This window comes from Gavia stellata, chromosome 1, assembly GCF_030936135.1.
Source record: "Gavia stellata isolate bGavSte3 chromosome 1, bGavSte3.hap2, whole genome shotgun sequence".
In the NCBI taxonomy this organism is placed as follows: domain Eukaryota; kingdom Metazoa; phylum Chordata; class Aves; order Gaviiformes; family Gaviidae; genus Gavia; species Gavia stellata.
Genome location: NC_082594.1, coordinates 101,884,684 through 102,028,862, shown reverse-complemented (window position 1 = coordinate 102,028,862; position 144,179 = coordinate 101,884,684). Strand labels below are relative to the sequence as shown.

At 45.8% G+C, this 144,179-nt stretch overlaps 3 protein-coding genes across 3 annotated transcripts; 2 read left to right on the top strand and 1 right to left on the bottom strand.

Annotated features, from left to right (window-relative positions):
• Window positions 1-68,123: 68,123 nt before the first annotated feature.
• On the top strand, window positions 68,124-68,501 carry KCNE2 (potassium voltage-gated channel subfamily E regulatory subunit 2). Its single transcript, XM_009816139.2, has one exon. It carries the CDS (start codon window positions 68,124-68,126, stop codon window positions 68,499-68,501), a length of 378 nt encoding a protein of 125 aa, XP_009814441.1.
• Window positions 68,502-70,531: 2,030 nt separating this feature from the next.
• Window positions 70,532-79,614, top strand: SMIM11 (small integral membrane protein 11). The gene is made up of 5 exons (XM_059824698.1): window positions 70,532-70,562; window positions 71,739-71,800; window positions 75,762-75,877; window positions 77,494-77,673; window positions 79,444-79,614. The coding sequence occupies exons 3-4, from the start codon at window positions 75,857-75,859 to the stop codon at window positions 77,659-77,661; spliced, it is 189 nt and encodes a 62-aa protein (XP_059680681.1). The 5' UTR covers window positions 70,532-70,562; window positions 71,739-71,800; window positions 75,762-75,856; the 3' UTR covers window positions 77,662-77,673; window positions 79,444-79,614.
• A 32,694-nt stretch (window positions 79,615-112,308) lies between these two features.
• KCNE1 (potassium voltage-gated channel subfamily E regulatory subunit 1) lies at window positions 112,309-112,713 on the bottom strand. The gene has a single exon (XM_009810483.2). The coding sequence runs from the start codon at window positions 112,687-112,689 to the stop codon at window positions 112,309-112,311; it is 381 nt and encodes a 126-aa protein (XP_009808785.1). The 5' UTR covers window positions 112,690-112,713.
• Window positions 112,714-144,179: the final 31,466 nt, after the last annotated feature.

Here is a 144,179-nt window from a genome sequence, read left to right as displayed (position 1 = left end):
TCCTGTACTGACACCGCTGGTTGCCATAGATTTCAAAGCCGCAATGCCAACAATGTGGGCAAAAAAATACTCCTCCTGGATAAATCTGGTGTGTGTTGACTATTGCTTGGCTATGTAATTGCCAGTGCAACCATCAAAAAGCTAATGGCTGTGTTGATATTTCATTTCTGAGGCAATTTCCTTGGAGGCAATGTAGCAAGCTCCTTCAGTAAAGTGTCTCCATCTCAAACATGCTCATGCAGTTTGACCCAACATTAAGCTCCTTTTGGCATGGCAACTGAAGAGTCTTTGAAAAATCTCTTGGCTTGAAATCATCTCTAGTAACTATATTAGCTGTGTTAAACAAGATGGCAAATGTGTGGGTCTTCTCAGGTTTCTTTTTGTGAAAGGAACCCAGTACGAAGAGTTTCTTGTGGTCCAAGGAATGTATTTTCCACATCTGTAGATTTCACACAAGAAGTGGTGTAGTCATGTATCAGCACAAGTTTTGTTCCCCGCAACTTCTCAGTGGTGGTTTTGCATCCATAATTAAGATGTCTGTTCCTACCACATAACTTGTTATATTATCTGCTAATGACCCAAAAGTTTCATTTCTGACATGGAACCCAAGGATACCAGCATCATTTCCTACAAAAAGTACAAAAACACGTGTCAGGCCTCAGAAATATGTGGGATTTGCCTCTAAGTTAAGCCTGTATTCAAAAGCTAAGATGAGCCACTTCCCTGTGTTGTTGTCAGGACCGTAAATCAGACTGGCTGAATCCCAGGGCCAAGAAAGGCTGCTGTTCCGTATTGGACCCAGGTGGGTGGTAGCTTGCATTTTCGGAGAGTCTGACTGAGGTGCTCACTTTGGTGAAAGAGCTGTGAACAGATTTATAGTGCCCATGAGCAGCAGAGCTGAATCTCATCTAGCAGGGGTCAAAAACAATGCAGAGAATATTAAAACTGTAAGTAAGTGAAAGGGTATTACCTTGTTTACTCCAGGACCTGAAAACATTGATCACAGGAGAATATCCACATGTAACTTCTGAAAGGGGACTCACTTTCTGCTGTTTTGCCTCCGACATGGTCTGTGAGCATTTAGGTATCATTCCTGCTGTACTGTTGAAACTGGGGTCTGCTCCCAGGGTTACCTCTTGCATTTTCAAAGAGCTGGTATTGGCTGATGGCTTTCTCTAGGAAATGTGCTTTACATCCTGGGATCCTTTCAGCTGACCCTGTCTGGGCAATGGGTATTTTTGCTTGCTAGGAGATCTGGAAATGTGTTCAAGTGTACGTTCCTTGTTTTGTAGCACACTGCTCAGTGCCAAATGCTGCATGCTTTACTTGTCTCAAGCTGTTACATGTTGCTCTCTAAGGGTTTGGACTAATGTTAGTTTTTAATTCCACCTCCTTCTCATTCTTTCTTTCTCCTTTTTTGAAAAAATATTTTTAACCTGGAAGCACAACAAAATGGTTGGAAGTATTCTAGACCTTTTTAAATTTAGTTACCCAGTTTCTGCACATACAGTTCTTATACAAAAGATTTTAAAATAATTGGTGATTAAGTCAAGAGCTGATTTATACATTTAGCCACCTTGGCTAGATGTTGGCAGCATCAACTAATTGGGACATTGCAAGGATATGACAAATATTATAGAGAGGTCATCTGCCTACTAAAATAAACTCAAATTATTGTAAAATCAAATCATGAAATTGTAGCTTACTTTCTTGACATGAATCCCACTCTGGCTTGGTATTCATCTACTATTTGCCTAGCTTTGTACTTCCAATGGTTTATAACCTTTGTTCTCCTTCCTCAGATTAGCTGCTGTTTTTCAAGGACTCTAAAAGCCCCTGAAAAACTGCAAGGATTTTTTCTTTTCTGTTTTTTTTTTTTTTAAACTGCTTTTAAACCTGTCTGACTGTAGCTGAAGAATACAGAATCCAGAGTCAGTCTCTTTTCTCCAGGATGCTATACCCATTTGACAAAAACTTTTACAGGTAACTCAGCCCAAGATACAGAACCACAGACAAATTAATTACTTAACGTGTGGAACAATTCCTCAAGCACTGCCCATGTGTACTTTTTTACCCTGTGATAAGCAGGGGTGGTTTCCCTGCCTCTCAGTGGCGATGGGGCCAGCTAACCTGTGCTGGCTGTGGGAAAGGCTCAGCATGTGTGTGCAAGCCCTAATAAGAGAGCAGCTGACTGGCTGGAAATGCACACCGTAGTTTACACTGTGGTAACTATTCCTGTGCATGTCCCCCTAGGTGTTTTTCGGACCGCACTTTTCCCTGGTTCCTGTTCCTTGTCCCCATGCAGTGCTTGTATGGCTGGGATTTATTTCTTGGCCAGCTGCGGAGATCTGCTGCTGGGCTGAGCCTTCCCTCCTCCCACTCCCTCTCCTCTTCACCAGCACCTCATCTGTGTTGACATCCTCAACCTCTTCTGTTTCTCCTGCGTCCCAGGCAGCTGACTTCCCTTGGTTTCCTTCCCACTCAGACCACTGGCTGCCTTCCTCACCTCCCCTGCAGTGCAGCGCTGTTGTGGTTGCTCTCCCCTGCTCCTTGCCCAGGAGAGGTGGTGGTCTCTGAGGGTGCATGGTGGATGTCCTAGCACAGCCTGGACCCTGTGCAGTGCCACTCCATCTTAGTGCCTTACAGCCGTGCTGCTGTGGACTCGGTAAAATCCATACATCACTCCATCTTCCTCCTTTGATCAACAGCCGTTTTCTGACAGAAAAGCAACAGCTTTCTCTGTGCTGTAAACCCACTGAACTAGCAATAACTGTTTTATAGTTTTGCTGCCCTTGTTGCTAATAGAGAAGTGTTAAGTGTCTGCGTATTCTTACTTGGCTACTGGCCACCCTTTCAATTTCTAGTGAAATTTTTCTTTTGACACTCAGAGCTGCTCATTGTATAACCAGACCAGGTATGTTTGCAAGCTTTGGGGTAGCCTTAAATCTTATTGTGACTTTTAGGATATTCCAGCCTTTGCTAATGGACTTATTGTTTCTTTCCAATGCAGGTGATTCTTTCTAGTCTGACTGTGCTAGTTGCCAGTCAGCCCTGTGCAACTCTTTAGCACCAACAGGGATTTGTTAGGTGTTCTCTGCAACAGACTGAGAGAGAAGCAGGAACAGGGGTGACAAGAGGGACGTGCAGGGTGAAAGGGACAGGCAGGAGCACCTGAAATAGGTGGATGGCAAGGAAGTTGCCTCTGACGGTAGTTGTCTCCTGTGGGAGAGGAAAAACTTTTTGATTGTTCCTCTATGCTGCCTGCTGATATTTCAGACATGTCAGTAGGTATCTTCTCATGGTGGCAACATGGTATGTGGGCCTACATGTGGCAGAGAGTGTGGGGAGGCAACTGACCTTTGAAATCAAGATGATCAGCTATCAGTGGGAAAACAAGACCACTGTACTATTTGTTAATGTGTACATAGAACCATATTGGCCAACCCAGCCTTAGAGTTGTTTGAGACTATCAGATGGTTCTGGGGCCTTCTGCTGTCTTTGGAAGTATGGCTAGTATTACAGGGTTGGAGGGGCCATTAGGAATGGCTAGAATAACCCCGTTTTATGTAAGAAAAGCCTAGGCAGTTTATGAACCTTTCAACAACGAGAAGGCTGTTCACAACCTTATGAGAAGGACAGATGTTTTCAAAAGCCTGGAGGTAACTCTGGGCTGGGGTGATCCCATGGAGATCATGACATGTCCAGCTGGCCATGATGCCCACCCCCATTTCCCAACCTGTTGCCCAGGGACTCAAGGAGAGGAAGGGTTTAAATAGAAGAGGGTCAGGTCGTCTCAGCAAAAGGGTGATGGCATCTCCTACATCCCAGATAAGTTTGAAGTGCCAAGGATTTCATTTTCACCTTAAAAGCAGTATTGGTTGACTACACTACCGTAGAGCTTTCATAAGACTGTAGGTGAGACTGAGAGTCTCTGGTGAGCCACCTTGCAAAATCAACAGAAGAAATGGTCATTAATGTACTGCTTACAGCACTGTCCACTTCCCCACATCCTACTCGTTGTACAGGGAGCTTGTGGCAAGCAAGGACCAAGCGGGCTCTGGCAGGTGCCTCATATCCAAGTGAGCTGAGTCAAACTGCCCCTAACACTCCCGTGAAGGGGCTGTTGGGATGCTTCAACTGCTCCCACTAGAAGGGATTGGGTGAAGCAGCACTTAGTTTTCACTAGCCAGCTAGCCTGTGAATCATTTATAGTCTCTTGTTTAATTTGTGTATTAGCTGGTTGTTTATCTGGTCTGGCAAATAAGCAGGAAATAACTGAGTAACGACACTCCCTTATGCACAAAGTATTTGTCCATCTTTCCCACTCTAACATAACACAGAGGATGACAAGCCCTATACCTCATCTAATGCTGTTCGTTCTTAGGTGGCAAAGGGATATTTCTGCTTATCCTTCTATGCAAAATCTCTCACAGGAGATAAATGTTTGCTCTTATCAACAGGGTTTACTATGAAAAATGGATATTGCTTGCAATAAGCTAAGCTTTTTATTCTTTTGCTTAAATTTCTTGTACCTATTTTAGGCCTCTGTTAATGAGACGCATATTGAGAATTTCAGTGATGTTAAATATGCTCAGTTGCCACTAACTATGCATGAATATGGGTATTTCATGCTTTTAAAGTTCAACCCTTAAAGGAGCATGTGTGTAAACAAATGCATGCAGTGATAAACAGTGAAAAAGGAGTATGTGAAAAGTGGCTTGACTTCTGTTCTCAAGATCTGTATGCAGTGGAAGTGTTGGCCTCTCTAACATTATTGGTACCTGGAAATCTCATGCAAGAGATCAGCTGAGTGACTTTCCTGATCTCTCCTATACCAAGATTAGATGCACTGGACTGTTGCAATGCAGGTGGAGGTGATAAATTTGTGCGTCATTCTGACTAATTCTTCATCCAGAAGGACAAAGGGACTTAGGACGGAAGCATTTTTAAACATGAGTCACCCAGACACAGGGATGATTTTCTGTTCATGCTGTGCGGGATCTACTTGCTGCTAGAAAACACAAACATGGAAATCATAGATCTATCTCTGTAAGACATCATTTTTGCCAGTTCTAATGGCTGTACTTTTCCAATACCAGGCATTCCAATATTACTGGAATTATTCCAGTGTCTTTTTAATATTTGAAAAATGGTAAATTTCCAATATATTGAAATAGTTCTTACATTACTGAAATTCAATGAGTAGGGCACCCAGCTTTAACAACAAAACCAAAAACCCCTTGGTTCCACCTGGGTAGTCCAAGTTAATCTAATGGAAGTCATGCAGTGAACATGTTGTAAGACAAGAATACCCCCTAATACTCCCCATGTCTGTCAGGATGGGCAAGGAGAAAGCACTTAACTGCTCCAGGCTTTCAACTGCTGAAGCTTGCATTGGGGCAGCACTTAAAGAAGCAAGATTGTAGAGTCAGGTATCATGAAATCAAAAGTCAGTTTGCTTCCTGTTGCAGTGATTAGAACTGGACTGGAAGATTCCTCCCACAGTTGCTTTCAGGGTTGGTTGGCCCACGGACAACACCTGTGTGATCCAAAGCCTGATGGTTGAGTTACTGGCTTGGCACATCTTAGGAAATTTGGTTTCAAGTTCCTGCCTTGCCCAAAGCAGACTTGCCATTTTTCATTCCAAACCTTCACTGTTTTTCAATCTGGGTGACTTGAATTTAGGACTCCATATGCCAAACGCAGTGCCACAACCATCAGAGTATGGAGCATTTGTCTTGAAATGGAAATATTTCCATTAAACCCCTAGCACTGCTGACAAAGCAACCTACTTAGATGAAGTGGTGTTCATTGACGAAGGTCAATTCTTAGATGAAATTACTTTCTTGAGAATAGAGCCGTTCTGGACCTGGTGCCAGCTGAAATACAAATGCACTTTGGTCATGTCCCTTGCCCTGCTGGAAGCCGCGAAGAGTCAGTGAAGACCCAGGTGGGAAGAGCTCTTGACCCCTGAGATCATCCATGGCCCAGGACAATTGTTAAGAGGAGAAGGACGAAGCAGCTGCAAGTTGAGTGATCATCTGTCCCTTGATCCAGTGCATTAACACAGTCCCTTCTTTGCACAAAGGAACAGGCCACCTCACCTTTTGTAGCTGTGCAGACTAGCCAACCTGCTATAGGTGGCCTACTGAAGTGGCAGATAGACCAGTATGAAGTCAAGCTATTTTGTGGTGAAATTCATTAGTATGAGTTGTCTGTCCTAAGAAAAAATCATCTCTGGACAGATCCTGAAGTCCTCTCTCAGTCTGTTTTTTTCAGCTTTTAGTAAGGCAAAACCGCTGTTGAAGCCAAGATAATTTTCTTCTCTCAGTGGAAAACAGCGATGATGTCAGGATTTGGCCTGGTAAGATAATGATAATTCTCTGCATTTTACAAGCTCTCTTTATATGATGATCTCAATCTATTTAAAAGATGTTAATCAGGCTTCAGTACCTGTGTGTGAGCTGGATGGCAAGCGGACGTTTTTTGCAGCCTAAGGCAGCAGGAAGCTAAGGGCTGCATCTGTGGTCATGTCGTATGCTGACAACCTTTCAGTCATTTTTGCCAATGGTTGATCTATTGACTTCAATCAGCTCTCCTCAATACTGACAAGCCAAGGAAGAAAACATGAGGAGGGGTGCGTATATATATTACATTTATATATAAAATGGTGGCTTAGCACATCCATGTACAGGCGGGTTTTAGAGAAAAATGTAATGATTCAAAGGGCCAATTTTAACTTTGCTGAAAACAGCTAAATGGTGCCCCTGCCCTACATTAAACTATGCTGCGATCAAAGAGGGCAGATGCCAAGTACTTGTGGTTTTACAGCTTTCAAATAAGTATTGCTCAACCTCGTAAAAAAGAGCATGAGAACAGTGAGTGGATTTTTCCTTTTTTGTTTGTTTGTTTATTTATGTATTTCCAATATGCTTTACAGGTAAAGGAGGTATTGCTGCTGCTCCTTCTCAGGGTGTCTGCAGAGCATTCATCTGTGAATGCCACTTGACCTCAAATCCAGTTAATTTATGTTGGCACGCTCAATCGCAAAACGTTTTATGGGCTGGCAGATAGAGCGCCCTGGCAGATCTGCCGTTTAGCTGCAAAGTTCCATACCAAGCTGAAACTTTTTTTAATTCAACACTGTCATTTTTAAATAACAGTGCAATTGCAAAACAAATTGGCAGGTACTTATGAACTGAATACTGCCTGGGGCTCTGTCTTTTCATTTTGCTGACCAGTGTGCCTGGTCTTCAATTTAGAAAAGCACCCAGTAGTTAAAAAGCACTGGTGAAATCTTGTAATGCAGAGCTAACCGCATTGTTCATGGAGGGGGAGATGCTTGCTCTGACTTGTTGATCCTTACAAACTGGTTAGCTTCATGGGGGAGGGCAACGTTTAAAAATAAAAGTGCTCCAAAGTGTCTATCTATTACAGCAACTACCTGAGCATGAACCTTCTTTGCAAAGATTAAGCATTCTGCCCCAGGTTCTATGTGAAGCTTCAAGGAATTTTTGAATATTCAAATGCAAGGGCCCTGTTGGGTCACTGACTCCCAGTGCTCTGCTATCTTGAGCAACCACCTCATATGATCTCTTTCCTGGACAGTAGATTGCATCAGATAGGTGTTGACCATCTCCTATAAATCAACATAGCTCTGCTGAAGCTTATCTGTGAAGCTGCAGCTTTTGCTGCATGGCTTTGTAGACGTCCTTGCTGCTTTACCTATACATTTGCATTGCTGTCTCCCTAAGCATAGTAACCAGAGGTTGAATAGGATGTTTAAAACAAGTAGAGGCATTCAAGTTATCATCTCACAAAGTCCTGCATCATAACTGCATGAAGCCCTTAGGTTGTTAGTCTTCTATCAGTCAGTCTATGAATTAATCAGTTTATCTTCCCATAAGCCAAGGTGATATGTGATGATACAACCCAAAAGCCAAACATAAAGTGCTGTGTTTGGAACGTTGCCTCACATGGGCTTTGATGACCCAATGGAGGATGCAGCTTTCACAGGCTGTGGTCTTCAGCTGGTTGTCTTGTAGGATAGACAGAACCCAGGAAGCACCAATAATAGCATCTTTGAAGACATTTCAGTTGCCATGAACCAGGATGATCCAGCTGTGGATCTACCAGATGAAGGAGCACCTCAAAATGATGTAATTCTCCAGCCATTAGCCCTGAGTGACATTCGCACATCTTATGGTCATGTGTCATATGGTGTGAGCCTGAACTGTACCCTGTTTAGTGGGCATCCTCTATTCACACAATTTTCTGTGCAATGCGTCCACAGAACAGAGGGCGGCTTGCAAACTCCATGTACATCTCCAGTCACCGGACTTTGTAAGTTACACCACTGAGATGCGATGTTGAGCTGTGAGGACAAGGGGAGTATATCTATGTTATGGGTTTCCACTTACCTGTGAGCTCTCCAGATCTTAGCACTCACTGTGGCCATGATAAATCCTATTGTGGATGCTTTGAGGATGGTGTCTTTGACTCCTTAGGTAATGCAGTCACTTTCTTAAGGGAGATCTGCCCAGGATGTGTACCAACACCTGTACTTCCTAGTTAACACTGCAGTAAAAGCTGTTGTAGTCTTTGGGCCGCTGGCATCACAAATTATCTATTTCTGAACACTGTCTGGAAATTTGAGTCTGCCACCCTGCTCAATGGAGATGGGAGCATAAGGATATTTTCCTCAAAAAGTATTTCAAATAAAGCACTAGGTACTCTAACTCAGGACAGAAGAGGCAAGGATAACACAAAGGACTATCCTTGCCTCTTTTGTATCAGCTAAGGGCAGCAAAAAACATTTGGAAAATGGTGCGAGAGGCCTCTCTTCCCAGTTCACAGCATGTCTACAAGCAGTGAAGAATCCAGTCAGAACATAGGAATCTTCAGAGTGTCTGAAAGTCCCTAGTACTTGCTGCTGGTATCTATATTTATTCCTAAAATCATATGGCTTAAGATACCCTCCCTATTAAAAAAAAATCCCATTGTGTATTCATCTTGAGTGAATATGTCTTCGAGACTACTGATTTTTCAGAAGGGTTTTGGTCACTCTAGAAGTCAATAGCATTTAAAATATAAGTTGAGACAGGCAGAATCGTTAGTTTCTCCTCCAGAAAAATGGCCTCTGTAGCCATGAGAAAAGGAACTCAACTTGAAAGGAGAAAAAGATACAGTTTTCTGACATAAAAATCTATGTGAATAGGAGATACATCAAGCAAAAAGATGCTAGTTGTTTCTTTCAACAGGACAGAAGTGTTTGTGAGAATATTTGTACAAGAATTTTATGGCTAAGTGTGTAGGATGTTGAGGTTTTGGTCACCTGGTCTGTACTTGTCATTTTGCCAGCACTGAAAGAAATGTCTGGATATACTTCTTCATTAATTCAGTTATGTTGGTCCTTGTAATCATGAAAGTTCATGCAGTGTGTTATGACTCTAAGAAAAGTTAACGAACCCACTGCTTTTTAAGGCAAAATCTTTTGTTTCATGGCTTTCTCAGAAATGCGAATCATCTAGCATTGGGTGAGTCTTTTGGTCAGTTGTCTCTGCACATTGACCAGTTCAGCTGATTTATTGCCACATGAACTCTTTTTGAAATTTCTGGCTAAGCGCCATAAAAGTTCTAAAACAATCTTCGAGGTTTTGAGTCCCTCTCCTTCTCCTCTAGGGAAGGGAAGCTTGTATAAATGTGGTTATTCTGGGAAAGCCTAGGGTTTTAATTTCTCTCCCAAGGGGGCAGAGATGTCTTCCAAACCTAGTATTGAGAAAAAGGGCCAAAGGACTACCTCAGGAAAGAAGATACAACTTGGGAGGCTGGTCTGCATTTTCTGTCTCCAAAGCTTTTTGAAGGAGGAGATATGAAGCTGTGAATATCTGGAACTCTGTCACCTGGACACTTCCTTTCCTTTACAGGGATATTTCTTGCAAGTGAAATATTAGATGCTAGCGAAATCATTCCAGAGCACCCACATGGAGTGGGTGGAAGAGGTATGTGAAAATTGAATGTATTATTTGGAAGCTTCTCTGGAGGCTTCTTGCTTTCCTGGGGGGAGGAAGGACCTAGAACTGTTTTTTCTATCTTTTTTTTTTTCCCCCTTAATTGTCCTCAATAAGATTTATCAACCACGTCCAAGCAGTGCGCTAACAAGTATTCAAAACCAGTTCTGTTCTGAGAGCAGGCTGGTACTTGCTGGCAGGTAGGATATAGAAACGTTCCATAGCTCTCAGTTTTGGGCGCTTTTCACACTACTCTGGTACTCCCAACAAACCCTTTGTGCATCTCACGTGTCAGGCATATCAGCACACACCAGAATTCTTGTTTTTGCAAGTGTCTCCCTCAAAAGCCTGATACCATGCGCACTCGTTGCTTTTCCCATCTGACACAGTGTGAAGATCTTCAGAAAGCCCAGCTTTGCAGCCAGGTGGTTCTTTTGCTCTGGCTTATCAGTCACTTAAACCATTGCTTCCCTCTGCTTTGAAAATAGGAGCCAAAATGTCCTTGTGGCTGCTCTCCTAACAGGCTCAAACTACCTCATACTGTAAAGAACTCTTTCTTTGTTGATGCTCTGAGTGTGACACCAAGTGATGCACTGCGAAAGAGTGAGACTACTTGTGCTTTTGAGAGCATTTCTCAAAAGGTTAATAATTTTGCTGATCTGGGGCTTTAGCCATAATGTGGAGACATGGACTATCCTGTAAACAAGGGATCAGATTGCTCTAATGGAATCTCATTTATGAACTGGAAAGCTTGGTTGCATATGAAGAAACTGAGAAACATAAGAAAAGTAACAAATACCCAGGACCTAGAAAATTGCTGTTGTTAATGAGGTTGACATGCTTAGCTATAAATTGGGTCAGTGGTTCCCTCCTGGCCCAATCATGCAGAAGCAACTATGGCACTAGGTAGATGGAGGTATTTTCCTCATGCAGTCTTAATGCTGAAAGAAAATTGTACGGCCTGTGTACTATAAGGTAAATGATCCCGATCTTCTCTTCCATTCTTAAAATCCAAGGCACTGACCTTCTCAAATACATGACTCATCTATTGCCAGGAAGGTGAAAGTCCAACTATTAATGAGTTGCTTCATTGTATACAGCCTTCAAAGCCAGGCCTCTGCAATCAGCTCATCTGAACACTTTGGACGTCTTCCCATCATTTGATCCTAATCATGGGTCTGCACCTGGTCCAGTTTCTGTTTGGGACAATATGTTAAAAATTCATTGTTGCAATTTTTTTTTCTTTTAATTGACTTTTTTTTCCCCTCTGAGTTAAATGAATGCTTTATAGGATGAGAACTGAACAACATCAATGGAATGAATTGTGCAGGAGAGGCACTGCTCATATTCAGGAGAAAGCAGGAGTATCCAGCTGTATCCTGCTTGCCTACTTTGATGTCTTTGGCTGGGGCAGTGACACGTGATTCAGACCACCTACTCTCCAAGCCCTGGCTCCCTAAGGTGGTCAAAGGAGAGAAGAAATCGTGAACCCAGCACAGCACACCTGCAGTGTGCCTCGTGCATCCTTCTTCACTGATTGCACAGGCAACAGGCATTTGGCAGCCCTGGGCACTACGTGGTTTCATGTCTTTGTTGCTTTCTTGATCTTAAACACTGTAGTGTGGGCCTGCGTCCACCTGAGGCACCACAGGATGCAGTTTGAGTGCACTTTGCCATGAGCACGCAGTGTTTGTGTTTGCCTTGCCATTTCTGAATGGGACTAGATGATGATGTGCATGCTTTATCTTCAAGCATTAGGCAGTGTCAGGACAATCTCCACCTGGCCTAGACGGACCATCTCTGGCAATCACAGAAGCACAGAATCACAGAATCACAGATTCATTAAGGTGGGAAAAGACCTGTAAGATCATCAAATCCAACCATCAACCCAACACCACCATGCCCACTAAACCATGTCCCCCAATGCCACATCCACACGTCCCTTGAACACCTCCAGGGATGGTGACTCCACCACCTCCCTGGGCAGCCTGTTCCAGTGTTTCACCACTCTCTCAGTAAAGAAATTTTTCCTAATATCCAGCCTGAACCTCCCCTGGTGCAACTTGAGGCCATTTCCTCTTGTCCTGTCACTAGTCACTTGGGAGAAGAGGCCAACACCCACCTCTCTGCAACCCCCTCTCAGGTAGTTGTAGAGAGCAATAAGGTCTCCCCTCAGCCTCCTCTTCTCCAGACTGAACAACCCCAGTTCCCTCAGCCGCTCCTCATAAGACTTGTGCTCCAGACCCCTCACCAGCTTCGTTGCCCTTCTCTGCACATGCTCCAGCACCTCAATGTCCTTCTTGTAGTGAGGATGACTCCATTCACCACAACTCTCTGGGCTCAGCCATCTAGCAAGTGTTTTACCCAGTGAAGAGTACACCTGTCTAAGCCTTGAGCCGCCAGCTTTTCCAGGAGAATACTGTGGGAGACAATATCAAAGGCTTTACTAAAGCCCAGGTAGACAACATCAACAGCCTTTCCCTCATCCACTCGGCAGGTCACCTGGTCATAGAAGGAGATCAGGTTGGTCAAGCAGGACCTGCCTTTCATGAACCCGTGCTGGCTGGGCCTGATCCCTTGGTTGCCCTGCACATACCCTGTGAGCGCCCTCAAGATGAACAACTCCATAATCTTCCCCGGCACCAAGGTCAGGCTGACAGGCCTTTAGTTCCCTGGATCCTCCTTCTGGCCCTTCTTCTAGATGGGCATCACGTTGGCAAGCCTCCAGTAATCTGGGACCTCCCCTGTTAACCAGGACTGTTGATAAATGATGGAGAGTGGCTTGGCAAGCTCCTCTGCCAGCTCCCTCAGCACCCTTGGGTGGATGCCATCAGGCCCCATAGACTTGTGAGTGTCCAGGAGGCATAGCAGGTCATTAACTGCTTCCTCCTGGATCATGGGGAGTTTATTTTACTCTCCATCCTTGTCTACCAGCTCAGGGAGCTGGATACCCTGAGGATACCTGGTCTGGCTATTAAAGACTAGAGGCAAAGAAGGCATTGAGTACCTCAGCCTTTTCCTCATCCTTCGTGACAATGTTCCCTCCCGCATTCAGTAAAGGATGGAGATTCTCCTTGGCTCTCTTTTTGTTGTTAATGTATTTGAAAAAACATTTTTTGTTATCCCTTACGACCGTGGCCAGATTGAGCTCTAGCTGGGCTTTTGCTTTTCTAATTCTCTCTCTGCATGACCTAACAAGATCCTTGTACTCTTCTTCAGTTGCCTGCCCCTTCTTCCCAAGGTGATAAACTTTCCTTTTTTCCCTGAGTCCCAGCAAAAGCTCCCTGTTTAGCCAGGCCGGTTGTCTTCCCCACCGGCTCTTCTTATGGCACATGGGGACTGCCTGCTCCTGCGCCTTTAAGATCTCCTTCTTGAAGAATGTCCAGCCTTCCTGGACCCCTTTGCCCTTCAGGACCGTCTCCCAAGGGACCCTCTCGACCAGTGTCCTGAACAGGCCGAAGTCTACCCTCCGGAAATCTGTGGCAGTGGTTTTGCTGACCCCCCTCCTTACTTCACCAAGAATTGAGAACTCTATATCATTTCATGGTCGCTAAGCCCAAGATGGCCTCCAACCATCACCTCTCCCACCAGTCCTTCTCTGTTCATAAACAGCAGGTCAAGCAGGGCCCCTCTCCTGGTAGGCTCGCTTACCAACTGCATCAGAAAGTTATCTTCCACACACTCCAGGAACCTCCAGGACTGTTTCCTCTCAGCTGTGTTTTATTTCCAGCAGACGTCTGGTAAGTTGAAGTCCCCCACAAGAACAAGGGCTTGCGATTGTGAGACTTTTGCCAGTTGCTTGTAGAACGCCTCATCCACCTCTTCGTCCTGGTTGGGTTGTCTATAACAGACACCCAGCAGGATATCTGCTTTGTTTGCCTTCCCCCTCATCCTTACCCATAAGCACTCAACCTTGTCGTCACAATCGTTGAGCTCTATACAATCAAAACACTCCCTAACATACAGAGCCACCCCACCGCCTCTCCTTCCTTGCCTATCCCTTCTGAAGAGCTTATAGCCATCCATTGCAGCACTCCAGTCATGCGAGTCATCCCACCATGTTTCTGTGATGGTGACTACATCATAGCTGTCCTGCTGCACAATGGCTTCCAGCTCCTCCTGTTTGCTGCCCATGCTGTGTGCATTGGAGTAGATGCACTTGAGCTGGACTATCAATTTCACCCCCAATATCGGCATGCCACCCCTAGGCTCATCTCTAGGGAGCCTGGTTTCATCCCCTTCCCCCTTCAAATCTAGTTTAAAGCCCTCTCAATGAGGCTCGAAGATGAACGTGTCTGAGGTAAATCCAAACAGCACTTCAACTTTCTGCACTCTATATTAGGGTTTTTCATGTTGTTTTGTTTTAAACTCTCCTTGTTTGTTTGTGGTTTTTTTTTTTTTTCCAAGTGGGAAAGGCATCAGGAGGCATGGGGAGGCTAAGAAAGCATTTTGGAGGTAATGCTTACACTTTATTCTTCAGCCTTTGGAGGTAATGGGGACTTAGATCTCCATTGTAAGCATCTCTGTGTACGTGCAAGTGAAGTGAGCGACAGAGAAAACTGCTATAACCACTGTGGGCATGAAGGAAACCCATAGGCAAAAGCAGCTTATCTGCTAGGGCTTGCCCAGCTGCTGGTTATCATCCATGTTGCATCTGGCTTTTCACAGTACATCTGTTTAGCATAAATAACTTTTTTTTATTGGTGTCCTATGGTACATCCAAACAATGAACAGAAGAAAAAAGAGAAACTGTAAATAAATTTTACAATGTCAGTAAGAGCGTTCACATTAAGGGAAACTATTCTGAGTGAATGCCAGTTCTTAATAAATTGCTATTATTCTGGTGTTTTTACAAAGACCACAAGGAAAAAAAGAAGAAAAAAACAGAAACGATTGAAAAATGGAAACACTGAATGTCACTGCTCAATTACTCCTTTTAACAATAAATACTTTTAGGCTGTTCTCCTAGCAAATGAGGTGCCAAGATTTTTTTTTTTTCTTTTGGTGTCTATCTGAAAGCCAGTGGCATAAAAAAAGACCATGAGTCAGCTGGCTGAGCTCCCTTTCCTGAACGCACCCCGGGCAACTGTGTTTCAACCCATATTACCAGCCCTGGGTCTCAGCAGGCTTTCTGGCATCTCGGGACTCACCTGCCCAGCCCAGCACTCTGCAGAGGTGCCTGCACTGACCCCGAACCCACAAGCTCAGCCCTCAGACGGAGGAGAGCCCTGCTGCCTTTGCTGAGCTGGTGTGTCACCCTAAGGACCAGCAACACTGCTTAAGACACCAGGTTTTGCCCACAATGATGCCTATGGTCTTAATTCCCAGTTACTGATGCTTTGTTTGTTGTAATTTCTCAGAAATGGGACCTTACAGTCAACTTTACCAAGAACTCTCCTCAACCATCCAAATCTCCTCCTGGAGCTAAAACTCACAGTTTCTGAAACATTATCTCCTGGGTATTCCTGGTTTAACTCTTAGAACCAAGTGGATTTTGCAAGGAAATTTCTAAATCTCTATAACAATGAGGCTTCATGGCAAACCATAACTGTGGGCAGCACACCGCACAGTGAGAGTAGTCTTTTCCCACAGAGTTCCTGTCACTGAGCATCATGGTGATAGGGTTCACATTTCAGGGGTCCCAGCAAATCTTCTTCTTTTTTTCCTCTTTTAAAATTTTTTAGATTTTTTTTTAGTGATCAGGTTATTTTATCTGTGTCTATTTTACAGCCCCTGTGTGTTTCCCTCAGTTAATTCCTGTCTGCAGGGATTCTGGGAAGCTGCTGTCTTTGGCATCTCCACACCTGGAGGAGTCCTTTGCTGATAAAAGCCCCTGACACCACAGGAGTGGGGTACGTAATGTGTGGCTGTCCTGGAAATCTTACATTAGAAATATGGATGCCCCATCTAGTGTTGGAAAATCAGGTGTTAGGCTGACCATGGCAGATGCTGATTGAAGGTCATGGCCCAACAAGCAGGCAGGAGCAGGGGTGTACTGGAAATAATGCCAGAGGATGGGGCTCTGAAGCCACAGCGGTGCCATCATTTGCCCTTCAAAGGTTTGCAAACCTTGCAGATACGTTAATCACAACAGGTAGTGCTTCCTCATCAGGGAGGATTTCCTGGGAAACATGGCCATGCTCCTGCATGGTGGTGCAGATGGCAGTAAGGTCTGGGGAGATCAGGCACCTACAGACGAGGAGAAGTTGGGCTGTATTCCAGTGACACAAGCACTGGTAGCTTGGGACAGTCTAGGAAGGACCTTGCCATCCTCTCTCTTTCTGACATGACATCTGGAGCTGCACCCAGAAAGTCTGCGGTATGTGCAGAAAAGGCCGTTTTTGCCAACAGTGAGAGGGCTCATCCTCCAGGAGCGTGAGGAAGCCAACTCTCCCGGTCATGGTCTGCTGTACACACCACAGTCTGCCAGCCAAGGAAGGGGGTCTGGGGCCTGAACGAGCTCTTTTGCCTTTTCGCACACCCCAGGAGTGCTTTTATAATGAAACAAGGCCTGAACCCAGTGAGCCAAAGAGAATTAAAGATGTTGTGTGTGCTCACATGTTTGGTTCATGGGGCAATTTTAATAAGTAATTGATTGCTAATTATATGTGCTGCTTTGTGGTGAAACATCATGGTACTTTGATATCGACCAAGAACTGAAAGTTTCTGTTGTACATATTTTTTAAAAACTTTTGGCCTGCTGATCTGTATGGGGTATTTTGTGCCTGATTAATTTAATGTATTGTCTTGGGTGAGTGTTGATTTACTTGCTGAATTCAAGATCAATTTTAATGAAGCTCTTAGTGCGTGCTGGTTTGGGGACACAGGGTGCCATGTTATTGGTTTGTCTAGATTGCTCACTGTTTCGTTAGACTTCAATAAGAAAACTTCTGGCATAGTGACAGCTTCCCACTTCCCTACAATTGAGTAGACAACAACAGAGCTTAAACAGACAACGAACTTTATTAAACTCACATGTACATACATAACAAGTAGAAACATTAGAGCAAGATAGTCTGACCTATGGGCTGATAGCAACAAAAAGTATATTCTTTTTTAACTCCAAACCCAGGTGCAATCAGGGAAACAGCAACTACAGCTGGAGTGCCAGGCTGTAAATTAAAAAGGAAAATAAAATGCAGACATCATCAGGGATATTAATATCTGCTCCATTCTTCACCACCACTGTTTTCCTCCACCCTTTCTCTTTTCCTACATCTGGGGCAGGACAATGCAGTCATAAAAGTCTTTCTGGGAGAAGGATGGGGCAGAGGCTCCGAGTGCTGGGAAATGCCTCATGGAGCTCCACGTAACCAGGGCATAGAGCTGGGATGCTGCTGGACTTCCAGTGTGCAGCCAGCCATGGCTCTTCAAGGTGCTGGGGCCTCCCCAGGTACTACGAGTCTGCTGTGGAGGTACTCAAACCCAGAGGGCTTGCAATGGCATTGCAACCACGACTACCTGTATCGATGCAGCTGAAACTCTGGCATTTGTTTTTTTCCTCTTCAGCAGGATGTGGCTGTGCCCCCTGGATCAGTGGCTGCATGTTTGGAAGACATCCTGCTTGGACAGAGCAGAAGTTAACTAGGACTTTTGGAGCTGGTAGTGGTTATGCTGGGAGCAGACCAAGGGGAATATTTGCTTTCCAATTCCAAACAGGAAACTATAAGCAGATCCAGCTTGCAGAGTGTGGTGTGTGAGGACGCGCAGAGACACAGGAACAGGGAGACGCAGGAATGCTGGTGGAGGACCTTTCCACCCTTGAAATGCACAGCCATGGTTAGCTCCCCTTAGCAGCGAGGTAAATCACTGCTCCATGCCTGGGACTGGAGAGCACCTGTGAGCTGCTCTCATCTTGGGAAATGGCATTTGGCTCTTCCAGGGTAGACAAGGGGATGGTGCTGGCAGGAATGTGAGCATCAGTTCTTTCTCATCCTTTAGAGACGACACACACAAACTTGTCATGCTCTCTTTAATTTGATTTTGTATGACAAACAAGCCCAACTGTTTAATGTCCTGTGCATAAGAAGGAGAAAGCAATTATTATGTTATTTGAGGGGAAAAAGCCATTTGCTTTGCTTCTGTAAGCAAAACATGAATTGGCACTTATGGGGTCCAAAGGACCACAGAATTTTCTACAGTATCAGGTTCCAGAATGCTGATGTTTCTTTTCCAGAGACATTTAATAGCAGGATGAGACAAAAGGATACACAGCAGGACTGAAAGGTCCTTCCTCTCCTGAATAGTCCTCATCAAACCAATGGGTAAATGTCTGCAGAAGAGGACCACACTGAAGTTCTGTTAGTAGGTGAACAGCAGTGTTTGCCAAATAAGGCACCCCATTCAATCTGTTTTCAATGATTTAAAACTGAGCTAGAAAATGTGAATCCAGGCAGGAACTTGGCATTTAAATTACACACTTGAGATGACTGAGCCTTTTTTTTTTAAATACAATTTGAAAAATTATAATCCTGAGAGATGTGAAAGGAGTTAGGGCATGGAGACGACATGAAAACAGAGTTCTTTCATATGCTGCTTGACATTTCAGTAATTCTTCAAGCAGCATTTTTGACTTCTTTTAAATATAGAGTTTACTTAGCCAAGTTTGCAGCATGAGAAGACTGAAGTTTAATCTTTTCAACATACACAGTCTTGATATAGATATAGCTTTTTCCTGTATGTTTGTGCTGCTACCAGTGTACACATATACCTGCCTGGCTTCAAGCCTAGGAGATACTAGCATTAGAAATGTTGCAGATGATGCAGTAACTAAGGCATTTGGGTATGTCATGGACTCAGGAGATCTTGAATGAAAGGGATATATATAGATATAAAATTAAAGTGTAATTTACATATTATATATTTACAAACTGTAGAATATATACATAGCATATATAAAATTAAAAATAAGTGCATTTAAGAGTGTTTCTAGTAATAACCTGACTCGTGATTAACGAGATTAGTGCGAAATTGGCTCAAATTTTCTTCGTAATCAACAGTGCTAGGAAATAATGATTAATGTAATAAATATGTATTAATAGTGGAAAGCTGACTCAGGCATCAGGGGATTAACCTGGGCCTCAGAAGCTCTCTCTTCATTTCCCTGCACTGTTAGACTCTTCTTGACTGACTGCTTATAGTATCAATTCAGTATTTGGGTATCTGACTGTTGTTAAAATAAATAGAAGGTAATGTTTGAGGGTGCTGGCAAGGAGTGCAGGAGTGAAGAATATTCAAGTGGTTCTCCAAAACTGTGGGTTGAGGTAACTATGGAGCATTTAGCCCAGAGAATTTGATGTTCCTGGTCTTCAAGCACCTAAATCTATGCATTCAGCACTGGTGATGAAAAAGCCATCTTACCACCACTCTCTCCCCCAGCCATCCCTCCACCACCATCTGACCATTGTAGGTGCATCAAGATGCTGTGCATCTTTCCTATGCTGCGGCTGGGGGCAGCTCCGTTTCCCAGCCCAAGGCAAAGTTCCTCAATAGGAGTCTCAGTTTCACTACTCTAAAGGGCTGCCATACATCTATTATTTTTGTTATTATTTGTCATTCCCCTTGGGTATGGCCCTTTTCTTTTCCCACCTGGAAATGGTGACTTGGCAGGTTCTAAGTTTTCCTGAGAGCTTCCAGCTGCTTGGTTGTCAGCCTTGACAGCCAGAAGGTGGTACTTTTTTTTTGACTATATGGTCATAGGATAGGTCAGCACAAAAGCACATTGTGTCATGGGTTGAAATCATGGTTATGTTTTGTTTTTCCTTCTGCACCGACTCCATGGAAGCTGTGTAGTGTATTTCCATCACTTCAGGGTGCAATGGATGGATCTAGTGCTTATGTCCTGCATGTAAGTACTAAGTTCAGCACTCCCTGCTGTCAGGCAGAGAGTGGATGTTGAGGCATCTCCAGAGTAATGTTGATAGCTCTAGTGTTGGTCATTGGCTCTGGGATCATGTTCAAAGCACAGAGCATGAAAAACATCTAGGGTGGGAGTGCAGATGTCCTACTCATGTCCTGCTCAGCTACTCAGGCCCAGGCACTCAGCTCTGTTCCTCTGAGTCTCGGTTCATTTGCTTTCAAGGCCATCTCCCAGAGCCATCTAATTGTCCCCAGGCTCTCTGCAAGGAGCCTGTATGCCCAGGCACTGGTGTCACAGCAGGAGGGAGCCCACAAGCTGTCAGGGCCTCTCAGGGCTAGATGTGACCACAGGGAGTGACAAAATGCCGGAGTTTTGCCATATGAGCAACACACACACACTGTGCTGACTGTTCCTAGTGATCGAGGGTGAAAATTTCCCCATCCTTGGCTTTCTCCTTTCCTCCACACTGGAGTGCCCATTTATTTTGGAGGCTACAGCTTCGAGTAGCTCTCCTGAAGGTTCCCACCAGTGAGCTGGGTGGTCAAAGCCATTTATTTACAAGAGTCACATTGTCTGGTTCTGCTCATATGCTTTAAGTCCAAGGCTGTTCTTCTTCCTCTTATCTGATCACAGTCCCCCAGCTGTGCAGTATGTGCCACATATAAATTCAGAAAACATAAATAATCTGCTTTGTTGAAAAGCAACCCGTGATATACTCATTGCCTCTTCCTCTTTCAATCTGCACTTGTTCACAGTGCTCTCCTTGCCCCTCAGTGCTTTCTGCTTCCTCAGTATGAGATTGCATCTTCATTTTTATCCCACTTTAGGACCCACTACTAACTCCCTCACCAATGCACCATCAACGCACTGGAGGAGAGCGCAGGAGTGGTAGCTCAGGGCTGTGATGCAGTGGTACGCTGGGAGGGGATGCTCAGATAGCTGTGGCATGCCAGCAGCTGCCAGCTGTGCACCATCTCTCCCAAAAGCAAGTAGCCCTGCTGGCATTCAGCTGTGCTGCTAGTGCTTTAACACAAAGGTACCATCACAAAATGGTGGTTTTCAGGCTTTAGTTGCAGGAAGATATCAGTTGTGCTGCAGTTGTTTGCCACTTGAAGCAGGATGGTGGGCTCAAGTATACTGGTGTCCCAACTTTTTGATTATCTTGCTGTGCTGTTATCGGTCATTGGATGTGGCTGGTGGGAGCTCTTGTGAGAAGTCACCCTTGTGCAGTATGATCCAGTAACTCAGAAAGTTACCATTGTCTGAAGAAAAGAGTTTGAACTGAAGCTTCAGGAGGACTCGATAGTGAGCAGAACATCTGGCAATTGACTGTGACCAAGTAATTGAATTTACTAACTCTTTGCATCAGGGATGGATATCTTCTGCAGTTTTTCAACATTTTGTTGGTACTAGTAAAATCACTTCCCTCTGGTAATCTTTTTAGGTGATGAAAATAGTGGGAAGCTTCAATGGACTTTGGATGAGGCCCTTAGAAAAGACAATGGTCATAGTAGTCATCTGCCCTTAGACTCAGCTTCCTGACCTACTCACCTCTCTGTTTTTTATATAAGACGTACACTCCCTCACACGCGGAAGGCTGGATAGATGTGGCTCAGCTCTTCCCCTGTAGTGTGACCCAGTCACATCCCAGCCATTGCTAATGGAAAAACTCAGCTCATTCAGCCCCTCTGGACATCTGCCTTGAATGCTACTCACGTGAGCTTGAAACATCAGTAGGGTTTGTTTAATGGGGAAACAAAAACAGAGATTGGCAAAAGTAATTTTTATCCTCTGTTTGTAAAGGCACATGCACTGGTGAGTGGGAAACTGTACTGGGGTGGATTAGCCCCTCTTTGTCTTTGTCCTCATCCATATCCCTTACCTTCTCCTGACTCCCACAGAAAGTCCTCTTTGTTGGCATTCTAACCATTGCTTTCTAGCACACTTCTCCTAGAAATCCCTGCTAAGTGTATATTGTTGTCTCCCCAAGAAGGTACAAGTGTGGCAGTGCGCAGTTACAGGCAATGCGTATATGCACGGCAACTCATTAGCCAGTGTTTTTTTCAAAGAATTTTTAACTTCATCTTTGGTTGCCTCAGCTGAAGGAAAGGACAAAGGAAGGTGCAGAGAAAATGAAAAGCACGTAATAGGTGGAGTGGCTTTGTCCTGCATTGAGGGATCTTCTATGCCCTCCTTGTTATGTAAAACCCATCAGAAGGAGCAAGGAATAAACAAAAGAATTTTCTTCTCAGCATGTGCTGGGACCCAGCACTGCAAATACATGCATTGTTAGTTGAAATCAGTGTTTTGGTTTCTCCCTTCCTTTGTGAGATGCTGTAGAGGAAGCAGATTAAAGATTGCCAGCTTTCTGGCAAAATATACTTGTGGCATCATAATGACTTCATTATGATCTCTAAATGAGCTAACAGACTAATAATGTATTCAGGAAAAAATACACATTATGAACATGCACACAGGTGTAGGGTTAACCCCTTCTTTGGCACCCTTTGCTTTGAATCCAGCTACTGCAGCTTAAACCACAGTTTGGTGCTCTATTAGCTAGGCAGTAAGGGATTTAATCTGACAGCTGTGTGCCAACTAATTGCAGCTGTATTTTCTTCTGAGTTCATCCACAATGCAAACAACATGGCAGCTGTTTGTTTGTTTGTTCGCTTGGCTGATGGTGGCTGGGAATGCTGCTGCTAGGTGGAAATGCCAGCACAGTGCAGCAGAGGCTCTGCGAGACCCTGCAGCTCAAACCTCCTTTTATTAAAAAGGCTTTCAAAAGTGGCTTATATGACATACCCGTCCTTTGTTTTTCCCTTATTGCTTTACATGCTGCATAAAACATGTTCACTGGAGGAAATGGAGATTCAACAGTAGGCCAAATCCTTCTGCCCAAACTAATCTCTCTGCCTGCCTTGCTGATGTCTGCTCCACCTCGCTTTCAGCATCACTAGACCCAGACTCTTACTGTCCTCCTCACAACTCCTGTAGCCCTCCTGCCCCCTCATCTCTGCCTTCATCACTTTCCGCCTCTACTCATCTGTTGCTTAAGTCTCTACATAATTTGTCATTTCTAGATTATGTAAAAATCGTCCAGAATGTCCTTGTTAGCCATATATAGCTCTTCCATATTTTCTCTTGAGGTTTTCTGGATGTGATAATATGGACATTACGGTTACAGAATGAGAGCATGGAAGCACAGGATACATAGGATGTTCTGCACATGCTCGGCAAAGCCAACATTTCCAAAACATGTGGGACTTTTATTATGTGTGAAGACCAGCTATGAAACTCTTGTTCAGGCATCTCTGATATGGCTCAGAAAACTGAGGTCTACCTGCCAGGTAAGTGTCTTGTACAATGATAGATACTACACAGGCACTGTTGCTGTATGGTAGTGTGTACTCATATAGTGGGAGTATATCTGGGATGTACAAAAGTCTGTCAGCTCTGCTGCCCAGGTCTTCCTGCATCTGCCAGAGGTCCAGAAATCCGGACAAACATAGGAAATCCTGAAAATGTCCTGAAATATCCTAAAAATAGGCAGAATTGCTAGGCGGAAGAAGAGCATGGATTCAGGAAAATGTGAACACATAGGAACAAAGCCATCTTTAATGTAAGCTACCTTTAATATACAGACATTGCTATCCTATTTCATTAATATTGGAACTTATGTATCCTGTTTTCTGATGGATTTGTATCTGGAGGCTGACTTTGGTATGTAGGAAGATGCAGTATCCGATGGAAGCTCTTATGTCATTGGGATTGTTTATATGGCCTCTTTCTCTCCCATATGATGATTAATACAGAGTAAATTCATACCGCAGCCCATGGATGGTGTGGTCAAGGCAAAGACTCTTCTGGGGTCTCTGTCTTTTGTCTGCCCTCTATTTTCATGAACTGTATAGGAGTTTTGTATTTTGGGATGCCTGTTCACCTGCCAGATGTGGCTGAACATAGTCAATGGATGCAAAAATTATGAAATAGGACAAGAGACGGACACTAACACATGGATACTATGACCATATTGGAATTCTTTCCTTAGGAAATGAGGGCAAAATCTGCTAGCCCAGTTCCTCCTTTTCCACCCCACAAAGTGCTGCAGCACCCTTTTTCTGGCCTTACTCTGCCCACCACCCTACCCAATAACTTTCTAATGAGAGCATGGTCTAGGGAATATTATGCTCCCTGTGCCAGTCCTCTCTGTTCAGCCCGTACACTGGGTCTTATTCCCTATTTCATGTAAGCTACTTGTCCACACTGTCCTGATGGAGAGGTACCTCTTTCCCTCATTCTTGTGGCATCATGTTTGGTGATAAGTCATCTCTCACCTGCCTTGTTGCCAGAATCTAATGACAATGTTAGAGCTTTAATCTGAGTTCTTCCTGCTCTCTTACATAGAGACTCTTTGGTGAGGGAGCTTCCCAGGAAAACCTGCAAAGTTACTTCATTATTTGCTTTCAGATTCCCCTTCCCTGGGCTTCTGCGACAGCAGCTTGGCTGTGGCAACAGTGGTATGCTATGACTGCTGCCGACTGTGCTCTGCGGTATTTTCTCCTATTATCTCCTGGCATCCCTAATCTACATCCATCACTGTCCATAAAGTCTCTGGACCAGAGTTTAGTCAGGGGGTTTGCTGTTCCTAGTACAATGAGATACAAACCTGAAGACTGAGTTTCTTAGACAACATGGTACAACAGTAAGTAATATCCCATGCGTAACAGTAGTAACAAATCCAGCCATTTCCCAGCAGAGCAATGGTGCATCAGGATCCTTTGTGAGTCAAGCACCACACCTGAAAAAGAGAGGGACCTGTACTGTGAGTCAAGCTGCTACAGCTATACATTCGGTCCTCTTTCTGCATGTGGGGTAGTGGAAGTATCTAGGAAACTAAATGGTCAGCAAACTGGTTGGAAAAACCATTGCTTAAACTGGCCTGCTGATGGGAAAGTGCAAGAGAATGAGAAGGACATGTCTGAGGTACGAATTATTCTGCAAGGCCAAGATAACCAGGAGATGCCAGGGCAGTGCCTGTCAGCCTGGTCCACTGAAGGTTACCAACTCTTTCTTTAAGAAACGGCATCTTCTGGTGTATTATTGCTGATGGCTTACACTTCCAATCAATTTAAAATGAAATTCAAAGAAAGAGGACTACTCTCACAGTTTTGATCCAGTCTCCCCCCATTTTGTTGGTTTCTTTGGTTGCTTCAGTGGGTGGGGTACATAAAAGAAAAGACTAATTACAAGCCTGTTGCACTCACTTTCTGAAACCTTATCACTGGTCTTTGGTAAGCAGGTTAAAAACACCTCCCTTGAAGAGCTAGACTGCAGAGCCCAGGAGTCTAGTTGGCATGGACTGAACTTAAATAGCAGAAGCATTGCTTCACTGCTGTTATTGGTCAAAGCCATGACAAATAGCCCTCTGCAATGACAAATTCCAGGATAGTCTGTGAGCCTGATCGATGCTGATTTACCATGCTCTGTGCTGTCCTTGCCAAAACTGATGACTATATGCAGATGTACGTGTAAGAAAAGACGTCTGGGACTCGTTTATAAACAGTATATAACGAACAGTTCTTCTGTAAAACAAGCTATTGTTTATGTATGATTGCATCACCACTGCATCTTTTTAGGGTTTCTGTAAGAAGTGGGCAGTTGCCTTCAGCAAGTACGTAAGTGGCTTGGCTGTTCCATGAAAAGTGGGAAACAGAGAGAGAAGCTTTTTGATTGAGGGTGAAATTTAAGGTATGAGTGGCCATTAGCCATATCTTACACTCCTCTGAGTCTGCAATAAAGCAGACCAAGGGCTAATAAAGCTATTGAGCTGGCATGAATTTAGATGGTGTTCTGCTTTAGCATTCATTCCTTTCAAGCTATTTTCTTGCTTTAAAACTGCTTTTTAATGTATGTAGCTTAGGAGCTATTTGTAACAAGCAGAGAACCCTGGCTGCATGCAGGTACCATTCAAAGTCACCTTAGAAGAGTGTATGGATTTTCTTTGGAGACACAAGGAGTTTCTTTTGTAGGAACTCTGTTTATTAAAACAGTTAATGTGTATAAGAAGCAAAGAGTAATTTTCTGCTGCCACTGAACAGATTCAGGCTAGGACTTTCAGATAGATTCAGGTATCGGGCAGCTTTAAGTCACCTGGAAAATGGTGGCCTATGTACACTGTTATTCACTAAAATGACCTGGAGCAAGTCTGGGCTTAGGACACCTATACCCATATCAGTGATCTACACTGATTCTACTGGAGCAGCCCAAATTCACACTGGCTGGAGATGTGGCTATGAAGACTGAGGCCATAGCCATTGATTTTTTTTTATTTTTCCCATTTACTGCCAGGTCTTCAAGAAGCTGGAGACCGGCTCCTGTTCTCAGTTCATGACTATAACCTGGTTGCACTGCAGACTTAATGGCTCGTCTCTTCCTTCTTTTCTGATATTTTTCTCTGGAACATGGAGGAAAAAATATAGGACACGATGCATCAGCTTCCTGTTCCAATCCTATTAATGTTTTATGGAGATGAGCCAGCTTTGTTCCCTGTAGCGTGTTTGCATAGGGTTTGGATGCAGAGTGTTCCTATAGGGACAATGAACATATCCCCTGGAAGAGCAGGTGGTTTGCATATGATCTCAGCTACTGAGCCCTTCAGTGCCAGAAGTGAACAGTGTGGCACCCATAAAAACTTTCATGCTAGCGTAAAGCTAAGCAGCAGTTGAGGTTGCTTGGTCCAAGTACCTTTCTGTTTGCCTGCACTAAAGGTAAAACCTGCCACCAGCATGGAGAACATACAAATGAGTGAAAGTTTATTGACAGGAAAACAGTTGAAGGAACTGAGCACTTTCCAAAAACAATAAGTGGGCTTTAAGGAAGGTATATATGAGGGCTAAAATTCTTTTTACCGTGCAACACCCCTTGTGACAATGCAACACCCAGCAGAAATATGCAGGAGTAAGTGGGAACAAGACTGTTCATGTAGGGGAAAACAAAATTATCCTTTAACAAGCTATAACGCAATCCTAAGTCTTTTGGAGGTAATGCAAAACCTGCCACTAATTCTGAACAGGGTTTGGTTGAGGCCTATAGCAAGTACAAATGAACATTACAGGGGATCCAGGTCCTCACAATGGCATCATCTATTTTCTTTCAATAAAGTGATTGGGAAATGGTGTTCACTTTGGGGAAGGCTTTTTATTGGAAAGATTTCATCCTTGTTGGACTACTGTAGAAATGAGAACCATCATTCATACCGATGAGGATAGTACAGATTCTTAAACACAATTACATGCTTACACTGAGGGGAAAAAATGAAGTGACCTGAATTAAAACTGTGACAGTACGAAAGAAAGTAAGAGAGGTGAAAGGAGACCTAGATGTGAAAAAGGGGATATATGTAAGTGGGCACAGTTAGATGAGGAAATGAAGGCCCCAGGGAAAAATACCAGAGGACTGATGAGATAGCTGGCAAGGGGGACTCTCAGAAAATATTCTGAAGGGAAAGAGAAACTGAAACACTGTTTGGAGAATGTAGGGCATCTGTGACAGCTTCCTGCCGATTATACACTGTAAAAACGGCAAGTCACTGGCTGCTTTCTGCACTTAATATTTAGAGGAGACTCTGCATTTCGTCTCTCAGCATTCTTTTCTCCCTCCCTTGGACTGGCATCCCTGTATAATAGACTCACAAGACATCATTTTAAGGAAAACAAAGATTGAGGGCTTTTTGTTGGGTTTTTTGTTGGGCTATCTTTTTTCCAGAAAGAGCCTAGCATTTACCTAAAGCTGTTCCCAATGAAGTCAGTGGTAAAGTTCCCACTGACATTTCATTAGAGAACAGTTGTAGTGTCACGGAGGCTCTTTGAAAACACTGCCCTCTGCACACCAAACAAATCAAGAGCAAACAATACAAACCAGATCCTGCAGTTGAATTCGTTTCTGTCCCTGTTTCTGGGCCAGAAGCAATAGGAAGTGTGTGCGACCAAGTGAAGACCAAGTGATGGGGTGTGGAGGTGTGCGGTGGGTGTATTTTAGGATCTCAGAGGGAAATCCTTCCAGCAGAGGTGCAGAATAGTCACATGCTGACTTTAAAGGGGCTGTCATGCCATGTGGGGATGATCCATCCATCCCTCAGGTTTATTTGTCCCTATCTTCTAATTTGGGTTAGAGTCGTTCAGATCACCGTAAGGTAATCTTTTTTCATCTCCTGCTTTTTTGGTACTTGAAATATTAGATGTCCATAACTCATAAGTCTACCAGGAAACTATTTTTTCCATAGTAATTTTGTTTGTGTTATGAGGAAGAAGGCCTGTGAGGACAGCTTGTATCCTTTAATGGATCAGCTGATATTTTGATAAATGTCATTACAAGCTCATTTAGAGCAGTGTTTTCCAATGCGTCCCAATTAGTGGACCCCTACAAAATTTTTAACAGAGGTGAAGCATAGCGTAAGCATAATGTCAACTCTTCTCCTCAGTCACTTTTCCCAGATCCCTTGTAAGTAGTTCACATGCTACCATGGGCCTGTAGGCCAGAGGATGGCCATCACTAATTCAGTGGCTCTTTTAAGGCTTTTGCCCTTAGGCCGTGTAAAGAGACAGTGAAAGAGACAACCACTGCCCCAGACAAGTGGGAAGTTAAACAGACAAGATCTGAGTTATGAAACACAAAGAGGGAAGGGACTTTGAACCCTTTCACTTTCTAATGATTGCCTGAAAATTGACATTTTTAAACTAATTTGCAAGGAACAGTGCCACTAGTTTCTGTTAGTCCCTCAGTCCACTTCGATCATTACTTGCCTCTAGGGAGGCTGATCTGTGGAATTTAAAAATAGCCCACATTTTGTCAAAAGTTTTTTTGTATGCAAAGGCTTTTTTCTGTATGCAAGGCATCTGTGTGCTCTGTTTCAAGTTCTTTGGTAGATAAACCCAGCTTCCTCCTTCCAGAATGGTTGGGGTAAATACTTAAAAACATTTGAAGCAACCCTCCTGATTGAATGCAGGAAAGATGATCACAGGGGAGCTTGGCCGTCTGGCCATCTACAACACTACATCTGTAGTTCAGTGACTTGCAAATTCTGTCACATCTGAAAACTGTCCTCAGGCAAGAACGTGGTCTAACATGCCCAAATGTAACTAGGTCACTCTATAAATATATTCTGAATGGGGTCTTAGTTTCCCTGTTTGTGTAAATACTTACCTGTCTCACATGAGTGTTGGTAAGAAGTCATTAATTTATGCTCAGAGAACACGTCAAAGGTCTGAAACATTGTATGTGTCACATATTACTATTATAATGGGCCAGATCCTTCAGATTCTGTACACTAGCCGGCTTTGAATAGACACGGAAATGCCATGTACCCTGTGCTTAAGGGTATTATAGGCATTGTTAACCCAGGTTTGTTTCTAAATACTCAGAGGGTGCGTAAATTGGAAGCACTGACCTCCTTCTATTGTGTTTAGACCCAACATGAACCCAAGTGCTCTGAGACTGTCACCTTCTGCAGCCACAAGAACCTGGAAGTCCAGGTCTAGAATCGCTCCAGTGCTTCACATTTTGTTATACACGATGAGTCAAATCACAGTTATGTACATTTCAGACCACTGACTGGGCAAGAGAATACAGAAAAAAGTCAGAGGTAATGCATTTCTAGTGACTTGCTTCTTTAAGGTCTAATTCAAGAGTTTTTATGGGTTAAGATGCAAGGCATTTGTCCTAAAACAGTTGCAGTATGGATTTCATTTCAAACATCAAGACATGCTGCTCTTTTCTACTGCGCCTGCCTCCCCCGACCCCACATGTTTCTGACTATTACTGTGCAGTTTTCTCACGGCTCAGTCCAGGAGTTTTGAAGCCTGTTCATCTCCCAAATGACAAATTTTCTAGTCCAAATACTTGTGACTGTGGTGACCATGACGCCAATGTCTTCTTTTGTTTTACTTCACATCTTCTTACGCAGTACTATTGGTTTCTTTTCCTGCTGTTGTCTGGACCCTCTGTCTTCTACTTACTCCCCGTGCTCAGCAGCCTCAGGGTGGTCTGCAAGGCTATGTTGTTCTTTCCCAAATTACACTTTGGATAAGGTCAGCAGCTGGCTCCTCCTAGAACATCAAGGTGCCTCCTATTAGTTGAGTGACTGTAACTTCTTCCCAGGTGAGGTGAGAGGGTGTTGCTCTGGCTGAGCTCTGGGCTTGCTGGAACCCAGGAGACTGAGTGTTGTCTTTTAACCTGAGAACCAGTGACTTCCCATTTACAGCATCCTACTGAATCCAGAATTTGTCCCCATGACAGCTGTGGCAACCCTCCCATGGGTTTCCCTCTGGTGTTGCATATCCCTTCCTCAGGTGTGAGGATCCCCAACTGCTTTGCAGGAAGCCAGTCATTTGAGATCACCCCACAAATTTATACCTTGTTTAAGGTCTCCCAGGCCCCTATAGTGGGATTCCTTTGGCTGAATTCTGTGGGATATGGATCAGGCCCTTAAAGAGGAAAAAAGATGTCCATCCATTTTTGGGAGGGGGGTGTCTGTTTTGAGGGGAGGAGAGCTGCTGGCTTTACATTTCCCCTTGAAGTCTTCACGTTTGTGCTTGTGCAGGGTGAGAGGCTTGAGAAGAGATCTCATCCATCGTTGTTCATTTTACAGTTCTATTAAAAAAAATAACATGGGGGAATTTTCTAGATTCCATCCAATCCATAATAACTTTTGAAAAGTTAATTTGCTGCAGCTGCTTTATAACTTCTCCTAAGGCCACAACTCAACATGATTACACAACCGCAGTAACTTTTATGGCTGAGTGGAAACACTATCCTGGTTTTGTTGTTCTACAAAAGCCAATATTTGGTTTAAAGATTCCCTTGAATTTTTAATCCACTTTGCTAGGAAATCTCACTCACCACCAGTATTTTTAGGGACTTCACCTGCTTTTGTACCTGCTTCTTGCCACATATCCGACAGGTCTACTGCATATTGGAAAAAAACCCCTGTCCTCCATCCTCTGGGGTATGAAATACGTCATTGGTGTCTTCTGTTAGGCTCTACTATGCAGGTCTTAATGGGGACTAAGATTAGATACCCTATTTCTCCTTCCTGGTACCCCCTTCTATGTGAGAGCAGCATCTTGAACACAGCATCCAGCCGGCCGGCCAGTGGGTATGCTAATAAAAGTTCTGCTTCCTCAATCAGCCAGCTTTGCCCGAGGAGTCTGTCAGCAAAAATAAAAAGGATATTTCTATTTAAATACCATACAGTGTCTGCACATTGAAAATATTTTTACCGTGGTAGCACACATGCCACTACCAATAAGGGTGTATTGTTGTTAGAAGTTGGCTGTTAAAATTCAGCCAGGACTAAAAATTGCCGTAGAAAGTCTCAGCCTAGAAGGTATTTGTTTATTTTGACAGGTTATTTAAAACAAGGAATGAAAAATAATTTGTGGTTTTGGATTTCTACCTTGCATTTTTCTGTTTAAAAAGGTCTTAGATTATATTTTCTGATGATTGGATCCTGACAGAAGGCTTATATCTTCGGGAGGAGTGGGAACAAAAAATTAGCAGGCAAATTCTGGGGTTCCTTTTTTAGAAAAAAAAATCTAGTTCATTTTCAGGATGAGAACAACTGCTAGACCTTTCTGCCCAGCAAGTGTTGAGTTTTTCCCCACTGAGAATACAAAAGGCATATTAAATGACTGTCCAAATCAAGTGTAATTATAAAGGTGTAATAAATATCAGTACAAACAATCATTTTTGCATTTCTCTGTTTCGATAAGGGATTAGAGCATTTCCACCCATAACATGCTGAGCCTCTGAAAGGCCTTAAGAGATAGAAGTGTGCTCCTGGGTCTTCTTCATTCGCAGGTGGAAGTTATTGGCTCAGAGAGATGAATCCCCACATGATCAGCCTTGTAAACTAAAGACAGGCACCTAAATTTGTATGTGGATAATTGGCCTGACATCCAGGGAACACAGTGCTCTCCCCGAATTCGAAGGGAGGTTTGGCTGACTGCGTAATATGGCCATATAGGTGTTGAATCTGAGACACATAGGCAAAAGATTTAAAAAAAATGGATGCCAAAAATAAGGGTCCTAAATCTATACTTAGACAAATAAACAAACACCTGATTTTCAAGCTGCTGAGCACCCAGTGGCTTGGCCCAGGTTTGAATACTTTGGCTTACGTGACTTGTCCAAAGCCACACAGGAAATCTGCTGCAATTCCAGGAATAGAGCAAAGATCCTGTGCTTTAACCGCAAGCTGGCTATGTTTTATTTGTCAGCAGTCATTCCCACAAGGAAGCTAAACCAGGGAGAGCACTGCATCTAAAGTCAGCAGGGTTACCTACTGGTAATGAAGCTAAAAGATGTTCCTTGTTCTCTGAGCAAGTAAGTTGTGCACGAGACCCCGGACCAGCAGCTGGGTGCTTTGAAGAGCCTGCCTCCTTAGGACACAGAGGATTAGACATCAGAGTTAAAGGACAGTACGCCCACTTCTGCATCTTCTGCATTTCAGGCTGCTGCACAGGTTGAAACTGTGCAGATTGGAAGAGCTGTTGTAGGCGTAGAGTGGAGAGGTGGGGCATGCCCTTTAGTTTCTTTAATGAGCTGCTTCTGGGGTATCTAGCAGGACAGAAGCTCCTCTGCCCACAGCTGATCTTTTTTCCATTGCCAGCTGTTAACATGCTGCTTCTCAGCCACGTGAGGTGGGCACTCTAAGACTACTTGTGCCAGTCCTCACCTTGGAGACATCACTCCTGGCCCCTACCTGCCATTGCCCATAAAGCTGCAGAGCTGGCTTCAGCTTCTGTGTCACACTCCGGCTCGGAATCTTCTCTGAAGTCTAAGCTTGCCCCCCCGCCACAGTTTGCATGCATGTGCCAGAGGACCGGTGGCCACGAGGACTTCTGACTCTCTAAAGCAGAGGAGTTCGAAGTTCAGGGGCCAGAACTGGAGCCCAGGTTCTTCTGTCAGTGGGCTGCGTGCAGGAAGGATGGACAAAGCCAGGGCAGCCCAAGCGGAGTTCCCCCAAGGAGGGCATGGATGCATAGGCCATATAGTGTGGATGAGAAGTGTGCTTGAAGCCAGCTTGTATGTCCACCTTGCTTTGCAGTGTAGGGATGATCTTAGGCTGCTTTTAGGAGATCTCCGCATAGACATAACTGCCCTCCTGCTACCAGGCTGCATGTGCTGGATGATATTAAACATATTCAGAACAGCTGAATCCAAAGATGAGGCCTAAACTGATATAACTAACTGTTCGTTGATGCTATATTGCTTTATGCTATCAGGGAATTGAACTTTTATGAAATAACTGGTTGCTGCCTCTCTAATTGCATTTAACTACACTCCCCATAAATACCAGAATGGATTTAAAAATCTGTTATTTCACATTGGAGTTTATGCCCGCAAGCTTGAACTGTTTTATACAGAACTGTTGTGCAGGTGAGAAGGTGCTGCAGGAAAAAAGCATTAAGCCACAGTTTTTGTAAAGAAAATGTTGAGACTCTCTTCAGGGTATATATGCGTTTAACATTGTATAATGCCAGACAGTGGTTTCCAAATGACATCTTATGTAACTCCTGAGTCAAATAAGATAACAAACAGGCCTGTGTTGCAGTCAAATAACCATAACTAAAAACTCTCTGAAAACTATACTTATATACTTATTGCTAAACCAGTAAGGACAATTACAAATTACAAAGTAGAAAATGTTTGAACATTCATTGCCATATTTCTTCTATCAAGGCAAACTGCACATTCCTCTTAGACACATGCCAAATGTGAGGCTTTAAAAAAATGTTTCTGGAGTTATCTGAGTATAAGGAGCATCTGAGTGATTTTCTTAATTGTTCCGATTGTTCAGTGCTAATCTGAACACATTTTCTTCTCTCTTAAAAGGGAATACATTGAACTCCGGACTAAGACCAAACACAGAAAATTTCAGGCTATGCAGTAATATGGAGAGGGGTGGGGGAACTGTGACAAGTGGGTTATATTGGAAGTCCCATCTTGGTTTCAACAATAGGGCTGGTATCTTGATACTTGCATTTAAGAAATGTGGATTTCCACATACTAACCATCTTTCATGAATTACTGCAGATCTGACAAATTTGAGTTATTGTGCTCCTCCTGGGAGATTTTTAAAGCCAATTGTAACAACAGATTATATGAAACAGCTGGTCAAACAGAATGAGGAACCAGTTCATTGGCAGTTGATGAATTAATAAAACCAGGCACAATACAAATTTCAGCAATAGCTAGCAATTCTCCAGGAGAATAGGAACCAAAAAGAAAAGAGCAGGAATCAAATTACAGCAGCTGCTTGGCCAACAGGTAGGGGGTAACTATTTCTTCACGGCTAGGGCTTGGAAAACTCTTAAAAGACTCTCTGGAAAAAAATGCGCTCCTTGCAACTTGTGCAGATGATAACAGAAGTACAGTGCTTAAATAAATTTCTGACTGTTCTTTTGAGGAAAAGCCAGTGAAAGAGAGAAAGGTTGCACATCAGATTATCTGCTAATGCAGGGACAGAGAAGAACAGGCTTGGGTGTCTCATGGGGAATGAGTGGCTGTAGGGACAGCAATCCTTTTGCTGCTGCCTTTACGGTTCCAGTGGCAAGAGGAGGGCTTTGAGAACCAATGTATATGGCTATCTGAAAAAATGGGGAGAGGTGTTTCGCAACAGCCATAGCACTGAACTTCATTTTGCTAGCGTTTTCTACAGCGGATCGTACAGAAGTTCCCATGTAGGAGAGTATCTTTACAAGGGACAACCTGAGGAACTGTATGAAGGTGAAATGTCAGGAGAAGGAGCTGAACAATCAACTGATGAAATGATTAGTAATGAATTATCAGGACTAGATGGCTTAGACCCTAGAGTACAAAGGGAAAACAAGTGGGTACAGTTGAAGTGATGCTTACAATGTGCTCTCTGTCAGCTACATCGGCCACCACACCTGGTGGAGTAAAGGACCATGTGGATAACGGCGATTTCTGAAAAGCTGTTGACAAGGCCACTCAGCACAGGCTGTTAAATAAACAAATGAGTCATTGGATAAAATGGAAAGAGGGAAAAATGGAGGGAGCTCATCAGTGGGATCCCATTGGGATGTCAGCTGGAACCAGTGCTGCTCATCAAGCTTAGCAGTGACCGCTAGTGAAATTCCACAGCCATTCCTACAAAAATAGTACAAAAATCATGTATGGCTTTACACAGTGTAAAGTGAACTTCAAAGAGTTTCAGAAGGCACTCACAATACTGCATGGCCAAGTGATAAAATGGCATATGAAGTACAATATTCACACATGCAAGATAATACATATGGGGGAAAAAATACCACCCTAGCTAGGAACAGAGTGGTGATCTAACTGAGCTGCTGCTATTCAGAAAATTGGTCTGTGAGTCATTGGATAATTCCCTGAAAAGCCAGCTCGGTGTTCAGTGATGGTCAAAAAGAGAGAAAGACAGGTAGCAATGATTAGAAAGGAACTAAAACAAAAAACTAAATAGATTATGCCTCTGTTCAAATCCATTATGGACAGTTCTGGTTACCACAGTTAGAAAAAGATAGAAAGGAGGGAAGTAAAGCTGATGAGAAATATAGAATGGTTTCTGTAGGAGAAAAGACTAATAGATTGGAAAAGAGATGAATGGTAATATAGGTCCATAAAATCACGAAGAATGAGGAACAGGGAAGGATTACTCATCGTTTCTGGTAATAAAAGAAGTAAGGAGAAGCTAATAAAAGTATCAGGCAGAGGTTTTAAAACAGACCAAAGGAAGGACTTTTTAATTCAATGTGTAATTAAGTCGTGAAACCTCTTAATCACAACATATTGTGGAGGCCAAAGGTTTAAATCAGTTAGAAGGCAGACTAGACAAATTAATGTAGGATAGGTTTGTTTGTAGCTCATAAACACTGGCTACAGCCTCCAGCCCAAATGGTAAATCACTGATTGCCAGAAATGCAGAAGGTGTGTCAAGGGAAGAACTGTGTTATACGCCCTCTTTCTTACACTTTTTCCGCAGATGAACCTCTGACACCATTGGAGGTAGCAAGCTGCTGAGATCCAGCAAAACATACCCATTCTGTTTGAATTTAACTTAATGTAAAGAAGAGAAGTGGTTGGTGTAAGAGAGTTTTAGGAGGTGGTATTTTCCTTCTGCAGCTCTTGCAGAGGTCTATTTGACCTTCTGTATAAATTAGTTTGAAGATATATGCAACTGAAGCAGGAAATTAATGACTGTTTCAGTAGCTGCAGGTAGTCTGAATCTCTACCCTCCTGGTTTATCACCTGCTCCATGCCACGGAGAGACCTTCTGGGAGGGGAACTCTGAATAATGTGCGCGTCACAAAAAGTAGCTGCAATCACGAGCAAAAGTTTTCAGCTTCTTGGGAAGGGATACTTTCCCAAGGCTATCCTCAGGCTGTGGATATCTAGTAGGGAGATGGATCTTGAGGCCTACCCTTGGCAAACTGTGACATGGCAGCTTCATAAGAGGGAGCAGGCTATGCATTTCAAAGGTAGGTGTTTGAAAGGAAGGTTCAGGTCAATCCCTGCCATTCTTGAGGACTCCGCCATTGTTTGAGCAGTTGTGTAGGTGTCTGCAGGTTTCTTGGATTCCTTTTTGGATTAACTTAGAACAGGTAAGCCTATATGCATAACCTGTGTCCGGGGCTGTGTAGCAGGGAAGCTCACTGCTCTGCCATCCATGGCTTGCATGAAATCAGCACGGAGTGAACTGGAGCAATAATCACAATCCTTTAGCAGTTTTGGTTCTGGAGAAGTTGTACATTAACTAAAGGTTTATCTACTTACTTTACAGGAAATACATCTGGACGTCTTGCAAATGGAGAAGGGATTGTAATTGAACCCCTCTGTTAGGACAAACACAGCTTATGATTGCTACTATGGAGGTAGCCCTCATGTCAATGAGACTGGTATTAAGACCTCATCAAAGATTTAATTGCAGTGTGTATCTTTTTTTATTACATACAAGATTTTCTGACAATACCTGCTCATGTTGTCATTTTTCTTTGCATCAAAGAAATGGCTGTGTCCACAAGGAGCTCTGCTTCAGCCTGGGGTGATGCAGATTATTAGCTGCTAGATGCTAAAGAATCCTTTAGGAATCACAATGATGAGGTTGAATGATGACTGAAGGTTTTGTGTTTGTTTCTGTGTGGTTTTGTCTTCTACAGCACTGGGGAGATACTACCCTAACTCGATGTATCCTCATTCTCTGACAGTAACTTGTTGCTATTACACTGAATGCTATTACTATAGTCTCTAGGCTTTAAATGCATAAAGACTACAGAGAACCACCCTGGAATTTCTGGTAATTTGTTAAAGTGCATTTAAAGGTAAGAAGATATGTTTGACAGATAATATTGGAGACTTTCTTCAAACAGGCATGTTTCAGAAATGGCAACACAAGTTTCTCCACAACCCTTGAATGTGTTCAGCTCCGACCCAAAGCAATCCAGAGTACTGCATTGCCCATGACCTTTTGAGGCATGAGGCTCTACCAGAAGAAATCATTAAAGACTCAACTCAGTCTCCTGCAATAGGGTACATTATCATTATTACCTAGATGGTAACAGTATGTGAAGGAGTGCAGAGAGCCATATAGGACTTGAGGCAATTAAACTTCAAACTATTGGCTCTTTTGAACTCCATCCTTCAGCTCTTTTAGTCAGGAGTCATTTTCAGGAGTGACCTGGAATAGTTTTATTTTGGTATCTCAGTGGAATATCACTCCATCTCCCACCAGCAAACACTCTGAATAATTTAGATGTTCCACACCCACACAACAAAGATTTTCAAGCCAAGTTTTCAATGGATCTTGCACATATTACTTTTTTGGGGAAAATGTGCTTTATATTTTTCACTAGATGTAATAGAATTACATTTTTTTAACTCAAGACTTCCTTAGACAAATCTTTCCTCACCAAATGTAAATGACCTATTGTGATCTATTTGCTGGGACTCAGTTGTGACATTGTCCAGTTCTCAGCGTGGATTTATCTAGGATAGAAAACATTAGTTGTCCCTGGAGTCTGAACTCAGTTAACAACAAACACTCCATTCAAATATCCACAAGATTTTTTTCAACAGGAAAAAGCCCAATAAATTTCTAGCTGTTCAAAATGTGTAAGAATGTGTAAGAAAATGCTGCATAAAAGTATTGGTTGAAAACCTAAGTATTCAGCTATCATGCAGAATGTCAATCAAGGATTTTCCATGGGGGACTCTGCTAAGCTGTTTGGCCGGTTTACTGAATAGTAGTTAAATATTTCAGGCCTTGAGCCTTTTCTAAAGTTATTTTAACAGATTAAATCAGAATAAAGGAAGCTATTAATTTTTCAGTCATATGATCTTATATTTACTCTTGTAATCAAATCACTTTCCCACCCCCTCAGTTTTACTAAAGAAACGTGAATCTCATACTCTGCCTACAGTTAAAAAAAATTAAATTACAGTGAGTTTACTTTATATGGAATTGCTTAATCAGAATGCAGAGTTCCACTAATCATATTTAAATATAGTCACTGTAAGGCAAACATTGACCTTAGGTTAAAAGATTTTTATGGTTTACTTAATGGAGACCCATTTATAGAGCACCATAAAGAATTCTAAATCATGTAGATGCAGGGCAAAATGAGACGATTAGAAATGCAGCAATGAGCAGCCACAACCATTGTTATGCCTTGGAAATGGTATTATTTTAAATTGCGCCAGCTGTAGAGCCACTGTAAGTGTAATAAAAATGGTGCGACAGAAGCGGGAAAATAATGATTTTTGGCTCCAGGACAGTAGAGATTTCCAGAAGGTAAACATAAAGTGCATCCTATATGCACCTCAGACCTTTATATTTCCAACACGCTCTTCTGGCCATCAACACAAGGTAGATGTGTGAAGGTAAAGATGCATGTGCAAAGATGTCTGCCTGTCTTTGTCTTCCTAATTTTTCTTCTTGTGGTAGTAGCAGTGTCAGTGACAATTCTCAAAGGCACAAACAGATGTTTAGTGGCATAGCTATCAAATTAAATGTTTACCTGACAGTTGTGACCCTGAAAATCTCCCCAGAAGTTGCTAGCATATCATGGCTAACATGACTTTATCTACCTTTGCTTATGGTAGGTGTAGCATCAGTATAATTTTAACTCTATGGTAGGTAGAATAGGAGTGATTGTCAGTACACACAATGTAAAGTTGTAGTAAAGGATTCGGGTGAGACTCTGATCAGCACGTACAGTGTCACTGGATGTGACTGCAAACGAGCAAACTTGAACTAGGTGGATCCAGTACTCTTGCATGGTGGGTTTCTTATGATGGCCCTGTTTCCTTTGCTGTTCCTTATGATTGCCTGTGCAAGAATCAAGAATTTCTCTGGACTTCAGTAACATGCAATTGGCATCATGGGTCACTGTGTCAGAAGCAGGACCTACATTTTTTTTTTTCTTATCTACTGGAATGTTACCCATTATAATCTTAAAGCTCATACATTATGACATGTAGTTTTTGCAATAAATGTAGAAACTTATAAAAATCAAGCTTTCCTTGCCTTGTAGTCTGTTTGCAACAACAAATTCCTTTCCCTGCCCTGTTCTGTTTTTGCTTTGCTCTCAATTTAATGCTCTCTGAGTCTTGTTTAGTTAACATTTCTGAGAACTGGAGGCAGAGGTGGGTTGGCATTTTCCTGGGCTCAGAAATGGCTGAGCTAACCAGTGAGTGAATGTGGGCCAGACAGCCTCAGAAGAACTTCAGTGTTGATGGGCCAAAGCTGATGTGCTGCATCCCAGCAGACCCCTGCAGCTGGGCTCACAGGAAACTAGCATTTAAATTCTCATCTGGGTTCAGTCAAATCATTATAAGCCATGTTAGTTCTTCACTGTTTTATCTTTCAGTGCAGTAGCCAACAACTCTTCTAGGTTCAGACAGGCTCCTTGGGGAAGCTCATGTTGCAGCACTGAAACTAAGCTGAAACCCTCTATCTGTCTGTCTGTCTTTCCGGTCCTAAACCAAGATATTTATATCCCGCACCTCACTGAAGCAAAGCGCTGTGCTGAATTTCATGGATCCCACAAACTTGCATGGATGTGAGTAGGCAGAATTTGGCCTTGACCAACAAACTGTGAAGCTGAATCAGCCCTTTTTCCTTCCAGTCCTTCACAACTTTGTCCACGGGATGGCTTCTGCTGTTCTGCTCCTCATCCAGCCAGCATGGCTTTACTGAGGCCTTGGGATGTTATCCGCTCATGGAAACAAGGGGCCAAGTTCCTTGAGGAGCTTAGGAAATGCAAATGTGCAGTTTGCAGCTACTTAGGACACTGGAGCTTGGGTCCAAGAGAGGGAAAAGTTGCGAGACAAGCTATAAATAGTATCTGATCCTGGTTTCTCTTCTGTACAGCCAGCTCACTGACCTGAAGGACAGTGACCTGTTACAGCCACACTCAACTGTGAGGCAAGATCTCCTTGGCCTTTGCAAGGGAAAAGACATGCATCTTAAACACGGGTGAAGACTAGGGGAGAAAATGTCAGCTGCTCCTGGCCATTATTCTCCCCCTGCTGTGCTCTGAGAACCAGGAAAAAAGGTCTTTCCACCACTGAAATTGCAGGCACCCCATATGAAGGGAGCAGCAGCAACCCTGAAAGAAAATACAGTGAATGCGGATGGGAAAAGACCATCCTGAACTAGACTCCTGTAAGTAAGAGCAATCCATGCAGAGGAGTATGATTAGCCCAGAAAATGTCGGGGTGTGCATGGGGTAAATGTGTCAAAAGGGGAGCAGCCTGGGGACAGGGTCCCATGTTTTCAGGGAACTGAAGGAGGAAGGAGTGGAAACGGGCATTTGTAAATGCAGATGCCCAAGTGACCATTTTCTTGTGCCACATGTCCCATCCTTCTGCTACAATGGGACCCAGGCCAGCAGTGACTTGTGCCATCATTGCACAGTGGAGTCCTTCCTGTGCAGGTCGCTCGAGAAAATCAGATGTGCCAGGGAGAGAGGGCAGGGGAATTAGTGAGAGGACAGAGAGAGAAAGAGCTCTCCCTAACTTCACACAGGATCCCAAACCTCTCCTGGTTTCCCAAAACCTCATTGTCCCTATCCTTGGGGTGGTGACATGCAGTTTGAAAAGCTGCACTGCTGTACACCCACCTCAAGGGGCTGCAGCATGGGCTGAAGGCTTCAGAATGTCTGAGCAGATGAGACCTCTATGTTAGGAGAACTCTCACCATGGAGAGATGTGGAAACCAAAGGCAGAACAAAAGAGCAGCTGAAGAAGGGAACAGGACACATAAGGGTCTGCAATGACCTAGAAATAAACAGCTGTGAAATTGTGAGACAAAGAAGCATTTTCATCCTTTACTGCCCAGAATCCCCAGACCATGGGGAGACACTTCCTCCCTCACCCAATTCTTTAGTAATAGGGGGCTCCTTAATTCTTGGGGACAGAGAGAAACAAGACTTGGTGGATATACAGTACCTGTACACCTGATGCCCAGACCTGTGAGGGTGCAAGGAAACTGCCTGCCAGGGTGAGAAAGGAAGCATGGCCTCGCCTTCTGTCAGGGAGGGTTTGGGGAGTTAAGCATTGTATAGGACAGAGGGACCTGATGTGGGGATGGTTTCAAATCTGATGGCTTTTGGGACCCATGAAGTGCAGAGGAAAATTACAAAACCAGATAAAATAGGAAGAAAGAGCTGTAAGGGACAGGATGAAAAGGAGAGAAGATCATCAGGATCTCAGATAACATTGACGTCCCACATGTCTGATAAAGACAGTGAGGACCAGTAGCAAATGGGGAACCTTCTGATACCTGACAACCCTGCTTCATTTTAGGAGCACACTGCCATTTTCCTCATGCAGGCTGTGACGTTACTCCTTCTGGAAATACCAGATGTCTGGGACTGGGGAAGGCTTAGGCAGAGACAGTCCTTTCATGTTTCTCTGCAGTTTCCTGCCTCTCTTGATTTATTTGCTCCTATATATCTCTTCTTTCCTCTTCTTGTATCTCTTTTTTATGCTTTGTACCGTACATGTTCTCTTTTTCCTTCCTAGGCTCAGATTTTGCTGTCTCGTTCCGAGCCCAGAGCCCAGGTTCCTACAGCAATGAGTGCGGGCATTTTAACAGGTTATGTTGATACTTGTCTTGCTGAAAAAATCATCAAGAAATTATTCTGAAATGGCCCACAGTTTCATTTAGAAACCAGCAGACATTACCCAGCTGTCACAGCCGCCTTTTTCTTCAAAGTTTTTCCAGCATTCGAACGAGGAACAGAAGTCAGTAATGGGAACATACTGGTTGGTAACACCAACAATCAGGACATTGTCTGTTAGAAGCGGTCAGAGTCCTAACTTACTTTCACCAGAAAGCAGTGCTAGGATCCATCTGGTCATATGCAGATACTGACAACGTAGGCATTTCCAGCAGGACTAGTCACCCTGCGTACCCTTCACAGTCAATAAAGACAAATAAGCACTGGCAATGCACATTTCATCTTATTCTAAATCAATCATCAACTTTAGGCCAGATGAGTCACACCCTAAAAACACTTGTTTCGTTCTTGCCTACTGTGAGCAGTTTAATGCAGGTGTCCATACTGTATTTACTAAAGCTAACAGGATCCATCTCCCCAAGTCGCTGTCTCAAGTATGAGCCCAGAATGGTTGGCTCCAAGTATTTCTTCGGCTACTGATCATAAGACAGCTCATGCTGTGAAGTAAAAAATACTGCAAAATTGGAAAGGACAACTAACAGCAGAGTCAGGAGTGCTCAGCCCAAGGGAAGAAAAAGTTTCTCAGTTCAGCTGTGCACCTAAAAGAGATGTGAGATTTGAAATAGCATTTTGACCCTTGCTTATGGATCTCTGCAGTCCTTCTCCATCCTCTCTTCCCTTCAGTGAAGGAGTATATGGGAAGGGCAAACTAACAAATTGCAGAAAGCATGGTTTTAAAAAAAAAGCCATCAAGCAGACAGCTAACAAGAATAGAGTCTGTTAGAAAGGTGGAACGGGGAGCACTTACTTCTCAAACAACACCTTTCTCTGGAAGTGCCGTCTCCCTGAGTCTCATCAGGGACCTTGGCTCAGAGGTACAGGAGCCTTTTTTTTAAACTTTTCAGCTCTGCCTCAGATGGTAGGGTAATTTTATCTTAACATTGGCACTCTACAGAGTTCCCTATGGAATATCTTGAAGCTACACAAACACAAATCCTAGAGAAACAATATTTAGTTTTCGAAGACAATTGAAATATTTTTAAGACCAACCACTGTTTTGGCCCAGGGTATGCACTTTCTGCATGGCAATCTCCAATTTGTACCAGATGCAAAGGCAAAGATATTTACTACACATACCCCAAACTGCACAAATTCCTTTGTCTTTGTGTTCACTTAACCTCAACTTCCATTCCACATAACTTACTTCACCTCAACTATGTTTCTTGGAATAACATTGAATTTTGGTCAGTTCATTATTGGCTTTGTTTGTCTTCGGTGCACTGTGCGTTACACGGTTGGCTTGAAACACAAAATACTGTGGAGAAGGAGTCTAATATGGTAATACAATCATTTGCCTACTATTGCAGGAATAGTTTCCATTATGGCCCCCATTTTTCACACTCTCCTAACTTTCCAAAACACTCACCTTTGGAGATGGAGTTTTCCATGGCTGGTGTTTGCCTGGAGGTTAAATTTGCCTGTGTGAATGGAAGTTTTATCAAAGATGTCTAGTCACTTTTGCGTTATGGGAGAGTGGAAAAAAACCCTACATTTTTTCCAGCTTGGGAAGAAAAATGCCTAACCACATTTCTAAGAAGGGCGACAGCAAATCTGCTGAGGGTTGAAATTTGACAGGCACAATCAGTGGAGAGCCCAGTCATATGTTACGGACCCTGCTTTTTGAATGCATCTCTATGTCTCCTGGTGTCTATAGGGGGCTATTTGTGTTCAACAGCCTGCGGGATGAGAGCACAAACAACCAGTCACCCCAACTGCCAGCAACTAATTCCTGTCCCTTTTTTCCCATGTAAGCATAAAATTAGGAGCTGTATTAACAGCTCTGTCCCCAAGGGTCTGGAACTGCTAAAGTTAAATTTCTAATCGTGTTAACTCAGTCTCTCGGAATGTGTATAATAAGTTTGTGTCTAAAGAAGTTGTTTGTACAGTTAAACAAAGAGAACTGAGTAATATTAAAAGAGTTGGTGTCTTTCTTCTGCCATTATGTTTCTTTTTCCTGCTTAAAACATCTACATGATCTGTGTGAAGGGCTTGGAGCTGGTCTGTAGTATCTTATAAATCCTACATGAAGTCTGGCTATAGAGATAATTATTGTGTGACTACATCTGGTTATTGGATTATTACCTGCATGAAGAAGTTGTCTTAGTTTGATAGACAAGCCATTAAGAAAAAAAAGAAGGAAAGAAATACAATAGTTCCACAAGAGCAACTTCTTAGTTGACATATCAGGAACTCTTAAGAAATAACGCCTGACCTACAAGCTGTAAAGAGGCTACCTCCACACCACGTGCTAGTCAAAAAAGCCAGGAAGATCACCATTGTTGTTAAAAGTGCAGGCTGCAGTCACAGAGATCTCACTGGCAGACACCACACGAGAGGCTGAGCCATCTAGGCTTGCTCAGAACCAAGATTACAAACTGTAGGTGAGATAAAGGTGCAGTTTTTTTCATGATTTTAGGGAGGCAGACATGCATGGAGAATGTTTGACACTTTAAAATTAAATATCATGCTTCTGCTGCTGAGAAGACACTTTTAGGTCACCTGCATTAATGAACAATCATGAGCAATTAGTCAGAAATTAGTAGCTTCCAGCAGCGGTGGAAGTGCTAAGAAGTTGTAGCTAAGAGCTCTGGTAGGAGTCTTGACACTAACCATGTGCTTGGTGAGATTGGAGACGGGTGGTCTTGCAGCCATGAAGGCATGTGCTTTCAGTAAGGGTAAGTTATTCCAGCAGTAATTCCAGGCAGGAGCAGTGAATGTACAAACGTAGGTATCCCTGGCTGTATCTGCATTGCTCTGTGAGGTGCTCCGGTGAAGGACTAGAGCACCTTATCTGTCTCCCTGTATGACAATCCATAGTGTATGGCATTTCTCCCACAAATCCTTGCACCATTTCAGTCAAGCCCCCCTTAATACTTATCCTCAGTCTAAACTTATCTGCCCCCTTTCTAGCTGACCATCCTTGAGTGCGAGGCTAGACTAGTTGACCTCCTGAGGTCACCTCCAACCTGAATTATCCTGTGATCCCATGACCACATTGCAAGGCAGGCCTGCTGTCTGATTTCGCCATGCAGCTCGGTAAGGAAAGTGATGCTGCCACATCCCTGTAGCTCAGCAGGTCGCTGCAGCATGGTAAGTGTCGCTGTGGAGGTCAGCAGAGCCATACACTGGACGGATCACTCTTTTGTTCCCACTCTCCAGGACATGGCAGAGCATCTCCCCCTTTTTGAGCTCATAGGCAGGATGCGTGTTGCCCTATGGTGTCCCCCAAATATGGCAATCACAAAAGGTTTGGTTGTACCCAGGCCTGTCTGATCACTGCAGGTGGCCCTTGTGCACCCCCATCAGAGGCGCCGACTGTGCGTGTTGTGCCTGTGCTTCCTGGAAGTCCTCTGGCTGCCACCCATGCCAAGTATTTACCCTCTCAACTGTTGACATGAGATATCAGTCTCCACGACGTGATTATCTCCACTTTCATCTTTATCAGCGCTCTGTGACCCTCGGCAGCCTCCACCCAAATGACCATGGGGAGTTCAATCACATTCTGAGCTCCTGCCAAATGTGCCTTTGGGTGCCTGAAAGCTGCCTGGGAGATCAGCTGAGCACAAGACCTTCCTCACCAGCCTGCCCCAGGGGTGAGCAGCTGGTCCTGTTCAACCAGAGACAGGGATGGGACATGGTGGGGATGCTTTGTCCATGGGGCAAGACACCAAGGGACAGAGGTAAGGACCCTCCTACAGGTCAACGAGTCCAGAGGAAGGCATGTGTTGTAAAAATACTTTCTGGCTGACAAGTGCAAAGATCTTTCCTGTGGTCAAGGGACAGCAATCTGCATTGGCCTCACACAGAGAAGCTTCTGGCGAGAAGTCATTCCTGAAAGCCTGCTCACAATATATTGCACATCTGGAACCACTGGCTCTGCAGAGGGAACACAATCCCAGGGAAGATGTGCAGGCTGGTCAGCCCTCTCCCCCCTACACCTCCCTTTACGCTGGGGACCAGCTCATAGCGGTGAGGAACTCCAGCTGCAAGTATTGTAGTCCAGGCTTGGTACGGGGAGGGAGAAGGTGCAGAGAGGACTGACAGCAGTGACAGACTTGCCATAGAGATCCCCCCGCCCTGCACACACCATGCAGGCCTTGCTTAACCAGAAGGGAGGGCACGAAGGCGGCTCACATGAGGCACCGTGCAGAGAAAAAAGCTCCTCATTGATCACTGGGGCAATGTACAATCCTGGAGGTCATTCATATTCACTGTACCCAGAAGAGATGGGTCACGATACTAGGAGAAAGGCTGGGAGCATTATCACAACCCACATGCTGGCCTGGCCTTTTTTCTTAAACAAGCTATAAGTCAGACCTCAGATCCCTCTGTCAACTATTCATGGCAGCAACTCCAGGCTAAGGGCTATTTGCTTTTCCGCTTGCTAAAGTCTGTGGTATCACAGCCTGTAAGAGAAGGTTTCACAAGGCATCCTGCCCTAAAGATGATAAAAATCAAGAGGACCAAGAAAAAATAGAGCTGAAACAGAGCCACAGAGCCCTCAGTTACCCTGCTGGCCCCATTTCAAGGAGCTCCCTGACCCTGATGGCCTGATTGCCTCTGGTTTAAGGGCTCAGCCTTGATGTTGAGGACATAGGGTTGAGCTTCCTACAACTTTGGCTGGCTGACTTTCTGGACCCATGGGCATGGGCCCTCAAGGAGCACACTGTTGGACTGACCTGATCAAAGCAGAAATAGCCTGATCTGCGGGGGAGTGGGGTGACCTGAAAGAAAATTTGGTAGCTAGAGTCCACTCCTTGCCTGCTACTGGGAGGACTCTCAGTGCCGCTATTCAGCTTCTGGCAGGCATTTTCTGTGGTATCTGTCCTCCAGCTCTGTACGGTCATTGTTGCTGCGTGAAGTACCACTTGACCTCAGGACCACTTGCTCCCCCTAATTTACTCCATGGACTCCCTAACGCAGTTGCGGACGTTCTGGCAGTCAAGCTTTCACCTGCTGGTCTGCTGGGGAGGGTAGGATGCAGGGTTTCTCCACAATTCAGGCATGGATTCACGTGTACTGCCCACAGCGAGTGGACGGCACCATTGGTCGTAAAACTGTGTGAGGCAACTTGCCTGCACCGGGTGAGGGTGGCTCGGGCAGATATGATTTTCCTGAGTAAGACAATCTTTTCCACTAGGATGGCACATGCAGGGCAAGAGTCCGTGTATTGCTATGTCTTTAAGCCTGTGTGGTAAAGGAGGGAGTGAACATTCGTGTTTGGATCTGATCCCAGGAGCTTCTCCTCTGGCTTTTCACTTGTGCAACCAGGGCTGCAGGGCTGTCCCATGGATCTCTCTTTGGCTCCTCCACCATGATCCATCAACATAAAATTATGTTGCTCAAAATCAAGACTCACTGGTTCCCTTCTTTTGCTGCTTAGGGCATATTTTTGGGGGTTGTCCTGGGGAATAGGAGAGTTCCCAGTAAATTATTCTGGAGCAATAAAAATGGTAGCGTCATCTGGTGACTCCTTAGCAGAAGAGTTCTTGATGCTAAACGGGCTGACTGATGGAAGGGGTGGTGGTGTGACCTTCGCAGGTGGAGGCACAGCATGGGTGCCTAGCTGAGGTAGGGCTGGTGGTCTGGCCCTAAGGGCAGACAGCTTGCTGCCAGGAAGCGATGGTCCTAGCCAAAGAGTGACTACTGCTGCCAGGCTGGTGGTGCATCCATAGCAAGATGAGGCCCACTGTCACATGGATGTGCTGACATGTCACTGCCATCCTTTCTGATGAGAGCTGTGAGTTTTCCTTCGAATCTGCTGCAACCTGCTGGTGGGTGAGGAGTTATCTTTCTCTTATCCAAGGGCTTTCCTGTCTGTGGGCTTCTTGCAAGTCTTCATACTTGAGGCAGAAGTATCTTTCCCCATCTCAGGTGGTCCTGCTCTTGGTCTTGAAGGCATCCTTTAACTTTTTTCCCTTTGCCCAGCACTGCCCTCCAATTTGCATTTCCCCCGGCGGCCAGTCAGGCCAGTCATCTCTGTGTATCCCATGGCTGCTGCAGCTCCGCTCTGTGAAATGCATGTATTTCTTTCCCCCATTCCCCTCAAAGTCTCCCCATTTAGTGAGGACTATATTGGCCTTATTTGGCCCCAGAGCCCCACCCTTGGGTGTCAAGTAGTTGGCACTCCTGGCTGCGGAGATGCAGACCTACCCGCAGTGCCCAGCTTTTGAAGAGACGTGCTGTGTTTGAAGGGACAAGGGAGGGGGGATAAGGTGTCATGGCCCACATTGCTTCGCCCTTCCGGATATATGTTGGCAAACTCTGGTGTTCCAAAAGTGCTGTTGCTATGTGCATGACTGGTAACACAGATATGGAGGTGTCCTAAAGGTTGCTGTAGCGGGCTGCGTGTTTCTGAAACGCCGACTTCTGTACGTGTTGGGTTGGTCTCAGGTATGTGTGCCCGGGGATGTCAGGGATGCTGCTCGCTCTCACCCTGCAGGGCAGCTGAACAGGGCACAACAGCCACAACTTGGTGGCAAGACGGGAGCTGCTTCACCTCCATCCCTCAGCCAGGGAGACATTACATTTAAGGGCAGAGGAAAACAAAACCCCACATTGTCACCGTATCGCACGGGTTTGGGAGTGTGGTCCAACGGCGTGAGCCTAGACAGACAGGAGCCTAATCGGGTTCAGGTCTGCTACGTGCCTCTGCGTGAGCTTGGCAATCGGCTCGCTCGTCTCTCTGTGAAATGGGGCTAGCAGTGCTTACCTTTATTTTCAGGACATTTCAGGTCTCACCATGAAATGTATTACGCAAATGAGGAACGTTTCTGGTGTTATTTCTTAGTAATGAGCAGCAGACCTTGAATTTTGACCTTTACATGTTGTTGGGGTTTTTTTGGTTGGTTGTGTTTGTTGGGTTTTTTTACGACTGTTCGTACTCGCCTCACCAGGCCTGAACTGAGTGGACTCGTCGCAATTGAAGGTCAGAATCATTTTCCTGCCAGCTCTAACCATGTAAGTAGGGGTTAGAGCAGCGCTAGAGGGGGGTATATTTATGGGCATGCAGATGAGCTACCATTTGGATACGTTTCCGCTGGTAGGTGGAGGGATGGAAGTACAGCTCTGTGGGGACACGGTGTGGTCGCTCCCGAAAACGGCACCCGGTGTGGATGAGTGGACCCTCTGGCTTGCTTTCTCCTTAGCTGGGTGTAAGCAGAGAGCAAGAGTGAAGACCAATTTGCGTGTCACCATGGGTGAGTAAACATAAGTGCCAACTCGTAGGGTTATCTGGCCCTCAGCGCCAGCCTTTTGGGTGGCCAAACTCCAATGCTGACCAGCTTGCAAAGAGGAAAAATATTGATTCAGTTTTCTGCACTTTGAATCCTGGTAACTGTACCCTCGATCTGCTCAGCCAGATTCAGAGGAAAGTCCGAGTGCCTCTCAGCCAGCATAAATCATGTCTCCTTCTGCCCGGCTCCATCTGTAAATGATACCAGCCTAGGCTGAGCTTTTGCCTCCAGAGTAACACCACGTGTGTAAGCATCTCTCTGTGAGCATTAACCTAAATGGGAGAGTTACTCCCATGCAAGCTGCTCCCCTCCATACGCTGCAGTGTTCCCAGCAGGCTTGTACAGCTGTGGCTGCCCTTCCAGAGGAACTTCTTCAGTCCATTGGACTCTCCTAGATTCAGGCCCCATCTGCAATAGATAACTCATACATAGATAATACATACATCAAACCTGAAGTTCAACAACTGATTCCTTGTTCCCTATGGTTTATCATCTAGCCGGAGGGATGCTCATGTGTTACTGTGTCAGCAAATAATTATTCACTAACTCAACTGGGCCAAGCCCAGATGTGTGCTCATCTGCTGCAGGTGCTGCTATCCTGATTTCCGAATTAGAGCAAGCCCTGAGGAGCGACATGGCTTTGATATCCATGGACCAACCTCTGGATTAGTCTGTCTCTGAACTTGTTCATATGTGCACCCAGGAGCTCCTGTCAAACCTCTCGCAGCAGCCAGCGGTAGGGGCAGAGGGAGAGTGCCGTGCTGGAGCGTGCAGTGCTCTCCAGAATATAACAGCAGTATTTCATTAGCACCTTCTCTACGGACTGAATCCATCACCATGGCAGCTGGCTGAAGAAACAGCAACAAAACAAGGAGTTCACCAGCTTGTCAAAAGTTTTAGGTTTGGATGAGGTCTTGACAGACCCATCTCACAACTACTCAGTAGCCCAGGCACCATGCAGACTGCCCCTGGGCTTCCTCCTCCTACTCCCCACCCACCTTGCCTGATACTCCATTCCCTTTCCAAGAGGAAGATGACATGTTTGAGTTTTAGTCTGGGGTGGAAGGCAACTAAATTTCATAAGGGGATTACTGTTTTTTGCCTTGTTCTCATTGTGATGCTGTGCAGGCTGTGAATCTTGATCCCGGTCCTGCACACGCATTTCATGCGTTTCCCTGATGGGAGTTGAAGATGCCATGAAATTCATCACGAACATTTTTCTGGCGTTCTGGTTAACCTAGGAAGAGCTCAGACACACAGTAATATGAATCAGAATCAGGTTCTATTGCAAAGATGGCTCTGAGCTCCTGAATTCCTGCTGTTAAATGGGATAGTTGGTTTCAATCCATTATTAATGATTCCTGACACAGCATTTGATCTCCGGTTCCACAAAGTCTAGGACTATTCAGATGGTCCTTACTCATCTCATTATATGAGCTTCAGCCACCTATGATGTGATATTAATGACCAATTAAAAATACCACTCATCTATGAATTAGTAATAGGGTTCCTTGTTTAAAAGGGGAAGTGCAGTTCTAGGGACTCTCGAGCAGGCTTTCATCATGCAGGTAGAATGGGTGTTAGGTGTAAGGTAGGGCTTTGTATAAAAATGAGAATTTTGGTGCATGTTCTGTGGAGGATGGGGTTCATAAATCAGTCCCTACGTCAAAGGTATCAGGAGTTAGTGGGTCAGCAGAGACAGCCACAGCTGAGAAAACCTAGGTTCAGCCTCTTGCCCCATCAACAACTGGTTGTCTTGACTGGACAAACCACTCATCTTCTCAAAGTTATTTTGTTTCCTAGCTCCCACTGATTTTAATACTTATTACACACCTCAGTATCCTTGAAGGTCTACACTTTCAGTTGCTTTTCTGAAAGAGAGTCAGCAAATCAATATTTTCATTTGAACTGCTCAAGCCCATGGTGGTCCTGTTACCAGAAAACGGCCCACAGATACTGGGATAGAACACTGCATGCAGTCCTGCGAACACAGACCTCCTAGGATGTTGTATCTAGAAGTGGCTCTGTGCCAGCAGCCAGGCTCTATCTCTGGGCGATATGTGTCTGTGTCCTTCAGAAACAATGTTCTTACCCTTCCTTAGACTCGTATCAGCTGCAGGATGCTGTAGGATATGGCTCGTGCTGTTCCCGCCTGGTGAGATAAGGCTCCCTTCAAAGTTCCAACTTGTTAAAGAAAATCTCACACCACAAGCAGTGCGTCTGGAAACTTCCAGATTGTTTAGAGTTACATGGGCAAAGCTGCATCTTTATTTTCAGCAAATATCTTCTAAAAACATCTGAGCTTTAAAGTACATTGAGGTTGTCAAAAGATGCCAGCAGAAAGAGCGGTCACCGTAAGACTAAGCTGGTGGTGTGGTTAAAGCACCTTTGAGAATTCCAGACAGAAGTGTATCTATCAGTACAAGACAAATAAGCAAAACGCCTGTAACTCGTCAGGTTAGAGCATCACTTCTTCCTATTTGGCCATTTCTTCATGGCCTGCCTGTTTGTTTCATGGTTTTCAGCTGCATACATAAAAAAACTAGGAGGAACGCGTTTTGGGTCACCATAGGGTTCTGACCCAGACTTTTGTTGCTGGACTGATATCTGAAGGAAAAGACAAACATTTTGCTTCCTTAATAAGACCTCAGTTGTCCCTTCAAATAGGAAATGGTATTTAGAGCACGATGCCAGCTGGAGTTGGTGGGACCTGCATGCTCTGTGGTGTCCCATGTCCTCCAAGAGAAAAAGCAAGGGACGTCCCATTGTCCTGATTTATGGAAAAATGTGTCTCTGGAAGAGATTAAAACCGCTTGTACTTCACTGGCAAAAGTGACCCAGATATTTTTGTATCTAATCGGGTTCCTTTTCAGTTATCATGATGTTTAGCCAGAGTTGTAGGTCAAACAAATGGCTTTGTGCTGTGTGCCAAATGCAGACTGATACGGAGCCTTTGAAGTAAGAAATGGGAGCAATCTTCTCCCCACAGATTTGGTCTTCCTGATAAGTGGGCACACAACTGACACATCACTCTTCAACCCATTCTTGAGCACTTCACTGGTGTATTAGCTTTATGGTAATTCTTAGCAACCAGGGGAATACTTATCAAAAGTAAAATCTGAATAGAGAAAGCAGAAAAAATTAAGTAAGTTTTACAGATCAATTTTAAGAGAAAGTCTGTCTTTGATGAGAGGTTTGAGACTTCCCTTCTGAGAAGGTGAAATTACTCTAGGTGAGCCCTGAGCTATGGAAACTGTGTTTTAATTTTAATTATGCAGAATATGATAATTCTGAGTGTGGGCTGGCAAAATCAAACCCCAGAGATGGGGACCCCTCCAATTCAAGTCTCTTTTTCTTCATCCAACCCATCCACATTATGATGTTTGGATTTTGAATGTTTGGGGTCCTTCTGGAGAAGGATCAGTTTGCTATAAGGAACCTCTCCGTTTTTCAATGCAGGCTAAGATCAGAGGTGAGCTCACGACGCGGCACTGAGATCTCAGGTCAAATGTGAGTGTATTAACATGGAGGAATATGCACAATTGAAGTTCAGCTTCTTATACAGATGTACAGTTGTATGAATGGTCTGCAGCATTTGAATGCAGGTCTGGATTCATATTTTGAACCTTGCCTGACTTGAGGGAATTGAGGTCAGAAAGGTCAGCTCTGTATCCTTGTCAAGCAAGGCTCCTGAATTATGTCCCTGGGGTAAATTTTTAATGAAGAAACATAGGAAACTTGCTCAACATAGTGCCTTTGTAAGCTCATTAACCGTTTCCTGGATAACATAGCACAGTATTTTTCACCTTCCTTTCAGATTGAAACGCAAGGAAATTTTTAATCATTCAGCGTGTCCACTGGGTGAAATGTAGTCACCCTTTCAGTCCTGTTTCTTAACCTTTTTGTGAAAGCTTGCAGGATACATTGCCCTTAATCCATGTTTCTGGGCAGAGAGAAATCTCCATTTTCTGAAAACCAAGACCTCCATAGACAAAGGGGAGACACTCAGCCTTTGTAGCCCAATGCTAGGAAGCATCTCCTGCTGTCACTAAAGAAACACTTGTGGTACTTGGGAGGCAGTGAAAGTTCTTGTATTGACTTTAGTGAGAGGAGGCTTGAAAGCCTAATCCTTTTCTAAACATAAGGACTCTTTTGATTCTGTCAAAGCAAATATCTGCTTGTGAAAATTCTTAGCTAGGGACTGGAGTAATACAGTGCCATGAGGGATTTGGTGTGAAAAATAGGTAAATACCACATTTAGGATTTGGATTAAGGTCTCAAAGATGCTTAAGAGCACCTCTAACAGTCTCTGAAGTGGTTGCTTAAGCTAGTTTCACTGTAGACTTCCTAAGCGAAGTAATAGAAGCACCAGCAGATGGTGCTTCTGCCTGAGAATTGTTTTCTTTCATGACCATTGAAAGATACAGTTTCTCGCATCATTACTGTAAAAGATACTTTACAAGGGAAAACATTGTCCATTAAATTGTATGGATTCCATATTTTAGATAGGTCCTATGTATGCCTGTCTGTCTGCTCTTCCCTTACCTCCAATGCTGCTTTTCTTTAAAGGGCTTTTGAGTAAATGGACAATTTCCCTTTTAAAAAATATCCCATAGAAGGTCCTTGTTTAGCAGATGTAATACCAGGCTGAAGAACTTCAGTGATAGGAAAAAGAGAGATGAGTGATGGTTTTTAACTTGGGATATCTTTCAGGCTAACTTCAGTGGAGACACATATGCACAAAACCAGGCAAGCTGTCTATCCCTTGTAGTCTACTGATTCCCAGCTCCCAAGGACAACAAGCTGAAGTTCGTCAGCTATTAAAGCATCTGGAGCAGATAAGGAGGAGACAAGCAGACAGACAAACACCCACTTGACTCCAGAATATTCTCTTTAATGCTTGTAGGACCAAATTGCTAACTTTTAGCTGAAATCTGGTTGTGTCTATTATATCTAATTTGCATTAGGAACCTTGTACTGTTTTTTCTGCCATTACAATAGCAGTACGTACTTTAAAATGAAGATCCAGGATCACCCCCACCGAGTTAGATAATGCATAGTCACACTGCACCCAAGTGTCTTAAGACTCCTCTCCTCCGTCATATAGATACCTTGATGACTGATACATCTAGTCCCTTAGTTCACACGCCACTGTGTGAGCCTGGCTCATTGTTGAATGTACCAGGGCCCAAGCTCAGGTATGGTGCTGCTTTTGGGCTGGAAGGTTGCACTTAACACTGGGCTTGTAGCTAGCTCTGGTGATGGGGAAGGAGTGATGGTAATGGTAAATCTCTGCATTGTAAGTGCATGAGGTATGGCAATCCCTGCAGAAGAGCACAAAACAGGAGTTTCATTCAACATATTAGACTGGAATATGAAGCTACCCCTTGTCCTAGAGAGCTCATGGTGCTGAGCCCAGACCTGCCCTCGGCAGCCTGCACACTGACTGCTGTATTCTGGTGCCTCCCATGCTGCTGTGGGCAGCTTCATCTCCATCCAGGAGATACCAGCATGGGGACTGTGGTTACGCCACTGAGGCGACGAAACCTCTGAATGATCGAGGTCAATTCAAAAGCAGGGTAAGGTACCAACATGAGATGGAAATTTTGTGAACACGTTCTTACATGGACCACAACAATCACATACTTATACACACAAAAAGGTGTGTGTATTCCAATCGTGCAGGTCTGCAGACATTCTTGGGCACTATGAAAAATCTGATCTATTTTAAAAGTGACTGATTTTTTATGAAAATGGTAATTTCTCCTCTTTCCCCCATCTCAGAAACGGTCAGTGAAAGGCAGCAGCAGAAATGCTAAACTCATCATTCTCAAAGAAGGCGCTTTGAGGAAGCGCTTTGAGGCGCTTTATATAGTCCTGGAACTAAAAGAAAGCAGGACCAAAATGCACTTCCATGGCTTTGGTGGGATAAATGTACATGCCATGCCACAATGCTTGCAGCATATGTTCCTGACCACGACATTCACAGTATTTTTTAAATCTAAGGTGAATCAACAGTCCATGGCTCTTTACTATAGCTTTTACTGGAGCCTTCGATGGAGATGCCAGAATACGGTTTCTAGAGCGCTGGACATTAGCAGATCCAGGAGGGTAATTAATCAGATGGTATCCAATTAAAAGATTACTCTACTGTTATCCAGACTGGGTGCTATATAGATGCACAAAATTATCTGTTGAGATCCCTCAGGCAGCTTACCCAGAATAACCTTCCTTCTTCTGGATCCAGTCCAGCTGCCAGCAGAGGCTCTAGTTCAGGAAATCATCTTTATTCAGAACAGCACTTAAGCATTTGCTTAAAGTTAGGCATGTACGTAAGAGCCACTTCCAACGAGGCTGTACTGAATTGCACCCTAGCTGCCTTCCTAAATTGAGATTAATGTCAATGGGAAGGTTCCAGCTGATTTCCGAAAGCTGGAAGGAGGCCGCTGCCGTGTCCACAGAGTCACTGCACTTCTTGACCATGGGAATACTCACAGAGTTATGTAGTGCATGGTATATCTAAAATCACACATTCTTTTGGGCCTGCAAGCTGTCCCAGGGGGGTGTGAAGATGTGTGGCCCAGTGCATCAGCACGAGGAGCTCGCCTCGGCTCCCAACGCCTTCCTGGGGGAGGTGGTGCCGGATGGGGGACGGTGGGGAGCCAGCCCCACTGGGAGCGGGGTCAGCACTGGATCCAGAGCAGGCTGGTGGCAGGGGTGCCGGGTCTCCCTGCCAGCCACCAGGTCTGCACCCCGAGCCAGCAGCTGCAGCGTGGTGCCGAGACCGGGTATCAGGGAAGGCGCAGGAAAGATGCCGGCATGGGGAAGGCGTGCATGGGTGGGTGGCCTCCGTCTGCCGCTCCGGAGGCAAGGGTTTTCTGCTTGAAGCAGGAGCTGAACGCGGGAAGACTGCAAGGCCAGTTTGCACAACTGGATTGCGGCCATATAAGCAAATGGGCCCAAGGTCAAGGAAGGCTGAGGAAACAAGAAATGTGCCTGGTCTCATGCAACATATACCAGGTTAAATGAGCAATTATTTCTTAACTCATGTGCTGACACACTTGTTTTCCTTCCTTGTCAGTGGGCTTGAAATGACCAGTTGTCTTTACTTTTTAGAGCTCTCAGGGTTATGTGCGGCCTCGGGATATGTTTTAGCCTCAATGACCTCTATGGATTGTTGTGTGTAAAACATAGATTTTTTCTGCCAAAATAAATATCAGTGTAATGTAACTTTCGCTGACAGTGGAGCTGGGCTTAGAAGATGCCATTGCATGAGGTTGTGTAGGGTGCTTGCTCTGGTTTTCTATTCCAATAAAATGTCCTGACCTGGCCTTTGCTTCCCCTTTCAGTATCACCATGCGAGCAGTATCAACTGGTGCCATGATCACAGGACTCCATTAAAGTCCCAAGTATGAGCAATGAGCATCTCTACTAGGTGTATCCAAGTGAACAGATTGGGAAAAACAAACAGCACTTTTTTTAATATGCAATGATGGAGTGCATTAAACCCAAAATATGTAGCAGCTCTAGACCTAACTTGACATTTCTGCAAAACGCTGAGCTCGTCGCCAGCATACACCCAGCCACAGTGACCATGAGCTCATACCAGCTAATACTGGCATGACCTGTGCTGGGTGCTCTCCTCCTCTTCCCGCCTGCACAGCATAATGTGGCACAGGCACTCTGCATGGTGCCTGGACCCCACCTGCAACAAAGCTGCTCAAGTGCCACAAGACAAGAATAGCAGCTCTCAGACCTCTTCTTTCCCAACACAGGAGGCAGAAGCACATGGGCTTGTGTGGCTGAGGGGCGGCTACTACGCTTAAGCAACGTGCTTGCTCACTAGCACTAAGGTTTTGAACGCGGAGCCCTACCAGGTAGCACACTGCTGGCTAGCAGCCTTCCTCCAGTGTGAGAAGCAGGGCCAGGGGCAGCTCCAGCAGTCTGGTAGCCTTTGCTCACCAGGTACCTGGGCAGGAAGAGAGCTCGGCGTACTCCTAGAAGAAGTGACGTGAAAACTGAGCTCACACTGAAGGCTGCATCTGAACAGGCGCGGATGAAGCAGTGAGTTGAGCTCTGTTCTGCTGCTGCCATAAATATCACAGATTTGCACCCTGACTTGCTCTCTTATCAGACTTTCCAGCTTAAGCACAGCCTCTGCAAGCCTCAGGCTGTATCTTGGGGTCTCTAGCCCATTTCTCCTCCCCAACTCCGTAGTAAAGCACTCATATAGCCTTTACAAATAAAATAGATTAAAACATATAAACATCTATGTTTGTATGTAGGCATCCATTTGCATGTAGGCATACGGACAAAGGTGGAGTTTTAAACACAAAGTTGCTTATTGTGAGACTGTGCTCTTCGCAGGTGCTTTCATTCGGTTCCTGTGTAAAAGGGGCTGGTTTGCACTAGGCTCTGGATAGGGTTAGACAGGCATGCTATTTGGCAAGCACTTTAATTCCCAGCTTCTGCCAGTCACCAGCTCCTGAGGGCACCCGCTGGGAAGGCATGCTGCTCTGAAAGTGCTTCCTCTCACAGCTTCCAAGAAATGGGGCAGTGGTAGCTAGCTACCTGCCAGACTTTCAAAGGGGGCCTGTCCTAAGCAGAAGCATCTCATGGCCATGCAGGAGGCAGGTCTTGATCACTGGCTAAATGCATCTGGTAGGGGAGAGATCAAGTGTGAGGTAAGACAGAGTCTTTTATATGTGGACGCAAGCTGGTTTAAAGCACGGCTTGTTCTGGAGCAGGTGAAGTTTTTGGTGTAGATATATGCACTGGACAAGTAACAGATCTGCTGTCAGGCTCTGCAGTGCTCAGTAATACAAAGAAAGGCTTCCAACAGAACTTGAAAGGCCCAGAAGTGTCTTGTAATTTTTCAGAGACCAGGGGGGCTAGAATTATTCTCTGACTTCAGTCCTCTGTCTTCTAAACAGCATTGCTTTAAAATGTGTCTTGAAATGTATCCTTGCCAAGGAGTCGCAGCAGCCCTCCTGGAGAAATGATTGAACTCTCCTGCCCATGTGAATCAGACCACTTGTTTTGCTGAGGAGTTATGAAAACAGATGATTCATTCATACGTGCCACTTTTCAGCAGCAAGTCCATAAGTCTGCAGACATGTGAGTTAACAACATCAAGCCCTGAGAAAATGGGCATTGACAATAATTCCAGCTCCAGTTCAGGCTCTCCTTGCTCCATTCCATCCAAATTCCCGATTGGCTTCTGTGGACTTCGCTTGAGCCATGAATGCAGAACTAGCTCGCTTACAATCTGGGCCATGCCGGAAGGGCAGCCCATGAGAGGGCTGGTACCAAAGCTGGCCTAAGTACTCCTGCACCTCTGTCCTGATCCACCTCTCAGCTGTGACTCTACATTGGTGTCACCAAACTCGGGGCTGAAGCCCACTCTGGTGCATCAGTGGGCTACAACAATGTAAGGATGTCTATCCTGGGTCAGCCACGAGTCTGTTTAGCCTTCTGTGTCAGGAGGGACACCCTGGCACACAAGCACCCTGAGGATGGCAGGCTGTGATCTCTCTTCTGATCCCTGCAGAGCCTCCTTGCAAGGCTCTGGCTGCTCCCCTGCCCTCCCTTTTTTATTTACCTCGTCCCATCTGAAGCTCCGTCAAGTCATGGCATCCTTGCCCCCAGAGGGGGAGGTTTGTTGGGAGCATCCTGGTAACCTTTACATCCTTCCCTTTGTTTTCTCTGTTATCCACTGGACAGGTTGATTCCTACATGCTTTTTTTCTTTTCCCACCATCCTCTTTCCTGCCTCTCCCTCCCCTTTACCAGACAGGGTGAGGAGGTTTCGTTAAGTGAAGAAATCAGTCAGCGTCATCTACAGCGTCCTGTGGCAAGAAGGTCCACAGCTTAGCAGTGCACTGTGTGAAGAAAGAAGGGGACAAGTTCCTTTTGTAGAGACTCAGAGACTCAGTCAGGATTTGGATCCAGTTTACAGGCTACCTTCTGTGGTTAGGATATGAAACGAAAAGGAACAAGACTTGAAGCCAGGCAGTGTTACTGTGGGCATTCAGCCCCGCCAGAAGCTGTGAGCTGCCCCTGCTCAGAGGAGCTGTTGCAATCAGTGACCTCTGTCAGTGCGACGATCTCCTGCCAAACCCATGGCCTGTTGCTGTAACTACTACTCTCCCTTCCCTCTGCTTTATGAGGACAGGACTTTGCAATAAAATGTGGTTTCAGCAAGGGTGCCTCTCCCAGTTTCCATTCCCCAGAAACTCCTTGAAACTAGCAGCTCACTCTTAAGGAGACTCCAGGGTCCAGTGAGTTTGGTTGCGAGAAATGGCTTTTTGCTAGACAGAAGGTGCGGCATGATACCTGCTACCATTGTACATCTGTGCTGCAATTTCTGAGAACTGCTACCCAATGTAATCCCAAACAAAAACCTCAGTTCAGCTTGGGACCAAAGCACATACCTTTGGCCCTCTCGCACTACCTAGGGTCTGCCTTGCCTGTCTCTAGATCCTTTGCAGGGAAGTGAAGAGAATATGCAAAGAGCTGTTTCATTTCCCCAGCCCAGGCACCTAAAGAGCCAACACATGCAGAAGGAAGAAATGCTCATCTGTCATCATGTTCAGCTGTTGACATCACTGGAAGTCAAATTGAGGTGCAGGTATAGAAGATATCTAAGTCTTAGGCTGGGCTGGCTCTCTGCATAGGGCAAGCATTTCTATGTGAGAACAGCAGTCACTACCCTTAATGTCTCAGAAGGTCTTATTCTGTCTGTTAATTGAAGTGCACAGCACACAATTTTTTAGTCAGTCTTTAGCTACACAGACAGTGTTTATCAGAGCAAATGCCAAGACAAAAAAAACCAAAACAACACATTTGAGGCTGATGGATCATGATGCAATTTTATTTCCAGGACCAGGAGTGTAGCTATCACGTGTATAAGCATCAGAGCTGTATGTGGGCTCCCAGGGCAGAGGGCCCAGATTCCAGGCTAGGTGGGGGGCGTGAGGAACAGTGGTACCTCCATACCATCATTGGTGCTCATTCAAACCACTGATAGCAAATGATCTGTGGTTTTCAGAGATACTCCATGGAAGCAGAGGGCAGGTGGGCCCAGCCAGTACCTTGCTGTGTGGGCTGCTCTGGGTGACATTTATATTCCCCATCCAACTCTTTACTACCATCTCTCCAACTCTTTAACTGTTCTGGCTGAGCTACTGACCATATTCCTCCATAAGGGCCTGGGGAGTGTGGGAGAGGAGCAGAGGGCAGCAATGTTGGGTAGTACCGAGTGTGCTTGTGCATGTGGGAAGTGCGAGTGTGTCTGCAGAGCTTTGTGGTTCCTACCTACAACACAGCAAGCAACTGACCTGCAGCTTCCCATCCAAAGGGCAGATTCAGCTTAATCTGTTAGGAACAAAAGTGCTGCTGTCAGTATTACCATTAACTTTGCCTTTCATGACACTGGCCTTGAGCAGGACCTTGCCTTCAAATAACTGTGGGTGGTACACTGCAGTTTAGCTGCAGGCAACAATATTTTAATTACAGCTAAAAGTATGGTGAAAATCCACCCGATATGTAGGAGGGAACCTGTATGGGCACTTCAGGTTTCTTTTCTTCTCTGAGGGACACGCATATATGCATTCAAGTTGCCACATCTTATGTCCCCACCCAGAAGGACGCTGTCCTCAGGTTGTGGTGGTGTGAAGAGGTCAGGCTGGGAGCTGACAGCCCGATCTGCCTTTCAGGACCCCTTTGGCTGCCTGGGCTGCAGGGAGGATGGGGGCTTCCACGTGAGAGGTGATCAGGCTGTGTGCAGGCACACACACTGAGGTGTTGATGGGCATGTGGCCATAACAGGTAGCCCTTGTTAGTCTTACCCTGGTGTTAGCAGACAGGAGGGGTGCAGTGCCGTCAGCTGCTGCACAGTTTATCAGCGGTGTATGCAGGCGCCATCCCCATTGCCTGGGCTGGGAGTGGAGGTCACTCAGCAGGTCATGTTCTACAGGGCTGATGTGGGGATGCCCTTTACCTGCAGCATGTCGGACAACGCTTCCCTCAGAGCTATCTGTCCCCAGCAAAAGCCATCCCTGTGGTCATTGTTTGGAAAGGTGTTTAATTTCCATCTAGCTTTCAGAAGGGTGAGTTCAAAGAGGCTGAGAAGTGAATTTCCTTAAGTCACTAGAAGCTAAGCATCAGACATGGTGAAATACTAGTTTGCTTTTTCATTTAAACGCTATGTGCAGACAACGCCCTTATTTATCCTCTAAAGCTTTTGCAACGGCAACGCGTAAAACCATAGCAACAAAGCTGAATGACTGCAGTCTCCGCCTGCCCACGATTTCTCCATCCCTGCAGCTTGGGCTGAGGGGAGCAATGCATTTTTTTGGCAGGGTGGCAGGTGCCTGCATCTCAGTTGTGGTGCAGTCCTGGCACCAGACACACTCAGAGTTCAGGACCTGACTTGTTCTGCCTGGTTGGTTTTTTCAGGCATTCAGAGTTGGAGAAGCTGCTTAGGCTGGAGTCCCTGACTGTTGAATGCATCCCAATGGGATACACTCTTTTCTCATAGACACAAAAGGTTTTTCTCACAACCTTGCTTAGGCTTGCACTGCATAACAAAATATGGTTAAAATTCACTTTTCTTCTGAATGCTTTTCCTCACTTCTGTGATGACTCAAAAATGTTGTTTTGTCATACACATTTTTAGTCACAAAGGACCATTCTAGGTGTTCCTATCCACTATCTGCACTCTTTTCCTTGTTTTTACACAAGGTATTAAGGATAGTGCATCCTGATGTGAGTCTCTGATGCGACAAGGGAGAGACACTCAGATGTGGAGTTACTCTAATATTTAGAGAGAGGTTTCTACTAGCTATGAACATTTTGGGGACAGCCTGTCAAGATCCCTTTGAATAGCAGCCAACCTTCCAGCAGATCAGCTGCTCCTCTCAGCTGGCACCCATGCCAGATCCTACATGAAGGTATGGGTGTTAATACTTTTGCAAACGTACGCAAAATGTTATAATAGATGATCAAACTTGTGTAATGCACAATTAAGTCTCAGGGTCTCTCAGAAAAATGGAATACCCCAACCGTTGAACCAGCAAATGTATTTACCATTGAGCAGACAAAGGACCCAGAAAATAGGCTAAGGATGAAACCTCTAAACACTGCTCCCTGAAAGATGAAAGAACAGTTACGTAAGAAATAAACAATTGCAACAGGATTTCCTCACTTAAAAAGAAAACCCAACCTGTACAGGGCAAGACATCAAAACTTCCAGTTGTGCTGAAAACCATACCCTTGAGAGGAAATTATGTAGAAATCCTAACTCCTTTACAGTGGGAAAGAAAATAACATCCAACATGCATGGGGTGAATGCAGAAAGAAAATGAAACCATAATGATTTGCTTAGAGGAATGGCAAACAGCGGCAGAAGAATTAAATGTTCAAGAGGTGGAAGTCAAAGCTCCTGGAGAGGTGGTAGCCTACACATGCCGACTCACTGCAGAGGCTCGGCACAAGAATGCAAGAAACAGGTAAAGAGACCTAGAAGCACAGCTGCAAAACAAAAAATAAAGAGGCAGCATCTTTAATTACCAACACTGTTATGAGAAACCAGAAGGAGCAGGAAAATGTCCTGAGATGTAGTAAAAATTGGATTATAAAGAAAAATCAACATAAAGAAACAGTTCAAACTTAATTAATAGATGTAATCTTAAGAGGCAACGTTTCAGCAGTCACAGTTAAAGCCAAACTATAAAAGCCTAGTGGCCTTGGTAGGTCTTTTTGTTTTACAGGGTGATCAGCTGGCAGACAACAACTTGAAAAGCAGCAGCTAGACCCAGGGACAGAACTGTTGATTTCACTAATGTTCTTTTAAGCAAATGTGTAAATACCAGAAGGAATCTAGGAGGGCTATCAAGAAGGTAAAAAGTTTAAAGCAGTGGGGAAACTAATTAAATGCTATCAGCACTCTAAGTATCAGTAGTTAGCAGTATAGCATATCAGTAGTTGAAGGCTGAGAAGATTGTGGGTTAAGTCAGTGTATACAAAGGTTTGAGGTCTAAAAGGCACAGTGAATAGTACAATATTATGATTTAACCAAAACAGAAGAAATACCAAAGGAAAATTACATAGGTACATATGAGAGGATACTCATACCTCTCAAATAACCACACTTAACAGCTATATTCTTTTGTTTCTAAGAATTAACCCTATAAAATTCATGATCCTAAGTAATGAATCCTATAATTCATGAATTATGTATGGTTGATTTCCTCACTTTAAAGAAAAGGAAGGAAAAAGAAGATGGCAAAAGCTGTGTATAAATATATCAGCTGCCGATTTAAAATAAAGTGTAAAGTTGGTCCATTTATTGTAGAGAATATGGTGAAACAACTGATGGAGGATTGGACAAAAGTGACAGTATACCAGAAGCTCCTATGAGCAAAGATCACTATGAATAACAATCTTCTGTTAATCTTATCTTCTTCAGGAAACACAGAAAATTGAGCACCCCATTCCAGTCCTATAGATAATGATCTATGTACGTTATGTGTATGCATGTTTGTGTTTATGTATGCATGTTTGTGTTTATGAGTATCCCTTTATGCATTTGCAATAGATATTGCAAAATGTTGGGAGACATGAATTGCTGATGAACTCACATAAACTGTCCTATGAGATCTGGGTCTAATCACAAGATCTTCCGTATGACTGCTACCTTCTTCGCTGTCTCACCAGTAAGACTAACAAGGGATTTGTAAAACAGTCACCAACTAATACATTGCTAAACAGTCACAGAAGGGTTACCAGTCATGAAAGTCATGAACAATCAACTATGATTCAGTTCTGAGCCTACTGTACATCCAAAAAGAAAAAGTTTTCCTCAAATGGTGCCTTCAAGACCACAGGGCTGCTACATGTGAAAATACATGCAGTTGTAATGTTGTTTATACTAATTGTTAAATACTGTGCATGTTGACATGTGATGTACCTCCTGCTGATGACAACACCCTGTCACGGGATAGATCCACCTGCTTAGCAACATCTGGGAGGCAAGAGCAGATGTTGCCACAGCACTGCCTCATCAGTGAATGGTCAGTCGCTGCGATGGAGCTGGCAGATGGGTGCAAAAGCACTAATCTCCTTGGTTCTTGCATAAAGCCCAGCATCCAGATCTGCTATGGGTTGTCATTTACTCTATCTTAACCGATGACAGTGATACAGCTAGTTCTGGAGTCCATACATCTCGTCCATACCTCTCTAATCTGGCTACAAGGATATTATGAGAGACCATGCTGAAACCTTGCTAAAGTGAAGGTAAACAACCACTACCACTCTGCCTTCATTCACTGAAACAGTCCTCCCATCATCTCTCAATAGAAAGCAATCAGCTTGATCAGGCACAATTTGCCTTTGGTAAACCTATGCTGACTGTTTCCAAGTCTTCTTTCATCCTGTTGTTCTTCACATGCCTGATAATGGCTTCCAGAAGGATTTGTCCCTTAATCATCACATGGTTTGAGATGTGGCTGATCATCCTGCAGCTCCCTGGGTCATCATTGCCCTTCTCAGGGATGAGCATGACATTTGCCTTTTTCCAGTCACCAGGGACTCTTCCTGATTGCCATGACCTTGGGGTAGAGGCAGGAGGCTCAACCAGCCATTCCTACCTCTCTCCATTGAGATCAGGAGCATTTTGCTTAGTATTAGTCTCCATTTGGGAGACTAATATTAAGGCAGTCACTTTTCCTGCCCAAGACATTTGGTTGCCCCTCCTTCTTTTTAACCAGTTCCACACTGTCTGTCCTTGATCACTTCATTGCTTTAGAGACTAAGCAAACCCTGAGCAAATGTGACCTTCAGGGGGACACGCAGCAGAGCAGGATTATTCAAGGACTCTTCTGGTGTGGTTGAGAACAGAGTTGGCAGTTAAATTTCAGGTCTGCTTGACAACATATGCATCTTTTATATATGTAGGTATGCCTGTGTGCGTGCATGAGTGTATGCCTGCAAGTATTGGCCAAACAGGACTGGTCAGGAACAGATGGTAGAGGAGGTTGCTTGGAGTGGTAAGTCCTTTCACCCGGTTATTGGCAGGCCTGGGCAGCAGTTCCCAAGCTACTCTGCTTCGGAACCTCCAAGGCTACGGCTCCTCTCTCATTTCCATAGCCAGGCTTACAGCCCTGCATTTATGGGTGCTCCTCTAACAGCATGCTGGTGGTTCTGAGTGACTTTATTCAGCTGGGACCAACCAAGGCACGTCTCTGGCTGCGTAATGCGGAAGGCTAGACTTGCAGCAGTCCCTCCAGCTTATGGGGTTTCATCAAACAGAAGCAGCTTGCCAACTACCTCGACTTCAAGGGGCTGAGCTGAGGGCACATGCGAAACTGCCAGAGAGAAGCGGGGGATCAGAGATGAAATGCTGCCAGCAGCTCACCCCCATGCTGGGAGGTGTTCATGCACAGAAAATCATCCAGAAGAAAGGATAGCAGTAACCATGACAATGTCAGCAGCACGGCACTAGCAGGGCTTCCTTGGGGATTAACACTTTTCTGTACCAAGAGCATATCTCCCTTTTTCTGATGTGTGCTTTTGATTCAGTGGTAGCCCATGTTTGTTTTCTCTTCCTCAAAGCAGAGCTACCTGAGAAATTGCTTTCTCTGCAAATTGCTTAGGCAGGACTACCTGTAAAATGAAAATATTTTTTACAGAAAGTCTGTCCCAGCCCATGTGCTTGTGGACCACTTTGCACCACAATCCCACCCTAATCCCCTCCCTTGGATGTCCCCATCATGGCCAGGAACCTCTGCTGACTAAAACCGACATTGTCTTCAGTTCATTTCACTGAGCACACTGCTATTTTCTAAGGTGTGACTCAGAGCCTTTCAGTTAGGTGTCAGCATGTGCTATTTGCTATAAAATAAAATCAGCATTAATTAATTCTGCTTATTTTTTTAATCAGTTTTTGTCTTTTCCTGCTCCCGATCACGAGTGAGGTGCACACAGAGCAGAGCTCAGAGAGGTTGGTCTTGGCTGTGTCTGAAGACCTGCTTCACACCGCAAGGGCTTCACGGAGGGGTTGGTCACTAACAAGCATGATCCTGGTGGAAGAAGAAGAAAGGCAAACTGTGTGGGGAATCCAGGGAAACGGGAGAGCAAGGCTGAGCTTATGGCGAAGGACAGGGAAAACATGAAACACAGGAAGGAGAAAGAGCAGAGAAAGAGACAGAAGACACATATCGCCAACCTCTCAGGGGAAGCGAAGGAGCAGAAAATTCTTCTGTTTGGGTGCTAAGCAGCCTGGCAGGCCTTTCACACTGCCTGCTCAGTGCTCAGCCTCTCATGCCCATATCAGCCAAGGGAATTATTAGTATTATCATTATTTTGTAGAGTTCATCGTTACTCTTTTTCTGTCTGGGTCAACAAAGGTCGAGCTGCATCATTGTTTACCCCTAGAAAGCACAACGGTGCTTTTTTACAATGTACGAAACTGCAATAATAAGCATAGCGAGTAGTACTCAGCATCTGACAGGATGACTGATGTAAGCTGTCAGCCAATATTTGACTTTCCAGGTGAGATTAGATTTAGCATTAAATTTAATATAAACATAAAGTGTGCAGTACAAGGCACTTATTTAACAGACAATTGCTTATAGCCTTGTGCAGGCTGGAGGCTACTTAAAGTTTAAGATATCTCTGCTACTTTGGAGAGTATCATCATATTATCCCGCGGCGTTTTAAAATCCTGATTTTTACCGTGAATCTTATTAGAGACGGACACAGGAAAGGTAAGTTTCTGTTGATAATTCTTTATTTCCTATTGAAAAAGCTTAGTAATTTTTGTTCTGAATCAAAGAAAAAGCAGACAGATTCTACACAAAAAAAAATTTCATGGCAGTTTGTATTTGGATTTTCCTATAGCTTGCTTACTTTCATTAGATTAGCTTTATCCCCTGTGTTTGAGTGTGTGAGAGCATATAATTGCAGAGACCTACATGCACGTGTACCTGCGTCCTTCTGTGTGTGAGTGCCTGTTCTGTGCACGCTGATATCACAAGGCTAGTCCAACAAGCAGAGGAAGGTAGATTGCTGAACTCAAGTTGGAAAGACACTGCAATTTCTTGTTAGTGATGAAAATTCAGCACCCTTTACTATAGGCTGCAGTAAGGTCATCATTGCTTGAAGACTGCACTGAGACCAAGTGACTTTTTGTGGAAGCTTTGCCACAAGTTGTAGGGCTTGGTTGGCCTGAAGCATTGAAGGACAGGAATTATATAGGAACATCAGACTGAAATCCTGTACCAGACCCTTTGCTTTTTACAGGCTAGCAGGCTGCAATGCAGTCACACCCTCCTCGTTATGTAGGAAAGGCAGAAAAGGACAGTGGCTTTTTGCAGAGCTTCTTGAGAGCTGCTGCCTCAGGAGGAAAGGCAGTGTGCCTCCACCCCTGTAACGTAGGTCATGAGGGCCCACGCTCACTGGATTTCACCAAAGCGTATTTGGCTTCCCACAGACCAAAAGCGACCTGAGTGCGGAGAGGAGTAAGCCCTCCTTGGGTCTCTGAACATACTGAACCACTCAGAGATGGGGATTCTCAGCTGATCTAAAATTGGCACTACATTTTCACTGGCAATTGGCAGGTGTTATTATTTAATTGTCATAATACAGACAAAAGAAACCAATGTAACTGTTTTAGTACAGGTATTTGGTTAAAATAAGTATCATGTTGTCTTTAGTAACCATAACTTGCAAGGATGGCTGAAATGCGAAACTTCACTTGGGCGGTGGAAGATATTTTCAAGGAAACCTTTCTCACTTACATGAATGGCTGGAGGAAAAACATGACGGAAGCGGCGGATAAATTGCAAGCCAAGGTTGATGCTGAAAACTTTGACTATGTTATCCTTTATTTGATGGTCATGATTGGGATGTTTTCCTTCATTATTGTGGCAATCTTGGTGAGTACTGTGAAATCGAAGAGGCGAGAGCACTCCAATGACCCCTATCATCAGTACATCGTTGAGGACTGGGGCGAGAAGTATAAAAACCAGGTTCTGAATCGAGAAGACCTCAAGTGTGTGATCCATGAAAACTTGGGTGCAAGGGACAAAACAAGTCCTGGATCACCCTAACTTTTTGGAAACACCAGCAATGAGGAAATCATACAGCCACATATAGGGAACTCACTGGAATTACAAATAGCTGTGAAACTGTTCATTAAATTAACAGACAGGTCAATGTGGAATGGAGTGCTGAGGAAATCAACATTACTGTTTCCCATGAGGACTTTGGCACAGCTGCTCAGGGAACACCCAAGAAAAATGCATGATTGTGCTTTGCTTTGATATTCTGTTCTTCAGGATATTCTATTCTTCAGGAAAATAAAACCAAGAGAATGAATAACTTTAATTTTTTAGCATTTTTTAAATCCAAAGCAGATCTGGATGTTCCCACCTCAGAATAACTGTGAATTAGTGGTCAAAAGTGCTGATTCAGATCCAAACTGTATGACTTAAGCCCTTCTTAAAAATAACTTGAAAATGTAGAGTAAAATATCAAAATCGCTGAACAATGTGTTATGGTATGAATCATAGGAGGTAACCTATACCTACACACATTCATTCCAAACTATTTTTTTAATGATCTGGCTACCATTTTGATTTCATTATTCATTGGCAGCAAAGATTGACTCATGGCCTTCTGACAAGGCCTGTTTTACAGCAGAAGAGCTGCTAAACTAGCAGTCTCATCTAGGAACATGTCCTGGTTGTCCAGGGCAGCTTCCAGAGGTTCATCATCTGTCCTCAAGTCCATAGTTGGCCAAGCTGTCTCTTCTGCTACTCCTTGGTTCTCCAGAGCAATCTGTCGACCTGGAATGCAAGCTGGGTGATGGAGGCACTGGTTACATCCCATCAGCCAGGGCTCAGTGTAAACGACTGAGATCCTGCCTTGTGACTTTCAGAGGAGGGATTTCTATAACCAGTTATCAAGGCTGTCCCACTGCCATGCTTCCTAAGGGTTTCCCATGTTGGGTACTGGTTTCCACTGGCTGGGAAATGAGTTTTCAAGATGGTTTATCTTCTCCTGTGCTGCTCATGTATCACAACGCTGGCCCTCAGGGAATAATTAGAAGCAGAACTGGTGACACTTATAGTATTAAAATGTGCTTCCTTTTGTAAGGCTCTGGGTTTAGCTCCTATTCATGTTGCCAGACTTAAATCGCTTAAGCTAAAAGTTCCCATGCTGGCTGTCTATCGTGTGGGCTTGTTTGTTTTCAGAAAGTTTTGGCTGGAACACTTCAGCCATGTCTGGCACTGCATTTCCAACAATTTTGTTTTACTTATGTTAAAAAGAAATGAAAAAGAAAAGGGCTTCTTTTGTCGGTAGGCTTTGGCTTGTTTTGGAGACTGGTCCTGAGATTTGGCACTGCAGCCGCTGTCACGCCCCAGATGGGCCTTTTGCTGCCATAGTAATAAACCTTTGAAGAATCTCAGTCCGTGAGCGCTGGGGAAGGCTCGTCAGGTCCCAGCACAGCCAGCTGGTGAGCCTCTACCCACCCAGCACACCCCGTTTACCCTCACCTCCCCTGGGTGGCCTGTGGGTGTCTGCCAGCTCCCCTGCTCCCGTCATGGGTGCGCTCCACACCCGGGCTGCCGGACTTTCCTTACCCTGGGTGCCCGTGAAGGCCACCTGGGCCCGGTGCTACGGACACGCTACAGTCACGGAGAGCCCCTTTTGGCAAGGTACAGTCGGAGGAGCACCCCTGCAGAACTTGTCCAGGTGCCCCAGCATCCCCAGCAGCTCACCGACCCGCTCAGGCCCTGCTCCCCGCCAAAACCAGGCGGCAGCTCCCGCCTCTGGCCCGGCCCCGCTCCCAGTGGCTGGCAGATGGCTGGCAGGCTGCACCGCGAAGCTGAGAACGGGGACCTGGACTGCTTTGCCCTCGGACCTACACCTCTGGGACTTGTGGGAATGGCTTTACCTCAAAATTACTATTTTTTTTGGAAGAAACAGGTGGCTGCTTTCTGCTCCGGCCCCAGGCGGCGGCCGGGACACAGCGGGTTTGCGGGCAGAGCTGCCCGGGGCGAGGCGCAGCGGGTGGACCCCGCCGCTCTGCCGGGCCCCGCCGCTGCCGCTCCTGGGAGATGTAGTCTGCGGCGCCCTCCCGCCCAGAGCCATGGCCGCCCGGTGAGGTAGGAGACGCGTTTCCTGGGCCTTCCCCCACACCCCTCCTTGCCGCGGGCGCCCGCGGCACCAGGGAGGGAGGCGGGCTGGCGGGGGCGGCGGGGCGAGATGGGGCAGGAGAGGGGCGGCCCCCCAACCCCGACCCGGCCTGCTCTGCCTGCACTGCTGCCTGCCCTCCGGCCTGCTCCTCTGCCTGCCAGCCCCAGCCCCAGCTCCCCTCAGCCTTCTCCAGCCCTCCTGCCTGCTCTGCCCTTCTGCCTGTCTACCTGCCTGCCCTGCCTGTCCTCCAGCCCTCCTGCCTGCCCACCCAGCCCACTCCTGGCCAGGCTGCCTTCCTTTGCCTACACTCCTGCTTGTCGTCCTGCCTGCCCGCCCGCCCTGCTTGCCTGCCGTCCTGCCCTCCCCTGCCTGCCTGCCGCCCTGTCCATCGCCCTGGCTGCCCGACCCCCGCACAGGCCCTGTTACCGCCGTGGGTGTGCGAGGCGGCAGCAGAATCACAGAATCACAGAATCACTATGGTTGGAAAAGACCTGTAAGATCATCAAGTCCAACCTGGGAACGTTCCCTCGCAATAACCTGACGTTCCCTCGCAGACGTTCCCTCGCAATAACCTGCGGCCTCCCGGCTGCCTCTCGTGGGAGCGTGGGGTTTAAAAGCTGCTGGAGACACGCTTGCTGGCTATAAACTGCAGGCAGACCCAATTTGGCTGTCTCCTGGCATATTGCCACAGGGTACGATGCACAGCTGCATGGATGTGTGCTTTACTGTGTATGAATCTGCCTAGTTTTGTTGTTTTCTTAAGAAAAAATGAAGCAAATAAGTAAGAAAGAGGGATCTGAAGTTATCATTTGTTGAAAAAGTTTGGTTTCCTCAAGTGCATGTGTGGGTTGCTGGCTGTGCTGGGCTGTGGTGCTGCAGGGACCAGGAAAGGTGACCAGGGCAGAGCTGGGTTGGGAATGGAGGCAGCAGAGGCTGCCAGCCCAGCAGACCCTCCTAGGGCAAGGTGGTGGCAGCAAGCAAGGGCCTGCAGCTTGCAAGGACCCTGGGATGTGACTGAAATGATGCCCTGGAACCCACGGTGGAACAGTCTGATGTGCCACTGACATTTTTGGTTTTGATTTGATTTGATTTTAATCCAGCCGCCATGGCTGATACAGCCCATCTGCTCTGTTCTTATTTTCCAGAGTTTGGAGCATGTAAGGAGCTGCCAGAGGAATCACTAATACTTTCATTTCTGCTTCTTCAGGTATGAAGGTCTTCTATGGCTTTATGTTTTTGATGTTCCTTGAGTTGGTGTTAGTTAGGAATTTTTTTATCAGTGACGCTAGTATAAACTGAGTGATTACGCAGGTCTTTTCATGGAGTGATGTCTTAACCTACCTACACATATAGGCTGTAAATGTATACAGGTCTGAGTGCTTCTGACTTAATATAACCTCTGCGTCTTGTTGCAGTAGTTTGTGATGGATTCTTAGTGCACCAGCTCTAGCTCACAGTTGCTTCCACCTTGTTTCTCTGCAGCCTTTGGGCTTTGCCATATTACATGACCTAGTAGTCTTTTTTTTGAGGAGGCTTGTCTTGCAGATGCTGAGCCTGATGCTGATGCAGCAGGTCATGTGTAGTGGTGAGTCCTCTAGTGACTGTCCAGGTGGGAAGCGTGTGTTTTGCTTCCTGAAATTTGTGCATTAAAGAAAGCAGCAACAAGAGTCAGGTGGAATGAAACCCCTTCTATAGCTCAGGTCATACTCAGCCATCACTCCATTTTAAGTGCAATCGTATAACCCTAGTAGCTCGCTGCTTTCCGAGGCTGGTGACTATTCTAGCTTTTCACAAAGTGGATAAAATGGAGATGCTCAGAAATCCCCAGTAGACAAAAGAATATCTCGAGTCCCGTTTTGTTGAGTAGATGGAGTTATTGGCAGGCTGAGTGAGACTTTCAGCCAAGACAACTAAAGTGGGTTTGTGAGTACCCAGATGCCTGTGTGGACATTTTCTGGTGCGTGCAGGCCAGTCAATACTCTGCCGCTGCATAAGCAAACAATGGTGTGAGTGGCTGGGCTGTGATGTGGTTGCTGTGGTGGACTGGAGCTGTGATTCAGTGGCTGAGAGACCTGGATTCAATTCTGTGCTCCACCACAGACTTCCCATCTGACTGGGGCCCAACTCCTTTGTCTGGGGTGGTCTGTGTTGCACAACATAGCGTTGTACAGAGATCTTGCAGCTGGTATCAGCTGAAGTCTAGCTCTGGGACTTGGTGCAGCCCTCCCTGAGAGCTCTTTAGCTCTGCTGAGGACACGAGCCTTTAGGGCTGCGTTGGTGACTTTCTCTGCCTGCTCTGGACCCAGAAGACCTCACAGCATTTGGAGCTAATGGAGGATTGCTAGTACAGTGCTGAGGTGTGCAGTACAGGCAGACCCTCTTTTCCTTTCCCATCTGCAGTAGTTTGATCTGCTTCAGAAAGGAGGTCTGAGTGTAAATAGACTAGTGATTGCGAGGTGCGATCACGGTGAAGAAGGCCACTAATATGTGTGAGAGTGATACAATTTTATCCCTACCCTGCACAGGAGTCTACAAGTATGTGATGGATAGCTTGTGGAGGGTCTGTCATGGGGTCTCCAGCAGGGCTTCAGGCAGAGTCTGGTGCTTCTGTTTCTTTCTCCCATGGCTCAACACGAGACCTCCTTGTTGTGAGGGAAGGTAATAGTGACCTTCCGTGGGGCCCAGTCTCCATTCCTAGTAGCCCTGTGTTTGTTAAGGCAGCTTGCATTTTCCTGGGGAACGAACAATGCCTGACTGTAGATGTGTTCTGAACTCCTATCTATCTTTGGCTTATCTGCGTCTGACAAAGCAAACATGAAACTTAAGCTGTTTAGTTGCCTGCATGCTTTTAAGATATCACAACCTTGAAAGTACAGCGTCTGAGCTTTTTGCTTTTGAAATGACAACCTCAGTGCTAACAAATTGGTTTTTTCAAATGTAAAGTGAATCCTGCCTTTTTCTCACCTTTTCCCACTTTCTTCTCCCTGCCCTGTGCCCCAGCTGCACCCGTTTTTTTCATTCCTGGGGTTTCAGCTGTATGTCATAAGGTCTGGATCAAAATGGAGAGTGGAAGAGTCAAGAGGCAAAATGGGGAGAAGTGCTTGACCACTGGAGGCTGGTGGCACAGGATGTGGGAAAGTAACATGGAGAGAGCAGTGGCTTCCCCACTCAGTTCCAACCACAGAAGATACTGTGAGGACAGACCATCAAAAGTGTCAGCTCTCACAGGAAACATTTTGGATCAAAACACCACTCTTCAGAACAAAGGGAGAATTTCTTTATTTCCTGTCCTTTGTGACTTCAGTGCAGCCACTGCTGGTGGATACACAGTTCAGGCAGATTCACGCTTGTGTCTCAGCAGAGCAGAAATATTACAGAAGTGTTGCCCTGAATGCTTAAATAATCGACTCACAACCAAGAGTGTTCTCAGGAGCACACACCCACCGTGATACACATTATACACTGCTTCTTGCTGGTGGGACAGTACCCTGCAATCAGACCCCACAGATGGGCTTGCATAACGTTTGCTGAGTCTAAAATTTTTTCTGTATGTAAAAAATCACTAAAACCCCATTTTCAGCATCATATGCCAGATGCTAGCCTGTCTTTGAATGGCTGAATTCTTGCCTTTTTACAATATGTTGCAAAATTGATTCTGACTGAAGCACAGACTTTACAGCAATTTAGAGAAGAGTGAAGACTGTGTCTGATGAAGCCCCCACCCAAGTCAGCATTTTGAGATGAGGACACCCCAGTTGGGCAGTGCAGTCCCTTCAGATCAGGCCAGGCTTGTCTAACTTGGGTTTCATTGAGAAGCATGTAGCTATCTGCACCATGCGCTGAGAACCAGATTCTGCTCTGATGTGGGATTTTTAGCATGACCATCTCGCAGGGGACTTCAAATCTTATTGGTTGCTGAAATTCTGGAGGGAACATCAGAAGTTAAAAGGTCTTTTTTTTGGAGGTGAAATACTGCTGACTCATTAGTTCTCAGCTGCCCTGACATTTTATCAACAGAAGAAGGGAGCTGCACAACTCAGGATCAGCACAGTAAATACTGAATGACAAATGAGTTGGCCACGCCACTGCTTCAGTATAGTTTGATCTTGGTAACAGAGATCTCCAGTGGTGTCTCTCTGTGGGGACGTTTCCAGGGTGGTCTCTGCAGGGTGAGGATTTTGCAGCTGGGGGAAGAGGAGAGAAGAGGACACCCTAGCTGGAGAATTAAGGGCATCTGTGAAGAAGCTGGCTGAGCAGCGCAGGAACTGCAAAAACATTTACTTGACTCCCTGTTTATGAAGAAAGGTCAGCAGCAGCTATTGTGGTGTGATAGTGATTTATTCAGCCCAGCTGCTGGTGAAGGTTTGGACTAAGCTGTAGGGCTTCCTCCTGCTTTTTGACAGTAACTCTGTTGTTACACATACAGGAAACACCTCGAGGGGGTCAGGGAGGGAAACGTGCTTAATTTGAAATCCAGCAGCTGAAACAGTGTCAGCGCTGGTGGAGCAGCAAGCAGAGACTGGAGGACAGTGTTGTGGCTGTGTGCTGCAGCCTTCAGCATCCCCTTGGGCATTTCTCAGCCCCAAAGTTCAGCTCTGAAACATACATAGTCCACTCAAGGAATCCGGCGAGTGGTTGGTTCACTTCTGTGTTGTTATGGGCTGCGTGGAGAATTTAGTTTGTTAGTAAATCAGAGAGAACTGGTAAATGACATTGTATACTAGGATTCATTAGGCGTTTGAGCTCTGAACAGAGCAGGTGGGCTTAAAAACCACAAGACAGCTCTTCTGGGTGCGCTTCTGTCCACTACATTTCAAAACATCAGTGAGGCGGTGTGATGTGCACACGTGTCAAGCTTTCGAAAGCAGCCAGCGTTGGGTTTTTGGTTAGGCAGCTGCCGGGATGTGCTGTGCACGATGGAAGTGCAGCCTCTGCTGTGCGCAAGTGTGGCACCTGCCCAGGGCCTGTCAAACCTCTGTCCTTCAGCAGCACGGATGTTGCTGCTGTCACTCAGCTCCAAAAAGGCCCATGTAGGTCATTCCTGAACCGTGTCGCACTGGTATGCTGCCAGGCGCTGTGCAGCAGATGAGCTTGGCAGAGAGGTGCGGGATGGACATGCTGAGTAGAAACAGATTGGCTAATTCTTTTTTAATTTCCATTTCTTCAAGATGTTCCTGCCCCAGTCTGTGCCTTTAGGAGTGTGACGTTTGTTGGTGCTGAGTGCAGCCCGCTGCGGGACGGACAGTATCATCACGCAGCCAAGATGGTGGCATTTAACTGGAAGGTAAGGATGTTTCACATTCATAAAGCAGTGAATTTCTGCCCTTTCAAGCAGATGCATGTAAGATGTGGTTGGGTGGGTCCTGTGTTTAAAGATGGTTTCCTTGCCTAGGTGAAGGTTGTTTAACCAGCACACTCGCTGCACCTCAGAGACAGAGGACTCATTGTTGTCCTTTCTTGCCATACATGCTTGTACCTTGCAGGCTGGCCCCGGTACTTGCTGTTGGGGCCTTACACTTTAGACCTGAGCGCAGCGCTGGTAGGCAAGCTCTGCTCTACTTGCCTCTGCTCCTCCTGGCTTTCCTCTTTCAAGGCTTTTCTCAGCTTCTTTCATTATAGGAGGATATTTTCTCCCCTATGTCTTTTCATGTATCAGGCACATGTGTAAGGCACAGAAATCTTTGAGGAAGTATCTCATGCACTGACAATATTAACATGTTATATCAAACCATTTATCAAGAAAGCAATGCTAACCTCAAGCCTTGGCTTTACCTTTCCGGTGTTGCAGAGCTGTGGTTTAAAGAGATTGCAACTTCTAATATGTAGGGAGATTGACAGAGGATGATGGGTTTTTGCATCAGGGGAGTGGCCTGATGTCAAAGGTAATGTGCAGCTTGTAGAGATCAGCATTATAAAAGACCCCACTTGAGCCACTGATTTGTGGATTTTAAGGGGACACACTAATGGTGTATGGATACAAGGCTTTTTCTAAATTCATTCATTTGACAATGGCCAAACAGCTTTATGAGGTGCTGGAAGGCCTGCTAAGGGGTTAGTGGGAGGCTTACTAAGGGGGAGCTGGCACTGTGAACCTGCTGTGCACCACTGGACCGATCCTGCTGGCCAGGTGGCTCTTTGAAACACTATGCCGGGAAGTTCATGTACCTTCAATATCATTCTGGAATTGACATCTTTCACTGAGTGCCTGTGCTGCTCTTGTTATATTTGTATTTGGAGCCCACAGTGTTACCCATTTGCATTTTATTTTCCACTCCGTGTATGCTTACAGTAGCATGCTTTTATAATACTGTAATATGTTGTGCAATTTCGGTGGTTCCAGGCATTAAAAAATTCTGAAACTGAATCATTGGAGGCTGTGGGTTTTTTTTACCTTTTGTTCCAGTTTAAAGGCCTTTACACCTTCTGAATCTGGGCAAGTTAATTGCAAAACTGCCATGGATTAAAATTTCTAGGAGCACAAAAGTGTCTTTGGGGATCACATCTGATAGCTGATATGCATGGATTCATCGTTCATGTGAGAATTGTTCAGAAGCATTTCCACTTTTACAATTGTCCTAAGATATTCAGTTCTTCCCCTTTTTCAGCTCTAGATCGTGCCAACGTTCCATTTGCTGTAAAGCAAGCAAAAGCAACAAAGACCTGTTCTAAGGGGCTTCGTATACAAACTTGTGTGAAGTGAACTTATTTTTGTCCTTTCCCCTAGACGTTGATCTGCCTAGTTTGAAGTTTCCTACAGAAAAAAACCTCATGAACAGAGGAGCATTACAATTGCTTTGAATAATGCTGTTGCTGTAGGAAGCTGTATAGCATCCCTGTAGATTCATTTTTAATTGTCCAAGTGTTCCAGTAACTGCTTAAATACGTTGTTTTGCATTTCAGGCTTTGGAGAATTTCCCATTGCTGATGTACATTTTGGCAGCTAAAACATTGATTCTTTGCTTAGCTTTTGCTGGAGTAAAAATGTACCAGAGCAAAAAAATTGAAGAAAAACTGAAGAGGGAACGTGAAGAGAAATTTAAAACAGAAGTAGAGAAGAAGGATGATTGAAGAATCTCTCAGGTATAGAATTTATTCTACATCCTGGTGTTTGATAATGGCGTTGACATATTAATCCAATTATGTTTTGGCTTGGATACATTTGGATTGTGCAATTAGAACTATCACCATTATTTGAGTTCTTGTAATATTTGTCTCCTGCAATGCTTCAGCATATTTGCACACCCGTATCATGCCCATTCTTTGTAAGAACTGCGGTTGCCACCAGGAAACTTGGCAGCCGTGTTTTGTGATTTAGGAGATCTTAGCACAGTATTCCTTCTCTTCTCTTAATCTCCCTGAATTTTTATGCCCAGCCAATTGCGCAGGAAATCCTGATACGTAAAGAGGTGGTTAAATTGGCAAAAAGTGCATGAGAGGCATGACAGACAGGATGATGCAGTCAGACCTCTTGGCCTTAAATCACATAATTAAGATAGAAAAAAATCAGCCATTCCATATTAGTTAAATACATGACAAGTTGTAGATAGTTTAGCTGGAAGTGCCAAATCTCATGCCATGGAGCTTCCCAAGGTAACAGAAATGCTACAGGTTATGCTATGTAACATCCACCATATATACTTCACTGAGAAAAATGGACATCTTTCTGCATAGAAGAGCAAAATGAACATTACAAAATTTCTTAAAGTTTTGTGTTTTCATTCCCTGTGTGCTGAATTCCTTCCCCCTGTTTTCAAAGGTTAAGCAATCATTGCCTTATTGGATCAAGTCAATTAGCAAAATGAGTGCTGACTAGTGCTAAGATTATATTCTCTGACTTGTTTGGTATGTGATTTTTGTATCAGTTTGTTTCACATCTCTGTTCTGCAGCAAAATGGGAATTCTATTTCTGCCTGCCCTTTGTAAGCTCAGTGGGAGTTTGATGTAATGTTACTCTTTATTAAACAAAAAAACTTACTTTCCCCTTTTGAGGTCATCACCTCACATATGAAGAGAGTTTCAGTTTTTAGAAGTGTTTACTAGTTTTGATTTCAAACCTATCACTGTTCTATTTCGTGCAACAGGGTTTGGAAATTGTGACTAGAAATGGGGCCCTGGAAGTAACCATCGGAATGAAGTACTTCATTTGCATAGAAAAAACAACAAAAACAAAGGTGTTTTTCAGTCTCCTGTTTACATCAGATTGAGGACCTGCCTCTGGGCAGACATGTGCCATTTTAAACTCTTGTTTTAAATGAGTTGAGCTAGCTCCTGGAAAATGCTGTGAGAACACTTCTTTCCGTTTTTGCAGAATATGTCAGACAAAGTTATGTGGAGTTTTATTGCTAAACAAATGAGAGATGGGCTGCCCTGCAAGTGAGCAGGCCTGCTACTTGTAATGAGCAGACCACACTATGCTGTGTGTGCAGCGTTGGGTCCCAGGGAGTTCTGCCTGGTGGAATCCATAGCCCAAGGGGTTGCTGTGCCAGGGCAACGAGCTCATCCCACAAGGCCTCTGTGTCCAGCATATGATAGTTGACCTTGTTGAATGACTGACATCAAAGCATCTCTGATTTCACAAAAAATACCTTAGTTGCCTGGTCACCCAGCGTTGCCCAGCAGAGGCCCAGTCCTTCCTAAATTCTGCCAGCTCTCAGAAAGTCAGCCATGTCTTTCTATAATGGGATTGCAAGAAGGGGTGAATTCCCCTACCCTAAAAACGTTCTCCTGTGTCAGCACCACAGAGCTGTGATGAGCTCCGATTGCAGCGTGCCACGTGGGCAGGCAGATTTAGCCCCTGTGCTGCCAGCATATCATGCCTGCTGTTCTCACTGCTGTTTCCCCACCCTGCAGATTTTCTGACACTTGGCAGCTTGCATTGGATTCCTTTCCTGGGAGAACAAAGCCTTCCTGTAGATGAAGGATGTGTCAAAGGAATAAAGCCCTCAAGAGTAACATTTGCTTAAACTGTATCTCAACTTTTTATACGTACAGCAAAATATCTAAGCCTCTATTTATGCAATAAAAAATCATTTGTAAAAAAAAAAGTAATGGCCTTGGTTGCTGTTTACTCAAATGCTACAGTTAGAGCTGCAGGGGAGGAAGTTTTTAAAGATTAGCTGCAAGGAGATGGCTGGTTTTAAAGAGAAAAACACTCTGAATCCATCATGGGTGTTTCCAAGGTTCATGGACAGACCGAAGGAAATGGGGAGGGCTATATGCAACTTCTTCAGAGCAATTGCTTCCTGCAAGGATGTAGATCTGAGAGACTCAGGGGCCCTGTACTGAATCCAGATGAACAAACACAGGAGAGGAGCTTTTCTGGGCAGGTCTTTCTCAAACTGCTTTCCATACCTAGGACTTCCTTAGAGTAATGCAAATCACAGAGTCAGTATGAAAACCTTTGAGGAAGATTCATGCTAGAAGATTTCTTACACTATTTTGCTATGCACAGTATCTGAGGACTGTGTATGGCTCTCTATTTACTAGTCAGCCTATGAAGCAGAGGGGTTTCCATTACCATTGCTAACTGTTCCTGCACACACAATAACACCAAATCCTGGAGGATAAGCTAACTCAGTCACAGTAGGTTAATCAACAGAGCAGATATTTTTCACAGAAATAAAGGCTTAGGCATGTGTAGCAGTGCCAACAGGTACATTTGCTTTCATGTTTCCATTATAAAGCACTTCCTAGATCCTTGTATCTTCTGGAAGTTAAGGTGAAGCTGAAATCTGACAGTGGAGAGGGGAGAGGAAGGAAGAGGAGAAGTGAAGGGCCCTTGGAGAAGCCTTGAGAGCCCAGCAGGACGTGGGAGGCCCCTGGGATGGCTCGCTCCTGCCCTCTCCCTGCGGCTGCCGGCTGGGGTGCCTGCTGTGGTCAGGCCAGTGCACGGTGCTGCAGTATCCCTCTTTCAAACGTTACCTGACTAAGTTGTTACCTGACTAAGTTGTGTGCATCTGATACAGCTGATGCTCAGAGAGCTCTTGCGGTGGTGGAGTTACTCACCAGGATCTGCAGTGATTTTTAAAATTGCGCTGTTCATGCGGTCACCTTGGTGACTGGGGAATACAGGTGTTGCAGAAACCCGTTCCCTGGATAGAGCAATATCCTTGCTACAGCAGCCTCAGGACTGCCAGGCTAGGGAATTCGTAGTGCCGTTGTAAAACAGCAGTTTCCCTCCATGGTCTCAGCAGTCATCTGCCTATGCAAAGGTGGAATTGAATGGTAATTTAATTAAATGGCTCTGCGGTGTTCAGTGAGAACACACTCTGCTAACCACCTCCATTAAACAGCTATTGAGGGAAATGCACTAAGGTACTTAGCTAAGCCACACGCCCAAACCTTAAGAGGACATTGTCAGCCTTGTGTCGTGTCCACCAGCTTCAAAAAAAGTAAGCAATATCTTGGCTCCATGCATTCACGAGTTGCCTTTGAATATTGGCCCCAATCTAGATATTTTTAGATTCAACCAAGAGTAGATTTTTCTAGACCAATAGTAATAATGAGCTTTTTGTGTTTTTTAAACAGAAAGCAGAGGTATTCACTGTAATACAGTTGCTCTGTAAGCAGAATGGAAGGTACACAATCTCCCTTTAAAGCAAGTCATTTAGCATCAAAGCAATTGAGCACCAGTTGGGCACCATTTAGCACCCAAAGCAATCAAGACTGGCATTAAAATCTGGGGGCCTTACCTTGCCAAACATGTGCAAGAGGGGAATTAACACAAGGAGCCTTTTTTTTTGTCCCTGGCTTGAACGGGGGAGAAAGCAGCTGTGAGGAGTCTCCTCAGAAGTCCTCCACATCACCACCCTTTTGCCTCTACAGCCAAATCAGAAAACCTCTTTGAACGTGTAAGACTTCAAATCTGGTCCAGCCTGGCTGCTTTTTTCCTTAACTTTGGAGTAGCACTACAGCATAGATAAGCCCTAGAGCTTGTGGTGGGTCTTGCAGCAGGCTGATATCCTGGAGTTTCCAAAGTAAGAACAGATCTTATCCATTCCCAAACCTGAACTAATATCTGTTCTCTGACATACCAAGGTAGAATTTTGATCCACACTATCACTGGATAGGTTACAGCAGGTTTTTTTACCCTTGGGCATCCTATGTGCCGCAGTTGTAGCCTTAAACAAGAAAGTATGCAGACACTGGGGGGAGACAGCAGCTCAGATTTGTTTCAGTTTCTTGTTCAGAAACCAACTAGGCACCTCAGAGTCTGGTTTGTTACTGAAAGAAGAGTTATACGATTATTCCTGGCAAGTTTAAAAGAGGAATAGAGAATTCAACTCGACTGAATTTCTGTGAGTGAGAGGAGGCAGCGAGGATAGAAAGCCTTGAAGTGCTCAGTGTGTGTGAGTGTGCAGCTTGTTAGACAGCAGGGGATCTACACAGGATCCTCTTGTAGGTGTTCCCATCCCAGAAAGCAAGCCAGGTCATGCTCTTGTGGTGCCGACAGGACTACAGAGTCTCTCCTTCTCCCCTGTTCCGTAAAATTACTCTTTTCAAAAAGAGCATTCATGTTGTATAGATGGGCAGCCTAACCTTACGCAGTACCTCACTTCCACAGGTCTTTCACTATTGGATGTTGTCATTGTCACCAGTGCCAGGTGTTGGAGACTGAGAAAATAAAAGGATTACTGGCTTTTAAACTTCTAGTGTTTGCACCTTTAGGATTTTACTGACACGAAGGCCATGTGTTTTTAAACAAAAGCCAAAATCCTTGTGTAGTAATAAAGAAAGGAGCTGTTGGGATTTTAAGGGAAAAAATACACTCTCACAGGTTCTGAGACAACTTAAGTGGCTGCTGGAATAGGGCTTTTCCAGCCTGAAGGAGCGCAGTGGCTGTGGGGTATCTGAAGTCCTTAAAGTGAAAAATAAGTGAAAAAGCATTCAACGGTACTGTTTTTTCATTATCCATTTTAGACTTTTTGGCTGAAGTTAGCTCAGCTTGATTTTACTACCACGGAACACTTTTAGTCTGAAGGCCACGAGACTTTTACCAGAAACACAGCAGCACTGGTGCTGGAGGAAGGCAGAGCTCCCTGAGCAGCGCCCCAGGGTAGGAGAGATTGCTCTCAAGCCATTGTGCTGCAAGTCAGAGAGCTAAATATTTTTCAGCTCTTCCAAGAGCCTCACATGCAAACAACTATTTCCAACATTTCCTTCCTCAGTTTTCCTCTTGGGGATCAGCAATTCCAGCTGTTTTTTTCTTGCTTTTCTCAGTAAAGTCTCTGCAAATGTTCTGTCTGGGCTAGAGTCCTTCATGGTTCTCCTTGATCCCAGCTCTAACCTGTGACACTCAGTCAGCATCTCTGCCTACCTGCTGACTGTCAACCCCATGGCCTCAACTCTGGCTGAAGAGGAGCCCTGCAGCAAACTCATAGCCCCTGTTCCAGCTCTGTCGTGGGAGAAACCAGTAGGCTAAGCTGAAACAAACCTCTCTTGTTTCAGCCTTCACCAGTTCTTCACAATCTTCACAAAATTGCTTCTGAAGATGCATCAGCTTGCTGCATCCTCCCCCTATTTATTAACTATGTACTTATGTACTAACCTCAGCCTTCAAGTCAAGTTTAGTGAGGAGCTGAGAGACCTCACATGAAGGAGCTGACTACCCTGTGACAGTCTTGTGTCTGACATGCCCCTGATCACGTGGAAAACAACCCACATGAGTGTGTGGAGACAGATCAGATAAAATTTCTAAAATCTGAGTTTACGTTTACCCCCGGACATGTGCCAAAAGCCATTTTCAGATAGGCTGGCTGTAAGTGGCTACCTGTTTGGAGGACTCAGAGGTGGCTGGATGTTTACGCACAACCCACGTCACTCCACAGTTTGGCTTTGGCTTTTGAAGCTGGTTTGTCTTGGCCACTGGAGCAAGCCCAGAATATCATCTAGGCTCAGCTGGACCTTGATAGTCATATGTGTGTACCGATCTCAGGGATAATCAGAGCACCAGCTGGCCCTTCTCCAGCTGATAACAGAAATACCTGGTAGTTGCCAGAACAGTTATCCTCATAGCAATGGACTCCTCATATGTTCCTGTAGAGAAAAAGTTTGTTTGGGCACAAATAAGTGATTAGGCAGGTATTCATGTGTATCTCCATATGGTGTCAATTTCTCTCTCTTTCAATCTGATGAGAGAGCTATTGAAAATGTCCGTGTGTACCAGCATCAAAGGCCCTGCCTCAACACGAGACTGTTTCCAGTCTATCCAAAGGCTCTTGAGATGGCTGTCACAGAGCAGGAAATGTATATAGCTGCTTCTTATTGATCACTAGCAACACAGCATGGGTGTCTATCCTTTTTTATTAGTCTCTTTTTTCCCTGGACTTCCTCCTATTGGTTGGGTTTGCTCTCCAATGCCTCAGCTTCTGATGGTGTGGCACTTTCCCAGTCCTATGGCTCTTTTGATTTGCTGCGACTCATGTTCCTCTGGCCTAAATTCAGGCTAATTTCCTGGCTTAGTGTTTCTCATTGATTTGAGGAGGCTTAGAGCTAGCCAACATGAAATGTCAGACACTGACAGTTAAGTGCAGTTTAAGTCATATAAATGAGTCTGGCCCTTACATGTATTTGTTTTCTAAAACAGTTTTCTTATTTTGCATTTCTTACATAGAATATTGTTCCCGTATCCCTCATTCTTTCCTCTGTGCATTTCTCTCCATACCTCCTCCACATGGTTGCTGCAGGAAGAAATTTCAAGGAACAAGTTCACAGAGGCAGAGGCTGGGCTTTGAGCGATGTTGGTTGCCTTTCCACTACCTGGCCAGCCTTCTCCCAGTTCTCAGGCATGGCACAAAATGGGCCCCGCTCTGCCTGCTCAGTCACAGAAGCTCACACCGTGTGTCCCATCATTACATCCCTGGCTTGGGCCTCGGTAAGCTTTTGTCCCAAGTGCATTTGTCCCATCTGTACCCTGGGTTGCAGCATGCTATTAGGACAGAGGACTTGAAAATAGGGAAAAAACTGTGTTGAGCCTATCATTACAGGCCTGCTTCATGAGCTGGGGGAAAATAAATGGTTTTTTCCATGAAGAAGCGACTTGGAAAAGCATTTAGAAGTAATTAGTCAATGAGACATCATGAACATTCAGGTGATTTGCATTCCAGATAGCTTAGAGCAGAGGGACATCTGTTATAGCTTCTTCATCAAGATACGCATTTGCATCTGCCTCTCCTCTTTATGCAAAGATACTTTAATCATTTTATTCTAGTGGTGCATTTCAGTCACACAGAGAGAGTCGAGTGGGAACAAAGAGATTTGCTTTGACATCCTGCAATGGTCAAGTGTACTGAGCCTCACTACAAGAGCCATTTCTCACAAACCTAATAAAATAATAGGTATTTAAAATCCTACCAAGAAGATACTAGACTCATGCATGCTATTTCAAGTGCTCTTGAATAAGGTGCATGCTATTTGGTAGCATCCTCCTATTAGCTTGTTTAGTCATATGTTAAAGGAATTGCTTGTCATCCTAAATTACCGGTTGAGTCAGAACTGTATGAGCCACAATATTTTTCTTCGGTATAAAGGGTTACAACGTTTGTAGAAAACATGGGTTGTAATTACCCTTCTGCAGCAGCAAAGGGGGAGGGAGGAAGAAAGAAGAATCTCAGAGGATTTTATATAAAATACCAAAGTTCATTTGATTTCAGACTCGGTTCTTTTTCCTGCCCACAGGCTTCCATATTCATTAAATAGGACTGGGTAAAAAAGTTTCGCCAGCCCTCAACCTCCCAGCGGGAGGCTGGGAAGAGTGAAGGTGTTTAGCAAGGCTTTCCCAGCCCTGTGCAGAGAAAGGATGTTTTCCCCTCGCTGTCTTGGGAGATGTGGCACTAAACACTTCCTCTTTCCTCATGCTTGTTTCCATGAAACCCTTCATGGAGGTTTCACCCTCGTTTTACCAAATAATACAAAACAGGGAAGACTAATAAATTTCTGTTACAGAAATTATTTCCTTTTGATACTTCCTTGTTGCTAAAATAGATGGCAAGCAGGTGATTCTGTACCTGGTCCCATGGACTCCACTGCGAATTAGGGATGGCAGAAGACACACCCTACCAATGAAGAAGTGTTGCAATGCGGCCCTAAACCTGCAGCTGCGTAAGCCATGGCAGCAGAGACCGGTGAGGCTGAGCTGCAGTGAGGCAGCAGTCCAGGACACTGCTCCTTTCAGGTTTGGTCTCGTTCTTCCTCATGTGAATCCAGAACACAGCAATGAAGTCATCGGGTTTGTGCTGATTTGACTATAGCACACTGTTACTTCTCCCCAATAGTATAGTGCAGTGTCATCAGGTGAAGGTAAACAGTCATTGGGAAAATGGGGTGTGCATCATTTATTTCTTAAGAAAACCAAGCTAGTGTGCAATTACCGCCTATCTTGTGGTAAAGAGGCACTGGACCTATTTCTTTCCTCGTGCTCATTTCACACCACTTCATATTCATCGACACTTAGTGGAGCAATTGCTGCTTTAAGCCAATGTGAAATTATGTTCAGGGCCATGATACCAGGACAATAAATACGTTCCTGCCCCTCTCCAGTCTCTCCCCTTTTTTCCCCTACTTTTTCTGCCTTGCATTTGAAGCACTTAATTTTCAATTCTTTGCTACATCCATACTTGTAAAAAATGAGCAGACATTTTTGCTGATGAATATGAAACTGAGAAAAGACAGTTATTTTTCTCTGTATATTCACACCTCAGCTCTCGAGAATTACACACGTGGATTCTTCTGACAGTAGATGAGACTCCCTTTTCCAGATATCTCTCTGCCACACCAAATTACAATGCTCGTTTAGACGGTTTCCCCACACAGAAGAAAAACTGCACAGATTTGCCTCAGTGTATTGAAATGTTTTAGTGAACGTGTGAATCATCTCATAACTTATTTCTTTTATGTTTTTATGGTCTTAGTTGTCTGTCTTAGAAGTGCACAATAAACACATACCCAGGAATGAGCAACACAGAGAATGTAAATTGGGAGCCGCTTTCAAAAAAAAAGAAAGTGTTCAATGAACTTGAAAAGCTGCACATTTAAAACTGCTGTTAAGAAATACTACCTTGCATCACTCATAAATAATGTTTTGAACTCAGTTCTGTGAGAAATCATTATATCTCAGTAATGGATGTCATGGATAAAGAAAGTCTCAAAGGATGAGTGCCATATTTTATCCTGAGAGACTGAACTCTTAGTGCTTTAAAGCCTGAACCAACCACTAATTTTTAAGCTTCAGAAGGGAACTTCCCTTTTAGAAATAACTTCTTTTACCTTTCACTGAAATGTTTATTGCAGACCACTGTTGGAAGCAAGGTACTCTGTAATGAACTACTGAGCAGATACCAGATGTTAATGCCTGTATTATGGGAAAGACGCATTAAATTCTTCAAACTTCTTTAAGCTGTGCAGCTAGCAGCTTCTGACATCAGGACGTTGCTCGTCTTGAACATCATGGTTCCTTTTCTCACAGCACTGCGTGGATGCTTGGGCCCTGTGTACCTGTGTGGGCCAGCCAGGCACCGCCGAAAGGGGTCCAGGGGGATGTGGAGGAAGGAGGTGCCCAGAGTCAGCATGGAGAGTGAGCCAACACCTGAGCTTTGAGACCGGTGGTAGAAACCATTCCCTCCCTCCCTGGCAAGCATGTGGCCTCATGGAAGATGTGGCCATGAGCAACACCTTCAGAGAGATGGAAGGGATTATGGGGGAAAAAGAAAATTGCTCGTGTGGTGTTATGTGAACACACAGGATGAAATGAAGGTCAGAGCAGAAGGCTGGACAGGTACCACCCTGCTGCCACGGCAAGTCAAATGGGGCACGGGAGAACCTGGCAAAGCGAGGGCTGCAGCCGACCTGGGCGGAGGGGAACAGTCAGGGGACGATGTGCGCACGCGTGTGTGGAAGTGTGCACGGGCGCACTGAGGGCAGCAAGCGTTCAGCTGGGGAAGGTTGTGGAGCAGCAGAAAGTGATGACTATTTTGACCCATCTGGTTTCTTACCTGTCCTTCCTTCTCCCTACAGATGCACACACAGAATTTTACCACAGGAACAAGCTCATCGACTGTTAAGTTGCTCACACTTAGCTGTACCTACAAGGCTGGGAGTAAATGCTGGCAGCACCATCAGCCTGCCAGATGGAGCTGAACAGAACAAACATGTCAGTCTCTGATGACGGCATGGATTTCCTTGCCCACCTTTGAAATTGAGATACCCCACGGTCCGTATCATCCCCTCTGAAACAGTTTTCCTTCCCCCTAACACAGTGGGAAACTAAAGTCAAAGGGTGTCTGAAGAGGAACATGGCCGGTGGTGTCTAAACTCAGGTGTCTGGGTGCTCTCCTTGCTGAGGCAGATGAGTGATGAGGTATGTTACCAGAGAGCAGAGATGTTACCATCACACAGAGAGCAGAAGCCTGGAAATTGGGTATAAGAAGAAGGATATACCCCCTGAAAGAAGCCTTTATGGTTTAACTGTTAGCCAGATGAAAAATTATGGCAGATTTAAACCGTACACACATGAAGAAAAACCCTTGAATATGCAGTACATATTCATATGAGAATACAACATCTTTATTAGCATTTCACACTGTGCTATACCTTTCTCTTTTAGTATTAGCTTTTGTCCTTAATAAATATATACCAGGAGCATAAGCTGACATGAGTAGTCCTACTGGAGTTACTGGGTGCTTATTAGTTCTGAAAAGCACACGTTTAGAGGCCTGATAAGGGCCTGAGGTCCCCAAAACTGCTGATTTAGGGACCTCACTGTTCAGCAACTGGATGTAAAGTGTCAAAGGAACTACCTGTAAAGAAATATTATTCCCTAATTTTCCTTGGTGCCTGTGATCAGCATCCCACCTGTGACATGCACTGGAACTGCAGATCACATTCCCTGTTACCTAAATTGAAGGTGTCATTTCCTTGTCTCCTCTCCAGAGAGGATTTACTTAATTGTGCATGAGTTGGAGGATGCCATCCTTGAGATAGATAGAGACAAAAAGGGCACATCACTTTTGTTACTCTTGTTTTCTAGCTGCCTTCTGATTGTGAATGGACACCAGTAGGAAACAGGGCAGGGGAGCAACTGTGGGAGCACCCAGGCAGTGTCCCCAGGTATAAGAGTGAGGAAGGGGTTTCCTCTCTCCTTCCCCATCCTCTCCTCCCTCCCTGGGCTTGTCCCTGAGGCCTCCCGGTTGTGCCAGGCTAAGGACGGCTCTAACACTGTCTGCCTGGTCCCTCTCAGACCTGCCCCTGCCACAGTGACTGGTGATAAGCAGCATCTCTGTGCTGCTGTCCCCCGTGGGCTGCCCACGGGCTGAAAGCTGTGGTGCCCAGCCCATTTGTGCACTCTGAGACGGCTCCACGAGGCAAACCAAAGCACAGCGGCAGCCGTCAGGAGATGCGCTTCAAAAGCACGGTCCTCACCTGAACTGGACCACACGTGTAGGTGCAACTGGGGCTGCGCAGGAGAATTAGGCTTGATGTTCCTCAGTTTGGACCCCCTACAGCGAACCATCCTGAAACCGTTGCGCTCTCTTTCCAGGCTCTTGTGGTTTTGCAGCACCGGGTGAAATGCTGAGTGACGAAGACAGCCTGCTGCTGTAGGCTGCTTGTCTGTGCTTTCATGTGCCGATGAAAGGACTTAGCAAGATGGATGAAGGAGGGGCAAACCAGCCTTTCTGTTTGTGAGGCCTTAGGCATGGGCAAGGTCTGTGTCACTGTATTGTGCTGTTCCAGGAGGACACCATGATGCTTTTAGCCTGTCAGGTGGCATCGCTGTGCCTGCATCTCCAACTGGACCTGTCTCCTTCAGCCTCCATGAGTGGTCTGAGCTTAACTGGTTACAAATATACCAATGATAATGCAGCTGATATGTAGTGAGACAGGAGGGATGGACTGCTTTCATGGCCTTTTCAGAGTAACTATTTGAGAAGTGGATTATTCTCTGTCCTATTCATATATATATGACATAAACGCACTAGTTAACCTGCTTTAAAAACAATTATTCATGGTCCTAGTGTCTCAATATCATTTTAAAAACTTGGGCAGCAGATGTAAGGCATTTGTCTGAGACACAAAGGTATGTATTTTATTTCCTGTGCTACCTTTATCCTGCTGTGTTACGTTTTGCCTCTTTTCCCTCCCACCCCATGCCTACGTAGCCAGGGAGCACTTCAGGGCAGGGACCTTTCTTCCTTTTGTAATGTTAGACTTCTGACATTCCCTAGCAAGGCCACAAGGTGCAAAATCTCTGGGTGTAGCCCCTGCCTCACAACTGCATTCGGGATTTGGCAAAAAGCACTTCCGATCACTATCTTATCCTTCAGCCATTGCACCGGAGTCTCCTGCTCTTGCCCTGCTGTCCTACCAGCAAGACCTGTCTCTGGCAGTACGGTGGTGCCCTGAAGGTGGGGGTTTGGGCATCAGCGCTGGGACCACCCGTCTTCCTCCACCTTCCCCATCGCATGCAGCCATTGCACCAGCACAGGGCACTGGCCGGGGTGGTACCTGCCCCCCAGGTGTCTGTGGGTTTGGGGGGGTGGGCTCAGTGGCACGTGGAGCATTTCACAGGGAAGTCCAGGCTCAGAGGCCTCCTGCTCCCCCTGGGAAGGAGGTGGGAGGTGGGAGGCCTCTGCCTGCTGCCAGCTCTTCCATCACTGCCTAGGTACACAAGTGACACCCCTCCCCTCAACGCACTTTTTTGGTGCTTCACCGAATTCCATTGTACCACTTAGCCAAATAGCAAATTTACCAATTACACATGAACAAAGTCCCTATTAATGAAACAATTAGGATACCAATTATCAGTTACATACCAATTACCCATTTCAGTAGTAATTATATTATTAGGTTACCAGTAACACATTCTATATGCAAGCTAAAAATAATCACAAACCCTTTATTTTAAAATCCCAAATAAAAACATAATGAAATACAGAACATCATAATGAAATACACATAAACAGTAGGTATGATGTTAGGCAAACAGTGGATGTTTTTATACTGATGTATTATGTTACATGTAGCAGCTAAAATTAAATTAATATTTTTGAAAATTAACATTTTACTTTTATCTAAATAAAATGTTTTGTAAGTTCGAAATTTTTTTTCCAAAACCAACACTTGAGAACATTATTCTACAGGGAATTTGGTTCTCTTCCAGTCTTACATGGAGTGAGAAAAATTAGGATTCTTTTTCTAAAAAATACCATACCAAATTTAAATAATCTATTTTCCCTCCTAGCTGTCTGATGAAGTCCTGAACACTAGCTAAAGTCCCGTGCCAAAGTAGTATTTCTGGTGTCAAACAAAACTTTCCAAAAGTGTGTAATTTTAGCTCTTCATCCGTGATGGAACCAATAAGAGAAGCACTTGCCAAAATCAAAGACAGTCTCAGGGTGGAAACACAGAAAAAGGTGGAAACTTCAGAAAATAAATTAAGCCAATATCTAAAGTAAGAGCCCTAAACTTCTCAGAACAGAGCTAGTACAACTGCTGGTGATTTCCCACAAAGACTGGTGAGGCACCTTGTGAAAACTGATCAAATTTGGGTTTGAGCATTAGGGATTCGCTGCCAAGGTTGAGCTTAGCAGCCTTCCCCTTGGTGGCATCACAGTCATCACTTCTGCCCGAGTACGGCCACTATTTCAGGTAGAAATACTTGGCCATCTATTGCCTGGAGTCTGTAGGAACGGGGTATCTTTAGGAGTTAAAGCTCGTTATCATCTGTGGTTGAAACTGTGTGTACACACATACGCATCTCCCTGAGGTGGGGAAGAAAAAAAGAGAAGGGAAAGTTTCAAGGCCAAGGGATTGGCATAGAGCTGATGGGTGTGCCTGGGTCTGGGAAGAGGACAGAGCCTTTAGATCCATTACCTGAATGGTCGAGGTCTGATTTTAGCTCTCAATGCACGGTGCAGAGCCCCCACTGCATGGTGAGCACGGGAAGAGAAAGGGCTCACTTCATTCCCACCCCAGACTGCCCACAAGAGCTGATTATTCCTAAGAGTGTGAGCAGGAATGGGCTTATCCCCAAGTGGACACCAAAGGGCATATCAAGAATTCTGTCATACATCAGCAATGAATTAGTTTTCAGAAGCTCGGTTTGCAGGGAGGCAAAGAACACTTCCCATGGCTGTGGAGTTCACCCTCCAGCCTGGCGCTTCCCTTGCAACATCCAGTCTGGAAAAGCAGCAGCCACTGCTGCAGGAGGTGAAATTTCACTGCACAGAACCTGGTGTGGGTGATGGATGTCTGAAACCTGCATCTAACACTCACATGATGGGAAGAGAGATTTGATTCTGCTTCCTGACACTGTTGCATGACCGGAAAAATTGATAAACTGGGTCTGCAAAGCAGGAGGAATTGTCACTACTGCTAGAAGTCAGGCTAAAGTCTCCTCTCAATGCTGGCACTGGGCAGAAGTTGATCTGTCTCCAAAATGGACGGTGATACTTGTCACCTTCTGGAAAACACCCACACTGGGTAGAAGGAACAAACCTAGAACTGCAAATGTTTTTTCCACCTTCAAAACACCTCTCATTTTTCAGATCTGAATAGCTGAGCTGCAGCAATGGGAGGGTGGCTACTGAGTGCAGTCAGGAGCAGTAAGCATAAATAGTGGATCCTGGCTCAAACTGAGCAGTTATTAAACCAGACATGGTAATGAAGCCAAAGGCAATGGGGTCCAAAACTACCTCAACTGTCTAATTGGCCTCTGCTAGAGGCAGTGTCTGGGGAATATGCACCTGTCCAAAAAAGGAGATGTCTGTGTTGGAAAGCTGAATCTCTGGAATTCAAGGAAGAAGTGTGGAAAGCCAAGAGTGTGGTGTGGATTTCATCTTGGCTATCAGCTGGAAGTATCAGCCTTGGAACGTGTCTTATGAGATCAGGCTGTGGAAATTCCCTTTAAGGATACGGCCCACATGAAGTAAATAATTTCCAGGCAGTTGGCTTGGACCAAACAGTGGCAAAACCCCATAATAATAACACTATATCATGGCAGCAAAGGATACATTAAAAAAAAAAAAAAAAAAAAAAGAGGAGAACAAAATCACAGTAGCAAAACATGAAGCTACAGATGGAGTAAAAACCTGTTTAAGAAAAGTTAGGAAGGAATGTCTCCTAAGGGACAAAATGGTTGAGAACTTTTTTCCTATTGGTAACAAAAAGCAAACACACACAGCAACATAAAGGCGGCTGAGTGGAACTGGCAACACCCACCCCACAGCCATACAATTTCATAGGATTTCATAGGATTTTTTCTTCTGTAACAAAATGCCTTAAAATTCTCAGAGTATCTGCACCACCAGTTTACAATCATTTTGATCTGCAGACTCCAGAGCTTTTTCCAATGAATGTGTGGACCAAGTATAGCAAGCTGAAGCCCACTGCCAACGTTTGCCTCGCCATAGCTGCCCATCCTGGACCCCTGTACACCAGGGCCGTAAAGGACATGGACTGAACACCCCTGAGCTGTGTGGTGGGTAAACCCCTCCTTCTTGTGTCTGCTGAGGCTTGGTGGTCTGCAGAAGACACCCTAAAACTACCATGGCACCCCTCTGCTTACTGTCTACCACCTGAGGAAGCAGCAGTGGCTGCGGGCTTGGTGGGATTTCATGATGAGGGGGTTAGCACTAAACACTGAAGGAATTTGTTGGGGATTATTGACACAACGGTGGCACAACCTTGAGGGCTACAGCTGTGGCTTGTCAGCCCTGATGCTGTCCAGGTGGGCCCTGGGAAGGACCCTGGAGAGACATCAGGATGTCTTGGCCCTCCTCATTGTCCTGGGCTTTGCTAAAGGGTTGACGTGAAGGAAGAGAGCTGCTGAGAAATGCATGACCACTGTCAAAAACCTGCTGCAGACCAAGCCTGCCAAGTGAGCAAACAAATTCAAGTCTCACATGTGCCTCCAGACCCTTGAAATAACCTTCCTCCCAGAAGGGCTGGACGTGCATCAGCTTGCCTCCACCTTTGGGTGCCTGGTGTGGTGGTGAGGGTGGACACAGAGGCTGTTGCGTCTCTTTTTGCTTGCAGAGTGCGCACCCAACAGGCTCACTGGCAGCTCCAACCCCCCAAATAAATAAACAAATAAATAATAACGGCAAACAGGCACACCAACAGTGCCCCAGCTGGAAAAGTACTGGCCCTACTTGAAGCAACAGCACGCAAAGGAAGGCCTTCCATTGTCCCGAGAGGCAAGCTATAAAAACACATTATAGAAACAGCCATGAAGGAGCTAGGCCAGTAAGGACTTGATTTCCAGCCTCTTCTCCAAAGGCCTGGGGCCAAAATAACACAGGTTGCACTCGGGTACCTTCACAGCTGCACGTGGGAAGCTTGCACAAGACCGGTCTGCATCTGTGCTGGCACTGCTCCTCATTTCTTGCTTTCATGAATGAAAAATATCCCTGTTTAGGCTCCTTATGCACAACAGGATGATAATGAAAAGAAACCATTTTCATACATTCCTCAGAGCTGCATCTGTGCTCGGTGCCTCAGACCCAGGGTTGTTTTTGCCGTCCTGCCTTTGCAGCTCCAGTAAGGCAGTGCTGTTGATAATAACGAAAGTGTCTTTGCTCTCCTTTCCTGGAAGCTCCACCTTGCTCCTCTGAGGGTTAAGCTTCCCAGAATAGAGATAGTCAATGTAGTTTTCAGGCTTGCTGGAAACAATATTGCTGAGCATCATGACAAAGAGAAGAAAGCCAAAAAACCCAACAATGATGAGGATGTAAAATGAGGCCATTATCTCCTCTTGCATCTCCAAGGCTGGGTTGCTGAAATTATTGAACCGAAGGGTCTTCTTTTGTTCCACGAACATGTGGAGTAAATTTGGCATGACTGAACTGCTGTTTGTGTGGTTGCTGAAAGCCATCTTATGCTTCCACTCTGGCTGCAAAAGCTAAGCAAAACAAAGCAAAACAAAAGAACCAACTTAGTTGGTTAATGCACACCTGTCCTTTCGTGTCTTCTAGCTCAGGTCCTTCCCACCATTCCCTCTCCTCTGCTGTGTAGCTGACTGCACTCGGCTATCCTCTAGCTGCACGTCTTGCATGCAGAGAGCTACGGTGAAAGTCAGTGGCAAGTTAGCGCAAGAATTCAGAGAATCAAAAGCTGTTGCTCTCTGCATGAAAAACATGCATGTACATGCATGGGCATATACTACTCCCTTAAGCTGACTTTGTTTTGCTGGTGACGTAGCGTCAAAATTAGGACATGGGAATAATACTGCCAATTCCAGTGACTATCTCAATGGAAACAGGATGACTCGTTCTTAGGTACCAACATAATTCAAACAGTAACACTGCTAAGGGGAGAGGAGAACAATACTGGCATTATAGCCCTGGCTCCAGAGTTGAAGGGCCGTTCGTGCTAAACCATCCACAGCAAAACCTGCTGAATTGAAAAAGAGCTGTGGGAAGGAACTAAATGAATCCAAACTGATGTAAGTTTGTTATCTTGCTGAGAAGGAAACTTGAGAGAGAAATTATTTTCTGCCAAATTATGGTTCTTGAGGTTGTCTTCTTTTTCTTTATGAGCTTTTTTCAAAGTCATTTTTAGCACAGGAGAAACGTAAATCATTGACTCTAAGCAAACCACGAAATCCTTCCATTCTGAAAAATCTCAAAAAGCTTTGACTCCACCTCCCAATCCCACATCCAAAAAATAAGCTTTTTCTTTTGGCAGCAACAATTTTCCAATTTTGATACAAATCTATGTGTAATTTTTGGTTCTCTGAAATCCCCTTCTTTGGGAAGTATCTGATAATCTTAGAAAAGCTTTGTGCAAATCTGCCCCTGAAGTCTTGCCCAGCTGTAAATAGAAGCCAAGATTTTCAACCCAAATGTGCAACTTTCGCTAATTTAAAGTCATTCACATTCCTTGTTGCAGTTTTCCTTGCTTTTCAGCCAGCGCTGATTAATCTGTGTAGCTCTACTGTTGCAAAGGGTCTGTACAAACTGAGGCTGCAACCCCACGTATTGCAGCAAGAGCTCTGGTGTTTTACAATACCTGAGGATTTGACTGCTCCCTTAAACCTCATACAAGAAACCATTTAAAGAGCTAGATATGGATAACAGAGTAAAAAGCTCTGAAAAACTTCCAATGGAGAGTAGAGAAAGCTTCCTCAGAGCAGCTCTGCCTGCCAGTCACCCCAGAGACATTAGGCAGTATTAAAATGAGGGTTACCCTTGGAAAAGATCATGGCCTCCACCCGAGGTCAGGGCAGCCAGCATCCCCATCTGGCAGCCTCCTTCTCTTTCTCATCCTGCTTTCAGGCACTGGTGGCAGGAGATGTTTTATCTTCCCTCCTCATGCCTCACACCGGGATGTTCACTGCTCCTGACTCAGGGAAGTCAGGCATTTCCTCTCTGGTCCAGCTAGGATGAGCCCATCACCAGACCACTGAAGTGCCGATTGGGTGTCTGAAATTGCCTGAACATCCTGGATGATTAAGGTTAGCTATTCCTGGTTAGGTTTCCTCCTTCTTGCAACTATTACCTTTTAATGAATGTGTTTACCTTGATGGCTGGGTTGTGACTGGTCTGCCTGGAATCTATTAATAGCCAAATAACCACGATGGGCAGCTGCATGAGTTGAGTACAGAGCTTCTGCGGGACCCATTCGCAGAGGTGTGCAGAGATTTACAACCGCAGCACAGGAACTCGAGATGTACTCGGGGAGTATAATGAATTGCAGCAACAGTGGGTGTGTGGGACCACGTGGTTCAGGTGGAGTATAGCTTTTAGGTAACCAGGATTTTTTGGTCTATACAGCAAAACAGAAAGGCAAGATTCCTTCCAGATTCCAAGCCAGATACAAGTAAACTGCCAGTAGATTACAAAACTCCTCTTCTCTCCGCCCCAGTCCAATCTGGCAACATCTACCTGGCTGCAGTAGAAATCAGTGATCACAATACTCCGCAGAAGTGAAATCTGTCTTGGCGTTCCTCCTTCAGAGGGCACAATGTGAAAAAAGTGACCTATACCTTGGCTGAACACTAGGTGAAGGTTTTATTCTGAAAAAGATCTACTGAAACTAAATTGACTTTCTGATAAGATTTTTTCTGTTGCTCCCAAACCCACATTTCCCTTCTCTGCCTCTCCAGTCCACTCTGCTATATTGGCTGCCCTGGCTTTTGTGGCTAATGTCATGATGAGCTACAACACGTTGTGGAGCACCAAAGTTCAGAGATATACCAGTGGTCCTTACTCTTCTTGATAGCTGGACTTTCTATCTTTCTGCAATCCCACTGCAAAAAAACCCAAACAACCCACCCTCTGCCCACCCCCAGACTACCCTTTACCCAGTTGTCACAACTATACTCATTCACTATCATATAAAAGTGAAGCTAAGCTTTGAATGCTGTTATCCATGTTTATTACTTCCAGTGCCTACTGCTGCCTGCTTTTTGTTGAGGGGCTTCTTCTACACTCATTGTGTTGCTTAATGGATAACCTCAAACTCTTCTCCAGACCCCTGGAGACAGGACAGCAGCTAGATGGACCATCCCTCTCATGTTTGGGAAGATGATGTGCTGTTGGGAACCGCAGCTCCACACTGCCCTTTGGAGTCTCTTGGCATGGGCTCCCCGACTCCTGCCACCACTGGAGTGGGGCTGGTCCTTTGGCGACATGTACAAATCGTTGGGTTTTTAAAACTTAATACAAAATCACAGTGTTTCAATGCACAGTTCCTCAGACACTGCTTTCTAAGGAGCACACTGCTTTCTGCTCCAGAACAGTGAAAGTAGTTAAATGTTGGACTGCCACTTAAAATATCTGCAAGTGTGGGTATCGCTGAGCCACATGCCACTTCACTACAGTAAAATCCTGTCTGTACAGGAAACATTTGGGGGGGGGGAATATGCATTTATGCATTTCTAACAGTTTTCTCATCCATACAAAATACAACAGAAAAACAACATGACAGGTACCAATCCCCAGAAAACAATAATGAGAGGCTTGAGGCAATTGACATAACAAGCCGAAAGGGCAGAGTATTGCCCGTTAACTTTAACAGCTGCCTAATTCTCCTTAGGCCAGGCACACAGCACACTGGGGATTTTTAACTGGCAGGCTGTGGGGGCCAAGCACAAGTGCGATGCCACTGAAAGGCAGAACCTGAGTATTCACCCCAAAAATGTGAAAGAAGTTGTCTAGGGTAGGATCTGCCTTTAGTGGCAACTAGGGGAAGAATTAGTAGCTGCTGTTGTGCCACACCAGGCCTCTAGAAGGGAGAAAACAGGCTTCAGATGGTTTTGTACAAATAAGGCTGTGTGTCATTTGTCTGTGTATACGTGCATACTCACCCCCAGACACACACCCACACACACAGACAATGCTGGAAAGGTACCGGGACACCACATCAGCACTCCTCCAGGCTTCAAACATCTGTATTGCTACTTTTTCCCCACCATCATATTAGATACACAGGTTAGAAATCAGCCTATTTTTTCTGTGGTGGGACTCATCCCTTTCTACCTACTCCCCTCTCCACTGCTTTTCCACAACCTAAGGATTGTTTTTTCATTTTGACCATTTTCTGTGTATGTGGCAAAGGTGTGTCCCACACACATCAACTAGAAATAAACATCACTATCATCTGCCTCATAAGAAGGCATAAGTCCAGGCACACAAATGCACACACACAGATATATGTGCATACACTTCTCCTCTCCTTACACACACAAACACACACTAAAATATAAAAACACCCACGGAGCTACATGTATAATGCCATATCTAGCTAATATAAAAAGAAAAATTACTAGTAGCGTGAGTGTTAAACAGAGTTGAGTTTCAGAGAACAGCACTTCAGGAGGAAAAAGATCCAGTAAAAATAATGGAAAAATTGAAATGAAAATTTAAACCGGTGCCTACTTATCAGTATGTAAGGGAAGTTGCAGACACCCCAGTCACCATAACAACAGCTATGAAATGTTGTACCTATTCAAACAGCTTACTTACATGCAGACCTGGCTCTGTCCTGGGAGCAGCACCTCTTTCAGCTGTCAGGCTGGCTCCCAGCTGACCAATGCATTTAACTATTTAAGGAGCATAGGAGAGGAGTGGCCTCTGCTTCTCGCCTCTAGCAAGTAATCACGGGCACATTATGCATGAGGGAGTGTCGGCAAAGCAATGTGGTAACAGGATACTATGGGCCTGTGAGGCTCTTACTACATGGGGGCTCCAGGTAAGTGGCCATATATGTTCCCTTAACGTGCAGGGTATAAGAATAATATGGATGAGGGCTCAGTTGCCTCAATACTGGGAAAATTAAAGCATAAAGGCTGCTCTGGGCAGGTGGGTGCTCACTGCTGGACAGAGACCATCTTAAGACCAGATTGTGGGCCTGGACTGATTTTTGGTTATTCATCACTTACTTATCTGTCACTTTTTAGGTCAGCGACTCTCAGAAGTGGGAAAGAAAATAGCAGTGTCCTAGTGCCCCCCAGATGCGTTTGGCTGATGCCACCTCGTCATGCCAGAGGAAAGAGGCTACATGGTTGTGCACACCTACACCCCCACTCGTCCTGCTTTACCCTTCTGGTGAAAGGATGGGGAAAGAAAGTAGCCAGCAATAGGAAAGAGGATGCTGGATGAAGCAACCTTGCTATCTTTCATCTTGCATCCTTCTGCCCCAACCTCTTAAATCCTGTTCTGCCAGCTGGGCATGGGTATTTTATTCTGTTCATACACCCTCTCCATGGCAGAACAGCATGAGTTACACCCCTTCACAGCCAAGTACCCTTTCAGGATCAACACATAACACCAGCCACGGCTTGCAACATCTTTAATTTAACTCAGACTTTGCCAGGGGAGCCACAGATGACTGCTGGTGTGGGGTTACTTTACGCAGCCAGAACAACTGAAGGCAGCTGAGGGAGGAGGAGAGCTCATGATAAAGCTGGCTGGTTTTCTTCCATGGAAAGCAGGAGGGAGGAGGACTGTTAAAGGCGAGGGAAGCAGGGCCCCACAACAGCAGGGTACGTCTGCCTTCGGGAAGCAGCAGCAGCTATTGCTATTAAATTGCAGTCAGACGGATACATAAATCTTGCTGTGGGAGTCAGTTCAAACTACTCATTTTTTCACATGTCTAATCTTCCCTGGGTAACACACAGTGCTTTGAAAGTATCAGCAGCTCGTTAGGTAAGCTGCACCTTTGGCTAACAAACACAGAAATAAGAAGAAAATCAGAAGCAGGGAGCTACTGGTTGGAGGAAAGGCGACCTGAGGGCTCCCAGGCAGCAAAGCTGACGGGGAAAGAGAGGTTGGGGTAAACTCCCTCATGTGCCTTCCCCCATTTGTGTATAACCCCCCCTTGCTGCCAGAACTGTTTTACAGCTGAACCCCAACTCTCGGAGCAAAACGTGGTGCTAAGAGTATTACTGGTCTAAAGCCACCATCCCTCCAAGAGCCAGAACCCAGCGGAGAGCACGAAATGCCAGCAGGACTGTCTGTCTGGTCTTGCACCAGGTAGAGCCGGAGAGCGGGGCTGGCTGTGAATAAGCTGGCAGGACTCGGCACAGTGCCGGGTAGAGATGCCGGCGAGGGCCAGGGAGCGGCGTAGCTGGGTCAGCGCAGCCCTACAGCACAGCTAATTAGCAGGTTTCTCTGCAGGGCTCATCAGATTAGACCCACCACTATACTGAAGTTGCTGTCTTGTTTCCAGTTTCGGAGGAAGCACGGTCAGGGCTAGGGAAAGGTGAGCCTCACACCTTGTCCTTTTGCCCCATCAAGTATAGCTCCTTTGCAGCTCCTGTGCCCACCCCTCTGCCTAGCTAGAGCCTGGAGATGGAAAACCCACCTGTTCTCATAGCTCTTCCCTAGATTTGATGGTCCTTTTTGTTGGAATAATAATCAAATGGAAATGTAAAAGTGTAAACACTGGTAACAAACCCGTTCGTGACGACGGCCATCTGATCACCCGCACAACGTGAGAGTATGAGCAACACAGGCTCAAGCATACACCGAAGGTGGGATTTGTTTCACTGCCTGGGACTCTATGGGGAGCTTCCCTACTCAATGGGGAGAGACAGATATCCCCGAAGGGTCATGAGTCCATCTCTCAGCACGACGTGCCCTCAAGAGGAGCTTGCTTTCTAATGACTGTGATTAGTGTCAGCCTCTAACCTGACAACAATAAAAGTGCTGTGAGATGGACTGCCCCCTCAGTCATACCGAGGCAAAGGATGTAGGACTCCTACTTGTTCTTCCCAAGGCAGGACAGCAAGGATCCCACATCACCCCAAGGAAGCATCCAGATACCATTCCTGATGAAGAGAACGAAGGAGCTGGGGTAGCATAAGATGTCCAGGTGAGGGGGAGGGCAGAAATTATGGGAGTGTGTCACAGGACTGGACCCCATTGCATTGTGGATGGAAAGAGGCATGTAGCCACAATCATGTCCCTTGACCAGGAACAAGCACTCAGCACCTGTCTAATGGCGACAGCCTCCTTCCTCCACCCACAGCCCTGGAAGTCTGTGCCAGTGCCAGGTGGCACCTTTCTTTTAAAACGGAATGAAGGATGAGGAAATGGGTTTGGAGCACAAACATAACAGGAGGGTCAGAAGAAGTAATTCTGACAGTCTTTTGGTGAGGGCATATGGACCCGAGAATGAACTGGGAAGTTTCCATCAGCTTTATAGGAAGGGCATATCAGCTGAGGATCTGATTCTCTTATTACTGCAGTTTCATTTTTTAAAAAAGATAACATAAGGAAGCAATACACATCAGCAAGGCTATTTTAGTCATATTTTTTCACAAATGTTGGATTTTAGAGTGTTGCCAACTCTACAGTGAGAATCAAAGCCCTGGAGAGGGGTTTAGGGGTTGGTGGAAATTCAACTAGTCTCCATGCTCCCCCTATTCCAGGGCCAAGGACACCTGAAAGCACAGGCAGGACATGACCAAGACATGCAGACATGTCTTTAAAATCCTATGAGTGGATATGAGCCAGGAACAGAAGATTCATCATGCTATTGAAGCACCCGGACAAGCCCAGATGAGCTTCGGGCTTGAAGCATTTCCCATGCACACTTTCCTCTGCAGCATGCTAGCTTGTTTTCCATGCTCTCACCCCTGTGGGATATAAAGTGGATCATGTCTTCAAGCGATCTTTCCTGTTGAGCCAGGGCGACCTGCCTGCCTCGGAGGAAGTGGGATGAAGGAATGTCTGGATCTAAGATGAGCGACGGAGCATTCCTCACGTGTCTGAGTCCTGCAAACAGACCACACCAGTCATCGGGGCCAGTGGGGTACTGAGGACCTCAACCCCATGTGGTTCCTTGCACACTAGCCCTGTGACTTCCTCAAAAAAAATCTAGGTCATGATGCCCTGACAGGCATTTACTCCAGGAATGAACCATCCCCAAGACAGGGATGCTGAGGGGTGCCCCTTCCCCAGCAATCCTCCTGGGGGTTGCTGTTGGCTGGAGGGCCCCCAGGTGTCTCAGAGGCAGGCCTGGCTTGCCCACGAGCCAGGGACACAATGCCCAGGAGGCTGGCACGCTGCTGCAGCACCGACAGGAGACCTGCTCTGCAGGGAACTGGAGGAGACAGCACTGGAGGAGGAATATGTTGAGTTTGCAGAGAGTTAGGCAAGAGCTGGGGAGGGTTTGCTAGAGTACTGAGCTAATTTATGTAGAAAACCCCTTCCTAGGACCCTGGCTCGGCAGGACGATAATCTGCCATGTCCTTCTCCCAGCTTCCTCTCAGTGGTGGCTGAGTCATCTTGGCTTCCTAGAAGAGGCTGAGAAGGGGCACTCACTTGCGGTGGCTGAGGGTGAGGGCTGCAGGTAATGGCCCCAGTGCACGGCAGTGCACATTGCCTCTTGCACAGGTCAGACCATGTCACAAATTGCATTGCCCAAGTTTCTGTGGCTGAGAATAAGCCAGAGCTTTCATTTTGCTGTTGCAATAACAGGCCTTGGGCTAGTCCTGGTTAGCTGGTGACCTGTTTCTCGCTCTCCATGCTCAAGTGTAGGTGTGAGAAAAAGCTTGTCTGAAATCCTTGTCTGAGTATTTATGCAAAACGCTATAGCAGCCCTGACTGTACACTGACGCTAAGTGGAAACAGCATGGTGCTGGCACATCTGCTCAGGGGTCTCTGCTCCGCGCCCATGCACTGCACTGCAGTTACGTGGCTCGCTCCTTCTTAATGTTTTTTTCCTACAGGACCTTTAGATATTCCCAGTACTCCTCCTCAGCAATAGGGGCGAACCCTGAATAGCTACTTCTGCCTTCTGTGAGATATGCAGTGTGAGTCAGATGGCAAACCCCATGTTATTAGACATTGTAGTATGAGTGATTCTGATGATAAAAGTCTCGGGTAGTTAAGTTTAGGCTCTTTGCTTCTTTCTTCCCTTTTTCTAGCTTTTCCAACAGTTATTGGCTGATGCTCCTAAATGCATTTAGCTTTCTCAGTACTCCAGTGTAGCATACCTCCACCGCTTTTGTTGCTCTCTTGCCGTTCTTAGACTCTCCCTTTACCAGGAAATTTCATTTTCTAATGCTGTCTGAGTGCTACTGTGACCTCACATCACTGGAGGCAGCTGTGGCAGCCAGCGCTGCTGGGACCCCTCCTCTTGCAACGGAGTGCTCTTCAGACAAAGGCGTTGCCAGACACTGCGGACTCATCCATGCTTCATCCTTTGATGCATTTCACGTGTGGGCTCTGTGCAGATGTAACCGCTTCAGGAGTTGGTTGTCTCAGAGCCACATCCAGGTTTTGCCGCTTGTGACTCACCTACTGACAGTAAAATTCTGGATGTTGCCCTTTAATTATACCTGGGAAGCAAAAAAGATCCACACTTATTGTGGTCCGATGTTCACGTTTTTGGCTCCTGTCCAAAACACATGGTAGTACGATTTGAGTAGTATCACCTTCAGGACAGCAATAAAAGCAATTGCCACTCCCATCCTGTGCTTCACATCCTGTTTCCACCAGAGGCTACACATTAAGGAGCTCTTGCCGAGGACAACATCACCCTGGGACAGCCTGGGACAGCCCGCTGGCCGTGGCTGCTGGCTGATGGTGACACCAGATGACGAGTGGTGCCCTCCCCGCAGGAGGAGGCGAGCTGGAGCAGGAAAACCAAGCACAGCGGGACGCTGAAGTTGGGCACCATCTGTGATGAATGCTGACAATATCTGTGAAACTTCGCAAAGACCTTTTTTCCCCCCGTGTTTCACTTCTGATTGCAGCCAGCCATCAGGTAGGTGGAAGAGGAGGGCACAGAGAGGGCTTCTCTTGGAAAAGAAGTCATGTTTGCTGCCCTGTGACTGCAGCCACTGGCAGAGATGCAGCTGTGGCGGGGTGGTTACCCTTCAGGGCGTTATTTCTGGACCATTGCTGTGATGAGCTTCTCAGACATTGACCTTGAGTTGGGCATTTCTAAAACCATAGTCTAGGCAGCTGGGAAGAGCCGCCTGGGATCTGCCCATAATGTCCCAAAAATGGAAGAAGGAGGTGTCAGCAGAGGAGGAGCGTTTGTGTAGGGCCGTGATCTAGGGAGGCACCCAGGTACGGCCACACATGACGGCAGCGGGCCAGGCAGTTTGACAGGTTGCCCCATGTTGTCCCCGCCACCGTAATTTCCTGTTTCCTCTTCCCCCTCCCCTGAAGATTTCCAGATACAATCTGTTAGCCTGAACCACCTGCACTGGGGTTTAACACGTTTCCTCAGAGCGGGCCAGGAGTGTGCACCCGCGCAGCTGGTGCACACTGGTCTGGTCCCTGCAGTAGGTGCAGGCTTGCCCTCCTCTTTGAATGGAAGCTGTAACGTGGAATAAACCCACAAACACATATGATAAACACATCAGGTTGTAACATCCCTTTTCTCCTTCTTTAAAATTTTACAGACTACTTAATTCTCTGCAAATCCCCGATAGTGCCAACTGCTCCTGTAGATAAATAAAGAGGAGAACCCGGATGCAGGGTAATGCACCGCCTGTGTCCTTTACCATCGAAGGAATTTTGGGAGGGAAGAGGAAAAGCTGCATGGAGCTGGAGGAAGGAAGGAAGAGCTGGTACCATCAGTGCAGCTGTGGTGCCCCTTGATACCCTAGGTCCTGGGTATCTTAGTGGGAGAGCTGGGAAGCGGGTCTGGGGTTTTGGCATGGCTGCTGGCCCCTGTGAGCAGCTACTGGATGGATTCATTGCCATTTAACTTGCCAAACAATTGCCTCTGCTGTTATTGCAGTTATGCCTTGGCACCCACATGCTGTGCCACAAAATACCAAACACACACCATGGCAAGGTAGTTTTGCTCATTTTTTTACACTACCAGATCATAAGGTTATCAGTTTACATCATATAACACCGTTCTTCAGACCAGACCAGACCATTTCACTCACAGGACATGCTGGGATGTTGTGATGTCCTATACTATAGGGTGATACCTTTTCTTTGGCCCTCATGAGTCCCAATCAGAAGGCGAGATCCTGTTCCCACTGCTGTCAATGACAGCATTGCCATCAGCAGAGACAAAAATTACCTCTGCTCCTGCCCAAGCCTAGCCAGGGAGATCTCCAGGGAGAAGAGCTGCCCCACATAGCAGCGGTGGACATAGTCATGTTCCCCTGGAGGGACATGGGAAACGAGAGGAAAATAGGCCAGAAATCTGAGGGAGTAGTCTGCTCTTAAGATGAAAGTTCCTACCTGTTGGTAGCTTCAACAGGCCTGGCAATTTCTGCGTTTCAGTGACTTGTACAAACAGAAATAAGGAGCAACATGCACATAAAGAAATTCAGAAGAGACTGTTCAATGTGCACATGTTGGATTAAATAATTTGTTGTAAACAAAGAAGGCCCTGTCTCTGTTGCCTGTATTCTACAGTGTGCTAGCCAACACCACTGGAAATTCGGATTAGCATGAACCAGTATGTTTCTCATCTGCTTACTTTTATACAAATTGCATTTTATTCTGTTACAATCCCTTTCTCAAGGTCAGGGTTTGGATGGAAAGACTATTGGGCTGTTGCTGTTAAAGAGAGAGATGTCACTTTTTTTTGAGGGGAAGAAATAAATAGAAGCACAGCAGAGGGTTAATTTTAGGTGTCAGTCCTGCCACAGGCTGCCTGAGGGTAAATCTCTGTGGCTCCTTGGCTGGCAGAGGGTGACTGACTGATAAGTGTGCTGGTTTGTCTATTCCTGCACCATAGCTCTCGCATATTAAGGTGAAAATAAATAAAAGCATGGGGAGGATTTGATGGTTTGTTCCTCTGCTCTCTGCATGCAGCTCAGGGTCAGATTGACCCCTGAGTCCCCGGGAACTGGACTGCTGGGGGTGAAGCTGCAGAGGCACCTGTGGGGCGAGCTCAGCTTGAGCAGTCCGGAGAAGGGATCTTGCCTGCAGGTGCAGAGTTGGTATAAGATTATTGTTTGCACTCTTTTCCCAGATTAATTTTGCATTGTTAGGTGGGAAGCTGATAAAAAAAGGCTTGAGAAAATATTTCCAGGGCAAAAAGTCCCATCAGATTGGAGGTCCCTAAGCCTGCTGTTGCCATGGGTCTGAATAAAGACCACAGGCTTGGGGCTTATGTGCACAACCGTGAACCAGAACAGCTGCTGAATCAACTGTTCCCTGCTGCTCGGAGCTGGAGGTCACAAGGAAAAAGGAAATCAGAGCTCAAACTTTGGGAACAATGGGTAGATCCTCGCTGATATGGCTCCCTTCTGCTGAAGCAGAGGGGTTATGCGCCTTTGTGCTGAGCGAGGAGCTGTGGACCCGTGGGGGAGGCCGGGGAGGGAGGTCCGAAGGCCAGAGGTTGTGATTTGGAGGGAAACCTGGAGAAGGGTGAATATTGCAGTGGGGTAGGCAGAAGAGATATTGCTGATGGGGCTGTGCCAAAGGAGCATTACCTCCCCAGCAGGTAAGTGTGCTGTGCTGAACAGCAGCTGCTGATCAATCCCTGATCCTTGGAATTAAATCAAAATGAATGCTCATGGCTCGGCTAACGAGCTATGCTTTTCTTGTGTAAAAGTATGAAAGCTACTGTATCTAGAAATGAAATCAGAACCATCATATCCTGAGAATCCATTTACTGGACATTGGTCAAAATCAAACAGTGGATTTCTGTGAAAGTCATTTGCGTTTCGGGTTGTGTGGTGTCCCTATCATAAAACTGCTATCACACTCATCAGACCAGTACTGAATTAAGCATTTTTTAGAGCAAGCGCTCTCACATGAAGGTATCACATCTTATTTTACTTGGCTCTTGGTCTTGGAAGGTCGGTGGCCACTGGTCCAGTGTGTGGATTTTGTGGACTGAGCAGAGGAATTATTTTGGCGAGCCTGAGTTAGTCTCTGAAAATAATGTGCTGTAGCCCAACCAGAAGCTCTGGGCCTGCCTGGAGAAAGTATGGTACTCGAGTCTTCAGCCTTTCTTCTGCTAAATCAGATCAGACGGTCACAATGTTCACTTCTGGATTCAGCATCCCTGCATTTTCCATCGATATTTATGTACATTTTCCCTGTCCTTGGATCTGAAGGACACCCATGGGTGCAGTTGAAAGCTGGCTTTAGAAACAACTATCCTTGCAAACCCTGCCCTAGACCTACCAAGAATTAAGTACTTTGCTTGCTTATTTTGGCATGGTATGTGCTTTTGCTTCTTGTCATTTGAAGGCGGTTGACGGGGACCATTTCTCTGCTTGAACGTGTCCGCAAAGCCAGCTGCGCAGACAGCTCTGGTCTCAGGGAACAGCCTCCTGCCCACCTCACCGGTGAAACACAGTGTGACCTTTCACAGCCTCCTCGGCCAAGCAATTGCATTTGTGCTGGTCCCTTGAACAATTTCTTGAGAAAGGCTTCATGGAGGTTTCACATGCATAGCTGATGGCTCCAGCTGGATAAGGAGATTAAGGAGTGTGTTTGGCATAGGGATAACAACGTGTAAAAATGAAACAGGATGCCATAGAAATATTATATAAGATAATTCCAGTTATCGGCTGTAAAGAATGTTCTGCTTGCCTCTGATTGCTCATATCTTCTATTTTTATCAGTTTCCTTCTGCTTGTCTTCATGCACGTTTCCCGGTGTAGCAGGTCTGACCCAACCAACTGCAAATAAAGATAACACTGATGATAACTATAAAGTGAGGAAGGGGGGGAACTCACTTCAGACTTGCACATTCGGGCTGCCGTTGACTGTAAAGTGTTTTCCAGATGGACTACTTACTTAATACTAGGGGTTTGATCTCTCATACCTGCAGCCCTAAGGATTTCTGCCGGGTATAGCGAAAAGCCAGCTGCTGCAGATGCAAGTTCTCCGTGAGATGGGAAATAAGAACCAGGGCCTGAAGCTCTCCAGGCTGGCGAGAGGGGAGGGAAGGTTTTGCAGTGAAGGCAAAGGATGAGCTCTCAGTTCGGGTTTCCTACGGGAAGGATGTGCATGTCAGGCTGCAGAGCGGCTACAAATCAGCACAGACTTGCTTCCCTGGGCTCTGTGCTGCCTGAATGTAAACCACTTCTAGCCACTGCTTAGGGCATGTTGGTCTCAACCTCAGCATGGCACCCGTGCTTTCTTACAGCTAGATCTGGCATCTGGCCATCTTAAAGCTGAACGTGGGCCACCCATACACTCCCTCTGTGAGCCCATACCGATGCATCCTCAGGTAAACATACTCCCACTCTGACAAATGACTGTGTGCTGCCGCAGAAGGGTAGCTGCGCCCTGCTGCATGCTGCACCCTGCTCCACGCATGGCTAGGGAAGTCTTCTCTGGTAGAGGCATTGCAGATAACGTTCCTAGAACAGCTTTACAGGTATGGCCCGAGAAGACATGCTTTAGGTTTGGGGGGCTGCAGCAGTCAGAGTTGCCCAGAGTCTGGGCAACCCAGACAGGTCTCCAGGGCAGGCAGGAAAGGGGAGAAGAGAGAGACCTCATCGGCCCATGAGTCAGTGGCCACATAACCTAGTGAAAAACTTCCCTGGATCTTCTTCCTCCAAGGCGTGAGGACTGACTTTCCCCTCCAAGAGGTACGGCACAGAATCTTGTCTGCATTTGTGCTGTACCACAGTTATTTATAAATATTTCTTTTGTGTGGCTTTGTACCACACAAATTCCAGATTAGTCTGCAACTGTACAAAACAGAACCTCTCAAAATATATACAGGAGAGAGCCTCCTATATTGTGCTTTGATTTTGCTTGAGACCTTTGTGCATTACCACCACATCACTGTTAACAACGCAGGGCTTAAATTCAAAATGCCATTTCTGTATAATGCTGGCATTTCTATATAATGTGATTTCTATTATAAAAACCATAAGTAGCCAGAGAGCAATACCTGTGCCTGGACATATGCTCATTAGGCCAACCGGCAGCAAGGCTACTGACTAGAATAAGCCACAGCTGATGAAGCCAGGGTCTTCGGCTATTGGGGATGAGAAAAATAAACCTCTGACAGTCTCCCTGGCTATTTTATGTCTCCTGAGCAAAAGACTTTAAAAGTTTGGGCCAAAGAAAGTGGGACACTTGCCTAATGAGTTTAAGATTCTTCAATATCCCCAACAAGCAGGAAATGGGAAAACGTGAGCTCTGTGTGATGGTAATTATACGACAGGTTTTTTGCTGGCCTTTCGTCTATAGCAAAGATGATGAGCGAGTGAACTAATCACACATTTCTAGGCACTCCTTGGCCAGTGAATGCTCTTTCTCCTATAACATGAAGTCAGAGATGGGTCCTGCATGAGTCAGTGGTAATGACAGAGGAAGCGGGAGCGGTGTTTACAAGCCCTGGAGGGTGCTCGGCAATGCAGGCTGCAGCATGGCTCACGCTTTACAGCTCCAAAACTGTTATTACATAATCCAGTGCTATACATAAAGGGATTTCAGAGCCTTTTTCAAGGAGTGCACGCAAAGAGACCTAGCTGACCTGAACCCTTAAGATCTCACGGTAGGTGCTGCTACCTCTCTTGTGATCAGAATGATCCTTTCTAGCCTTAAAAAGTCCCCATCAACAGAGCATCCCATGAGGGCTAGCTACCCAACCCATGCCTTGTGCAGAGCCAATGGGCCCCAGGTGCACACAAGACCTTCTTCTCTTGCTGGGGGGACTCCTACCCCACAGCTATTTCTCCCCTTTTGCCAGGCCCAGTGTCGTTTCGGGGGGATGCAACAAAACCCAAGGCCCCGTGGGGCTGGTGCTGCTGGGGCTGTAGTGGAAAGCTGTGCGCAATGCGTGCCCCAAGGCTGCAGCCGGGATCGCTGCGCTGAACACTGGAGCCAAGCTTGCCCGGGGTTTTGCAAACCCTGGGAGTTTACTTGAGATGAGGAATTTGTTCCTGACATTTTGATATTTCTCCAGATCTAGGTGTACCGAGAGATATCCCAGCACACAGGCCTGGCCCTGGTTAATAGGGTGTAGAAAGGGGACGGGTGAGTGGGTGCCCGTCAGGTAGTATCAGTACTCTTTCTGCGAGCTTGTGAAACGGCTTAGGAGAAAAAAAAGTCTGAGGCCACAAGTGCAGTTTGTGATTCGTATTTTATTGCTTTGTACAAGTGAAAAATTAGGGGAAAAAGGAGAACTACAAGACTGAAAGGTAATATGAAAGGCCACAGTGGGAGTCCACGACTGCCACTGAAGGGTGATTTGTAGCCTGGTGGCACAGGAAAGCGTTATGACTAAGGCACAGTAGTTCCCCTCTTTTTCAAATAAATAAAAAGGCAGAGCTCAAAAAAAAAGGGGAAGCCAACTAATGCTGACAATCACCCTTGTCACAAGCAACTACATTGAGGCTATTAAAATAAGGTGACCAGCAAGTGCCTAGACCCAAAATACCTGAAAACACTTGGGGTCGGGGGGGAGCTGCAGGAGGGAGCCCTTTTGACAACCTTAATGTTCAAAGGTTTTAATGTAATTGAAGGCCATTTTTGACGCAAGTTTAAACTTTGTCAGCAAAGCTGCATGGACCTGCCTCTGGAGAACCAGCAAGCAGGAACATTTGGACTCTCACAGCGGGAGGGAAATGCAAGTAATAAACAGACTGCACAGTGAGATCCCGAAAGAGCAGTGCCCAAGACGAGAAGTCAACATTTTTCCAAAGCCTGGCTTTGGTTTACATTCCTCTAGAGGAAAAAGTGACTTGGATAATTAAGCTGATGGAGATTTTCCAAGCCGTTCAAGACACTGAAACCATGTATCTTGTCTTCAGCTTAATGGTGGGCACCATATAAATGTCTTCAAAACAAAATACCCTGCATGTTTAATTGTCCTAAGTATTCTGGGAACACAAACATGGTTAGAATATTACTTTAATGAAAGTGCAGTGCTAAAGAAGTACCTATGCATGGAAAGGGGATGTGCTGTGACTTGTATCGCTTGCCCATCCAAATACGTGGGTAGCTATCTGCCCCCGCTCTGCCCTCGCCTTGCTTTTGAAGCAGCTGCTCTGCATGACTTTCTTTCAAGCCTTTCCCACTTCTCTTTCCTCTCCAGTAGCTAAAAATGGGATACGTATCTGCAAAGCAGAAATAAAAACCCCCTCCTGTCCAGACCATTGCTTCTTTGATCCCAAACAAGAAAACAGGCTTCAAGCTGGCAAGGTTGCTATTCTGTGTAATGCAATGTCCAGGGGAGCTGTATTTCTCCCTTTTAACAGAGACAGCTGATAGCTGCTGCTGCAGAAGCCGAGTTCGGCTGCTGCCTTCCCCCCGCGGCTCGGCAGACATGGCCTGCCGAAGGAGGGAGTAAGGAGGCCAAGGGCAGGAAAACCTTGCTGGCACGGACCTCGTGTTGGGTACTGCAATAAATAAACAGCTGTACTGAGGAAGGCTGCTCCTGGGAACTGGAGGAACTGCACACAGGATTTAAGTTAAGCACAGACATAAGCTGTGTCTGTGATTAAATATCAGACACTTTGTGGAACTGCACTTCACAGAGTGGAAATTCACTTTCCAACCAAGAGCTAGCACTTAGGTCTTGTGCAATAGTTAAATGTGATTGAAACTCTTGAAACTTTACACACTTGCATGGCATAGACCCTGTGGGCTGCTGAATCTTTGTACAAGGGTGGATATTGCTGCCAGGATCAACCCCCATCCATGAGAAGGAAAAACAAAAGTAGCTGGCAAGACCGCTCTAGGGTACCTGCTAGGAATTAGGGACAGTCACTAAAAAGTTTCCCTCCAAAGTCTGCATTTTTCCACAAATATGGTTTTCAGCAAAAAATTGGAATCTTTTTCTAAAATTTTATCTCAAAGAGGTGCATGATTCTGAAAGAAATAAGTCATCCACAACATTGTACAATTTATAAAATTATTATTCTACGCTGGACAAAAATGCAAATGAAATATTTCAGCTACTTTTTCCTGGTAGAAACTGGTCTTGAAAATGATTGCCTAAACCATACTTGGCTGTTAATGCCTCTGGCTTGTGTTTGATCCAATTTGGTTTTAATTACATGGACTACTGCAAGCATTCACACGGGCAACATCAACATTTGCTTTTTTCACTAGGTGAAGCTGATGAGTCCATGATAGTCCCGCTGTGTGTCCCCATCCTTGACCTTACAGTGATTGCAACAAGGTACTCATGGCTGGGCACTTTTGCAGCACCAGGGCCGTCACAGACCCATCAGCTTCACCATCAGTTCACGGTTATTCAGCCTGACCCAGACCATCGCCTGTGGCTCTGCAGGTGGGCAAGCAGCTAGCCTGGTTCATACCGGGTATCGTTCCGGTTGTCCCTGTGCAAAGTGCAATCCTTTCTCCCATTTTGTTAGGAAGACTTCGCCTCGGGAATCTGCATGCTTGGCTGCTCCACGGCCAGCTGGTTTTCAAAGACGCAGCACAGCTTGTAATTTTCTATGAGCTTGGCTTGAAAATACTCCCTGTCTTTCTTGTGCCAAATGTCTGTGGCAATGTAGGTGTTGTAAGGGTCACGGGAGTCCTCCAGCCTCCTGGCACGGATGTTGGTCAGCATGACTCCCACTGTGAAGAAGCCAAAGAGGCCGATCATCAGCAGCACGTAGATGATTTCCAGGTTGCCGCTGGCACTTCTGACCTGGGAAGGTGCAGAGCTGTTCGTCTGCTCCAGGTAGTTTTGAAGCAGTTTGGAGAGGAGTGAATTCAGGGCTGTGTCGTTAGACAGCACCAACATCTTGGTTTTTTGCCCTTCACACTTCTTTCTTCCTTATTTGTAGCTTTTCTAGAAAAGCATAAAAAACAGGGACATGCCAGATAAATCATCAGATAAAGATGCAGTTCTCTCTGTCTCCCTTTACTGGTTCCCCTCCTCAGCCAGGAAGCTGCCTCGGGGTCAGAGCAGAGGCAGGGCAGCTGGACCAGCCTGGAGGGACCTCTTCAGCTCCTGTTTCCAAGCCAGGCCAGCTAAGCTGAGTCCATCCCCCATGAACGCTTGCCTTGCAAACCCTCCTCAGCCCTCACAGATGCTCTATCACAGTGCGCAGCTGCCCCAGCTGTTGGCCGCTCACACGGATACCTCACCCAGGCCTCCTGTGCTGCTACTTAAAGCCCGTGACTTCTGCCCTCAGCCCCCACATGCATGAGGATTGTCTCACTCCCACTCTGTGGCAACTGCTTCTGGCTTTGAAGATTGTTATCATGGCTTCTTTTGGTTCTCTGTCCTCTATTATCAGCTTAAGGATTGAATCTGGAAACAAAACTTCTGCACCTGAAATCACTCAGTACCTGCAGCAAGCTCCTCCTGTCCACCCCTGTTGAGAAGTCTTGCCTTTCTTCTGCAGCTCTCATGATGATATACACCATGGAAAACTAAGCAACCAAATATCTGACAGAAATATATCCCACACTAATTTAATGCAACTTCCCAATGGGCATTTGCCCAAGAGGTGGGTACAGAGGGAGTCTATAGCAACTGCCTACCCAGCAGTGGAAAGGAAAAGCATCTCCCTCCATCCTCCCTCCTACAGACTGTCAGTTCTCCCCCAGGTAGTTCACTGCTTTCTCCTTCAAACTAAACTGCTATGCAACCAGTGTTTTATTGTCTGGTTAGGAGGACTTCCACTGGCACCACTGCAGGTCAGGAATAGGGCAGGAGGTGGTAACACCAAGAAGCATCTGAACATCTAAAGCCTCCTAGCTATGGCACTCTGCATTGACAGTCTTACACAAGAAGCTGAAGGGTCCTTTTCCCCTTTCCAATGTCAGTTGTCCATCACTTAATAAGAGCAATCCTATCCACACTGCAGTCCCAAAGCCTTGGCAGCCAGGTAACATGACTGACAATCTCACTATAATGCCTAATTTAAATGTCTCTAGAAAATTAAGACAACAGTCTCCCGCTGTTTTTGCCCTTAGCACACCTGAATGAGGTACTGTTATTCAAGGTGACTTCTGTGACAGCAATCTTGTAATCACATAAGATGTCTGTCAGTGCTTTCTACAGTTTTAAATCTGTGAGAGCATGAGAGCAGGCCAGCATGTTAGCAAAAGCTTCTCCAGCATACTTACCTTTTGTTGTTTTAGGGGGTTTTTGAGAGGTACTATATTATAATAATTTAGAATACATCAAGAATGAAATGAACCCTTGGGCAGAAGGCCACCAAAAGGCCTAGGAAGCAATTACACGCCTCCACGAGGGCGATCTTAATGAGGCATAGATGTTGTGCAGGACCTCTGCACGGGAGGGAGTTTAGCTGTGTACACAGCCTTCAGCTGCCGGTAATGACACTGCAGTAGATGAGATGTATCTGGAGGCTTCTTTGAATTGTCTGCACCTCGTTATGGCATAAATGCTGTAAAAGGAGATGCTGAGACAGAGGAAGCAAGAAGAGGACACTGATATTATGACCTGCTGCCCCTCGTATGAAGAGCAGTTATTTACCCGGTGTGTTCTGTGATAGCAGGTGCCATCAGGGCTGAATAAAATACACAATTAACGCAGACACGAATAGGATCAAACATACTCACATAAATTAATTGCTACTGCAACTGCATGTGCTGATTTTTAGTCCAAATCCTTTTGATAAACCTTCCAGCTGTGCAGTCGCGGATTTGGGGCTGGGTCTCACTGAAAATCAGACACGGCCCAGGATGATAAATTCTATGGAGAAAGCCCTATTCTCCTCACCATGCAATGCTGGTGGTCACAGCAGCACCAGCCCACACCAGAAGACATCAGACTCCTTCCCCTGGCGAGTGGGTGACCACGGGGAGCCCAGGTCAGGCTCCTCTGGGCTCAGACTCACCCAGCTCCAAGCAAGCAGTTCCTGCCATGAGGTGACTCGCCAGCAGGAAAAATGAGCACCATGAGAGTATGCCTTGGCATTTTGGTTTTAAATAGAGCTGAGCCTGGGGGTGGCAGAGGGAGACAAAAATCCCCTGTACAAAACAATATTCCGATCCAATTTATTTCTTCAGTTGCATGAGTCAAAGCTACAGGAAATAACATCTTGGCAGTTTGGGCTTAATAGTTAAAATCTATTCACATTTCACAGCTGTGTTCAGATCCTTTAAGAAGGAAAGGAAGAGAAAAAGAAGTTTAAACCTTTATCTGAGATTATTGCTCCTAAGCATGTAGAACGTGTCGACACTGTAAAATGTTAAACCATTTGCAAATCATTGCAATAACTTTCAGACAAAACAAAGAATAATTTCACTGGATCTCTCAACTTTTTCCGGAAAGACAGGCAATCATTTCTTACAATAATTATCAGCAGCACTGACAACACTTTTGGTGCTGATGAATTGGCATTTTGAGGCTGAATATCCTCAGCCACCTCCCTATATTCTTTTGGGAGGTTTCTGAGGGTTGCAAGGCATTGCCCACTTCTGGGCTGTTTGCATGCTGGCTGAGCTGGAAGCCGGCAAGGAGCTGAGTGGCCTCATCTCGGCAACCGCATCAGATGGCAATAACAGGAGAGGTTAAGGGAGGGAGAGGGCACACTCCTGTTCCCCAGGAAATCTCCTCCTGAAATCTCAGCAAGCCCAAAGGCCTCATCTGCCACTGCACAACCTGTGGAACTCCACTGAAATCCATACCAGGACCAGTTTAGAACTGGAGTACATAGGACTGGGAAGAGCCACCTGTGTCACTGGCCTACTCCATGACTGATGGTCACACCTCATTGTCCCAAAAACTCTATTTTGACCACAACCAGAGTGGTTTTCTGCTCCCCGCTGCTCTCCCCAGATGATCGCTGATGGGCTGCAAATCACGACCACTGCCCCAGTACCTTCGTGGGGTTCCCCTGTGTAGCTCTGAGTGAAATGGTGCCCAGCCCAAAATCAGCATCGCAGTTTACCTGGGTTGCATCCTGGTAAGCCAGGACCTCGTCTGGGGTGGTGGTGCCCATCCCACACCATCCCACAGGAGGTTTCAGTGCGTGCTGGGGGGTCACCCTCTCTACCTTTTCTGAGGGGGCAAGCACTGAGCAGTGAACTGCCTGTGTTAAAAATGACCTGGGGCAAAACTTAACAGTTCAGCAACTTTTTCACTGGCCGGGGATTCAGAGGAAATTCCCTAAGGTTGGCAGCAGGCTGGGCCACATCCTGCTCTCAGGTGCATTACTGGTTCTCCATCCATTACACTAAATACAGGTCAGATAGATCTCCAAAGCAAAAGTGATGGATGGGCTCAGTGCAGGTTGCTTCCCAACGCGTGGGTTTCCCGGCAGTGCAGGTGTACTGCTGGCGTTGCCCAAGCTTGTCTTCCATTAGATGTCAACGATGACCTGAACCACTGCCCCATCAGCCATGGTCTGTGGTGCTGAGCAGCAGCACTGGAGCTGGCCCTTGCTCACTGAGCCTTATCCCTTTCCTCTCTGCCACCTGCTGCTTGCTCTTTCTTCATGCCATGGATTTCTTGTGGGAGGTGGAGAGGGACCTCCTCTGAGTGATGTCTTCACGGAGAGGGTGGGTTTAGGATGACAGGCAAGATGCCACAGGCAGGTTTCCAGAGTTGGGGAATAGCCAAATGCAGGACTCTAGGAGACAGATCTACACTGTAAATGTCTCTATGTGGCCAGATGGGTATGGCCTACAGTTTCTACAGTCCAGTGGAGGGAGGAAAAGCATCTGAAGGCAACTTAACCACCCCTTCCAAAGCATTTTAAAATATTGCTTATAAATGAACAGGTTCTCAGCAGGTTTAAAACCATGCATTCGATCTAACTTCAGTGAAGATCCGAGGATCCTAGACAGTGTTAGCTTTCTCAGTCTGCTGGCCTGTATTGCTTGGGATGCCTTTAACCTGGACATTGCTCTATGCAAGTTTCCCCAGGGATGTACTTACACAGGTGTGCTGTTCCTTGCGGTGGCGACACTCCGCTGGCAGGGAAAAAAAACAACCCAAAACCACTACCCCTTTCCCTCATACACCCCAAAGACCCCTGTGTAGAGAAGATTGAGTCCTACTCTGCTTATTCCCAAGCACACCAGAGTCTGTTCACACTGCTCAACCCCCTCAACACCTCCCACCATCCCTATAGGAGTACCTGCTGCTCCCCCAAATCTCCTTGGCTTGGGCAAGAGCTATGGGATATAGCTGAGGGAAGGGGAGGGAGACCTACTAGAGATGGAAAGCTGCTCTCCGGAAGGAAAAGTGAAAAATAAACAAACCTCTGGTGGCCACTTTTTTCATGGTGGTATCTTCCCTCAGAGGTGGAAGGAAAACTGTCCCAACACCAACCCTGAGAGCCACACCCCTGAAGGAGAGGGCTGAGGGGCCTCTGGCAGAGGGCATCTGTCAAAATTTCATTTTAACAGTTAACAGGAGGAATTAGGGAAGAAAACTTTAAGCCACCAAGGCCCCTTGATTCAAAAAGGCTGCACGTGATGGAGGGCTGTGACAGACAATCCCAGGGAAGACCCAGTTACTCCTGGAGCTGTGAAGCAGGACACACTGTGAGACTGGAGGATGGAGACGTATGGGCAAGTGTGGACAGGCTCCACACGCATCGTGTCTACCAGCCATCTCAGAAACTGTCACTGAACGTGGCTGAGGCCGTGTCTCTCCAGCATGACCATGCAATGACAGACCTACTCTTAATCTCTTGAACGTCCAAATGCTTACAGCTATGGAGTGCTAGAGCTGCCAAATGCAAGTCCATGAGACCGCCTGCGCGATGCGCAGTGTGACCCCTGTTTGAGTCTGAAGAGAGGCCAAGCTGAGCCACTGGAGAGCATGCTCTGCCTGTCTGGGTGCTGAGGCAGTCACACACACTGCTGCTGGGGAGGTAGGACTGTGATGGGGATTTCACTACAGAGCTGTAAATTGAGTTCAAATAGATCGATTTGCAGCTGCAGAGATCTGGCATTTAATATCATTTCTGTCTACGTTATAAATGTCAGAACTGACTTACACCTGGCTGGTTCCCAACAAAGGCAAAGCAGAATGGGTCTGTCTGCTCAAAGGCAGGCTGGAGGCTGCTCCATGAGCCTGGGTGCCACTGCCAGAGGAGTGCACCCAACCCAGCTGGAGCTGCCAGCTCCAGAACGGTTCTTTCTGCCCCTGTCTGAGTTGGGCTCATTTCCAACAGCTGAGCTTCAGCAAAGCACACGGTGCGAGATGTGGTTGGGTCCCAGATGACAGCTGGGATTTAAAAAGAAAAGAGGCAATTTTCTGTCATGTAATGTACCTAGAGGGTGTGACACTTGGCTTTGGAGCTTAATGGGTATTTTGTCCTCGAGCAATAGGTGGGCAAGCTGATTTGCTTTGTCTAGCTGTACTTTTCTTCCCTGCTGAGGTTAAAGTGTGATATTTATCATGTAGACAGAGGTGGATGTTAAAGGACAGATGCTCGTCTCCTATTACAATTTGCTCAGCTCTCACAAGTTAAAGGACCTAAATTCTAATTTATACCAAGCAAACATCTCCAGCAATCTCTCCCTCATATTGCTGCCAAAAGCATCAGTAACCAAGCACCAGAAACCAAGGGAGTCTAGAGGAATACATACCTTTAGAAACTACATAGCTCTAGCAACTTCTAATGAACTGATGACACACAAAAACGCCTGTGCTATGCTAGTAGCAAAAGTTAGCACAGCACATTGCCCACGTCCCCACGTTTTCTGCCAATGACATGCTTCTCCACCACTATAAAGCAATGGATCTTCTGATGTCCCTGGCTCATTTCCCTGGCTGTTTGTTACAGGGATGAGTAGGTCAGACAACTTTCTGGAGGCCAGAGCATTGCACAAGATAGACCCATTTCCTCCCTCCAGCTCCTGGAAATTTTGCAACAGTGCAGCATCCAGGATGCTGCAATCCTATCAGAGATGGGACAACAGTGCAGCCCAGAAGCAAGCAGGGCTGTATGGATAGATTTGCAGTTATACACAAGATGCACTCACCTTCCGCAGTCCCCACCTTTCTGTAGCAAATCTGTAGCCTGTCCCAACCAGCCCGAGGGCCATCCATTCCTACTCACCTAAGCGACACTTCAGGTACTTCTGCCACTTTAAAAAGCAACACTCATGCAGTGGGGTACACCCATTTCTTCCCAAAAGCACCAGTTTTGTCTGATCACAAGGTAGAAATTCAGTCCTCTTACGCACACTGTATGTGTATCATACTATTTTGAAGTGGAAAACCCAGCAACCTCCCCAAACAGTATGCAACCAAGTTTATCCTCCCAGATGCAGCTGCCTTGGGCTTGCACCCAGTCCAAAAGAGCAGGCAAACACTGGCAGGGCTGTAACAGCAAACAAAACCTGCAGGCAGATCCCCGGCTCCCTCTTCTCCTCCATCAGTTCAGCTCTGTGCCTCGGCAGCTCTGTGGCTCTTGCAGCCTCCCAGTTCTCTGCCACCCCCTGCTCTCGTCCCCAGCCCCTCTACACCGAGTGTCGGTAGGTACCTGGCAGCGAAGCACGGCTGGGTGCAGGGCTCCAGCCCCTCCTGGTGAAAGAGAATTAGGAAGATGTGAGCCCTGGAAAGCCCCTGGGGTAACACCCCGGGGTGTAGCGGGCAGAGGCTGGCTGCTGGCTCCTGCAGGGACAGCAGCCTGGCTGTCACTGTCCCCTGTCCCGGGATCAGTGCAAAAGGTAAGAGGCAAACAGGAAAACACCCAGACTCACCAGGCTGGGGGAGGGCAGGAGCCCGTGGCGTGGGTGCCGTCAGCCGGCCTCCCGCTGCAGGCTGCAGGTGCCGGCTCCAGCCCTGGGCGCACAGGTGGGAGGTGCTGAGGGGGCACGGGGGCAGCTCCCGTGCTGGGCACCCATGGGTGCCACAGGCCCCGGCACCGCGGGGTGCTGGCAGGGCAGCACAAGGGGAGCGGGAAGAGGATGCCGGGGTGTCGGGGCATCGCCAGTCCTGCTGCCCCAGCGGGCTTCCCCTGCTCACCCCACCTGGGCTGCCCTCACACCCTGACACTCGCCTCCTCCCTGCCCTGCATGCTCACACGCACAAACACGCCGTGGCCCGTGTGTCCCTGGGTCTAGAGAAGGGATCAAAGCTGTGCAGGTAGGCACATATGGAGGCATTTTTAGAAACAGCAATAGTGTCAGCAAAATTCCCTGGGATTAGGGGCTGTTATGATGTATGGTGAGGTCCATCTTCCAGTGACATTACAGCCTTTGGGGTGTGAGGAGGCAGGGGGAAACCATTTCCAGGGCAGCCCCTCGAACCCAACACAAACAGCTCACTACAGGGAGCACTGGCTAACTCCTATCCATCCCTAAAAAGAAAAAAGAAAAAAAAAACCACCCAAAACCCTAAAAACCTATTTTCCACTTGAGAAAGAAGTGTCTGTATTCACCAGTGAGCCAAAGGGAGGGTTCATTAATGCCCACCTGGAACCTGTAAAATGAATTTATTAGCTTTGCAAGGCAGCTGCACATAAACTCATTCAGAGGATGCTGGTGATGTGGGATAATGTGCCCTTGGCATCCCCAGGGCCGTGGCAGATCTGCACCAGTGCATGGTGTGGCCCCAGGGATGGGGATGGCCCCTCCTCGGCTGATGTTCCTCGGCTTTACCAGGGGCTGTTGCTAGGACAGCTGCCAGACAGGAGAATTTAGAAGGTGATTGAGGTATTGAAATGAATGGATGAAAACAGTACCTTGGTATTTGGTTGCATGCCTGCTTTCAGGAACTTTATTCTGTAGTTTTAGTGGGGTGGGAGATGAAGCCCGTGTTTTCATTGCCTGTGACATTGCTGCATCCAAATGAGGGAGCAGGCTGTTAACAAGACGGGAGAGTTTCCCAGGCTGGCTCTAGGTGGGGAGATACCTACAACAGCAGACTTCACTGGAGGAGGGGGTGGGCAGTGCTGGTGACTGTCCTGAGCTGTGCCCAAAGACCTGGAAAAATCTGGCTTGCTTCTGGTCCAGCTCCTGTGTGCCGCTGGGGGCTCAGTTTCTCTCCTCCAGGGCAGCAAAATTAAGTTTCACTTTGCTTCTGGGAAGCCTTGAGGCAGATCTGATATTTCTTGCTTTCATGCATCCCCTAGCATCCCCATAGCATTCACCTTTGAGATCTTTTAGTTTCATTTTAATGCCTGCCATGAAGCACAGTGTTTGTAGGGCCAAGGAATATGAAGAAGTTGAAGGGATAGCCCAAGTTCAGAGCAGGAGCTGGTGACAGCGTGGGACTGCTCCCCCAGTGCTGGGGAAAGTGTTTCCCTTCCCCAGGAGACCAGTGGCACCAGCCTGAGTCTAAGCACAGCCACCAAAATACCAGAATAAAAAGAAATCATGTGCCTGGGTGTGTGATCTCATCCAAATCACAGAAGGGTGTCCTGAGAGTTTAACTGAACACTAGAGCATTACTGCGGAAAGATGCTGCTGTAAGGATGGGCTGTGGCTTATTAGGAAAACAGTGCACTGCTTGATAAGCAAATTGATTAAATCTTCTGGCAATGCAGAAGGATCAAAAAAAAGGGTTAGGGCAGTGAAGGCTTGCACCCCACTCTGCTTTGGGGCAGCTTGAGCATGCTGAAAGGTGCTGCTTCAAGCCTGGAGAGGGTCCAAAAGGGGATGAGGGAGGAAGAGGACAGAAGGAGAGCATGCATGTTCAGTGACAGCAGAGAGTGAGCAGTCAGGCCCTGCTTCCTCCTCAGGGGGGAAATTTGGGATAAAATTAGTTCATATTACTTCCTGGCCCAGCCTTCCTCTTCCCATGGCTGAATACCCAGGAAGGTGTTGGGAAAGAGGAGCATTGCTTTGGTGTGGACCTGATGGCCATGCCCCTCCTTTGGGAGGCAGGCAGGCACAGGGAGGGACCCACGGGGACATGAGGCAGGCTGGGCAACAGTGCCCAAGGAAGGCAGTTTGAGCCAAGGCTTAGCGGCAGCGGCCCCGTTTCTTGTCACCTGCCCACAAGGCAGAGCTCTGCTGGCACGAAGGGTGATGGGCCGTGGACAGTGCCTGAGCTGTGCTGGGCAACGTCACCAAACCCAAGTTGGGGCAGCATTGCCAAACCTACGCTGAAACAGGCAAGCAGACTTTCCCGGGGGAAGGCAGGAGTGTGTTCCAGGGAGCAGCAGCCGGTGGGTGACGAGTCTCCTGCCACCAGCCGGGCAGGTGAAGAGTAGGGTGTCAACCTACCAGCCCAAGTGCAGCAGGGAGGTTACCAACCCAATAAGGGATGCGATGGCTACCTGGCAGGGAATGAACCCCTTCTTCAGGGGGACAAGGAACAAGCCTCCCTATGACCCTCTAGAAACACCATTGAGCCTCTGGCGTTTGCTTTATTCTTGTTACGTCACAGAGAATTGATATTTGCAGTCGTATTCCTAAAATCAGCATGAGATCTGTGAACAGGATCCCACTGGCTAAAATCCTGTGATGGGGAAGAAAAATGCGAATACAGTGACTAATTCCTGCTTTCCCTCACACCATAGCCTCTTCGCACCACTGAGTGCTGGGGTAACCTCCGGCAAAACCGCTCCAGTTGCTGCAGCTCCAGAGGAAGCTAAGCCATGGGGCTAGGCAAAACAAAGCAAGGATTATTTTTAAGGGTCTGTGTGGGACCTCACTGCCCCTGCTATCACACCAGTGCGACTCCATTGCAGCCGAGAGGAGGATTGTGTCTTCATTAGGCAAGAGCAGATTCTTTTTTGTTTTAGAAGCATCATCTGTGTAACTTCTATTTGACTGAGAGGGCATCTGACAGGGAGGTAATTTTTTCATATAGCAATGGCAATATACAAAGGCTAGACTCAAAGCTACAAAACTGCTCTGAGAAAGAAGTTTCTTTGCCCTCCTGGATCTGTCAGCAGCCCAAGGTTTCAGTTTCTTCAGTATAATGACGACATGTAGAGTGATGGGATCCCTCAGAAAGCAAAGGCAGGTTTTCTCTGGAAGGTGAGAGTCTGCAGATCTCTTGAAACCGTATTCCTGGTAGAGGGGTGGAGGTCTTTTGTTTTTAAATTGGTCTTAGTGTTGTTTTAAGGAAAGAACTACTGAAGTAGGTATGGGAAGTAGAAAATATAGTTTACTCTCTCAATGAATTGTTCCTCTTTCTTAGAAAGGTTACTACTGTGGCTCTTGCACATAAATAGATGAAGCCTAACGTATTTCTGTCCAGGAGATCATTATATTTGGCTCTTTCCCATACATATCACGTTAATCCCTCAAAATCAGGGGAAATCACCAGAAAGTTATGCAAACCCTTAATTGCAGAGTTTTGCTGGGCTCCTGAGATAGAAATGAAAGGGCGACCAGCCCGGGGCAGGGAGAAATAACTCAGAAGTTGCCTTTGGTCTCCTCTGGTCCCACAGTGACCTGAGCTGGGCTCAGCTCATAGCAGGCACCAGACTGCAGCTGCCTGCTTGCCTCTGCTTCCTTATGGCCGAGCCAAGGGGAGAGGGGAACAAATGGGGCTTCAAGCCCTTCTCCAGCTCCGTCCCCCATCCCAAGAATGGCTTCCCACCAAATGGCTCTATTGCTAAAGGTCTTGGCTGGCCACTTTGGGATGTGACCTCCAATGCAGCCCAAACGCTGTAGAAGTTACTTTGGATTTGGGGATAATCCAAATCATCTTACAAAGGATGGGCTTTCAGGAAAACCACAGCACCGGCTTTCTGCAAATGAAGCTTAAAACAGATAGTAGAAAATAGAAGTACTCAGAATCACACATAACATTTAGCAAAACTGGCCAAGAGGGTGACACTAATTCACTTGCTGATATCCCAGCACTAATGCAAGCACATCCAATTCCTGAAAGCAAGGACGTGGACCACCTGCTCCCCTGCGTTTGCACAACTTCTGCTATTATGCAACCACAAAATAAAGGTTCATTTGGCTGCAGCAGCAGGAGCAATGCCACAAGTCAGAGCTGCAGCTGGCAGAAATGAGCGGAGCTGCAGCAAAGTAAGCAGAGCTGTGTGGATTGACACCAGCTAGGGAAATTGGCTTGCCATTTGCAGCCTGCCAGTGAAATACAATTTAGACTGTAAAACCCCACAATGTTAAATTAAAAATGTGCTGACACCTGCAGCGTTTGGAAAAGACACTGGATGGAGACGCTTCCGACCCCCATAACAAGGTTAAATGCAATTCCCCTGCTGAAGAGTAATTCATAGGTGCCGGCAGAGGCACAAAGGCTGAATTGTTACATTTTTATGATGATCATTCAGATGAGTCATCCTCAATCAGCAAGCACTAGTTGCTTTAATGACCAGACAGGGGAAATTCAGTTTAGCGGTGACCGATGCTGCAGTTTATTCTTCTGACCATTCACCAGGTGCCGTGGCAAGGCTATACCATTAGCTCCAATTTTGTATCCAATCCAGACTACATCTCCTGAGAGCAGGCTGTGGTTATCATCTCCCACAGTACCTGTGCGGTGGCTCCTGCCCATTTCCAGTAGCAGCATTTTGGGTGATCCGCGGCACAGTGCCTGCAGGAAAAGGACCAACCCCTTTTCTCACCAACATGGAGCACAGCTCTACTGTCCTCACTGCTCAGTCCCCCAGGCACTGCTGCAAACACACGTGAAAAGCAGCACAGTTGCCTAACAATAAGCAGAACCTCATTAAAAAAAAAAAAAAAAAAATCACAGTCACGCTCTACAGGTACATGGAGACGGCCATAAAATTCCCGGACACATTCCTCCTGACTAACAATGTTGCTTCACAATTGCCCTGGTCTTGCTGGGGAATGAGTGTTTCCTGGGACAGGAGCACAGTAATCATGTTAAATGGTCTCGGCTCAGTGCTGGGTATGCAGGTGGCCACAGCTCAATAGCCACCAACAGCACTGGCCCTTGGCATGCAGCAGCAGGTCACATATTGCTCACAAAATATTCAATTCCCTTTTTTAATAAATGGTGGCTAATTTTTTTCCTTAAATGGGTGCAGTCTGGTAAGTAAAAAACAGAGGATTTTTTTTTTTTCTTTACACACCACACTCCCCTACAAACTGTCAGTCCTGTGAAAAGATTTTTTTAAAAGTGCTGTTTACTTGGGTAACAATCTCCCAATCCTCCCCCCACCCTGGAGCCAGCCCAAGGAGAGGAGGCCAAGTTTTGCCCCACGCAGTGGAAGAGGAGCCCAGGTCATGACACAGCCATCACATTCCTTCCTGCTCCCAGGAGGACAGACCCCGTCTGCGTACATTGCTGCTCCCATCTCCATGGATTAAAAAGCCGTAATAACAAAGGGAAGGAATAACTACCATGTGTTCCCTTGAGAAGCAGCCACGATACAGGCAGCTTTTTCGCTCTAAGGCAAGCTTGGACAGTTTTTTCCACTTTTCTCCAGCTTTGTTCCGTGCAGGGATAAATCAGGGGCTGAGTCTGCTCTGGAGCATCTACCCCCCTCATCCGAAGCTGGCTCGGGCATGTGTGCTGCCCTGGGCTGCACCAAGACAGGTAGCTAACAGCATCCCTGCCCCGGCACATATCCTGCACCCCCACACAAGTCCTGCATGTTCTTGTCATGGGGCGCCCTGTGCCGGCAGATGGTCGCTGCCCAGGGGCTGGTTCCCCACTCCATTTAGGGCACCCATGCCACCTAAAAGGTCTGCAAAGGCATGACTGTTCATTTCTGACACAGAGGCACTTGTTCCTCGGGAGGAGCGTGTCTGCGTGTGCCAAGGTGAGGGAAGACACAGCCCAGAGAGGGAGGCAGGCATTTCCCAGTGGTGCCTCGCAATGAGCAGCTCCATAGCCAATTCAGTGATCAGGCCAGCTTGCCCCACACTCTGCCTTTGCTCATACTGTTGGCTCCTCACCCGTCAGGAGCATTATGGCAACAAGCCAGAAAAAGCTGCGGGGAGATAGCATTGCCTGTGTCTGATCCATCTCCCCTCTGCACATATCCTTTGGAAGAGATGTCTGGGGCTCCCCTCTGCAGAATTCCCATTTTCAGCTCACCCTCTCTCAGCACACATCTTTGACCTTGCAAGCACCAGTGGTGGGGGACCTCTTCCTACCATCCGGATGATACCACTGACATATCCACTGCATACATGCAGGCAGGAATTTCTTTGTTTCACTCTTGCACCCATTTAGGAGATAAAAAAAAAAAAAAATCCTTTGCAGAGATCATTCTGTTCAGAGAAGAATATTCTGCTCTTTAAAATACTGGGTTGGGACTGAGAGCCCCTTAACCCTTCGAAGGTTTCCTAAGTGATCTTGGCACGTTACCCAAACCCATCCAAAATTACAATTGAAAAAAAAGAAAAAGTTAGTTGCTGCCTAACCTCTGAGGTGCCCAGTCTAACCTGCTTGTTTGTGTCGGGTTTGCTCATGCCATAGCAGGGGCATCCGTGCACACCCAGAATGGCCCACAGCAGTTGGGTGCCTTGCTCCTGCTGGCTCCCAGCCACCCCCCACCTGTCTTCCCAGCGAGGGTCACCTGGCTGGCAGTGCCCCTTGGAGCCACGCAAGCCTCTGAGCTCCCAACGCATGCCCTCCACATGGCCACTAGCCCACCACACTTGAGGACGCCTGGGAGAGTTGACCACACCACTCTCCTGGCTTCCATCACTCAAAGCCTTAGAGATGCAGGAGGCCCTGGGGCAAGTGTCTCCTTGGCCCAAAGCGTTTCAAGCCTTCGCCACCCATCTCCCAAGAGACGGCCCCACAGAGCAGGCTGCTGCTCTCGCCATGTGCGTGGGGTGCTCTCCTCCCGAGGCTGGGTCACCTCATCCCCCTGGCCCCACAGGGGAGTGAAGGGGGTCTCCTACTCTGCAAGCTGTGAATGAGGACCCTGTCCTGGGAGGGGAGAGACTTGAATTCTGGCATTTCTCTCAATTTTTGCATTCAGCAGAGTGACATAAGTCTGAGATGCCTGAGAGCTCCTGAGGCACACCCAGACCAGCCTGCAAGGCACTGCCCTGGAAAGCAGGTGATACGGTTGGCAATTTCTTGAGGATGCAACCAAATCCTTGTCTTTCATTCCCTATAAAATTGCTGTAACCTGTCGATGCCACCATCACCAACTTAAATGCACACAGCCAAAAGCATGTTTTACAAGTTCAGTGCTACCCGGCCTGTGTTAGTTGTATCCTGCAAATGCCCATTGGGCTGTACACATACCTCCAGGACTTAGGCAGAAGGAGAATGGATGAGACTCTGGATCCCAAGCTCAGACATATTCCCCCCAGGAGTGTGTCTCCTGGCCCACTCTGGCGTGCCCTGCAGCAGATCTCCTCAGGAAGCCGCGGAGCATGGCTGGGCACCTCCAGGGCTTGGCAGGAGCCGGGCAGCACTCACTCGGATCACCATTTTGGTTGAGCGCACTAGAAGGCCCTGTTCCCTACTGCTATGGAGGAAGGTGAGGACGAGCATCGTGGAAGTCTGCGCTGCCTGTGCACAGCCAGGAGGAGACATCTGCTCAAGAGTCTCTCCACAGTTTTTCCCCATGTTGTCTAAGGGGGATTACATACTTGTTTGCTGTCACAGTTTACGAAAAGGTGAGGCTAAAAGCATGTTTCAAAAGGAAGGATTATCCTGAGCAAAGTCCAGCTAAAATAGCACTTCAGGCATATTTTGAGTGAGAATTTAAAGATGCTGTCTGAAGATCTCACTCAAACCACATGGAATTACAAAAGGTGTATACTCATAAAAATAAAATATTATGAGAACAAAGCCTATGAAAACAGTGCAGTGGAAAAGCACCACAGAGCCTTCCCTACTTTGATGCTGGCATCATGCTAACTCTAACTAGTGAGTGGAAAATACGGTAAACTTTCTCCTCCTTTGCAGCATACAGAAGTTGAAATCCATGTCAGATTCCATTAAGAACTCAAAATGGCATTTTTCCAAAAAGAGCACATACCTTAGAGATGCAGGTTTCGGGATGTACCAAGTAGCAAATGAGAGCATATGACTAAAGCAGGATTCGTTGTCACTTGTTGCACCCAACCATATAAGGACAAGATAGTACGGAAAAAAAACCCCAACCCTGTCCCTGCAGGGGAGGATATAAATCTAAGGTTACATCTGCAACTCACCGTGCAACCTCTGCTGCTGCTGCACAGATACTGTGCAATACTCGTCACAACTGGAGCTTAGCACCCAAAAGGACACAGCTTATCTGTGCTCAGGAGAATGGTCAGTGGTTTGTGCCCCCTCTCCCCAAGACCAGGGGCACCCCTGGTCGAGCAAGGGGTACCCAGATGATGCTCCCCTTCACCACTCCCTCCCTCCGCGGTGCCCAGCTCCCCTCCCCTCACCTTAAGGGGGAAAACGTGGGCCTGACAAACCACAGTCCTGACTCAATTGGGTGGCAAAACTCAAAGGTTATATTCACAAAGCCTGTCTAATCAAACTAGGTCCCTCAGTACTGAAGAGACAACAGCCATTAAATGATAGGATCTCCAAAAAACCCCCACCCCAATCCCCCAAAACCTGCACGGGCAGCCGAAGGTTTGTACTCGCAATGACCCATGTCAAGCAGGAAGGGCTTTTGAACAGTATCACCATGTTGTTGGAGGTTTATTCATCCTCCCAATGTTTAAAGTATTGAAAACTTCACAGGTTTGCATTGTTCTCCTTTGGCAGTGTGTCGCTTAAGCAAAAATAATATTGAAACTTCGGCTTTTCCTCCACTGAATCCAACCACCTCAGAGAGCGTTTTGTAGCCACGTTTTTATCAGCAGGTCTCCCAATACACCAAGAAGCAGAGATGTTTTCTGCTCAGAAACCAATTTCGCTGGCAGCTTTGCCAGAAGAAAGAAAGATCAAAGATCCCCTAATGGTACAGAAGGATAGAGCTGTCCAAATGTCCCCTCTAATCTCCCAGGAATTTGCACTAAATTGCTAGGTAAGGTGGGGAAGAGGAGGGCCCTCCATGCACTAGGATGGACATTTTCAAAAATGCACCCATTCAGGAGAAAAGCCAGATCACGGGGGGAGGGAAACCTTGTATCCTGAGAAGCAAAAATGAAAAATACCTTTCCATTAATTTAGCTAAAATAATGACAGCTCTATGCTCACTCTCTGTCCCATGCAACCCACAGCTTCCTGTGTTTGCACGTCACATATGGTCCAACCTTGCCTGTGTTATCGAGGAAGTGTTTCACAGGCAGCGCTAGTCCTGATTCTTTTTTTCTCTTTTCTTCTTCCAAAGAAGCTGCATGTTTTACAGTGAGGCACAGATAAGCTTTTCTCCAGAAGCAGCCGCACGTATCTTCCTGCTGTGCTGTTCTTCCCCTGAGCAAACACCAGATGCGAGCAGTATGAGCAAATTGCCACCCTTCAGAAACCTCTGAGAACCTTTGTGTTTCTGGTCCGCTGACCCGTGGCGGAGCGAGATGGCCACAGCTGCCCCTGGGACGCACCTTCTCCAGACATACAGCTATGCCCCTGCAGCCTTTGCCTAAGCATTGGCATGGATTTGCACTGTCCTGAGTATCTCATCTCTCCTTACCCCGATTTCGCATGGTTTTAACCATGTTAGCATGAAGAAATTTTCTCCCAGTTTGGTGCAAGGAAAGTCAGACCTCATGTATCACCTCGAGGGCACAGACAGAGCTTTTGCAGTTGCTCCTGAAATACCTTCGCAAGCAGCAGCAGAGGAACCAGATCAGCCCAACAAGGACAAGGCAGTGAAGCAGGTCTCTTCATCACCGCACCCCAACAGCTTGGCCAACGCAAGACCTGGCTGCCATCGTCCCAACAAGGGTCTGCACCACAGAAACACGTAGCGCCTGCCCTCTGGCATTTGCCCTGCCCTCCTCTGCCTCAGGTGAGTGCTGGGCACAGCCGGACCCTCTGGCCATCCTGGCACTCCACAGCCCTTTGGCACCTCTCGCGCTGTGGCTCCAGCTTCCTCGTCCCTGTAATTTGGAAGTGGTGAGCAAGAAAACTGCCTACTGCTCAATCCTTCTGTGGGTCAAGAAGGAAAGACTTTCCATATTTGTAAGCTAAACCAGACATCAAAGGCAAGCGTGAGCCACATCACCCATATTTTCTTCAACAGAAGTGATGCCGCAGGGCCTCATATATTAGATAGCTGCTCGGGCTTTGTAACAACTTGCAACTTTATAAACCAAAGGGCAAGATCATTCCTTGGTTAGTACATGAGGTTAGTACACATAGGATATCTTTCTTCTCTGATCACAGCCAAGCAGAAGGAAATGAAATCCTGAGGCTTAGGAATGGAAAGTACAGAAAAGTCAGCCTAAGAGTGGTTTTACTCCACCTGGAGCCAGTGTTTTCTGCCAGGTTCCTCTTTGCTTTGACATGCACATTTCACAGGAGAAAAAGCAAAAGGGCGTGAGCTGACTCAGAGGACGTGAATATCAGACAGGGCACTCAGCATCTGAAACCCCCTGAAGTAAAGGTACAAGCTGTGATTTTTTTTTCTTCCAGGGAACATTGGCCCGCTCTTACATGCAAACAGCCATAACTGGCTGATTCCATTTAACACAGTATTTTGAGTGGCCAGAGCACATATTTAGGGAACACCGGTAAGAAACTAGTGTCAAGCTAAGCAGCCTTTGGCACAGACTCTCAGCTACCAGCAGCCGTGACTGCAGTAAACACTCCTTGCACAGCACCACATGTTTTTAGATAATTCCCTATGTCTTGCTGAAATTAGAGACAATAGTCATCTATGTGAATTAAGAACACATTAAAACAATCGAGGCATTTCCCTAACCAAAAATAGGCATAGAAAAACAGACACAGAGGTAGCATTTGGTAAGCATAACTCAGGTTGGGAGTTTCTGCTCTGCCATGGCGCTGAACCCACTCATTCAGTAATACCCAGTACCTCTGGACTGTAAATACATTGAAAGTGAGACGACCATGACCACAGAATTTTGTACAGCAGCACCACTATTGCAGCTGGTGCCGAGTTCAGATCCATCCCATACAGCATCTCACACCGTGCCTGTCCCTGCTGCACTTGAGCACCGTCTGCTGTGCTAACATGGCTGCTACCCAGTTTGTTCTCCGGTCTGGAGGAGAAACATGTGCCACAGAGGCTTGAGCAGCAAGTCTTTGCTCAACTGGTGGACAAGCAATCCCATTTTTACCAAAAATCGATAACTAATTCTCCTCCCTTTCAAATAAAATCAGCTCTTGCTTAATACCTACCTGGAGTTAGTGTCCCAAGCTGCCTGCAGACTGTGCAAGCGCATGCAAGCGGTGTGTGGGGGTTAGGAGCTGGCTGTGCTGGCCTGGGGGGAAGCAGCCTGCCTGCAAGCATGAGGCTTAACTAGACTTGCCTTGGGCTGAGGTTATGCAAATTTAATTTATCAGCACTTAAATCCTTACCTCAGAGCAGCGCCTGCAACACCAAGGTGAGAAGGAGAGCAGCGGAACAAAGCTTAACAAACAGGGTCTACTGCTGGGCTGTTCCATTCTTCAAGGCAAGTCCTTTTCTTCCTTATCTATACCAGCACTGTGTGTTAACTGTAACTTCCTCGCGGCAGAGACCTCATCTCTCGCTTACCTGGAAAACCTTTAACAGAATTTAGGTGTGATGTAATTAGAGGCAATGATGATAATAACTAATTGATTTTGAAGTTATCATCTGTCTTCAGTGCATTTAATGAATGACGGAGACAGAGTCTCCCAGAAGCGCCAGAGGCTGTAGCTCCACCTAATGACATTGCTAAAAGCAAACCTCAAACACATCCTGGAAGAGATTAATTGTGGCAGATAGGCTGTCAGCGCTCCAGTCAAACTTTTATTGTTAGTCATCTGCAGACATGAGCCCAAGGGTACTGAAAAAGGCAGAGCTGGAGAATATATCAGCTAATGGCTCACATGGCTAGTAGTCAAAGGTGGTGATGGGGAGAGTAATATTGAATTGTAGCCCAAGAGTGTTGTACCAGTCCACTGAAATAAATGGCCTGACGATTCGCAATACCTATACTGCCATCCTTAAAACCCAGCCCCTCAGCATATTGTCCTTTTTTTTTTTTTTGTGCAGACATAAAAGAAAGAAAGGGAGACAGAGATTTATCAGTTGTGCAAGTTCAGCAGAAAGCTCAGGAGAAGGAACCAGCTCTCTGAAGTTCAGAAAACTGGCTGACAGTTGTGATTGTGAAAGGCACACCTGCATAATCTGATGGCTTTCTGAGAGCCATGAAACATTTTTTCTTCTACACCATCAGCTCCTAGACTGGCAAGAAAGCAAGAATCTTCTCGTGCTACCATCTCTGAAGAGAGGAACTGTTGGACAATAAAAGCTCTGTCCTGCTTTCACCATCTATAAAATTTACACCTGTAAGAAATTGTGGTAAACCCAAGTCAAAAACGCGCGTGTGGGAAACAGAAACATTGCACCTCCGCAGCGCCAGCCAGCTGTGCGTGGATGCTGCGGATCAGCGGGCAAGGCACTGTCCCCAGTGTGCTTCCCACCGTGCTCACCAGCCCTGCCCGCCGGGACTGCCGCTCACTCGGCTCCCTCGCTCTGCATTCCTCCTCTTCCCCCGGGTTTTTTTATATGTACCTTTAGACACATATGCTTTAAATATGCACACGTGGACATTTTCTCCGCACACCGCATATTTTTGTTACTTTAGGCATTTCTTTTCCTCCTAGGCAAACAAGCCTTCCCAGTTTTTTTAATTCCCTCCCACTCAAAACAATAGGCTAGACATGGAGTGAAACTGTCCCTCCTTAAATCAGGCTGTCACGCATTCCTCTTGCTTTAAATAAGGGTCTATATCTATACTCATAATTCCCATTCTTTCTCAGTCAACAAGCAAGGCTGAAGCCCATGCTGGTTCTCAACTGGGGCTGAAAAAGCAACCTCTGTTGCTGGTACTTTGCTTTTTGCCTGCAATAAGCCATACTCAGTCACAGCCCAGGGATAACACCACCACAAGCAAATGGTAAGGTGACCTTAATCACAAGGTTTGTAGAAGGGTTGGACTTAATTACTGAGATGTTTTAACAAATTACTCTATTTTCCTGCTTTTAAAAATTCCTGATAGAACCTATGTCTTCTCATTATTGAAAAGCAAATGCCCTCAGAAAATGTGTTGCCATTAAATGAAAAGCTGATAGCTAAAAATAAAGTTTCAGATCCAGAAAAAAACACTTTGGAAGACCCAAACTTACTATAAGCATTTCTTTCACTGAAATCCCAAATTGTTAGAAAACCCATGGGTTTTGAAAAAGTTGTCATGGCAGAAGCACCAGTGCCATCAATATATTTGAGCTCTGTCAGCTTCCCAGCAAGCCATCCCAGGCAGCAGTGTGCCGCCCCGTGCTCAGCCCACAACACCTTTTGCAGATACATCCCAACCCAGCAAAGTCCAGGGACTCCTTGTTGCTGACTCCTGTTTGTCATCCAAGCCCAAATCTTCTGTCACGCACAAATGAAGATGCTCAAGTGTGAGGTGCCAAATGCTCCATCTTGCTAAGGTGAGATCCATGTGCCAACAGCAAGTGCGTTTTATTTAGAAAACTGTACGTAGTTATAAGAAGCATTTCCCTGCAAGAAGTGGCATTACTCAGCCATGCCATTCATAATGCAATGATTAACAGATTTACTAATTTTAAGCCTACCTTGTTTGTTCCACACTAGGAAATGGAAAATGTGAATTCCTGTTGTTCAACTCCTGTGCCAGATATAGTACCTTATTCCTTTTGTTTGGAAAGTTTCGTTGCCAAACACCACCCATTACTCAAACCGTATTAATGCAATGAATTTACCATCCAAATAGTTTCCAGCAGATCTCACCAAGAGGATGTTTTTTCTGGTGTTATGACCATCTATACTCATGTCAAAAAGCTCCACTTGGCATCACCTTTTAACCCAAATGCTTTTAAAAAAATAAGTGGCATTCTTTGTTCAGGAGTTTTAACCGCCAGTGATTCGCTAACTGTGAGCATCACAGGAACGCTCCAGACAGCGGGGACCACTGAAAACTACTGAAATGTTTTAGCACCTTAGTCTAGTGTATTTTATCTGAACCAAAAGCATTTGGTTTGAGCACTGCAGAGCATCACAGGCTGAGTCCCCAGCTGCCTGTCCCCATCCTACACTATTGCAACAGCAGCTCAACTTCTCTGGGAGGTTTTTCTCCATGGGACATTGATGGGAAAAACACAAAGTGATCTAAGATCCCCCCCCGGTGAGTGTTTGGGAAGCACCACGCACACCCTGATGCATGGAGTAGACCAGGCTGCCCCTGAGGCTGTGCGTCATGGGGTGTCTATGGCCACTCTGCTTCCAGTTATGGCTGCAGGTGGCTCTCACCAGCCCAGCCACCACGGTCCCTCTCAAAGGCTTAGTAACATCACCATCCTGCGACCAGAGGCAAGTGGCCTCTGGTGGCAGGTGATTGCCCTTGCCCCTCCTGGTCCAGTACCAGAAGCAGCAGGTCCCACCCAGCGATGCCGAGAAGGAGAAATCAGGTATTTGCTGTGCATTGCCCCTCGCCTTTCTGTCCTTAACCATGTACCCGTGCTGCGGCATCAAGAATAACGAGGGGCTTGCCATGGCAACGGCTGGGAGGTGGATGAATACTTGAATCTTTTGCATAGATGCTGCTGTTTGTAACTCTCCTCCACTCAGCTCTGCTCTAGCAAAGCTGATCTTTAATACCTTTAGCATTTCTCATCCTTCACAAAATGTAATAATTTGACAGCCATAATTTAATTGTTGGAGATGAGACAACCTCTTGAAAAAAGTCAAAGAGAAAAGTGTACCTTAAAGTAAAGCTTTCTAGGACAAAGCAGTAGCATGAAAACAGTATTTTTGCTTACTCTATCACACCTGATTTCATCTCATCACTACATCCCAAGTTCAAAATTAACCACTTTCCACAGAAGATAAAAACATTCCCATAGTTTATTTCCTTTTGAATCTTATCCAAAAAGTTAGGCACACAATTATATCAATAGGTGTTTGTGATCTGAATGCTGCTGCCTCACACTAGTCAATAAACCAGAAAATCAAAAATTGCTTAAAAGTAACAAGAAACAAAACTCAAATTGACCCAGTTCCTCCAATAAAAATGACAGAGCAAGTACCTATCTGGCATATGGAAAAATAACCAAGATATCAAGCCTTTCCTTTTTAATTAAAGCTGCAACATCCAAACCCTCAAGTGGGACCACGGTCCCCTTCGGCTGGGTGCCCTGTGAATGCAGCCCCACGGCTCCTTCCCCAACATCCAGCCAACAAAATCAGTGATGCTCCCCATCCTTTGCACTCCATCATCTGATGCCCCACAAGACACTCTGCTCATGCACGAGTCCCTCCCCTCTGCAAAATCTGCCCCTGGTGAACAAGGGCTGCCCAGACCTCCCCCTTTGCTGCTGCAGCAGCAGCACAGGTTGGTCTCAGGGGAGGTGGCTTCGCCTCTGCGAGACAGGGTACCCTGACAGTTGTTGAAGGGCAGATTCATGGCCTGGGAAACCTGTTCTGCCTCCACCTCCTCTCCAACATATGCAGGGTTCCAGATGGGAAGGGGTGGAGAGGCACTGCCAGGTCTTTCAGTCCCTGATGCTCAGGGGAGCCCCACGCCTGCCTACTTCTGCCGGATTCAGAGATCCCTGTGCCACTGCTTCTGCCATTGCTGCTCCCAGGCAGCACCAGACAGCACCGCAGTAACTCATGGCAGCATCCTCGCTAACAAGAGGAGCATCTATACTCAGAGGGAAAACACGATGACTGACTTTTCATACATTTGGTCAAAGGCAGTTTTTGTTATTTTTGCACTTTACTTCCATAAAGTTGGTTTTTGTGTTGGTTTTGGTTTTTGGTTTTTCAAACTAAGATCAATGCCAAATCACCTTGCAAACATTTAAACATGTAGGAAAAAACATCACCCAAAAAACAGTTGAAAAAACCCTCACAACTAAACAAACTACATGCCAGGTCAGGTAGCAACACAAGTCACTATTTAGACATTGCAGTACTATAAAATTCATATTTCAGCCTGCTTCTAAGGTCACCTTTCTGCATGCTTTGTTTTTAAAACTGAACCACTGGATATCTGGAAGGAATATATAGGTGTTAGGTCATCTGCTTAGGGTAATAATATTAATGCCAAGACCAAATACATAGACTGATGGGGCTGCAGATGCTCACTTTGGAATAAGCACTCCACATCTGAGGTGGCTGGTGATGGTGAGAACCCCATCCTGTAACGTTTGCCACTCCAGGCTGGGTCGAGCCGATGTACGTTGGTCCCAGCACTGAGGCAATGTGGTCCCAAGAGCTGCTGCAGTTCTGCGCTTTTCACGTGACTTAGTCCTCCTGTTCAAAGGTTTCCTTTCTGCTGTATGACCATCATCAGATTTTACAGATTATAAAAAGACATTTAAGGAGCAAGCGTTTACGCGGATTTCATTTCATATGTTGCTGCATTCAGCACAGGCTCAGTGAGGGCTACCTTACTGCCAGCAGACATGATTCCCACTGAAATAAAGGTCATGGCAAGGCAAAAGGAAGGAAACATGGCATGACCAAACTTTCTGGACAGAGACAATCCTTTTGCTGTCTTTGTACAAAAGGAATCCCAGGCAGGACACTAGGCACTTAAGTACCTCCAGACAACAGCAAGGGCCCTTTACACCACACTTGCACAAACCAATCCAGTAATCTGCAAAATACAAAAAGATGTTTTTTTAATTCTTTTTTTTCCAAAACCCTGAGCTGGGTGCTTGTGCCACCTGCTACAAGGCATGCCTCCCTCAGCAAGCACCTTGCACAAACCCACCAGCCAGCCTCTGGGCACGAGGCAGCTCGCAGGCTGACACCCTGACACCGTTCTTTGTAGAGCCCACACAAAGTCTGTGTTTGTTGGGCCAACCACCTTCCAGCAGCTAATGCCAGTCAGATGTGTCAAACCAAAGCTATTTCTTCTTTCAAGGTGGGTCAGAATTTACCTACCTGCCTGAACAGCAATCAGCCAACAAAGCAAGCTGCATTCAGAGCAAGGTCAGTGCAAATAATTGGAGTTTTTTCCAGCTAAAAAGGGGAAAGAGTGTTTCCCCCACCCTGCCAACTCCACCCAGAGCAAACCAGACACAAAAGCCTTCTGTTCTGTCTTCGAAGTAAAAATCCCCTGGCATTTCAGTTTGTTTGATAATATGCTGTTAGCTGAGGTTAAAACCATGGAAATATGTTGATTTGGAACACAAGGACCCCAAGCATGCGTCTATCACTATTTCTGTGGTTGCACATGCACAGGGACATCTCTTCTGCTCCATTTTCTGTACCAACTAATTATAAAGGGAAGAAAAAAAGAAACAAAGATATGAGGTAATTCCCATTAAGATGTTTCCAGAACACTCCTTCACCTGGCAGTCAGGACATTGCAGCCAAAGACAGAAAGGAGGGGATAAGTTCTGTGGCTCTAGCTCTGACCCTCTGAAGTGCTAAGAAACAAAGGAAATGGATTTTCCCTGGTTGGAAAAGGCTTTGGATGAAATTACCCAAATTTCTTTTTAATCCATTTTTAACAGTAGTAGAATTGGATTGCACTGGCAGGAAGGGCAGGGAGTAGCGCTTTGCAGCTCCAAATGTGCAAGTTACAATTAAAAGGCTTTCAAGCAGTCAAGTTCAGCTTTCACTACCAGAAAAACTTTTGTCAGCAGCTGTGAGCGTGGCTTCTAGTTGTAAGAGCTTGATGCCTGCTGGGTTAAAAGTGCTAGCTGGGGAATCTGAACCTGCCAGGGGCCTGGAAAAGTGTACAGACTCTCCCTCTCCCTCCCACCTGCCCAAGGGGAAAGTTATGTGCTTGCTTAGGAGATAATGGAGAAAGAAAATTTGTGAGCAGCTGTTTGTGCTTGAGGATCCATCTGCTGCACCACGCAGAGCTTTGACACCCGTTTTAAGACGCACAACATGGGTGTCTGATTTGCCGATAAAGGCAATGATCACAAGAGGCTGGATGCTCACACGCTTGCAGGTTTGGACTTCACCCAAACGAAAAGGCTGGCCTAAGCTGGAGCCAGCTCATTGTGGCACCAAGACAACCAGCATGGACATGATTCAACAGTAGATGAGCTCAGGTGTTTAATGCAGTCGGTTTTCTGATGTGTTTATGGGACTCCAGTAATACCCTGAAATACTGCCAGGTTGGACAGACTGGGACACAGAGTTTGAAAAGAATTCAGACCGCTGCGAACAGACCTTGCACATGCACCAGGAAGTCATCCTATGTTTTCTAACAAATGCTTTTTTAAAAGCACTTTAAAAGCTTTATCACTGCAAAATACCATTTTTACCTCTAACAGATACTTTTAAACCATTTGTTCCACAAGCAGCAGGATGAAGTAGACTTGCTTTCTTATGGCTTACCCACTCTACAGTGGGCAGAAGTGTTCCAGGAAGGCAGGACACTTCTTGTGTGCATTCTGCTCCCTCATTTTGCTTCCCAGCTTCATGTTGATTTTCTGGTCTCTGATAAAGAAAAGGCCTCTTTATTCCTTTGCCCTCATTACAGGCACTAGCAGGCACCTCTCCTGCATCCGGCTATGCATCATCTTCTCATGGAAGTCCCATGTACCTGGCCAGATGGCAAGATTACCTGCAGTATAAGCTCTCCACGTGGTTGCTGTCTGAAGCCCACTTCATGGAGTTTGTTTGTGGAGTTGGTGCAGAATTTGCTGCACCATCTGGCAGTGTGTAATCAAGTGGAGTACAGGGAAATTGAGACGTTTGGAAGCAAAATAGCTAGCATCTGCAGATAGCAAGCAGTCTTGTAGCCAGCCAAGCTGTGGTGTCATCGACAGAAGTCTGCCATTTCCAGATCCAGGCTCAGTGATTTTGCAATGTCAGCTGAGGAAGCACTTGTTTTTATGACGTCTGGGGACCGTGCTGCTCTTCAGGTTGACTAACAGTAGCAAAATGGCAACCTTCTCACTTCCCACTCACCCTAGGCAATAGGTGACAGTTCCGCTAGCGTGTCCTCAGGCTGTAATGAGTTACCCTGTGGGTAACAGAGCAAATACGTGTCTTCAGTGTGTTTCCTCCTCTGCCAGCAATCAGCATCTATTTAGATGCACAAGCAATTCTGCATGACTCAGCTGGCCAAGTGAAGGCATCTACTGCTGAGGAAATGAACAGCGCTGGCATCTGCTGCCTACACCATCCCTCTTACTGCTCACCGCCACCTCACGCAGTCCGGCCTGCAGAAGTGACACAACTTCTTAGAATTTAGATCAAGTCTCCTCTGCCCTAGGGTATAAGAAATTGATTTCCAGTAAACTTCATTTTTAAAGTATTCTCTTAAATAGCTCTGAGAGCTTCCTCCATGCTGGGGAGCTTGGAGCCAAGCTATAGACTGGGGCTGTTTTTATCGACACCTCACTGATGCTCAGTGACTTATTCTTTCTGGCCTCCTCAGTGTCTTCTCTCACATGCCTAGGTGTCTTGTCCTCTGCTCACACTGTAGCTCAAAGTTGCTTGAGACAGAGGCCTTCTGGAGCCTGGTGTTTGCAAAGCACATGCACCATCATGAGCTTTGGCGAACCACAATTCATCACAGCTTTTAACCTGAGTAGTTGTTCTTCCCTCCTCCTCACAGCCCACACATTTGCCAGAGCCCTCAGCAACCCTGATATCTGATGAGCAACATAACCCTAAAACAACACAGCAACACCTTGCTCCTGTATTGACGTTCTGACATGGAAACTGGGCTATGCATAAAATGAGTCCCAAAATGGCTCTGGCAACACGTCGGATGTGTAAGGGAGGCAAGGGCAGAGAGATCAAGTACTGAGCAGTACTATTACCCAAATGCATTTTGGAAACCTTTGGGAATAGAAGGAAGTTGCAGGACATGTGGATGAGCTAATTCATTGCCATGCTCTATGCAGAGGAAAGATTGGGTGTTTACCACTAACCAGCACAACACTCCTCCAAAATGGTGCTAGTTCCCTCCCTGGATGGTTCCACAAGCTGACAAACCATGGAAAGTTCTTGCTAAGTGTCTCTCCCACGCAACACAATTTGGCAGAGAGATTAACAGCATAATGTACTGCACCTTCTTTTTAATCTCATGTAAAAATTTTGACTGTTAAACCACTCTCCTTAATCAGCAGTGAGCCATTAGAACTGCTCCTCAACAAGTACGCGCTGGAACACTGTACTGTGCTCAGGAAGCTTTTTGACCTATCTACAGGAGCTATATTATAGCAGTACTAGCCTATAATTAAGGTTGTGTCAAAGTTTCCATTCTGTAATGCTGCCCTGGAAGGAGAGAGTACCCAGAGCTGAAGGTACCTAGAAAACTCATGGTTACTCATCAAATTGTTTGGGGGTTTTGTTTAGTATTTTTTTAAAATATTTTTTAAAACTAAGTTGTTTAGTACCTCTGAGACTTCAAACTGAATACCTAGCTGTGACTCATCTAAATGAATTCAAGACCTTACTGTCAGGTACAACAGCCCCATGCCCCTTCTTGAAGATTTCCCACAGCATAAACTGCATTATTTTCACGAGCCTGAAGTTTTTCATCTTGCCTTTCCTCAAGAGATCTAAGGCAGTAGAAGTCTTCACTCACACTACTAGTCCTCCAGCATAACTAGGTTAGCTTTTCCCTGTTTATTGTGAGCACACTGCATTTAAGTGGACTTCCTTATGGTGCAGCAACACCGGTCCTTCAGATGATCTCAGCCACATAGTACAGAACGAGTGTATGTGTACCTGCTATCAGACCCTCCCAGAAACTACCTCTGTCCTTAGCTTTAAAAATAATTTCAGAAATTATATTCGCTTTTACTTTTAAAAAGAATACCATAGTTGTGCTCGGCTGAACCTTGAAACACAGAGATCTTGATCAGCAGCACCATGACTGGTAAGGCCATTAGATTTGTCCACTTGGTTCAAGTGGTGAAGGAAGATCAGTGAAATACGGATGTGCAACTGGAGCATAAGAAAGTAGAGGCTTACTCTCTGTAAAACTCAAAAATTAGGGGGAGGGTAGGAAGTTGAGAGGCACCTGCTGCTGTGTGAGGAACCTGGTGATGACGAGAATGTGTTTTGGGAGAGGAAGTGGAGTGCCAGGGGCACAGGTCCAGCTGCTGGATCAGTGTTACTATTACAGAGAGGATCAGTGTGATGGTCCCTACAGCAGTAGCATTGCCAGTGTCCACCATGAGGAGGCATACTGAGGAGTGGTGGGAAAGGAAATCTGAGCTGAGCTTGCTCCAATGTCCACGTCAAACTCTCCCTGTTTTGGTTCCTTCCTATACGCAGACTCCCGATCTCAGCCTCAGGAATCTCTTTTGCCTCTCCTTTTCCTAATGATTTCATGGAGGCCTGGCATTCATCTGCCTCACGCTCCAAGCTGTGAGGTGACCCTCTTACGACCAAGAACAACAATGGCAGTTGCTGCTGGCCATCCTGGTTAGGACACAGGCAGAAGCAAGAGTGACAGATGCCAGTGTGTGACCTGGGATGCTTGACACCCGGCCACCCTGCTGACTAGCCCAGACAGGGGAAATGATGGTGGCAGAGTCCCAGGTGTGGTCTGGTGAGGCCATCTTCTCATCCAGGAACCACAGACTCGACAGAGGGACAGTGCATCGCCTGTGCTCTCCCCTATCCCCACACACACCTGCCTTGCAGTTCTTGAAGTGGCTCGAATCTTGAAGTCATAGATCAGGTCACAGATCATACAATCATCTTGAGTACAGCAGGAAACCAGCAAAAAACACTAGTGACAGCTGCTGGTTGTTCATGATTCCTCCCAGTTTCCTAATTCCAAATCAGTTCACCTGCTCCTAGTTCCTTCTGTTCTCCCTCTCCCTCTTACCACCTTTTCCATCACAGCATGCTCCCTCTCTTCCCTCTGTCTCAGTCTAACTGCCACTTGCTCTTCCTTAAAATCTCAACATAGGAAATTTCATGAAAAAAAACCCACTCAAACAAAAGCATCTGGAGCAATGGACTTCAGCATGGCTGCAGAAATACAAGCCTAACCCTTTCAGTCTTTAGAATAACTCCAGTACATGTAAAGAAGTGCATCTTAAGACAGCTTGGGCAGCTACCCTGTTTCAGGCAGAGCCACCTTACACAGACTGGAAAAGCAAGTACAGGCAAGACTTTACCCTGCAGCACTTTTTCCTGCCACCCCCCACCCCACCCCCCCAAAGTAAAACTCCTTCCAGGTGTCCTTCATCACAGACAAACTCATTTGCCTTCAGCCAGAATACTGCATGTTATGAGGTGCAATAGTTTTGACCTTCAGTATCAGAACAAGGAAGATACTGTAATTCCCTCTCACAAGAGCCATATCAGTGTGTATATTCTCTTTGCATACTCTCCCCTCCTTTGAACAAGGTACGGAGTACACACAGAGCGTCTAAAAGATACATTTGAGAAATAAGTACTTGGCTGAGCAACAATTTCCTTGCAGCCTTTAGAGTTCACTGGTTGTCTGAAAGTTAGATTAACACCAGTTTGAAAAGGTATGATATAAAGACATCTGCAAAATTACAAGCATTAACCATCACTGCAAGCCTGCAATGCATGCCAGCCTTTTATAACTTGCTTTTCCTGTTATGTGAGCATTGCAGTGATGACTTCTCAGTGACAAAAAACTTCTCTCCACCAAACCGCTACACCCCAGCATAAACAGCCCACATACAAAATGCTTTATCATTTGGATTAACCCCATGTTACAGTATGTGTGCTCACTTGCATACAGGGATACCCAGAGATACGCAAAATTACTACTGAAGTATTGGAAGCAACCTTGCCGTGAAATATCGGATACGCATTCAATGTGCTTTTTAGAGGTTATAAAGCACAAACTGCACCAACAGAAACAAAAGTCTTCAAAACCTGTACTGCATCCTTGTGGCATTCTAACAAGTTGAGATGTGAAACTAACTGCTAGCTATCTTCCAGTAGTTAACCTGCTCTGAAAATGAAGATTCCTTAGCAGGCTGATTCAAACACTTTGCACATATGAACTTTTTCTCATGAGTGATATCAATGAAATTAAGTAGAGCACAGTGTGCCACATTGCAACTTACTGCTGAAATGGCTTATGATTACCTTTGAAAAGTATTTTGCTACAAGATTTCCCATACACCACAGATACGTTTCTAATCAACTATACTCAAAGAGATCAGAGACAAGGAATACTGTACTTTCATAATCTAGTAATGAAATTATTTCTTTTCCACATATGCTATTGCAATGGGAGCCTTAGCTGGAGGTTGAGTTTTGAGTTTTTAGTTTTATTGAGTAGAATGCAATGACATTGCTTGATATTTAGCTCCACCTATGGGCACCTCTTTCAAGTCATTGAAATTAGACAACAATTTAGTTATGCTTTAAGGCGCTAATCATGCAAGTCTCTCCTACCCCCCACCCCCAAAGAAAAAAGTAGATGCAGAATTCTGTTGAGAAATGCATTGAAGTTAGGATGTAAGTTATTATTCAGATCATACAGCACATAAATTGGTTAATGGAAAGGAGAGGAATGAGGGAAAAGGGGAAAAAAGCAACCCAGACAGCTGCATCTTAGAAAGAAAACAAAAAAAAAGATTCAGGATCTCTTTTTAGAGAATGTACAAGATTACTTCCTTATTTCCAAGGCATTCCTATTGATTGACTCTTCTAAAGTCATGAGAAAGTCAGACTATTCTATTTAATTTTCCTGATGAGAGAGACACTGTAAGGAAACAAACACTAAGATGACTTCACCAAAATCTATTTAAAAGCCTGTGAGGTTTTGAAAGATGCATTTAAAAGCTTTAGAAGAACTATTACAGAAGAAGTTGAAAAGATCTTAAGAATCAGGGGATGTAAGTTTATGATGTAGGGGGGGGGGGGGGGGGAGTAACGACAGGATTTTGGCACAGACCTGGCAGTATAAAGTTTCAACTACTGAAATGCACAGAGGCAGAGAGCTTGAAGGGGAGCTCCAGAACATGCCTAAATCTAGCAGCATCCCTAGGAACTCCAAAAAGCACAACCCATTCCCACAAAGGAAATTTGAACCAAATAATAGTAATGTCTACCTGAATGACACTTCAAGGACCTCTTTAGCTTTTTGTCTTTAGTGCTCTTATAGGCTTGATATTGGAGTAACTCCAAATACTCAGTCAAGAGACATAATGCTCAGTGGCACAAAAAGACTCAGATACATTTCCTACCTCTTCCTCCGGATTTCTGCAGTACCTCAGTAAGCCCTATTTAGTAAAACCTTTAACTCAAATGGCCAGGCTCTAGATACGAAACTGAACAAAATGGATTTGGAAACAGCAGAGTTTTGAACAAAACACTGGCTACCCACTGAAATCCTCAGTGTCAAATGCAAGTACTCTGAGATACAAGGAGT

Coding starts and splice junctions, on each gene's coding strand:
- KCNE2 (XM_009816139.2), top strand. CDS start 68,124: ATGGCTGAAATGCGAAACTTCACTTGGGCGGTGGAAGATATTTTCAAG.
- SMIM11 (XM_059824698.1), top strand. CDS start 75,857: ATGGTGGCATTTAACTGGAAG. Junction 75,878..77,493: donor TGGTGGCATTTAACTGGAAG/GTAAGGATGTTT, acceptor TTTGCATTTCAG/GCTTTGGAGAATTTCCCATT.
- KCNE1 (XM_009810483.2), bottom strand. CDS start 112,689: ATGTTGGTGCTGTCTAACGACACAGCCCTGAATTCACTCCTCTCCAAA.